We start from the raw sequence: 144,179 nt of genomic DNA on the forward strand, positions 1-144,179 counted from the left end.
TGGGGGGCCGAGGCAGGTGGACCACTTGAGGTCAGGAGTTTGAGACCAGCCTGGCCAACATGGTGAAACCCCGTCTGTACAAAAAAATACATATATATATATACAAAAATTAGCTGAGTATGGTGGTGGGCACCTGTAGTCCCAGCTACTCAGGAGGCTGAGACAGGAGAATCGCTTGTACCCAGGAGGCGGAGGTTGCAGCAAGCTGAGATTGCAGCAAGCTGAGATTGTGCAACTGCACTCCAGCCTGGGTGATGGAGCGAGATTCCATCTCAGAAAAAAAAAAAAAAAAAAAGAAAGAAAAGAAAAGAAAAGAAAAAGCGCTTAACATAATGCCTGGCACACGCTCTGAAAAATGTTTCATATATACAGTAATATTACCATTGGGGGAACTGATGTGAAAGGGACATAGGACATCCTGGCACATCATTTGAAACTTCATGTAAATCTATAATTGTTTCTAAATAAAAAGTTAGAAAATGTAATAGCTATCTAGTCTGGGAATTGTATTGTGTCATTGTGCTAATATTTTTCCCACCAAAGGAAGGAACCAAGGACCAGAGACACAAGCAATTTGTTACAAACAGTTACAGAGAAGTGAAATGAGAATGGAAGTAATTTCTTCTGAATCATATTACCATAGAGCAGCCTTAGTGTGAAGGGAGCTTAGAGTCAGGGCAGTTAACCACTGAACTTATCTGGGTTTGAATATGTGGTTTGCTATGGTTTATTTCCTGGTTCAACTTGACTCATCCATTCAGATTCAGAATAATAAACATTTAAACATTTAAAATAATAAGCATCTAAAATGATAAGCATTTCCTCCACACGTACTCTGTGCCAGGCATTGTGGAAGCCTCTCCCATATTGCTTTGAATGGGATTGCAACTAAAGCTTTCTAAATTCTAAGAGAAAGGCACAAAGGAAATTTACTACTGCCACTCTAATCCATTTAGTGCTCACTGTTTAAATATCTTTGTTTTCTCTTAATGAAATTAAAATGTGTGGAACAAATTGTGTAGGATGTAGTACCTCATCAGTGGGAATTCTTTTGCCTCTACTAACCTGGAGCACTGGGAAAAGCACGGGAGTAGGGAACATAGGGCATAAGAAAAAGAGGGTTTATTTTCCTTTATACTCAGTTTACAGTAGTGATTCCAGCAGGATGCACTATTTTGTTCAGAAAAAGCTGATGCTAAGAAACTTGGAGCTGTGGCTGACGACCTTGGGACAGAGCTGAAGTTCTGTTGCATTCTCGGGGCAGTGTTCAGCTCCTGTAAATGTAGAAAGAACAGCCTGAATCAGGGTAACTCTGTATAGAGCTCAGTTCTGTAGGTATTTTTCTTCTCTTTTTTCTTTTCTTTTCTTCTCTTTTCTTTTCTTTTCCTTTCTTTCCCTCCCTCCTTCCCTCCCTCCCTCCCCTTCTTTCTTTCTCTCTTCTTTCTTAAGCACAGTGTGAGAAAATGTCTCTTTAGCTGATGTGAGTAAAGAGATCAAATATCTTTGAAAAACTATGAAAGCTCTAGGAAAGGCTAAGGCTTCACATTCAGAATGTCACCTTGACAGGGAGCTTTAAAGGGAGATAGAAGAAGCATAGAGAGGAGGACAAGTAAAATTTCACAAATATACAACTTTTTTTTTTTTGAGACAGTCTCGCTCTGTCACCCAGGCTGGAGTGCAGTGGCGCGATCTCGGCTCACTGCAAGCTCTGCCTCCTGGGTTCACGCCATTCTCCTGGCTCAGCCTCCCGAGTAGCTGGGACTACAGGTGCCTGCCACCATGCCTGGCTAATTTTTTTGTATTTTTAGTGAGACTGGGTTTCACTGTTAGCCAGGATAGTCTCGATCCCCTGACCTTGTGATCTGCCCGCCTCAGCCTCCCAAAGTGGTGGGATTACAGGCGTGAGCCACTGCGTCTGTCCTTACCTTTATACAATGTATAGAAATGTATAGGAGGCTTTAGGTAAGAGACTGGCAATTAGTTTTTTTAAATTGTTCCTTTTTTTTTTTTTTTTTTGAGACAGAGTCTCACTCTGTGTCCCAGACTGGAGTGCAGTGGCATGATCTCGGCTCACTGCAACCTCTGCCTCCCAGGTTCAAGTGATTCTCCTGCCTCAGCCTCCCTAGTAGCTGGGATTACAGGCATGTGCCACCATGCCCAGCTAATTTTTTGTATTTTTAGTAGAGACAGGGTTTCGTCATGTTAGCCAGGCTGGTCTCGAACTCCCAACCCCAGGTGATCTGCCCACCTCAGCCACCCAAAGTGCTGGGATTACAGGCGTGAGCCACCACACATGGCCTAAAAATTGTTCTTCTTATTTGAAAATGAGTCTATGAGGGACATTTTGTCAATCTGGCTTCAAAAAAGATGAATGAAATGAATGGTAAAAATTTGTTTAACGTGCTCACTTCAGCAGCACATACACTAAAATTAGACTGATACAGAGAAGATTAGCATGGCCCCTGCGCAAAGATGACACGCAAATTTCATTTTAAAAAAGCAAATAAATATTTGTTTAAAAATCATTTTTAATCATGTAAGTATTTCTCCATTTTTCAGACTGTTTCTCTTTTCATCATTTAAAACAATAAATAATAGGGCTGTCTTTATATACTTTCAGTTTCAGGAATGATAATTCTGAAGAAAAAAGTGAATGGTTCAATCACCGATACAAAAATTAACAAACATGATAGTGGCAAGCAACATCAGGTGGGTTTTGTTTATTAGCAATGTTTTCGCCATGTTTTTTTTTATGTTTGTTTGTGGTTGAAAAGCCAGACACATTAATTTCCAAGGCTCATTGGCTGCTAAGAAAAATTGTCACTGTGGCCACGCACAGTGGCTCATGCCTATAACCCCAGCACTTTGGGAGGCCAAGGCGGGCAGATCACCTGAGCCCAGGAGTTTGAGATCAGCCTGGGCAACATGGCAAAACCCCGTCTCTACGAAAAAATACCAAAATTAGCTGGGTGTGGTGGCACCCACCTGTAGTCCCAACTACTTAGGGGGCTAAGGTGGGAGGACTGCCAGAGCCTAGGAGGTGGAGGTTGCAGTGAGCTGAGACTGCACCACTGCACTCCAGCCTGGGTGACAGAGCAAGAGCCTGTCTCAAAAACAAACAAACAAAAACCCTTTCATTATCATTTGGAAGAGGACTTATTCTTAAAAATGCAGGCCTTAGTACTTACATAGTTGGATGATGCTTTTAGAAAAATGACTTGGAACACTCCCCCTATATTTTACACATTTCAGTGGCAGAGCAGGATAACAATTCAGACTTCCTGTGTGTCTGACCACGGACAACACACAGCTCTGCCATCCATGAGCTGCATTGTAAGTGAAGCTGGGTTAAAGGTATGTAGAATAATGATTGCTATTATTTGTTTAAATATTATTTCTTAGAAGAAGGGGACAGAGTGCAGTTTGTAAACACTGGTTTAAAAACTCCTTTCTTTCAGAAAGGAGAGTGAGAGAAAGTGAAATGTAAAAAACACATACTTGTGCTGAACCATGAATGATACCGTCACTGAAATATCTAAAAACCATATTGCTTAAAGGCACTTCTTGCAATGTGTAATTCAGCTAAGATGATAATCAAATGCATAGCTCTTGAATACAGAAAAATGATACAGATCCTCCTCCTTTGCTGCCCTTCCCACAGAATACTGAGATAAAACTTACTGAGGCCTAGCTACCAAAGGCAGAATTAGTTGTTCCATATCCTAGGCTAGCATTTGGTACATAGTCCCTATTTTATCATGATTACTGAGAACTGTTAAGTCTAACTCAACTGTGTAGATCAAGACAGTTTTGTCTTAGTGCATCCAGCGGCTGAAGCACAGTTGGCACGCTGTAGATTTTGTGTTGTTGCGGTGAGACCACCAGTTAGAATAAAGAGCTGATTTGGGCCGGGTTTGGTGGCTCACACCTGTAATCCTGGCGCTTTGGGAGACCAAGGCCAGAGGATTGCTTGAGGGCAGGAGTTCAAGACCCACCTGGGCAACACAGTAGAACCACGTCCCTAAAAAATTTTAAAAATAAATTGGCCAGGTGGAGTGGCCTGTGCCTTTAGTTCCAGTTACTTGGGAGGCTGAGATGGGAGGATCTCTTGAGGCCAGGAGTTCGAGGTTACAGTGAGTCATGATTGTGCCACTGCACTCCAGCCTGGGCTACGTAAGGCAAGACTCTGGCTCTAAAAAAAATTTGCTTTTTAATGAAAAAAAAAAAAAAAGAGCTGATTTGGCTCTTTCTTCCCCCATTTACCCAGAATTGCTAAAGTGGTAGATACTGACAAGGTATCTTAGCAGGGCAGAAGTCTCATGGTTTGAGTCAGTTGGGACCAATTGCTGTTGATGTGAATTTCTAACTCCTTTGTCATTCTGAGTGTGTCAGCTGAATTCACATAAGGGCATTCACCAAGGGAGGAAGAGAAAGGCCTTTAGTTTTAATTATTTTATAGTTGAGAAAATTAGACACATACTCGGGGTTACGGGGTCTATTCTGATTTTTATTACTCCTAGAAATTTCATACAGATTATAATCTGTCTATCTTGTTAGTAATATCTGACTGATTTTTTTGGAATAGCTATGTGTAGAACCCATTTTATTACACAGATTTAGGAATCTCAGAGGATCTGATTCCTTAGTCTCTTAAATCTTCAGTGGCATTAAATGCCAACACATTGTCCTTGGTCAAGACTACAACGTAGAAAGGAACAAGCTAATTAACTACTTAGAATTCCCTCTCCTAAGAGACCACATCGCCAAAGTGGCACCATGACACAGCTTGGTGTTTTGTTGGTCACTTTAGGAGACCACCATTTTGGAGGCCTTGGGTGGAGCTGGAGATAGAGCCATGGAGGTAGAACCGTGTCGGAAAACCTGGGTTTAGCCCCATTTTGTACTTGGGCGTTTGAGCTAATCGCTTAAGTCACGTAAAACAACAAGACAAATAAAGTCTGGGATACAGACTTTAACACCTCAAGTGCTGCCAAAAGTATTTAGAAGACAAAGCGAATCATAGGCACCCTTCACCGAGCACCTCCTAGACATCAAGAACCATGCTAGGTTCCCTACATTCTTCATTTAATGCCAATAACCCCACGAAGCAGTTATCACCTTCATTCTACAAATGGGCCCCACTCCTACCAATTAACTGGCTGAATCAGGATCTGACCCCGGGCCTGCCAACGCTCCCGCTGGTGGATTGCCCGCCTTGTCAGCTCGAGTTGGCAGGACGTGGGAGTAAAAACCCGGCGCCCCAGCCTTCACCGTGCTGCACGAGGAAGCTGGCTAGGCAGGCATGACTTTGTCAGTCAACCATCCCGCAGCCGGGCCCTGGGCTTTGTTAGCAGCCACTTGGCGAGGGCCCCGGGCGGGTGGGAAGGCGGCGCTTCCTCCAAGAGGAGGTGGGACCCCGGCCCCGACGACCTCGGAGCCGCCCCCGGCCCCGGATCGCCGACGACGTACGTGCAGGCCTGGGGATGGGGCGCTGGCTGCGAGCGGCGCGCCCGCTGAGATGGCTGCGGCTGGCAGGGCGGTGGGCGAGGCCGGTGACCCAATAAAGCGGCCGGGCCGCGGGAGGCCCCGCCCGGCCGGGTTCCGGCACTCGCCGCAGGGTCCCGGCCGGCGGCAGGTTGCGCGCCCCCGTCCGCAGCGCTCGGCGTGAGGGCGGCTCGGGAGGAGGGTGTGAGCGCGCGTCGCCGGGCCGGGGCCCGGCAAGGAGCGGGAAAGGCGGGAGGCGGGAGCGCCGGTCGCCCGGGAGCCGCGCGGAGGGGCAGGCGGGGCGGGGCGCGGCCGGGGGCCCGGGCGGCCGGGAGCCGCGCCGCCCGCGGCAGGCCCGGGCCCTCGGCCCGCCCCGCGCGCGCGCCCCCGCCAGCCCGGCCCTCCTCCTCCCCGCCGCCCCTCCCGCGCGCGTCCACCGGCTCCCCGGCTCGCGCCGCTCCATGTAGCCCCGGATCCCCGGGCGGCCGCGGAGGAGGGGGCGACCACAAGATGGCGGGTACGTGGCCCCCTGTTCTCCGGGCGGCGGCGGCTCCTCGAGCCCACCCGCCCTCCGCCGCAGCCCTGAGTGGCTGCCGGGCCGGGGCCGGCGTGGGGTCCCGGCGCGGGAAGGCGCCCCCGGGGCGGGGGGGGCGGGCGGGGGGGGCGTCGCGCCGGGCCCCGGGGCGCTGACCGGGCCTTTCTTCTCTCCCCTCGGCGCAGACCTCTCGCTGCTTCAGGAGGACCTGCAGGAGGACGCAGACGGATGTGAGTGGCCCGGCCTCGCGGTGGCCTGGCACTCCGCGGGGAGCGGCCGGGGAGGGCGGGCGGCGGCGAGGCCTGGGCCGGGCCCTGGCTGGCTGAGGGGACGGTGGGCGAGGGCGGCCCCAGGCGGGCTGGGGTGGCGATCTGGAGGGAAAATCTCGCGTCCGTGAGGAAACGGCGCGCCCAGGTTCCGCTGGGGGAGGGAGACGCCCGGAGTAACGCCCAAGTTCGCTTTCCGCCCTTCGCTCTCTTCTCCCGGCGCCCCCGAATCGCCTGCGGGCTCAGCAGTGGCGCGGCTGTTTTGGAAGAAGCGGTGGGGCAGGATTTGAAGTGGGGTTTGCGTGTGTTTCTGCCCCTGGTGTCCCCTTCCCCCGTCACTCTAGGAAGGAAGAGGCTCGCGCGGGAGGTGTGTTTCCTTAGAGTCGCCCTTCCAGGAGCGCCCGGGGGGCAGCCTGGGCCCCGGCTAGCCGTCTGGGCTCCCCGACCCGGTTTTGGATTGTTTGAGGATGACATACCTGTCATTTTACTTTGGCTGGTAGCAGTTTTTAGATTGCTCCCGATTTGATTAGTGGATTACGAGAAGGTTAGAAGGTGTGGCCTCCTCAGGAATTACTAGGTTTGGAGAGCATATTTCTTTAATGCGGATGTTCAGAAATCACCCAGCCCTCCTTCAGTGTTAACAGTGCAGCTTTCCTTTGAGGTACTGAAGTTTTTAAAGAGTTGACGCTTTTATTTTTAAAAAGACAAAGTTTCTGACATTTGCTGATGGCGACGGAATTGATATTTAGAAAGGAATTTTTCGTCTTATGTGTACTTTTCTAAGCCTCAGAAAATAATTTGGGTCACGATAGAAAAGACAAAAGAGTTAAGCAGGTTTGTATTGAAAGAAGTGACCAATTGCAGTTAACTTAAAATAGTTTCTATTCACGCTAATCTTCCAAAATAGTGACCCATCAAAAAATCAATAGGTTTTGAGATGCATTTTAAAAATGAAGAGTGTGCCAAATATATAAGCGAAGATCATGGGATACATAAGGGACCAAGAAATTGTTCTGAGTTGAGATGATAACCATAGTAGGATTGTGGTCTGTTTAGTGGAAAGCCTACTGGATGCTGAGATTGACTGTCTAATACCTGTATAAGTAATTTCAGAGATGGCTGCAGTTTGAAATTACTCTTTTAAATACTCTGTAGTTAATCCTTAGCATTGTCTAATGTGGTTCCCTTACTCAGAGTAAACTTAATTTTTAGATTCCTGGTTGTTTTGAGTAAAGTAAGGGGGATTTACTATTTAGATGGATTATCTGAAACGAATAATTTATCTTTAAAGTAAATGAACCACATCCAAACTTTTGCTAAGTCTGTGTTTTTAGTGAGGTGGCTCAAAACAGCTCTCTTAAAGGGAGCAGTACTCATGTAGTGAAGGGCAGCTTTAACATTTTATTTAATGTTTACCTTAAGCCACTTATCTGCCTAATAGTAAGTTTGAGATATTATTTAAGGCAGCTGTTGATTTCAGATCTCTTGCCAGGTTAGGATTGGAGAAATGGCCCTGATTATGTTACCTCGAGGAGGGCTTTTTATATTTATGTTCGGCTTCGTAAATAGAAGATTCATTTATTCAGCAAGTATTTATGACTGGAGCAAAAACTTCTCACTCCTGAAGGATGAAATGCAGTGTCAGTTTCTTCCTTAGCCCCCAAGAAGCACAGTGTAGAGGGGAAGGCATACCTGTGAAAAATTCAACCATGAGTTTCAACACTCTGCCAGGTACTGGGGATGGAGCTTTGAGAAAGATGGGCACAACCCATGCCCTCTAGTGGTTTACAAGCAGTTTTGAATCTAGGTGTACAGTACAGTATTACAGTTACCACTGGAGCCAGGCTGCTCTGTTCGTCTTAGCAGTGTCTTTTTGGGCAGACTTGGGCAACTCACTTAACCTCCCTATGCCTCAGTTTTGTCATTTGTAAGTAGGCATAAGAAATATTACCTACTTCATAGAGTTGTTCAAGGCTGTACATAAGTTAGTGCCTTTGAAGCACTTGGAACAATTCCTGGTAAACAGCGATGATTATGATTATGTTTGCTGTTATGAGAAAAGAGCAAGGGAAGCTTAAAAGAAGAGCAGAGAAGGAAACACTGATGTTGAACCTTACAGAATGAAGGTATTTAAAGATGCTGCCAATGCTCGCAACTAAATTTTTTTTTTTTTTTTGAGATGGAGTTTCACTCTTGTTGCCCAGGCTGGAGTGCAATGGCGCGATCTCGGCTCACCGCAACCTCTGCCTCCCGGGTTCAAGTGATTCTCCTGCCTCAGCCTCCCGAGTAACTAACTGGGATTACAGGCATGTGCCACCACGCCTGGCTAATTTTGTACTTTTAGTAGAGATGGGGTTTCTCCATGTTGATCAGGCTGGTCTCGAACTCCCGACCTCAGGTGATCCACCTGCCTTGGCCTCCCAAAGTGCTGGGATTACAGGCGTGAGCCACTGCGCCCGGCTGCAACTAACTTTTTAAAGATTCTGTTTCCTGTGCATTTTAATTTAGGATAAAACAGACATTGAAGGCACAATAGTTATTTGCATATTCATAATTTGGTTGAAGGCTTTGTTAGAGTAATTGCTTATTTTTCTCAGTTACTAAAGTTTTTACAGGTGATACCTTTACCCAGAATATTCAGGAACAAAGGACTTTTGGACATATGGCCAGTTGAAGGACCACTTCCCATCTTTTGTGAAGGGAGAAAGAATGAGGGGGAACACTGGGCCATGGTGCCTCCTTAGAGAGCAAGATGGTTGGTAAAGGACTGAGAAAGCTGTCACCTCCTGGAGAAGCTGGAGAAGGTAGAGGACCCAAAGGTAGAGGAACGGAGCTTGGGCTGCCCTTATAACACGGTTGTTATCTCGTGAGCCTGAGTTTCTTTGTCTATGGCAAAACTCCAGAGTATGGAGCCCAACCTCCAGAGTAGTTGTAAACAAGTCCTACTACTTCAGCCAAGCTAGGTGTAAGTTGGCCCTTGGGATGGGAAGAACTTATTTTCTGGTCAAGCTCTAGAATCTTGGTTGACCTTCCTAAATGCAGAACCTGGACTATGAGGGAAGAGACAGTAAGTTCTGTTGTGCAGATGATCTAGGAAAGGACCTAGCTGGAGTCTAGGACTTGAAAGAGGGGCATTGCCAGACATTGCTAAGAGTCTCAGGTCTTTCGATTTGATTTGTTTTAATCCCGTCTCTGTACAGAGGCACAGAGTCGGGGAAAAGGTTGGTCAAAGACTGACTTGACTGATAACCTTTGGAGGAAAAAAAATCCTAATGAGGGAAAAATGGATGGTATTTGTGTGTGTGTGTGTGTGTGTGTGTGTGTGTGTGTGTATACACATAATTTCATTGAAGGAGTTTCATTAGAACTTACACTTTTATCAAGTAACTTATAAAGGTAAGTAAATGAAATCATTATCAGGTACTCTTAAATTTAGGAGAATAGGCTGGGTGCAGTGGCTCATGCCTGTAATCCCAGCACTTTGGGAGGCCGAGGTGGGCGGATCACGAGGTCAGGAGATCGAGACCATCCTGGCCAACATGGTGAAATGTCTACTAAAATACAAAAAAAAATTAACTGGGCCTGGTGGCGTGCATCTGTAGTCGCAGCTGCTCAGGAGGCTGAGGCAGGGGAGTTGCTTGAACCCAGGAGGTAGAGGTTGCAGTGAGCCAAGATTGTGCTACTGCACTCCAGCCTGGCGACAGAGCAAGACTCCGTCTCAAAAAAAAAATGTTTAGGAGAATAATGCAATAAAAACCATATGTATTTAAGTTTAAAAGTGAAACTTTCAGTACTGTATCATGAAATACTTTGAATTTCAAATTGAAAGCAAACCAGTGACTCCATTTGAACATAGGTTATCTCAGCAGATTTCAGAGTTGGGTAAACCCTTTTTAACTTTTTATATTTAATTATGTTCCTTAAATAATGGGAGACAATACAAAATTGTAGATGTTTAGAAAAAATTATTTCAGATTTCTGTTTTAGTTTCCAAAGATGCAATTTTGATTCACATTTAAGTTGGTAGATTCCTAAAATGAAATGAGACTAAGATACGGTTAAGATTTGATGAGCCAATGCTTGTAAAAATAATTTCATTGAAGGAGTTTCATTAGAACTTAAGCTTTTATCAAAGTAATATGTTGAAGAATGTTATTTTTAAAGAATGGCTATGTAACGCTTAGTTTACAGTGCCTTTCATACACAGGTTATTCTTCACAGCAGTCCTGTGATGTGTAGGCTATGGTATTCTAATACTAATAAGTAAGTTGACTAATGCCCAAAGGGACTAAAGAAACAAAACTCCTAAGTTTAGACGGAATTTTAAGCTAGGCCTTCTGATTCTAAATATCATATTTTGAATATTTTCTTAAATGGCCCAGTTTAAAATATTGATCAACCCAAACTTGTACAGGCAATTTCTTTGAATTCGTTCTTAAAGTACCCTTGAAAATTAATCTGGGATGCTGCATGTGGTTTAGTTTACACCTGGAGAATGATAGAGAGGATGGAGCTTGGGTATAAGACAGCTTATTTAGTCGTTAACTTTTATCTCAGCTGTAACTAAGTATGACGTTGAAAAGTTTTTGAAGCTATGTTATTGAGTATGCCATACAACAAACTTTTTTCATATTGAAGTTTTGGAATCCTTTTACATTATGCTGTTTTTCGGGTTTAAGGGCTGTGTTGAAGTAGAGTGAAGGATGGGTCCAGAACTAACTGAGGGTAACCGCCTAGACCGCACTCTGTGCAGAATCTCCAGGCCTTCCTACCATGTTTCAAAACCAGTTCTGATAAGCTTAGAGTCCTTGCTGCTGGGGGAGGTGAGGAGCAAAATATTGGGGCTGTATCTGGTAGTGGCCAGGGAATCATTCAGAAACCTTTGGAAGGTGCCCTTGAACATGAATCATATTTAGGAGTATTGTTAAATAGGGATTTGGGAGGGTGAGTCGTGAGACCTGGTAGCCTGTTTTGACTGCTGCCAACAAGCCTGGATGGAGAAATCTTTATTTAGAGATAATATCATTGATATCTTAGAAAAGAGTGCTTTTAAAATGGTTTCAGTGGTACCCACATGTGTGTAGGATCAATTAATGATACCTCTGCTAACAACTTCCCACATAAAATTGAAAGAGAGAGAGAGACAGAGAGAAAAACCCCTTTGTAAATATGCTTGGGCCTGTAGCTACACGATCCACTGCCCTCCCCCCTCCAAAAAAATTAAAAACCAAGACACCTAAATGCATACTTTTTGTTTGTTCCTGCCTGTGAAAGATAAATAGACCTCAGGAGGTAAAGTTCAGAAGTCTGCTGCCACATTTGTTTGATCTCTGGTTTATTATTTCTGGTCCTTTTCCCTCAGTCTCCTCAAAACAATGAATGTATGTTTATTAAACTATTGTTACCTTGCTCCTATGTTTGTATTACATCTTTTTTTTATATTTTGGAGTAAAAGAATTTGAAAGTTCCTAAATTTGAATTAGAGTTTTGTTGTTGTTTTTAAATTGGAGCTGAGAATAAACCTAACTTAGTGTTTTGGGCAGAAGTCTGGATGGCACACCTATGGAATTTTGGCTGAGGAGGTATTCCCTCTAATTTCTATAAGAGGGTCTGGAACTTGCTCTGCTTTTAGCACAGATCTTTGAGCTGGTGACATCACCAATGCTTCTTCCTCCACATTCATTTCTTAACTCTCCTAACTTTTAAGTCATCTTAGCTTCTTACCTCCCTAGACTAAGGAGCAAACTTAACTTACTTTCTGGCCTTATTGATATGAATGTGGTTGGTATTTGAGCATCTATCATGCAGTCATTCTGGAAGATACCTCAGTATAGTTTTGTGTAGGGGAAAGAACACTGGGCTTGGTAAGCCTTTAGACCTGAGTTAATATTCTGGCCCTGCCATTTATTCTCTTTATAATCTGAGCAAGTTAACTTTTTCTCAGCTTTCTACCTTTAAAATGTTGATGGATTTTTGGATCATCTGCAGTTTTTTGCTGTTACAAATAAAGCTGCTATGAACATTCACACACAAGTCTGTGTGAATATATACGTTCTTTCTCTTGGGTATACATCTAGAAGTAGAATGGCTGTTTAACTTTTTAAGAAACTGCCAGCCCGGCACGGTGGCTTATGCCTGTAATCCCAGCACTTTGGGAGAACGAGGCGGGTGGATCACCCGAGATCAGGAGTTCAAGACCAGCCTGGCCAACATGGTGAAACCCCGTCTCTATTAAAAATACAAAGAATTAGCGGGGTGTGGTGGTGCACGCCTGTAATCCCAGCTACTCGGGAGGCTGAGGCAGGAGAATCACTTGAACCTGGGAGGCAGAGGTTGCAGTGAGCCGAGATTGCATCATTGCACTCCAGCCTGGGCAATGAGCGAAACTCCATCCAAAAAAAAAAAAAAAAAAAGAAAGAAAAACTGCCAAACTGTTTTCCAAAGTGGTTATATCATTTTCCATTCCCACCAAAAGTGTATGAGAGTTCCAGGTCCTCGTCATCATTGTCAACACTTAGTGTGAGCAGTCTTAATTTTAGCCACTCTATTCAATGTATAATAGTATTAATTTGTGGCTTGAATTTGCATTAATGGCTAATTATGTTACTCTTTTTATGCGCTCATTTGCCATCTAACTTATCTCCTTTGGTGAAGTGCCTTTTCACATCTTTTGCTCATCTTTTCATTGGGACATTTTCTTATTAAATTTTGAGTGTTTGTTATATATTACAGATACTTAGGACATATACAAAGGCAGATGGACCATCATGTCTCTACTACTCGGTTTTGACTTTCATTTATCCATGTTTCTGTTTTTGTTTTTTTTTTTTTGAGACAGGGTCTGGGTCTGTTGCCCAGGCTGGAGTGTAATGGCACTATCTTGGCTCACTGCAACGTCGCTTCCCGGACTCAAGTAATCCTCCCACCTCAGCTTACCAAGTAGCTGGGACCACAGGCCTGCACCACCACGCCTGGCTAATTTTTTTGTATTTTTGGTAGAGATGGGGTTTTGCCATGTTGTCTAGGCTGGCCTTGAGCTCCTGAGCTCAAGCAATCCACCTGTCTTGGCCTCCCAAAGTGCTGGAATTACAGGTGTGAGCCACTGCACCCAGCCTGATGTAGATCACTTTTATATTTAAATCTATGAAATTCATTTTTGATAGAAATAACTCATTTATTAAATACTTCATTTGTTTAAGATTGGTGGCAATTTGGACCTGAGTTAGTTCAAATTTTGTATTTGGATTACCTGTGGGAAAAAAGGTTACTACCAAAGTAATTGCGTTAAGAGTGCAAAGAAAATTTTTACTCACTGAAGGGAATAAATATCTATAATATTTGGGAGATCCACAAGTGTATGTCAGAGCAAGTGCTTTGTTACACTACCTTTCTGTTAAATACTGTTTGTATACATAATCTTGGTAACTAACTTGAAACTAGATAAACATGCCACTACTGTATTATATAAATAGAAATACATTATACATATGGTGTATATATATAAATATAAATACATATATGAATATACATATAGTATACTTCAGCAAATTATTCTTGCCTTAAATTCAGTTGTGCTATAGGACAATTTTGCATTTCTAAGGATTTAGTAAGCTTTTAGTATTGATATTTGAAGGAAGGGTTTCTGATAAACATTATTTATATTATTGCAAAGTACAAAATTAAAGCTTGACATACCTGTTGCTGGAGACTATAAAGATTATGTTGTATGGTCCCTGTAAAAGGCCAAATATTAAATAGTTTAGGTTTTGTGGACCATATGATCTTTGTTGCAGCTACTCAGATCTGCTGTTGTAAGGTAAAAGCAGCCATGACAATACAGAAATGAATGAAAGTAAGTGTCATCCAATAAAATTTTATTTACGAAAACAGAAGGTGGGCCAGTTTGGCTCGCTGGCTGTAGTTGGCCAACCCCTTCACTGTGCTATAAAATCCAAGATCTGTAACATTTTTATTCTTGACTCATCACAGAGTGTTCAGCAATACATCTCATTAATGCTTAATGTAGAATAAGTATTGAATGAATCTTGATGTTTCACACCAAGCTAAATAAGACCGTAAACCTAATTTGGGGTCAAATAATGAAATATTTTTAATTAAACTTGTTATTTTGAAAACTTTCAGACCTATACAAAAGCTGCACAGATATTGTAATGAATTCCCAACTCTTCACCTGAATTAAGCTGTTAACATTTTGCCAGTTTGCTCGTTACTTCTCTATACAGTTATGTACACACACACAATGTAATGTAATTTTTTGGTGTACCTTTGAAAATAGGTTGTGGTCATTGGGACCTTTAGCCTGTGTCTCCTAAGAACAAGGGCACTTTTACAATCATAGTAATGAAATTTGGGAAATTTAACATTGCTACAATTCTGTTATATAGTATGTAGTACATATTGAAATATCCCCAGTAATGTCCTTATGGCAACTGTCTTTTGCTGTAAGGACATTACTTACAAACTTACTAGTTTGGAACAATTTCTCAGCCTTTACCATTCATGAAATTGACATTTTTGAAGAGTCCATTTGGTTTTATCTGTTTCCTCATGATTTGATTCAGGTTATTCTTTCCTTTTTTTTTTTTTTTTTTTTGACAGGACTGCTACATAAGTGATAGTGTAGTTTTCTCAGTGCTTCAGATTAAGGAGCACCTGATAGCAGTGTCCATTACTGGTAGTGTGGAGGTGATGTCTATCAAATTGCTCCACTGTAAAGATTCTGTTTTTCCTATTGTAATTAGTAAGGAAATAATTTGACAATAGGGAAATACCCTGTTTCCAAACATTTACCCATTTAGTGTTAGAATGTGTTGATGATTCTTGCCTGAATTAATTGCATTTACTAGCTGACATTCTGCTTTATAGAAGAGCCTGATCTTCCTCCCTATTCATTTGTTGGTATATTTATTTGTTAAAATATAATTTTAAAGCCCCAAATCTTTATAAGGTAACTCATTCTGTGGTGTATCTCATTGTCTTTCGTTTTCTAAAATGTAAAGATGGGAAACAAAATTTGGCCGATTTATTGTGGCCTGAGCAGTATCTAGGGAAAAACTGAAGGGAAGGATAGACTATGAGCTTTTTTATGTTTTACGTAGGATTATTAGAGATTATGTAGAGAATAGAAGGGTGTTTTGATCAAATTTGATAAAAGTTTGTACGAATTAAAAAGTTCTCTTTGGTGTGATACTTCTCAAGGTATTAATATGCTAATGTGCTTGTGAATATCTTAGAGAAGGATAAAGTATAGTAAACTCTTGACTTATCAATTATCCCTATGGACTACATTTTCATTAACAAATATTAATGTGCCTCCATGAGAAGCATTGGACTCTGTTTTTTAGATAATGAAAAGTTTAGCAAGACAATCTTTAGGGAATTTATATATGTTGGGGAGGGAGAGGAGAAGGGAAGGTAGGAGAATATGAAAAAAAGGAAAAAAACTTTGCAATTATTGGTGGAGTAAAAGCAAGGGCATCCAAGACGGCAGGGAATTAAAAGGAAGAACTCTTAATTAGAAAATAGAAAATGCCTCCTGGATGGTGTTAGTAATAGGTAAATTTAAGCTGAGATGAGGTTAGAGAGGACAGAAATGGAACAGATGAAACCACATAAGACAGAAAAGTAGTGGGGCATGTTGCAGCAAATTGACTCCACATGGGCTGTGTACAGAGGAGGAAACTAGGTTGGGGCCAGATCCTGGACACCCTTGAATTACAGCATGAGAAAGAAAGTTGTACCTTAATTCAGACTGCCTGGGAGGCTTATCAGGGGGTGGAATGGTAGGGATTGGGAGGGAGGGCGTGCAAGGGCATCTATTGAACAGAGTGGGAAGATTGAAGTGGTGCTGATATATAAACTGGATTCGAATGAGGGGAGGCTGGGAGTAGATGGATCCAGGCAATTATGTTAATAACAGTCTAGGACCGTGGTCTTTAAACTTTATTACTGCATACCTACTAAAATAATTTTGAAAACTGTATCATGTATTTTAAAGTTGACATTCAAAATTTTCCCCATAAAATTTCCATATTTGCAAAGGATATATTTCTAATGTATTATAAATATCAGTGTTTTAAACACAGAGTTGTATCACTTTTTAAAATGGACTAAATACTATAGCACTTGGATACCCACTATTCATTTTTTAAAACTCACAAATATTCAGGCAAGACCGTGAGAGACAAATAAAACAAAAAAATTGTGAATAAATTCTTTAAATTGAGACTCTTGCATTTTTTTCTTTATCTCTTTTCATTTTCCACACAGAAATTTACCTTGATGTATTTTCATATTTTCATGCTTGAGAGTTGATTGCCCAGTCACATTTCTTTGCACCAAAAATAGGTAAAGAGAAATTTAAATTTTATGTCAGGCAAGGTGGCTCACACCTGTAATCCCAGCACTTTGGGAGGTTGAGGCAGGAGGATCACTTGAGCCTAGGAGTTTGAGACCAGCCCTGGCAACATAGACCACCAGCTCTACAAAAAATAAAGAAAATTACCTGGGCATGGTGGGTGGCACATGCACTTGTAGTCCCAACTAGGGAGGCTGAGTTGGGAGGACTGTGTGATCCTGGGAGGTCAAGGCTGCAGTGATCCATAATCACATGAGACTCTCTCTCAAAAATTAAAAAATAAAAAGAAATTAAAAATTTGAATTTCCCGTTAATATAAAACTTAAAGTTTTATTGAGTTTCCATTATTAATACTTGGTTGATCAACCAGAATATATTACAGATTGAAAAAACCTAGTAAATAACATTTTATCAAAAAGGCATCTCTTAATGAAATGGATGGGAATTTTACAAAATAATTATGTATTCATGGATAAATAGAATTTATTGCTTAGAATGAGATAATACTTAACATCATTTCTACTTTTCATTTTAAGAGCTATAAGCGCTGAGAAATTTTGTTGCATAAATAAGTCAACGGGAATGGAAATGGTTTTGTTGGCAGTGCCACTCATTTTCTTGAACTGCTTCCAACTCGTGGAAAAAAATTACAAAAATTATTTTTAATGCGCTTTCAGTCTTTCAATATTTTTGAAATTTTGTTGAAATTTGTTGAAATATTTCGACAAAGGGTTGAAAACCATCTGACTTGTAAAAGTATTCATTACAGAATTTAGAGAATTGATCACTTAACATTTTCATCAATATTTCAAAAGGTTCCATTGTTTAGTGTGGAAGGTTTTTTTCTATCTTGGAGCAGTGCATCCTAGTAGCTTTGAGATAGTTAGCTTAGAGATAATGCCTTTCTCAGATTCAAGAACGTGAAGGGAAAAGGCTTGGATCCAAAACCCTCAGGCACATTTTTGGGATAGAAACCCCTGGAAGCTGGGGTCTGGAAAATCCCTTAGAGTTATCCAATCTGATAAAGTTGTAATTATTAAGTTATAAATGTTCATGTACCTTCATGGGGTTTGAATACCCCAGTTTGCTCTAGGCAAAATATATCAGAGCCTCTGAGTTAGAGTGTTGGGAACTTAAAAGGAGGGAATAGATACAGAATACTTTATAAAAGTAGAATTTATGGCTCTTAGGAACTGATTAGATATGGGGGCAAGAAAGATAGTGTTTTAAACAATAAATGAAGACCTCATGTTTGGTATCTGAAGTTGAGTGGGGAAAATGATGGTGATTGGAAAGTCATGAGGATGAGCTGATTTTATAAGAGTAGTTCGGACAGTTTAGTTTTCAGAATAAATATGACATGGAGGTGGAGATTTTACAGTGTGCTTGCAAATATGGCTCTGGGGATCAGGACAAGATGACTTCATGGGTCATCTGCACAATATGTGATAGCTGCAAATGACTGGGTTTACCAAGGAGGGGAAGAGGGTATATGTGTAACGTATATGTATGAGGACAAAAGTATAGGGAAAACTGCTACGTAAAAGAGAAGTAAGCAAGAATAGGCCAGAAGAGTAGAAAAATACTCAGGATTGTGCACTTCCAGAGACGTAAGAGAATTTTAAGAAGACGGCGTTGGGATGGCAGGTGTCAGCATTATGAAAAGCTGTAGAGAAGTAAAACCAATTGGTCTGAGAAGGATTGCTGATCTTTGAGAAGAGTCACAGAGTGAAAGAGAAGACATTTTGTTTGTCTTGGTGAAGGCTGCCAAGGGGGGACTGTACCTTTAAGAAGTTTGATGAGAAAAAGCCATTTTAGGGAATAGCAAGCTTAGGTTCTAGATTCACCGTGAAAGGAAAAACCCCACATAGTGAGACTAATCCTTAAATACCTTTCTATGGATCATAAAGTACAGTTTCCATGGCGACATTCACTTTCACCATTGTAACATTATTGTTTCTATGGCTGAGTCCTGGGTGAGGTGGTTGGAGTTTAAGAGCCATGTTGTTGGAAAAATATGTGTCTTCAGACCATAGCAGCATGACTTTTTGAGAATCCTGTAGGGAGTGAGACAAGCTGAGGGAATAGCACTTCTCCATCTCTCTCTCACACTCTGAAGTGTGTGTATGCTCACTGAATTGGATGTATGGTGGTCAAGTGCACTATTCAGACTATTTCTTGCTTTTGTTCTCTTGGTTGCTGGCACTTCTCCCCCCTCCCCCCCCGCCCCCGCCCCAACTTGGCAGAATAGAGTAAATGCATGTGTGATGATAATAAGGTAGGAATGGAAGTTGGGTTTTTTGAAGATGGTTTCAGGGACTTTTAATAAATAGAGATTTGGGGCATCTTCCAGGGATTGTAAGATTTGATAAGAATTGTTGATTCAAAATTCTTATTGAATGACCGTGAAATTAGCTTGAATTTGTAGTATATTTGAGCATGTTTAACAAGGAATAGAAAAGAGGCGTACTTACAGTATTGATGCAGGTGGAGAATACCGTTGGTCTTCCACACTCAAGATTCCACATCTGGGGATTCAACCAACTATGAATTGAAATATTTTTAAAAATAGAAAACAGAACAATTTAAAAAATACAAATAAAATACTGTATAACCAACTATTTACATAGCATTTACATTGTTAAGTAATCTAGAGATGGTTTAAGGTACAGAGGAACCTGTGTATAGATTATAAGCAAATACTACACCATCTTATATCAGGGCTTGAGCATCCCTGGATTTTGGTATTCACTGGGGGTTGGTCCTGGAACCAATTCCCTGCAAATACCGAGAGATGACTGTATTGTACCCTTGAGAAAGTTAGGGCTTCTGTGTATTCCTTCCTTCCCCCTCTTGCTCTTTGACAACTAAGAGTGGTAGGATCATTGGAAGAGGAGTGCTAGGAAATGAAGTCTGAAGTTCCGTTAGAATGCTGTGTGAAAACAGAGGTCATCTTGCTTGGAAGTGATAACATGATCTTTGCTTCTTAATTAAAAAAAAATCTTAATAATTGATAATTTTAGTCAGATTTTATTGTAGCATAGTTGAGTAAGTATACACGTTGCCTGGAGTTGTCTGTTGTTCCGAGATAACTGTTGAAATGAGTCAAGTTGTTGCTTGGAAAAATCTCAAATGTCATTCTGAATTACGGAGTAGTAATATGATTTCTCTAGCCAGGTAAGATGATTTTGCAAAATGTATTAATGTTACTCTTTAAAAATTAGAAGGCACAGTCGATTTTGGTTGGTCGTATTTCCCTACTCCTTTTGCCTTGCTTCTGTATCAACCTTATGCCCCAGCTATACCAAATTACTTGTAATTTTGGAGACATGAAATAGTTTTCTTTGACTCCCTACCTTTGGAATTTTCTGCTTAGAATGCCTTCCTCCTCTGTCCTGCTTGGCAAATTCCAGTGTGTTTTCCAAGAATTGGCTTGACTTCGAAGCCTTCTCTTACGTATCAGGGTAGACTTAGAAGTATAATAGTTAACAGCATATTTTGTTTGTATACACTCGTATACCATGTATCTTTTCTTAGTAGAGTATGTATGTCTATGCACACACATACATACAATGTATACCCATATACGTACATACATGCACATTTTTTTTCTAGTTTTTATAGTATATTCCTTGTTCGGTGCCTGACATTAGATAGTGTATGTGCTGTCCTATTTATATTAAGACTACTAATTGGTTGAATGAAAACTATTAAAAACACATGGTTTCCCTACTTACTGGTTGAATGAAATGAATGAAAACAAAAACAGTTGGAAACCACACACAGATATTCTGTATCTAGAAACAAACTGAAATGCAAAGTGGGAGGGAACATTTGCTTATTTGCCTAACACTGTTGCAGACATTTGCAGACATTATCACTGTGTCTTAAAAGTCTTAACCATTATTTTATAGATGAATATAATAAGTGACAAAATGGGATTTGAATCCAGATCTCTCTTACCTTAAAAATCTTCTGTTCTTTTCACGCGGTTTTGCTATGACTATGTACAATTTTATGGTGGGCCCAACTTTTTGTTTTTTTTTGTTTTTTTTGTTTTTTGAGACAGTGTCTCAGTACGTCGCCCAGGTTGGAGTGCAGTGGCGCGATTTCAGCTCGCTGCAACTTCCTTCTCCTGGTTTGAAGCGATTCTCCTGTTTTAGCCCAGCTAATTTTTGTATTTTTAGTAGAGATGGGATTTCACCATGTTGGCCAGGATGGTGTCAAACTTCTGACCTCAGATGATCAGCCCACCTTGGCCTCCCAAAGTGCTGGGATTAAAGGTGTGAGTCACCGCGCATGGCTAAAGGAAAGGTGCAACTTTTTTTTTTTTTTTGAGACAGAGTCTTGCTCTGTCGCCCAGGCTGGAGTGCAGTGGCGCAATCTCGGCTCACTGCAAGCTCCGCCTCCTGGGTTCATGCCATTCTCCTGCCTCAGCCTCCCAAGTAGCTGGGACTACAGGCACCCGCCACCACACCCGGCTAATTTTTTTTTTTTTTTTTTTTTTTTTAGTAGAGATGGGGTTTCACCATGTTAACCAGGATGGTCTCAATCTCCTGACCTCATGATTCGCCCGCCTTGGCCTCCCAAAGTGTTGGGATTACAGGCGTGAGCCACCGCGCCTGGCCACAACTTTTAAACTATTACATTTTAGGCACTTTTTCTTAAATTTAAAAAAGCGAAAAATTGGAATTTCTCTTCTGCTACTTTGGATTTCTATGTTAGATTCAGGGAACTGCAAGTAGTATAGAGAGAGGATACTTCTGGAGCTATGACAGTTGTTTTGTGCTGTTACATAATCTCATGTCTATACAAAAAGTCATTCAGTTCTATAGGTAACAAGGATTAATGTCATTGTTTTGTTGTTTCTTTCCCTTGTCATCTTCCTTCCTGATGTTCTCTTTATTTGTATTGTAACATATTTGATTCCTTTCATAATTTGGAACTAGAAGGTTATATTGAGCCTAGTTTATGTTTAGCAGCAGTTTTCAAAGGGTCTTAGAGATAAGATGAACTAAAGCTTTAAGTATAGGGCCTTAGTTTATATCCTAGGTTTTCTCTTCCTATTAAGAATTCTATTCTTTTGGCCAGGCACGGTGGCTCACGCCGGTAATCCCAGCACTTTGGGAGGCCAAGGCAGGCGGATCACTTGAGGTCAGGAGTTCAAGACCAACCTGGGCAACATGGTGAAACCCCGTCTCTTCTAAAAATACAAAAATTAGCCAGGTGTTGTGGCGCCTGCCTGTAATTCCAGCTGCTCAAGAGGCTGAGGCATGAGAATTGCTTGAACCTGGGAGGTGGAGGTTGCAGTGAGCTGAGATCACTTTTTAAAAAAATTATTTATTTATTTTGGAGACAGAGTCTCACTCTGTCACCCAGGCTGGAGTGCAGCAGTGCCATCTTGGCTCACTGCAACCTCTACTTCCCAGGTTCAAGTGATTCTTGTGATTCAGCCTCCCAAGTAGCTGGAATTTCAGGCACGTACCACCATGCCTGACTAATTTCTTTGTATTTTTAGTAGAGAAGGGGTTTTACCATGTTGGCCAGGCTGGTCTCGAACTCCTAACCTTTAAGTGATCTACCTGCCTCAGCCTCCCACAGTGCTGGGATTACAGGCATGAGCCACCGTGCCCGGCCAGTATACGCTTCCCCCCCCCCCAAAAAAAAACAACAGTAACAGTAACAACCTGGTTTGAACACTGTATTGCATGCTTTTTGGTCATTTAACAAATTCAGATAACATTAAAAGATGATGTATGGTTTTTTTACTTCATCAGTGAAAGAGGCTGGATTTTAAAAGCCATGAAACAGTATAGGGCTATTGCTGCTATTACAGTGTTCAAGAATCTGTAAACTTTAGTTATGCAGAGCTACATAAGAATTCAAGAGTCTTGAAGTACTAATGTCTCCATTTCTAGTAATACTCCTCGTCTTTGATCTATTTTGTCTCATAATAATATAGCCACTCCAGCTTTTTTTCTTTTTTCTTTTTTTGAGACATTCTCACTCTGTCACCCAGGCTGGAGTGCAGTGGAGCTATATCAGCTTACTGAAACGTCTGCCTCCCTTACTCAAGTGATCCCCCCACCTCAGGCTCCCAAGTAGCAGGGATCACAGGTGTGCACCACCACCCCCAGCTAATATTTTTGTATCTTTTATAGAGATGGGGTTTCACCATGTTGCCCAGGCTGGTCTCGTCTCAAACTTCTGAGCTCCAGCAATCCACCTACCTCAGCCTCCCAAAGTGCTGGGATTATTGGCGTGAGCCACCACACCCGGCCTCCAGCTTTCTTATGCTTACTATTTTGTGTTATATCTTTTTAAAAAACTATTTTCAACCTAATGGTTGAAATTTTGTCTTTAAAAATGTATCTCTGGTAGTCAGACTATATTTCTGATAGTCTGATAATCTTTGCCTTTTAAATGAAATATTTTAGTCCATTTATATTTAATGTAATTATTGATCTAGTTGCATTTAAGTCTGTGATTCTGCTATTTATTTTCTGTTTGACTTACAGTTTTTTCCTCTGTTACTCCTTTCCAGACTTTATTTTGGGTTAGCTGAATATTTTTAGTACTCAATTTTAGTTTCTCCATTATCTTTCTAGCTATACCTTCTAGTGTGTTTCAGAGATTACTCCTAGGATTGTAATTTTTTTTTTTTTTTTTTTTTTTGGGAAATAGAAGTGAACGTTTGTCACCAGTGTGGAACACTGTGTACCAGAGTGGAACACTCCCTTTGTATGGAAGTGATTATCAATCATGATAGAGTGATAGCAAAACATGTGAAGCAGAATATGATTTTGTTACCTTCTAGGAGTAGGCTTCTTAAGTATGGTTGTTTAACAGTCTGCATTTAAATTAGTGGGGTTATTCATTTAAAAATAAATGCTCCTGAGCCTTACTCCAGACTAACATAATCAGTATCTGAGTGTGGGATCTAGGTATCTGCATTTTAGGTAAGTGCCGCAAGCTTGTCTTGAACATAATTATGTTTGACAGTCACAGCTGTAGGAGTTTTTTCCCACTGCCCTTTGCTTTTTATGGGCCAGAATCAATTTTATTGTTTATCTTTAAGATTAACAAGTATGAGACTGATGAAACAGTTTGGTCATAGTCATAGAATTCTAGAGCCTTTATAAAGGTGCTTCAAGGTTATGCTAGCTTAACAGTCTTATAAAGGAGAAAACTGAGGCCAGATGAGAGTGGCTGAGTGGCTTTTACAGCTCTGATTTATAATTAATAAGGTATTTTGCTATGAATTGTAGACAGAATAAGCTGCAGTGTATAATTATGTTCATGGTTAGGTGTTGTTTGTAATCCAATTTGACAGTCTCTGCCTTTAGTTGGGCTATTTAGACCATTTGCAGTTAATGTAGTTACTGATATGGTTGTGTTTAAATCTCTTTGTTTCTCATTTGTTGTCCCATCTCTTCCTTGTTCCCTTTATTCTCTTTTTCTGCCTTCTTTTAGATTACTTAGGTGGTGTACTGGCTTAGTAGTTATATGTCTTTGGTGTATGTGTGTTTCTTTTTAAATAATGATTGCTTTAGAGTTTATAATTAATATGCATTTTTACCTTTCCACAGTCTAACTTCAAGTAATATGTATCTCTTCACACACAGCGTAAGAGCTTTATAACAGTATACTTTACCCTTTTCCTGCCTTTGTGCTATTATAGTCATACATTATACTTCTACATATGTTGTGAACCCCACAATATATATTTATCCATTTATTTCTTAGTACATATTTTTATTTAAGCAGTTATCTTAAAGATTTGAAAAATAAGAAATTTTTTATTTATCCCATATTAACCTTTTTTTTTTTCTTTCTTTTTTTTTCTGGAGACAGGGTCTGGCTTTGTCCTCCAGACTGGGGTGCAGTGGTGCCATCTCAGGTCACTGCAGCTTTGGCCTCCCAGGTTCAAGCAGTCTTCCTGCCTCAGCCCCTTAAGTAGCTGGGACTGCAGGTGCACGCCACCATGCCCAGCTAATTTTTGTATTTGTTTTAGAGGCAAGGTTTTACCATATTGCCCAGGCTGATCTTGAACTCCTGAGCTCAAGTGATCCATCCGCCTCGGCCTCTCAAAGTGATAAGATTACAGGCGTGAGCCACTGTGCCCGGCCCCATATTAATTGTTTCTGATGTCCTTTATTCTTTTGTATAGATCCAGATTCTCATCTGGTGTAATTTTCCTTTTGCTTGAATGGTTTGCTTTATTATTTCCTATAGTGCATGTCTGCTGTTGATGATGTCAGTTTTTGTGTGGCTGAAAAAATCTTTATTTCAGCTTCATATTTGAAAGATTTCTTGTTTCTTAGGTATGGAGTTGTAGGTATTTTTCTTTATGTACTTGAAAGATGTTAATGTCTTCTGGCTTGTATTTTAGATGGAAAAGTCTCCTATCATTCTTTTGTTTTTCTGTATGTTACATGAGTTTTTCTCCGGCTGCCTGAAAGTTTTTATCACTAGCTTTAAGCAATTTGATTATATTGTGCCTTGGTATACTTTTCTTCATGTTTCTTGCTCATGGGTTTCATTGAACCCCTTGAATCTGTCTGTAGATTGATAGTTTTTACCAAATTTGGGGAAATTTTGTCCATTATTTCTTCAAATATATTTTATACCTCCCATTCTTCTTTGGGGACTCCATTTGCACATATATTTGGATGCTTGGAGTTTTCCTACAATTGATTGATGCTTAATTCTCTTCCCCCCCATATTTTTTCTGTTTCATTTAGGATATTTTTCTTACCCTTTTTCTTCAAGGTAACACATTTTTTCCTCTATAATGTTTAATCTGCTCTTGATCCCATCCCATGTATTTTTCATATCTTTTTTTCATCTCTAAAAGATCAATTTAGGTCTTTCGTATCATCTTCTATCTCTCTTCTTAACATGCTCTTTTTTTCTGCCTTCTTAAATGTATGGAATATAGTTAAAATAACTTTCAATGTTCTTATCTGCTAATTCTATATTTTTTGTCCTGGGTCTGTTTCTGTTGTAGAATTTTTTGCCTCATGGTTTGTATTTTCCTGCCTTTTGTGTGCCTAGTAATTTTTTATTGGATGCTAGACATTGTAGAGTTTACCTTGTTGAGTGCTAGCTATTTTTATATTCATTTACATACTCGAGTTTTGTTCTGTGACACAGTTTCTTGGAGATAGTTTGTTTCTTTTGAAGCCTGTTAAGCTTTGTTAGGCAAAACCAGGAGAATTATTTGCCACTTCTTAGGCGTTTTGCCTCATTTATTTTAGAATTTTTAAAATTTTTGTTGTTGGAGACATAAACTAGTCCTTGTCCTTTGTGATAATCGAGGATTCGTTCACTTGATCGTTTCAGGTAGTTATTTTTCCCAGAATACTGACTAGTTTCCTCACACACATAAACTGTTTCAATACTCACCTAAAGACTCAAAGGGACTTTCTGTAGCTTTCTAAAGTTCTTTCTCTGTGAAGGTCCCTCCTCTCTGATACTCTCCCTCTGCCAATTCTAGCTGCCTTGGCCTCCCTGAATTCTCAACTCTGTCTCCTAAACTCGAGGAGTCTGCTGGGATTATATTTGGACCCTCCTAGTGCTCTGGAAATTATTTCCAGGAAGTTAGCTGGAGGAATATAGGGCTCATTTCATTTGTCCTCTCTTTCTCAGAGATCACTGTCCAGTACTGTCTTTTGTCCAGTGTCTGAAACCATGGCTTCATATGTTTTATCTTTTTTTTAAGAGATGGGGGTCTCACTGTGTTTCTCAGGGGCTAGAGTGCAGTGGCTATTCACAAATGCAGTTATAGAAGAGTACAGCCTCGACCTCCCGTGCTCAAGCAGTCCTCCTGCTTCAGCCTCCTAAGTAGCTGGGACTACAGACGCTATCAGCATGCCTGGCTCTGTCATTTTATTTATTTATTTACCATTTAAGGTGTGAGGGTTAAGTTGGTTCCTGTTAATCCATCCTTTGTCAAAAGTGGAAGATCATGTTTAAGTATTCTTTAAGTACAGAAGTTATTTTTATTTTAACAAAAGGAACTGTTGTGTTCTCTTTTTGATAATGTTCTGTTGGGAGTAAAAATGTTATTTGTTTAAAGTAGTCAGTTCTGTAAGATGGGCCCATGGTATATACACATTTACTTTAAAAACAAGCGTTTTAAAATGCCCTAATAGCAATAACAGTTCATCAGGAAATGATGAATCTTTTCTGTGTCTCATATAGCAACATTTGGGAGGAGTTTCTTAGGTGGTTTTCTTTTTCTCTCCTAAGAAAAGAGCTAAAGGAACAACGACAAAATCTCATTGTGAGTGATGAACAGATTTATTTGTTTCAAAAATACTTAAATGCTTACTTTGTGCCTGGAAATATCCTGGAGATGAAGCAGTGTATGGGATAAAAATTTCTGTCCTCATGGAGCCAATAACTTACTCTAGAGAGACAGACTATAAGTAAAACAACTAATACGTACCAGATGTTGACAGGCACTATTGAGAAAGTAAATCAAGTAATGCAGGGGATAGAGTAGGAAGTGCCAGGAAATAATAATAAAAATTTCTTGGAAAGCTCTTAGGGCTTTGGGAAAGGCCCTGATTTAGCTCTGGATCGCATCCTTTCCAACCCCATGGTGTTTCCATCAGTAATATTTTCTTATTGCTAAAACTTCAATTTATATTTATTTGTTGACTGTTTACTTTCATTATATAACCATGTGCAAATCTGTCTTCTTTTAAACATTAGGAACAGAACAAAATAAATAATCTTTATTTTGCTTGAATGCCCTGGCTAGTAATCTAATCCAGTTTACTATATCACAGCCACAGTTCTGGAAAGTATATTTTGTATTCATTGTCTTCACTTTATTATATTTTCCTTTACCTCTTCAGTCAGGTTTGGCTTCTCGGCTTTCATGCAATGGAAAATCGCCCTTGTCACACAGCATGGCACAAAAGTACCAAATTCAGTGGGCACCTTTCAGTTCTTCCTTGACTCCTTTGGTAGTAGATGCTGTTTAATCATACCTTCACTCATTGCTTGGTTCCTTTGAAATAATTACCTTTTGGTTAGTTTTTAGCCATTCTTTCTTGGTCTTCTCTTCCTTCTCCTGCAGCTTGAATGGGTGTCTGGCCTTTTAGTTTGTATTAATACATACTTTTATTACAATGATCATTTTAAAGTAGATTGTTTTCTGTAGAATATTAGCTCTTTGAAGTCAGAAACAGTATTTTCATTGTTGTTTCTCCAGCATCTACTCTAGTACTTGGCACAAGTGTATTTAATAAATATTTGTTTAATGAATATAAATATATTAATGTTTTTAGCTTTCTTCTATTAAGTGAAGTTAGATACCAGTTTCATTAGCTTTATCTTCCACATTGCAGGACTAACTATATTGGTGCTTGACTTTTTGTGTGCCTATTCACAAGTTGTTAGTGTCTTGATTGAACATGTTCTCAAGACTGATCACTGTTTCCTGCATACTGAGTTTCTGTAGCCTCTGACCTTTGTGCTTTTAGAGCCAAGTAGAACTTTGTGCTTATAGAGCCAAGTAGAACATATCTGTAGAAGAAGGAGAGGAGGTATCTTTTAGTTATTTGTGGCTTCTGGATTGATTCTGAGAGTCTCTTGTGATTTTTTTTGGTACCATTCCAGAAACAGATTTTTACTGCTTCAGACAGGCAAGGGGTACATTTTAGTTTCAAAGTGTTATAAGGAGTATTTCTGATGTCTCTGATAGTTGGTGTGGATGACTACAGCTCAGAGTCTGATGTGATTATTATACCTTCAGCCCTGGACTTTGTCTCACAAGATGAAATGTTGACGCCCCTGGGGAGATTGGACAAGTATGCTGCAAGTGAGAACATATTTAACAGGTATGTGCATATTCTTTTTGTTAAAGTGGAAGTGGAAGGGTGGTTTTATTAACTTCAGTAGGGAAAATGAAAGTATCCACTTTAAAGGAGGTATTATTAACAGGCACAATCTGAGTCACCAAGTTTTATTCATAATCATAGCATGAGCAGTTTTGTACTTGTTTATTCTTTGATCCTAGTAAGCATACAACATGCTTTCTTTGCAAAAAAAAATTACCATTAATTACCATTGCTTTTCTGCCACTGGACATAATTTTGGTATTCATATAAATTGCTTATTGGGAAGTACATTATTCCTTCAACACATGATGTTGTATACCTGCTGTATGACGGGTGATGCTCAAGATCATTGGGTCACACAGCAGTGACCAAGAGCCAGCACTCTTCCTACTGCATTGTGTTTGTCCAGCCATGATCCCAGACCACCTATATCACACTTTTCTGGGAAATCAAAAAGTCTTGGTTCAGATTTTTTGGGTATAGCTATGCAAAACTCATACTACTAAAAATATGTAAGGGTAACATTTTGTATAATGAATGAGTGTGTTTTTTCATTGTAATAATTGAAGGACAACTGAAATGAATTTTTGGTGACTTTTTACCAAATCAGTTAGATAAAGATTAAAAAAAAATGTTGTAAATATTCAGTCTCATCTTGTTAAAATAAAATCAATATTGCCATTTGCCACTTAGGAAATTATAGACCTAATATATGTTTTAATAATGTAATAAGAAAAAATTTTCTTAAAAAATATACAGATTTTGTCTTTTAAAATTCTAGATATCGGCCAGGTGCAGTGACTCATGCCTGTAATCCCAGCACTTTGGGAGGCCAAGGCAGGTGGATTGCTTGAGCCCGGGAGTTTGAGACCAGCCTGGGCAACATGGTGAAACAGCATCTCTACTAAAGATATTTAAAAATTAGCCAGGTGTGGTGGTGCATGCCTGTAGTCTCAGCTACTCAGGAGGCTGAGGTGGGAGGATTACCTGAGCCAGGGAAGTCAATGCTGCAGTTAGCCGTGATCACACCATTACACTCCGGCCTGGGCAACAGGAATGAGGCCCTGTCTCAAAAAATTAAAATTCTGGATATTAGCTATTGATGCCATTGAACATACATAATTTTGTTTTTCTGTGTAGACAAATGGTGGCCCGGAGTTTGCTCGATACCTTGAGGGAAGTCTGCGATGATGAAAGAGATTGTATTGCTGTTTTGGAAAGAATTAGCAGATTGGCCGATGATTCAGGTATATGTGGAGAAAGTGAATTTACTCTGTTCTAGAAAGGTTTCTTTGACCAAATTTGTGTTTCTAAAAACTAATGAAGAAGTTAATGTGATATGAGATAGCTTTAAAATATTTCCTAAGTAATTATCAAACCCATCAGTGACAACAAAAGTAAAATTTGTTACTGAGACCTGGACATTTTACAGTGGGCTCATTTAGTTTAATTTTAGAAATTTCTCATCAAAACAAATCTAAAAACATTGTTTTGCATCATGTATATTAATATTTTAGGATTAATAAAAATATATAGAATAATTTTGAATACATTAAAAGAGATGGAGGAGGCTGTAAATTATTTTAGGCAACTATAGAAAGCTTGCTTTCTGTGTGGTTTCTCACTTGCAAAAAAATGTTGATTAACCATTTGTAAAACTAAAGCTGGTTTATCTCCAAAGTGAAGATAAGAAAGTCTGCTTAAGAAAGAGGTAAACTTGATTTAAGGCTTAGAAAATGGTGATGTTAAAGTTTTTATAAATATATCTTTTGTTGTAGTAAAATATACTGAATACTTAACACATAAAACTATTTTAAGGTAATATTAAACACATTTTTATACTTGATTTTAGAAACCATCCAAAAATCTTAAAACTTTTTTCCTTAAATCTATTACCTTTATTAAAGTATATTTTCTACCTCTGACAGACTTTTTGGCATCTCAGCAAGCCCTATTTTTTAATTTTTAGACAAGCTCATCTTTTGATGAACAGTTCATTTTAATGGGAATGTGTTAAATGTTTACATAAGCCTTAAATGTTTCTAATATTCTTACAGGGTGGGCAGAACATTTGTAGGCTTAACTGAGCAATAATCTACCTTTGTGTACATAATTGCTTATGTATATGCTTGTTCTAGAATGGTTTTAGGAGGGGTCTCATCAAGCATAATTTTTACTTATTTTTTTAATTTGATTTAAGTTAAATAACAATTTAACATAAATTCATGGCACTGTTATAGCCTATTATGGTTATGTTCTTTAGTAGAGACAGATACTCTTTAAGGATAGATTTGTGTTTTCCTTTACCTGTTTACCAACTCCAGAGTTTTTTTTTTTTGTAAGTGTGTGTGTGCGTATTTTAAAATATGTTCTCACATTGGTAAATTCATAGTAAATGTCTCTATTGACATAATTCCATTCATTCAGTATATATCAAACAGTACATACTCTATACCAGGTTCTAGATTAAATGCTAGAGCAGTTATTAAGGTGAACAAGGATTTGTGTCATCAAGTTAACAGTTTAGTGAATGCAGCCAACATATAAACAATAAATTATAATGGGAAGGATCGGGGCAGGCTTCAGAAAGTTAGTGACATTTAAGTTGGATTTGATAGATGAGGTATAGAGAGGGAAAAGGGCATACCCAGGAGGGGAAAAGATAGAGAGAGGAGTTCAAGATGGTGGCCCCTTTGGTCAACAATGAGGCCAACCTGACAATGAGACTAACCTGCTGAGTTTCCAGGTTAGAAAAATTAGGCTGTTAAGTAAGTTAGGTGAGGGCTAGATTGTAAAGGTTTATAATAAACCATGCTGATGACTTTACCTTTTTGTGATTTAGAACAGTGTAGTGTAGCAGTATGAACTGATATGGTGAAAAAGATGGGTAACAAGAAGACTTGATTGGAAGACTATACCAATTAATTGGGTGTTTTTGTTTTTGAGACAGAGTCTCGCTCTGTTGCCCAAGCTAGAGCAGAGTGGCGTGATATCCACTCATTGCAACCACCCCTGCCTCCCAGGTTCAAGCAATTCTCCTGCCTCAGCCTCTCGAATAACTGGGATTACAGGCATGCGCCACTACACCCAGTTAATTTTTGTATTTTTAGTAGAGAAGGGGTTTCACCATGTTGGCCAGGCTGGTCTGGAACTTCTGACCTCAAGTGATCCACCTGCCTCAACCTCCCAAAGTGCTGAGATTACAGGCATGAGCCACCGTGACCAGCCAGTTAATTGTTATAAGGATGAATTGTTGGATAGAAATTGAAGTACTAGGAGGGATTCCAAGGCTAACCTCTGGATAGAGTGAGGAAGAGAGAGGATTTGACCCTGAGGTTTCTAATTTTTAGGACTGGGCTTATTGTGATAGCTGGGTAAGATAAAGACTATTGAATAATAACATAGCTCTGAAGTGAATGAAATATGTATCCTTAGTTTAGACAAATAAGCAGCTGAGAACCTTTCAGTCTTCTGCCTTACCTTTCATTAGCTTTTATCTTGATTTTTTTATTCCCCAAAATTTACCATCTGCTTTTATTTTCCCCCGGAATGGGATGGATGTATAGTGGTATCTCATTGTGGTTGTAATTTGCATTTCCTCAGTAACCAGTGAAGTTCATACCTGGTTATACACTTACTGGCTATTTGGGTATCTTTTTTTTTTTTTGAGATGGAGTCTCACTCTGTCACCCAGGCTGGAGTGTGGTGGCATGACCTTGGCTCACTACAACCTTCTTCTCCTGGGTTCAAGTGATTCTTCTGCCTCAGCCTCTCGAGTGGCTGGGATTACAGGCATGCGCCACCATGCCTGCCTAATTTTTGTATTTTTAGTAGAGATGGGATTTCTCCGTGTTGGCCAGGCTGGTCTTGAACTTCTGACCTCAAGTGATCCACCTGACTCAGCCTCCCAAAGTGCTGGTATTACAGACATGAGCCACCATGCCGGGCTTCTTCTTTTTTGAAATGTCTAAGTCTCTTCCCCCTTTAAAAAATTGGTAGTCATTTTCTTACAGATTTACAGGAATTCATTCTGCATATGAGCCGTATGTCATTTATGTGTATTAAAGATATCTTTTTCACTCTGTGGCTTCTCTTTGCACTCCGTGATGCTTCTTAAAGAAGAGAAGTGTTTTTCCTTTATGGGTCATGCCGTTTGTGTCTTCTTTGAGATTTTTTCCAATCTCAAAGTCATAAATATCTTTTCCTGTATTCTCTAACACAGAGAAGCCTTATTGTTTTTTGCCTTGACATTCAGATCTGTATTCCACCTGGAATTTATTCATGTGCGTGATACAAAGTGGAGGACAAGTTTCATTTTTTTTTTTTAATGTGAGTAGCCAGTTGACACAACTGGGAAGACCATCTTTCCCAGTTCACCTTTTAATAAATCGGTTGTCTGTACATGCATGCGTCTGTTTCTGGGCTTTATTCCCCCGCCCCGCCCCATTAGTCTATTTGCCTAAGCGGGGCTTTGAAGAAAGAAAAGTTGCTGATTTCATTTTTAACTGAAACCATAACTTGTGTCCTCCTTTTGCTTCAAAAATATAAGCAATTGTCAGTGTTAACTTAGAAAATTCAGGATCCGTGAGAAAAGCAGAGGCCTGTATGTTTACTTTTTTAAAAATTAGGTTTTTCTTCAAAACAGAAACACTCTATTTTGTTCATATCTGGCCAACTTCACATGGTACAACAGTATAATAGAAATTCCAGATATTGGTTTGTTGATAAGATTCTGAGCTTTGTAAAATACAGTATTATCTACTTAAAGGTATGTTAATTTCTCTGTTGATATCTGAAATCCTAGTAGACACATTCATACATATTTACTTTAATGTAGCTTTATTAATGCATAATAATAATGGGTACCAGAGTTCTAGTTAGGTCCGATACAATGACTTGTTACTGATAATCCATCATGTCTGTCTGTATTTCAGTCACTTGCATGTCTTCTATGAATTGCCTACTTGTATCCTTATTTTCTTTCTTATTATTTATTGAACAGTGTGTTCACTTCCTAATACTGTGTTATACATGAATTTGCTCCCAGGCTGTTTTCCCTTTTAACTGAGTATTGGTATCTGTTATCTATAATAAAGTTTTTTTGTTTGTTTGTTTTTGAGACAGAGTCTTGCTCTGTTGCCCAGGGTGGAGTGCAGTGGCGCGATCTTGGCTCACTGCATCCTCCACCTCCCGTGTTCAAGTGATTCTACTGTCTCAGCCTCTGGAGTAGCTGGGATTACAGGCATGCACCACCACACCTGGCTCATTTTTGTATTTTTAGTAGAGACAGGGTTCACCATGTTGGCCAGGCTGGTCTGGAACTCCTGACCTCAAGTGATCTGCCCGCCTTGGCCTCTCAAAGTGCTGGGATTACAGGCACACCCAGCCTATAATAAAGTTTTTATAAAGTGTAATTAGTTGGTCTTACGGTTGATTTTTGGATTTTGTCTTCCCACCTCAAGATTGAACATTTAATATTATCTTTTAGTACTTTTGATCTTTATGATGTGCAGTAGGAACTTTTGTTCCGTGCTAACTAGCTGATTTTCCTACTGTTGCTTCTTAGACATTTCATCTTTTTGAAGCCCAGAAATTTGAAATGCCATATTTCTCACATTTAAATTTGCCATATGCACTTGGGTCTTTTCAGGTGTTTAAAAAATAATTGTCATCTTTAATTTTCATTTACCCATTTTTAGTCTTAGTTAAGTCTAATTATCTTTCATTTATTGACTAAGTTGAGATTAGGAACTAGTTTTTATGACTTGTCCTAGTAGGTTCTTAAATAGTGGAATTTATGGATAATACTATGTATGTGTCAGAGTATTGATGTAAATATCACATAGGATATTTAACCCCTAGCACAGTGTGGCACAGTGTAGGTGATGAATAAATTTATTTATTGTTAAGAAATGGTTAGATACTCAGTGCATACTGTGAACAACAGAAGCTTGGATTGAAGATAAGGTCTTCCTTTCACTCATGGGATTGATCTGTGTATGATTCTGAAAAGGAATGCAGAATTAAAGGATGTTGTCTCAACTCCTTTATATTTTGAAGATGAAAGTCCATAGCCTTCCTAAGTACCCTCAAGAACAGATAAAGGTTTTGTTGCTGCAGGAGAACATGTTTGCTCACATTGCCGTTATTTCAATAGAACCAACTGTGAGAGCGGAGCTGATGGAACAGGTGCCTCACATCGCACTGTTTTGTCAAGAAAACCGGCCTTCAATACCATATGCTTTTTCAAAATTCTTACTACCTATTGTGGTTAGATACCTTGCAGATCAGAATAATCAGGTAAGAGTACCATTTATATGTTCTTAAAAGAAATTTACGTAGTGTAATATATGGAGAATAGCCTAGCCTAAGTGTTCTCTTTGGAATGTTTTACTGTTTTTCAAAAATGAATATTTATCTTAGACAAGATGTGTTTAGAGTCTGACAAATCTAGTAGATCCCTTTAATGCCATTATGGACAATGCCTAGTAACTGCACTCTCACTTGGTAACCTCCTAGCGGTCCCTTAAAAGGTTTGTTACTTTGTGAGGCATCTTTTACCAGGATGGCTCTGTCCACTTCCTCTGTTACAACACAATCTACGAAGTTCTGTAGTCTTTGTAATAGTTGAAGAAAATAAACACAAATATTTGTTTGCGGAGTTTTGCCAGTTATGGGTCCCTTTGAGATGAGAAATCTTTGTTTATAAAAATCAAGTGATAGAATTTTGTCATGTTGCATATGTACTTTCTTTGTGTTGTTATTTTTCTCCTAGGTGAGGAAAACAAGTCAGGCAGCTTTGCTGGCTCTGTTGGAGCAGGAGCTCATTGAACGATTTGATGTGGAGACCAAAGTGTGCCCTGTCCTCATAGAGCTGACAGCCCCAGATAGCAATGATGATGTGAAAACAGAAGCTGTGGCTGTAAGTCAAATGCCATTTTTCCACTTATGCAAAATGTGGCTGATAAGAGGTGCTTATTAAAAGTCAGGCCGGGGTTAGGCACGGTGGCTCATGCCTGTAATTCCAGCACTTTGGGAGGCCGAGGTGGGTGGATCACTTGAGGTCAGGAGTTGGAGACCAGCCTGGGCAATATGGTGACACCTGGCTCTGCCAAAAAAATACAAAAATTAGCCAGGCATGGTGGTGTGCGCCTGTAGTCCCTGTTACTTGGGAGGCTGAGGCAGGAGAATCACTTGAACCTGGGAGGAGGTGGAGGTTGTAGTGAGCCAAGATCAGGCCACTGCACTCCAGCCTGGGCGACAGAGCAAGACTCCGCCTCAAGGAAAAAAAAAAAAATTAGGCTGGGCTGGGTGCAGTGGCTCATGCCTGTAATCCCAGCACTTTGGGAGGCCAAGGTGGGAGGATCACTTGAGACCAGGGGTTTGAGATCAGCCTGGCCAACATGGCAAAACCCCATCTCTACTAAAAATACAAAAAAAACTAGCCAGGTGTGGTGGCACATGCCTGTAATCCCAGCTACTCTGGAGGCTGAGGCACGAGAATCATTTGAACCTGGGAGACAGAGGTTACAGTGAGCCGAGGTCATTCCACTGCATTCCAGCCTGGTTGACAGAACAAGACTCTGTCTTAAAAAAAACAAAAAAAGAAAGAAAGAAAGAAAGAAAAGGCTGCTTTCTGTTAAAGTTGTCACAAATCATTAAATTTGAAATACAATCAGGGCTAGAAAGGGACATAAAGGCTTACAAAGGAAAGTGTACCTTCTGCACACAATACGAAAAAATACATAATTGTAAATTATTATGTCAAAATGGAAAACTGAAATGGTTATTTTAACAGTGCAGTTAAAATTTTAAAAACCCTGTACTGAACGAAGAAACACTTGAACCCCTTCAGTAGGTATTGAACACTTTTCTAGGCACTGTGTAAGCACAGTGGAAATAAAATAATACTTTGCTCCTGCTCTGACAGGTATGGTCTTTGTGGGAAGGATGGTCAGGCAAGTACATTTCCCAGGATATATGACATCAGTGATGGTTATCAGAAGAATATACAGATTGTTAAGTCATTACGCACATCATAAAGTCAAATGTAATAGGAAGTTTCTGGGTTTTTTTTTTGACATGGTTTGCAAATATTCTGATTACTTGAAGGCCCATGATAGGGCATGAATTAGAATAGAGTAGTATCTGTTGTGATTCACATCTGGTTCCTGAGTTCGGATAGTAGTAATTCTCATGGTAAATTAGAAAAGTGATAAATTCGTCTGGAAATTTATTCATATCTATTTGGATAGTAAGAGTTCACTCCTTAAGCCTAAAATAATATGGTTCCGTCTTTGTTGATATTTTTTAATAATCACACTATATATAGTGCTTCTGGATCATCAGTAATGGGATGAATTAGATGATCTCTCTAGTCTCTTTCCCTTGAAAAATTTCTTGAATCTATTATTTTTAGATACTCAGTTACCAGTTAATAATAAATTTACTTTTTCAGTAATGTTTTTACTGAAGTGAACCTTACATGACATAAAATCATTTTAGTGTTAGTGGCATTTAATATGTTCACAAAGTTGTATAACCACCACTTCTTCCTAGTTCCAAAACATCATTATTTCTTTTTTCACTTTAGGATTTTTGCAATGAAGGAAATCAGTTTTGGTCTTGGCCTAATTTTTGGTTTATATTGAGCCGTTTAACTTGCTGTATTATAATTCTCGATGCAATGTAAAATTAGTAAAACATTACAATAAAAAATTTAAAAACTATATCCAGTGCTAGTAGGAGTCTTATGATTCTCTTACAGTTGTGTTTGTTTTTTGGTCATGTTTTATATTCCATGGCTCCCATATTTTCTCTATCTTAATAGATAGAGAAATAATAATTATTTCTTAATAAAAATAATTCATTTTTAAATAAATTTAGTTATGCTACATCAGTGATATACAGCATAACTTTGGATTGTTAACTAGAGCATGGAGATGCTTATTCAAAAAACAAAACTGGTTTTGGGATTTAGGAGATGTAGGCGTTATCTCTAGTTCTGATGATGGTGGGATTTTCATGGGGATAGTGTTGAATCTGTAGATCAATTTGGAGACAATTGCCAGTTTCACAGTCTATGAACATGGTAGATCTATTTATTTAGGTCTTTGATTTATATCTTTAATCTTTTGTAGTTTTCAGCAGAAAGTTCTTGTGTGTATTTTGTTCGATTTCATATTTTTTAAAAGTACTTCTGTGAGTGATACTGTTTTTAAATGTTTCCAGTTCATTGTTCATTGCTAATTTGTAGAAATACAATAGATTTTTATATTCTAATTTATAGCCTACAACCTTCCTATACATACTTATTCTGGTGGCTTCTTTGTAGATTCCTTCTGATTTTCTGTGTAGACAACCATGTCATATTTGAATAGAGAGAATTTTCTTTCTTTGCAATCTGTATCTCTTTTACTTCTTTATTTTGTCCTGTTTGTACAGTCTAGCAATTGATACAATTGATAAATGACGACAGGCTATCCCATTTCTTTCTGTATTAACTGTGGGAACAATGTATCTAAATAGAGGGCCAGTTTTCAAATAAAGTTAATCCTCACTTTGCCTGCTATTGTGTTAACTGAAACATGCCTGTATCAGAACTGTGTTCATGCTTTCCCTGGAACTGAAGCTTTGCAAAACCAGGACATGGTTCTGATATGTATGAGCTTTAGTTCACAGGGTGCTTTGCAAGGCGAGGACTGAATTTTTTCTTAGCAATACAGATATGCTAAATCTAGATCTTTCCTGGGGATAATTTTCCCTTTGAACAGTCACCAATTTTTTAAATTGGGAAAATGTAGGTTTTTGTTTGTTTGTTTTGCTTTTAAAATTACCAGGCAAAATGATGAAGTAGTAGTAAGATGGAAACTGTGGACAAAAATGAAATTGTTAGGATTTTCTGTGGGTTTACTGGGCATGCAGTATTTATTGGTTGTTTTTATTGATTGTGGTTAATATCTGTCTTTGTTTCCTACTTAGATAAATAAGATGAAATTAATAATTGGCTATGAATGTTTTCTGTCATGTATATAGTATAATGATGCCATATCGTATTTTATGTTTCCTCAAATTATATACTTTTATTAAGTTATTTAATTTAACTGAAAGAGGCTTACTTGATATTTTCAGTGTGTGTTTGTTCTTACTTATTTTAGATAATGTGCAAAATGGCTCCCATGGTTGGGAAGGATATTACAGAGCGTCTTATCCTCCCTAGGTTTTGTGAGATGTGCTGCGATTGCAGAATGTTTCACGTTCGAAAGGTATTTTTTTGTCGTTTTTTTTCTTCTGTTTAAGAACATAGTTCTAGTGGTTAATGTACTGATACATGATATTTAAAAGATTATCTTAGAAGAACCTTATGTGTAATATTTTGAAATGTCAATGATGCTTTTGTTGTCAGGTCTGTGCTGCCAATTTTGGAGATATTTGCAGTGTAGTTGGCCAGCAAGCTACTGAAGAAATGTTGGTAAGTATTGCAGATATAAAGGAGTAAACAGTGTGTGTTACAAAGTAGTACATAAAGTTTGAAATGCACACGTTTACTCCAAAGTTTTATTAACACAATTCCATGAATATAAACCAGAAAGATAATTTTGAATTTAGGAGTTTAAATATCTGTAATCTGGGCGTTTGAATTATCTTTTTGATATTTATTAAAAATATAGATATGTTTCAGAACCATTGATCTGTTTTTACCTCTTCCATTTCTGTTAAGCAAATCAATTCTTACTTATTCAATTGAACCTTTAATTTTATTGCAACCCTCAAGAATGTTGATGACATATTAAATCTATAGCAAGTTAGTTTTAAATAGTACACAAGATGCCTATACTTGATGTATAAGTCACCATACCTAAAGAGTTTCTGAAGCCATCTCTTATGCAAAATAATTAAGTTCAGGGGCAAGCTCTTGTATAACATTTAAGCTATGATTGTTGGGAGTGCTTTTGCATAGCCAGAAATATTGCATAAGACAATCCAGTATGCTTTTGCATAGCCAGAAATCCGACGGACCAAATTATCAGCACTTTTTATTAATTTATCAGTGATCTTTCATGTTGGGTAGGGTTTTGATTATCACTTTTGTAAAATAATACATTTGTGTCCGTTTTAAAGCAAACATAATTTTGACTCATAAGAAATAACTTAAAATTTAAGATATATTATTATATGTTATATATTTATAATTTAAGATACATTATTTTTTATACTTTTAGGAATAGACAGTAAATTAGATGTGATTTATTGAAAATTGTTGAGTATAAATACTAATAGATCCTACTTTTTAAGACAATCCAACATTTAAAACACTGAGGCTGGGCGTGGTAGCTCACACCTGTAATCCTAGCACTTTGGGAAGCCAAGGCAGGTGGATCACCTGAGGTCAGGAGTTCGAGACCAGCCTGGCCAACATGGTGAACCCTCATTTCTACTAAAAATACAAAAATTAGCTGGGCGTGGTGGCACACGTCTGTAATCCCAGCTACTTGGGAGGCTGAGGCAGGAGAATTGCTGGAACCCAGGAGGTGGAGTTTGCAGTGAGCCAAGATTGCACCACCTCACTCCAGCCTGGGCAAAAGAGTGAGACTCTGTCTCAAAACAAACAAACAAACAAAAGAAGCGTGAAAGCAGAAAATGAAAGCGAAGTAACTGATGAAATCTGCTATCTTTATCCAACTAACAAGACTCTTTCCTTTTCACATAGCTGCCCAGATTTTTCCAGCTTTGTTCTGATAATGTATGGGGAGTCCGAAAGGCTTGTGCTGAATGCTTCATGGCGGTTTCATGTGCAACATGTCAAGAAATCCGACGGACCAAATTATCAGCACTTTTTATTAATTTGATCAGTGATCCTTCACGTTGGGTAGGGTTTTGATTATCACTTTTGTAAAATAATACATTTGTGTCCGTTTTAAAGCAAACATAATTTTGACCTCATAAGAAATAACTTATAATTTAAGATATATTATTTTTTATACTTTTAGGAATAGACAGTAGAAAGACTACTATATTAACAGTTTGTGTGTTTTTTTGTAACAGGACAAAAATTTCTTTACACATTTAAGTCCTGTTGATTTTTATTTAATTGGCATGATGTATTATGTTAATTTTTAGATGTTAAACCACTTGCATCTTTGGAATAAGTCCCACTTGGTCATAGTTGTATAATTCTTTTTATATGTCGCTGGATTCAGTTTGTCAGTATTTTGTTGAGGGTTTTTGTGTCCATATCATGAGAGATAATAGTCTGTAGTTTTCTTATGGTGCCTTTGTCTGGTTTGTTGTCAGAGTAATAATGGCCTCATAAAATGAGTTAGGAAATGTTCCCTCCTCTACTATTTTTGGGGAGAGTTTTTGAAGAATTGTTATTGATTATCTCTTAAATGTTTGGTTGAGTTCAGTGGTGAAGCCGTCTGGGCCTGGGCTTTTCTTTGTAGATAGTTGTAAAATTCCTAATTCAGTCTATTCACTTGTTATAGGTCTGTTGTGTGTTTTTTTCTTGAGTCAGTTTTCATAGTTTGTATCTTTCTAGGAATTTGTACATTTCATCTAAGTTACTTAATTTGTTGGTATATGATTATACATAGGATTCCTTTATAATCTTTTAATTTCTGTAATGTCAGTAGTAATGCCTCTTCTTTCATTTCCTATTTGAGTAATTTGAGTCTTGTCTCTGTTTCTTGGCCAGTCTGCTAAAGGCTTGTCAGCTTCGTTGATCTTTTTACAGAACCAACTTTTGGTTTCATTGGTTTTCTCTATTTTTCTATTATTCATTAATTTCCATTTTAATCTTTATTCTCCCTTCTGCTTGCTTTTAGTTTATTTTGCTTCTTTTTCCAGTGTCTTTAGGCAGAAGGTTAGGTTGTGGATTAGAGGTCTTCCTTCCTTCTTTGAATTATCATCTGGGGTAAATGGCTTTCAACCCGAAAAACTTTATTTAGTATTTCTTGTTAATGTGGTTCTGCGAACAACAAATTCTGTTTTCATTTATCTGTGAATGTCTTTATTTCACCTTCAATTTTGAAAGACAGCTTTACTTAATGTGAGATTGAGTGTGTTATGCCACTGCCTCGGACCTCTTCTGTTTCTGCTGCGAAGTCAGCTGTTAATCATATTGGGGTTCCCTTGTAAGTGATGTGTCATTTTTCTCTTGTTGCTTTCTAGATTTTTCTCCTTGCCTTTGACTTTCAGAATTTTTACTGTGATGTATCCGTATGTGCACCTCTTTTAGTTTATACTACTTGGAGTTGAGTTGATTGAACTTCCTAGTTATGTAAGTTACGTTTTTCAATACGTTTGAAAAGTTTTGAGCCAATGTTTCTTCAAATATTTTTCCTTCTCTCTTCTCTCCCTCTAATATTCCCATTATGTATATGTTAAATGTGCTTAATGATGGCCCACATTTCTTTGAGGCCCTTTTCATTTTTCCTCATTTTTTCCCCCTCTCTATTCTTTGGCTTGCATAATCTCTATTGATCTATCTTCAATAGAACAATTATTTGTTCTGCCAGTTCAGATCTACTGTTGAGCTCATGTACTGACTTTATTTTAGTCATTGCACTTTTCAGCTGTAGAATTTCCATCTGGTTCTTTTTTATAATTTCTCTTTATTGATGTTACACTCTAGTTGATGCAGCACCGTCCCCATAACTCCCATTACTTCTGTAATCATCATTTCCTTTGGTTCTGTGAACATGTTTATAATAGCTACTTTGAAGTCTTTTTTTAAGTCTGAAATCTGATTGCTCTCACAATCAGTTTCTGTTGCCTGTCTCTTTTATCCCCCTAATGTATGGATTTTTTTTTTTTTTTTTTTGCCTGCCTTGTAGTGTTTTGTTGAGAGTTGAACATTTTAGATAATATGTGTAGTTTGATACTGGTTGTCCTCGCTCCCCCATGGGGGCTTGTTACTGTTATTTGCTTGTTTAGTGACTGGCTGGAATGCTTGAGTGAAGACTATTTCCCCACTCCAGGAGGTACAGCTTTGGGTCTGCCCACAGCCACCCTGGTATGACAGGGGCTTAGTGGGTATGGAAGGGCAGCAGCCTGAGGTTCCCTTGGCTTCTTTCTCCTGGTGAGGAATCACCACCCTGTGAGGTAGACCAGTGGCTTTTGGGGCCCCAGCCTTTTCAGTGTGCCACACCCAAAGGAGGGTGGAAGAAAGGAGCCTCACCCCTCAGCTGCTCTCACTCAGGACTGGACCTCAGCATCAGGTAGCTGGAGCGATGCAGCCTGTGCCCGGGAGCTGCGGGAGAGCAGACCCCAGTGTGCTTGGCTACAGCACACTGCTGTCTCCACCTCACCTCACTGGAGGCGTTACAAGGAGGGAATGGTCAGCTGGGCGCGGTGGCTCACACCTGTAATCCTAGCACTTTGGGAGGCCGAGACGGGTGGATCACGAGGTCAGGAGATCAAGACCATCCTGGCTAACATGGTGAAACCCCGTCTCTACTAACAAATACAAAAAATTAGCCGGGTGTGGTGGCGGGCACCTGTAGTCCCAGCTACTCAGGAGGCTGAGGCAGGAGAATGGCGTGAACCTGGGAGGCGGAGCTTGCAGTGAGCCGAGATCGTGCCATTGCACTCCAGCCTGGGCAACAGAGCGAGACTCTGTCTCAAAAAAAAAAAAAAAAAAAAAAATTAGACTCTCAGCTTTTTTATGATGTATACTACATTTTGTCAGTTTTCTTGAATTGTTATCCCTTCAATTGCTGCTTGCTCCTAGGGCCATTTCCAGGGGCTTTGAATTATTGTTTTATAATTTTCACTTACTTCACTGAGAAGTGGGTCAGCTGAGCTCCTCACACCGTCATGGCAGAGATCAATCTCAGGACTTTTGCATATTCATTCCCAAAACAAAATTGACATAGAGGGCAAGACTCTTAAGCCTTGATATTATATTAATGTTTTTGTTATATCCTGTATCAGCTTGTTAGAAAAGATTAACATAGCTTACTCAATTTTCTTTGTGAAGCTATGTATTTGGTCGTTGTTTTGGATTGGTAACATGCATTAGTTCCTGTTAATTTGAGAATATGGATATGTCAGTCATTTTAGAGATATACAGCTGTTCCTTGGTATCCATGGAGGATTGGTTCCAGGACCCCTTGTGGATACCAAAATCTGAGGATACTCAGAAGTCTCTGATACAAAATGGCATAGTATTTGCATATAACCTATGCACATCCTCCTGTACACTGTAAATCGTCTCTAGATTACTTACATCTAATACAGCATAAATGCTATGTAAGTAATTGTTACTCTATTATTTAGGGAATAATGACAAGGAAAAAAGTCTGTACTTGTTCAATACAGACACAACCATCGTGGGTCTAACAATGTTTTCAATGTGTAGTTGGTTGAATCCACAGAACCTGTGGATACAGAGGGCAGGCTATATATGCTGCACCTGTCTGAGAAAAATGTGTATCTTATGCCTATTTTACATACACACACACACACACATAAATCCTATGCCTATTTAGGTGCAAAAAAAAGACAAGATAGTCTTTTGTCTGAACAATGTTAAGCCATTTGGGGAAGGTTATAATCTACTCTATTGTCCCTTCTCAAAAGTTAAAATTGAATTAAAAGTTAATTTTATTTCTGAAATTCTTTAATATTTATTCTTTGAGTGACTTGTGGGTTTTTTAGTGGTTTCCAGAACCTTCGTTTAAAATCATTAGTTGTTTATTTCTTAAAGTCATTGAAACTAGTAAAAATAATAGCTTAAAATCACTTTATTTTGAGGAATAGCTCAAAGTAGAAATATTTTTATAGTGTTGGAAAATTACTCAATTACAGGCAGTGGGATGTGTTGGAGAGTTAAAATTGGACTTCAGTCCTGATTTCATTGTAACTATAGGGTAACACTGAAGAAGTCATTTTATTTGGATTTCAGTTTCTGTTTTTGTGAAATCAAGGAGGTAGATTAATAGTAGGATTTAATTAACTTATTAGACACTGTGATCTCTCTCCTCCACATTAAACTTTTTTCATTCTAATCTAACAAGAAGCTAAACTAATGATTTAGATAAATTAAGTTTTCTATGTCCTTTATTGGGAACAAGCTCAGAGATTTAACAGTATTCAGAGAAGATTAAATTCGTGCATACAGCGTTAAAAGTGACCTTTTATCCTTTTATGGAAGTAATGTTTCCATAATGTTTCGTAAGTAAGTGACTTACGAAGGGGAGAAAAACCCTTAGTTTACACACATACAAGCTATTCTTTTCCCTCTCATGCATATAATTCTAGCCTTTTTAAAAAATCAATTGAGTCATTTTTTATATATGCTTCTCCAAGAGTAGGTAAATACTAATAATAGATATCTCTACATTTATTTGCTTTTGTAAAAATCATGCTTACTATATAATTATTATCTTAAACTTGAAAAAGGTATTATTATGCTTTTTTTTTTTTTTTTTTTTTAAAGAAAAGAAATGCTAGCCAGGAGCAGTGACTCACACCTATAATCCTAACACTTTGGGAGGAGGAGGTGGGAGGATTGCTTGAGGCTAGGAGTTCAAGACCAGTCTGGGCAACATAGCAAGGACTTGTCTCTGCAAAAAAAATAGAAAAATTAACTGGATGTGGTGGCACATGCCTATAGACCCCAACTATTCATGAGGCTGAGGTTGGAAGATCACTTAAGCCAAGGATTTCAGCCTCCACAGCAGAGCAAGAGCTGTCTCAAAAGGAAAAGGAATGCTAAACTTCAGGGAAATTGGTGTGTGGCAAAGTCAAGGTTTTAGTAACATACCAGTTTTCCCATTGTTGTTGCCTTTGTCCAATTGTGTCCATCCTTCCATAAAACCTCTCATTTTCAAATGTTTTAAAAATTCCTGATTTTAAAAATAATACAGAAATACGACATGAAGTGGAATTCTATAACTTCTTTATCACCCCTCCTACATGAGACAGTCATCAAGAACAATAGTATATGCTTCAAGATCTTTGTGACATATTTTAAGTTAACATTATGTTTCTGGTACGTCTGTCTTGCTTCCTTCTAGTGAACAAATTAAAGTCTTTCCTACCTGAAAACATTAAATGTATTTATCACATTTTGTTGGCTTTATTGATTTTTATGTTCTTTGTGGCACTCTTGGTTTTCCTTATTCTTTTTGTTCTTGAGAACACAGCAGGACTTTCTTTAGTTTTGTTCTATGCAAATGTTTCATAGTATCTCATACTTAGATTATCATGGTTCAGACATTCAAGAGAGGATAAAAACAATTGAAAGTAAAAAAGAACAAATAGGGGTTTGTTTGGGGTTTTTTTTTTAGACAGTCTTGCTCCGTCACCCAGGCTGGAGTACAGTGGTGTGATCACGGCTCACTACAGACTTAGCCTCACGGGTTCACGCGCTTCTTCCACCTCAGGCCCTGCCGAGTAGCTGGGACCACAGGCATGCGCCACCACGCCCTGCTAACTTTGGTATTTTTTGTAGAGACTGGATTTCGCCATGTTGCCCAGGCTGGTCTCAAACTGCTGGACTCAAGCGATCTGCGCAGCTCAGCCTCCCAGAGTGCTGGGATTACAGGCATGAGCCACTGCGCCCAGCCAGAGAAAATAGCTTGTAAGAATTTTTCAATCCTAGCTAAAGTTCTGAATCTGGGCTTCCTTTAGAAAAGCTTCATTATTATCCTAAACATACTTCGGCATTTGAAAGTAGATTATTAAATATACATAATGTGTGCGTATATAATTCTTTTTCAAAATGATTCCTTTACTATTGTCCTTTTTATCTTCCATAGGTTCGCCAAGCAGCTTTTCAGTCTCTGGGACCTTTCATATCTACTTTTGCTAATCCATCTAGCTCAGGCCAGTATTTTAAAGAAGAAAGCAAAAGTTCAGAAGAGATGTCAGTAGAAAACAAAAATAGGTATAATTTTGAAACCATTTTCTAATTTTAAAACCTTGTTTTCTAATTTTACTGCTTTTAAACATTATTTCCAGTATTCTGCAACAAATGTTATTTTTTGATAGTTTGCTATTTCTCTTGAATATAAAAATTGCTGAATATTTTTATAGAGCTTTACTTTAAGTGCATTTGTTTGTTAAGTATCTCTTTGGTTGGTTACATATTGAATGAGTAGATGCATGTAACACAATTAGCTAGATGCCTCGCACATAGGAAACTCTAAATGGTAGATTATGACTTTTAAAAAATGTTTATTTAGTACATTATTTATCTAGTCAATCATTCATTGATATCTACAATATACAGGGTAATTGTTACACACTGTGTAGTATTTGGGTTTTTTTTAATTTGTTCTTAAGGAGTAAAACTTAATTTAGGAATATGTTTTATTGTCCTTTTCTGTCAAATAATTTAGTTGCGCATCTTGGATTCTTTGTCAATGGTGATTGTAATCTGTCAGTTAAAGGAGAAAGCCAGTATATTAGCCAGTATATCAGTTTTAAGTATATCAGTCTGATAAGGAAACCAAAGTTTTAAATAAAGAGTCGGCTGTGATTTTTATTTTTAAATGTTTTTGCATTGAAAATTTTCTATTAAATTTAAATTTTAAAAATTTATTATAATATATATTTAGGGGAAAAACTAATTCAAGCCTAACTTACTAGTATGCGGGAAATGTACACAAACTTTTACAGTTATGCACTTCAAGTAATTTTAGTACAAATTTTTGAAACAGTCCCTGCTATAATGCTTGAGTTACCTTAGTGTCTTTTCCCTCCCTTGTCATGATGCTAATGGACATTTTCTTCTATAGGTCTTGATACTGTGCTATTTGCTTTCTTGGTGTTTTGATTTGGCAGTTCTTCTTTCTTCTCTGCTGCCTTGTTTTACCTTTTTGCCCGTTCTCCTACTGTCCTGCTGAATAGCCAAACAAACCTGAGGTACTGTTTTTTGTAAAGGAAGAAAATCACTCAAACCTGTCTTCCTAGCAAGCAAAGTCTGTCAGTTTTTTTGAAAACAGGTGCTGCAAGGACTTTGACAAAAGTGATGATGGCGGGTGGGGAATGTTATCTATTTTTCATTTTTGAAATCAGCATACTTAAAAAATTACCTGTTTATGCTGAAGACTTACATAACTTCTGTTTTAAAATCTGAAATGGGTCTAGTAAGAAACTATAAATTTACAGAGAACTGTATAGGACGAGCTGGTAAACTTTCTTCTGTTTCACAACTACTCACTCGGCCTTTGCAGTGTATAAGCAGCCATAGACATTACATAAATGGACAAGCTTGGCTGTGTTCCAGTAAAACTTCACTGACCTCAACAGTGTGCCTATCAAGGCCATGTTTGCCGCCTACCGGTGTGTAGCATTGCTGCAGTAGCTATTTAAAGGTAGTTCAATTCCTTGATTCTTCTTCCATTGTAATGAGGTATGTCTTAATGTCCAGGCAATACTACTTGTATTGCTGATCTTCAGTAATATTAGAGCTTATTAAATTATGTTAATGATATGGTAGGGGAAAGAGAGCATTCCTGGCTAAGGAAGGAGTTATGTTAAATATTGTAAAAGCTTTTGCATAGTTTGACAAACTATAAAGAAGTAGTCCTATATATTATTAAATCTCAGAACCATTAGTTTGTTTGCCCTCCCTTAAATAGCACAGTGGCATTTGTTTTAAGCTGTCTTAAACTGTTGTGGTATTAAGATTGATTGATTGATTATGCAAAAGTTAACTGAGCACCTCCTGTGAACCAGAAACTGTAAATGGAAAGATAGAACTTAGTTCCTGTTCTCAAAGTTCTCTCAGTTTCTTAGATTCAGGTTTTTCAAACAAATGTCTTACAAAGTAAGCAAGTTTTTGGCAACATATTTCCACCACTGTTTATTGTATAGTGTTTCATCTGACCCTAGAAACATTTACTATCACTTTATTACTCTTTGAAGCATTTATTGATTCCAAACATCTGACTTACACATCAGATCTTTCACTCACCCTGGATCAGGCTGTTAATGCTTCTTTGAAAGTGCTGATAAAGCCTAGTTCTCAGAAGCAGAGTTGAAATACTCAAATCTGCATTTTAAAAGTATGTAAAATAAGCATTCGTTATCACATTGTTCTCTGAATGCACCATGTTCTCTTAATTCTCCCTGTTTTTGTACTTGCTGCTCTCTGGGAAGCTTCTTGTTCCATCCATACCCTCGTTTAACAAAGTGCTGTCTTAGATGCACTGAGTTGTCCAGGAAGTACAGAGCTTTTGTCTTCATCATCAGTAGCGCTGTAATGAGAGCACTATTTTAATCCTATCCTTTTGGCTACATATTGGCATCTATCATCCAGTAGCCTCCCGGCCATGCAGTGTGGCGTCCAGCTCCTCCCTTTGTCTCCGCTGGGCCTGGCCCGTTGGTGCACATATTAATCCTGAATGAATTATTCTAGGGAAATATGGATTTGACCTCAAAAATCTGAAGTAACTAAACCACTTTTGCTGGATTTTTCCAGTTTAGCTTAATGCTAACTATATGAAAAAAATTATTAGCACAAATTTGGAAATATTTCATGAATGCTAAAACTTCGTTGAGTTCATTCACAGTACTTGGAAGGTATCCTGGAGCGTGTTTGCTTTTATCTCAGGATACAATGCCTCTTTAGCCAGATGTTCTACAAGTCATTTTCTCCTTGAAATACCTGTAATTAATTTTCTAGGCCCATAGTCTCTACTAAGGAACTCTGAAGATATTAATTATAAACTTATGTAGGCACAAAAAGACACTTAAGATTCCTCCTTAAGTAGGTAGTTTCTGGACTGTCCTCTGGTGCTCTTGATACCTACGTCTCTTAGGAGACAGGATAATTCCCATTATACAGAGTCACAAAGGGCCTCAATTTTCAAAAAAAAAATTTGTCTTGTACAATAGCATTTCAAAGTCTGACAATTAGGAATATCAGAATTTTAGCATTGAACAGCTTGATTTTGTATTGACTATTATACTTTACCAGGAAAAATTAGAATTTAGAGAATTTATACTTTCGACATTTTTGAAGCCGTGCATGCTGTAGTTCTATCCACAATTTAATACTGTACTAGGGAAACTTTGTCTTCTAGTTTCCTTTTAAAAAAATCATTCTAAGAGTTTTAAGTTTGGACAAACTAACAAGTTTACATTTATCAGACAAACAGTTATTTGACCAGTCATTCTCCGTTCATTTTTGCAGCTGAGAATATTAAAATTTAATTTTAACACCAAGGTGAGATAGTGATCAAGGAACTTCAAGGCCCTGTAATTCCATCACTTTAGGAGGCTGAGGCAGGAGGATCGCTTCAGCCCAGGAGTTTGAGGCTGCAGTGAGCTATGATCATACCACTTTACACCAGCCTGGGCTACAGAGCGAGACCCTGTCTCTTAAAAAAACAATAAACAAAACAGAAGTTCATTATATTTATTAGATAGTACATACGAGGTCTTACAAGTTTTACCCATTTGCTCTTCTCTTCCCCCTTTCTGAACAATATCTTATTATACTTTTAAAATTTTAGTTTGAATGATTTCAGAAATTTTGCAAGGATATCACAAAGAATTTCATATATCCATGTAGATTTTCCAAATACTGTTTTACCATATTTGCTTTATTCTTTTTTTCTGAACTCTTTGAGAATAAGTTTTAGACATGGTATTCTTTTTACCTTTTTAAAATACTATATATTTCTTTAAAACACAGATGTTAATATATAACTGTAGTCCAGTTACCAAAATTAGGAAATTAACATTGATACAATACTGTTAGCTAATCTAGCCTTTATTGAATTTTACCAGTTGGCCCACTAATGTTCTTTATAACAAGGGAAAAATATATATTTTTTAATATGGACAAAATGGGAAATACATAATTCATAAACATGTAGAAGACACATTTATTTTGCATAACAGCACTAGCTTCGGGAGCTCCTTTGGAGTGGGAAAACATCTTACAGGTTATCTAGGTCAACTCCTCATTTTTATGAATAAGGCATAAGTGAGGAATCCTAGAAGTCCTTAAAAGGTTCAGAATTTTATATTAACGTAGTGCCAGTGCGCGAGTAAGAACGTTAAAGTCTGATTTCTTCACACTTGTAAACAATTGTATTATATATGCATACTGTATATTTTGTAGTTATAAGAAGAAAAATACCAGAATTTAAAATGCAGTCACAATGCGTTATGTTTTCAGATGACTTACATATGTTTTTGTTCATCAGTATTTTAAAAAATAATCACCTGTTTGTGAAAATAATGGTTTTGAAAACAGCATTATGATGAGAGGGAACTTCGTAATTTCATGAGAATGTAGATGGTGACTGTTTAAGTGGGAGCTCACATAGGCATTAACATCACCCTCCTTTTGCACAGTCCTTTTAAGTCTCCTGTTAAACATCTTTTATTGTGTGTATTTAAAGGCACACAGATGCTTTTTCCTGTATTCATCTTACAAATTTACCTACATATTCAGCCATCCTTATTTCCCTTTCATGTTTCTTGGGAAGCAAGTCTCTTCACTGTTTAATCTGTTTTGCTGTGTTTTTGAAGCCCATATTCTTTCCTCTTCTCAGAAAGACATTGCTTTATCAGTTATTTCATCAATCTCTGTGTCTCCAGTTCTTTCATCTCTTCTAACCTATTTTCCTCAGCCTAAAAATATGCTCATTATTCTTTTATACGGGAAAAATGCCTTCACTCTTTGTTATTCTATGCAATTGTGTTATTCTTTATTAATATTTGTTGCCTCCGCATATGTCAGCCCCACACATCTTTCTGAGTTGATGACCTCCACCTCTGTCTCAGTCTTTACCTCTTTCTCATAGATAATCACCACGTAGAACCCAACGTGGATAGCTAACTCAACCTCTCTCAACCTGAACCTGTTAGCTTTCTTGTGAAACTATTTTTGTTACCTGCAGCATGCAATAAGTGGAAAAGTCCTGTTGATTTTTGCTGCTGTTTGAATGTGTTCTTCTGTAGTCCTGGAGACACTGCCTCCATCAGAACATCATCACTTCTTACCTGCATGTCTGTAATTCCTGCCTCCTATCTTACCTCTCAACTCATTTTCTACACTTCCTCCAGAATGGTCTTTCTAAAACAACAGATCTATTAACAATTTCCTTACTACATGATTTCCTGTAGTCCAGGATGAACTCCGGAGGTCTGCTGGTCTGGAATACAGTGGTTCCTGTGATGTCTTTCATCCTTGTCATCCATCATTTCCTCATTGCTGATTCCTGAATGCGTCACACCTTTTCTGCCACTCCGGCCTTTGCATGTCCTGTTTCTCCTTTAGATGCTTTTTTCTTCCCCTTAGCCCCATAAACATGTATTGGTTCTTCTAAGCACAACTCATGTCATTTCCTTGAAGGCCTTTTAATCTTCACTCCCATCTCCTCCTGTGTTCAGTGTGCTTGCATCTGTGCTTACCACCCTGTCTAGCAGCAATTTGCTGATATATCTTCACTCTTTCTGTTTGCCTGTAATTGTAATCTCAAGATCAAGAGCTGCATCTCATTCACATTTGAATCCTCAATACTGATTTCATTTCCTGGCTCTTAGTAGGTGCTCAATAAATGCCTGTTAAATTTAATTGAATCAAATAATAACACTTACAGTCGTACTTCAGATAATAGATGGCAGTAATCAGTGGACTTTAATGAATTTGTACCATCTGTCCTTATCAATTAAATTATGTCCTCATTTTAGGAAAACCTTGGGGAGTAGAGATGAATATTTTAGAAGAAACAGAAGTAATATTTACACTCAAGCAGATTTTAATATATTTTGTGAGATAGCAAATAAGTATCTTTCCTACTACTATCTTAAAATTGTTTTTATTTTATTTTCCTTGTGTAATGTAAGCAAATAGGCTTTAGGTCTCAGCTTTGCAATATGTCGTATTGCAGTAGAGAGGTAATACAAATAACCCTAAAAATAAAATAATTTAAATGTTGTTATGTATCTTAAAATGATTGTAGGAATTTCTGTTTCCACTACTTTTCTTTAGTTATTTATTATTGAAATTAGCATGGTGTTATAGAATCCCAGGATTCTTAAATGTTACCTTCTCTAACTAATATATATTGCTTGACTATCTAGACTTATACTTAACAGGTATTTACATCTTTGAAGACAGAACAGCTGATGGAGAAAGAAGCATTATAAATAATATACATAAACCCAGTTTGTACAGATAATCCGTAATTTTTAATGTTTAACTTGTCTAAATGCTATATGTAATATCTTTCATCAGTTTTTTTAAAGTAATTATCCTTTCATATTGTTTTTTTCCCACCAAATAAAACAATAAAAGGACCAGAGATCAAGAAGCCCCAGAGGATGTACAAGTCAGGCCAGAGGATACTCCTTCAGATCTCAGTGTTAGTAATTCCAGTGTCATACTGGAAAACACGATGGAAGACCATGCTGCTGAGGCATCCGGGAAGCCTCTAGGTGAAATTAGTGTTCCACTGGACAGCTCTTTACTTTGTACTTTGTCCTCAGAATCTCACCAGGAAGCAGCTAGTAATGAGAATGATAAAAAACCTGGTAACTACAAATCTATGTTACGACCAGAGGTTGGCACCACTTCACAAGATTCAGCTCTCTTAGATCAGGAATTGTATAACTCCTTCCATTTCTGGAGGACTCCTCTTCCTGAAATAGATCTAGACATAGAGCTTGAACAGAACTCTGGGGGAAAACCCAGCCCAGAGGGACCAGAGGAAGAATCTGAGGGCCCTGTGCCCAGTTCTCCAAACATCACCATGGCCACCAGAAAGGAACTGGAAGAAATGATAGAAAATCTAGAGCCCCACATTGATGATCCAGATGTTAAAGGTATGGAAGTCAATCAAGTTATTTATTCTGAAATTGATTAAAAATATTAGTGTCTATCTTAAAAAAATTTCATTTCAGAAAAAATTGTCATTTAATAACGTATTATGGACTGGGCACAGTGACTCATACCTATAATACCAGCACTTTGAGAGGTTGAGACAGGAGGATCACTTGAGACCAGGAGGTTGAGACCAGTCTGGGCAACATAGTAAGACCCCATCTCTACAAAAAATAAAAAATTAGCCAGGCATGGTGGCACATGCCTGTAGTCCTAGCAACTTGGGAAACTGAGGTGGGAGATCGTTTGAGCTTAGGAGGTTGAGGCTGCACTGAGCTGTAATTGTGCCTAAGTTCAAATGGTGTCAAAGGATCATGCAGCAGCTTGCTCTGATAGTTCTCCAGCCTGGGCAACAGAGTAAGACCCTGTCTATTAAAAAAAGAAAAAGGTAGTATAACCATCATTATCATGTATTTCTAAATTCTCTTGATAAATACAATTAATCTGATTTTCAGGAAATTTTTTATTTAAAATAGGCTCATCGTTGCATTCCTTACTGTAATTTATACAGATTTGTTGATTGACAAATCACTCTCTTTGAAAGTTTCAGTCATTCAAACAATGCTTTACAGTTTTAAAGTTTGGGCTCTGCCTTAACTATTTTGCACAGAGACTCATTACCTTTTTATAAGATAGCAGTACACGCAGTCATTCTTTTATGGAAAGACTATAGAATGTTCGTCGCACTACTGCACTGCAGCCTGGGCGACAGCAAGACTCTGTCTCGGGGGTGGGGGAGGAAAAGACTATAGAATGTTCACAGCAAGCATAGTCAACTTTTGATAAATGTTTAATGTCTTTACAGCTTCCAGCTTTCTGTTTAAATTTTATTATTTACCAACTTAAGTTTATTAAGTTTATCCAACTTCAATGACTCCGATTTTCTTTTTTTTTTTTTTTTTTTTTTTGAGACGGAGTCTCGCTTTGTTGCCCAGGCTGGAGTTCAGTGGTGCTCAATCTTGGCTCACAACAACCTCTGGTTCAAGCAATTCTCCTGCCTCAGCTTCCTGAGTAGCTGGGATTACAGGCATGTGCCACTGCACCCAGCTACTTTTTTTTTTTTTTTTTTTTTTGAGACCGTCTCACTCTGTCACCAGGCTGGAGTGTAGTAGTGCCATCTCAGCTCACTGCAACCACTGCCTCCTGGGTTCAAGCGATTCTTTGGCCTCAACCTCTCAAGTAGCTGGGACTACAGGCGTGCGCCACCATGCCCAGCTAATTTTTGTATTTTTAGTAGAGACAGTTTTCACCATATTGGCCAGGCTGATCTTGAACTCCTGACCTCAGGTGATCTGCCTGCCTTGGCCTCCCACCATGCTGGGATTACAGGTGTGAACCACTGCGCTCAGCTTATTTTATTTTTCTTAAACTATATTTTTATGAAAAAAAGATTACCAGTTGTCCTTAAGCCGGTTCTGGGAGCTCTCATTGTATTATAGTACCTGCTAGTTCTCTGGCATAGACTAGTCACTTAAATATTAATTGAAATATTGAAAGAACTGCTCTAAGTTTTTCTTTCAGCAAATAAATGCAAAGAAATATGCATAGATTGCTTTCTAAAAAGACTTACATGTACATACATACAAGTTTCTTGATGTGACTTTGTGTTTCAGAAGATATCTAATACTCTTTGTACTGTAAATTTACTAGCTGCAATTGAGAGACTTCAATACAAATAACAGGCATACCTTGGAGATACTGCTGGTTCAGTTCCAAACCACTGCAAAAGAGCAAATATTGCAATAGAGTCACACAAATTTGTGGTTTTCCAGTGCATAAAACCACAGGTGCAGTGGCTTGCACCTGTAATCCCAGCTACCTGGGAGGCTGAGGCAGAAGGATAGCTTAAGGCCAAGAGTTTGAGACCAGTTTGGGCAACATAGCAAGACCCCCATCTCTAAAAAGATTTTGAATAGTAGCTGGGCATGATTGCACACTCCTGTAGTCCCAGCCACTCTAAAGGCTGAGGTAGGAGAATTGAGCCTAGGAGTTTAAGGTTTCAGTAGCTATGATTGCACTACTACACTCCAGCCTGGGTGAGAGAGTAAGACCCAGTCTCAGAATTTTATAAAAGTTGTGTTTATACTATACTGTAGTAAGCATGTGATCGCATTTTGTCTAAAAAAATAATGCACATACCTTCATTGAAAAAATACTAAAAAATGCTGATGATCATCTGAGCTTTACACAAGTTGTAGTCTCATTGCTGGTGGAGGGTCTTGCTTCAATGTTGGTGGCTGCTGACTGGTCAGGGCAGTGGTTGCTGAAGGCTGGGGTGGCTGTGGCAATTTCTGAAAATAAAACAGCGTGGAAGCTTGCTGTGTCAGTTGACTCTTCCTTTCATGAAAGATGTATCCATAGCTAGCAATGGTGTTTGTTGGCATATTACCTGCAGGAGACATCTTTAAAAATTACAGTCAGTCTTCTCAAACACCACCACTGCTTTATCAATAGGTTTATGTAATATTCTAGATCTTTTGTTGTCATTTCAACAATGTTCACAGCATCATCACTAGGAGGAGATTCCATCTTGAGAAACCACTTTCTTTGCTCATCCTAAGAGGCATTTGTTCAAGTTTGGTCAGGAGAGCCGGATATAGTGACCATGTGCCTGTAATCCCAGCTGAGGACAGGAGGATTGCTTGAGACCAGGAGTTCAAGGCTGTAGTGGTTATGATTGTGCCTACAAATAACCACTATACTCCAGCCTGGACAACATAACAAGACCCCATCTCTAAAATTAAAACAACAGAAAACGTTTGATTATGAGATTGTAGCATTTCACTCACGTTTTCAAGCTCCACTCCTAATTTTAGTTCTCCTGCTATTTTTACCCTACCTACAGTTACTTCCTCCACTGAAGTCTTGAATCCTTCAGTCATTTATGAGGGTTGAAATTACTTTCTTCCATACTCCCTTTAATGTGGATATTTTGACCTCCTCCCATGAATCGTGAATGCTCCTAATGGCATCTAGAGTGGTGAATCCTTTCCAGAAGGTTTTCAGTTTACTTTGTCCAGATCCATCAGAGAAATCACTATTTATGGCAGCTATAACTTTACAGAATGTATTCCTGAAATAATAAGACTTGAAAGTTGAAATTACCCCTTGATCCTTGGGCTGCAGAATGGGTATTGTGTTAGCAGGCATGAAAACAACATTGTCTCCTCATAACGCCTCTATCAGAGCTCTTGGGTGACCAGGTGTATTGTCAGTGAGCAGTAATAATTTGAAAGGAATATTTTTCTAAGCCATAGGTCTCAACAGTGGGCTTAAAGTACTCGGCAAACCTTGCTATAAATAGATCTGCTGTCATCCAGGCTTTACTTTTCCAGTGACAGAGCACAGGCAGAGTAGATTTAGCCTAATTCTTAAGGGCCCCAGGATTTTTGAGTAAATGAGCATTGGTTTTAACTTTTGTGTGTGTGTGTGTGTGTGTGTGACAGCGCCTCACTCCGTCACCCAGGCTGGAGTGCAGTGGTGCAATCTCAACTCACTGCAACCTCTGTCTCCCAAGTTCAAGCGATTCTCCTGCCTCAGCCTCCCGAGTAGCCGGGACTACAGGCATGCACCACCATGCCTGGCTAATTTTTTTTTTTTGTTTAATGGGATTTCACCATGCTGGCCAGGCTGGTCTCGCACTCTTCACCTCAGGTAATCCACCCACCTCAGCCTCCCAAAGTGCTGGGATTACAGGCGTGAGCCACCACTCCTGGCCTGGTTTTAACTTAAAGTCACCAGCCACATTAGTCCCTAACAAGAGTCACCTTGGCCTTCGGAGCTTTGAAGCCAGGCATTGACTTCTCTTTAGCTAGGAAAGTTCTAGATGGCATCTTCTTCCAATAGAAGACTGTTTTATCTATGTTGAAAATCTGGGCCGGGCGAGGTGGCTCACGCCTGTAATCCCAGAACTTTGGGAGGCCGAGGTGGGTGGATCATCTGAGGTCAGGAGTTTGAGACCAGCCTGGCCAACATGGTGAAACCCTGTCTCTACTAATAATACAAAAATTAGCTGGGCATGGTGGTCCATGCCTGTAATTCTAGCTGCTAGGGAGGCTGAGGCAGGAGAATTGCTAGAACCCGGGAGGCAGGGGTTGCAGTGAGCCAAGATTGCACCACTGTATTCCAGCCTGGGTGACAGAGCAAGACTCCATCTCAAAAAAAAAAAATCTGTTGTTTGGTGTAGCTACCTTAGTGGCTTAAGTAATCTTAGCTAGATCTTCTGAATAACTTGCTGCAGCTTTACCTAAGCACTGGCTGCTGCACCTTGCACTTCTATGTTATGGAGATGGCTCCATTCCTTAAACCTCATGAACCAACCTCTGCTAGCTTTCAGCTTTTCTTCTCAGATTCCTAACCTCTCTCAGCCTTTACAGAATTGAAGCCAGTTAGGGCCTTGCTCTGAGTTAGACTTCGGCTTAAGAGAACGTTGTGGCTGGTTTGATTTCTGTCCAGACCACTCAAACTTTCTGCATATCAGCAATAATGTTGTTGTTCCTTCTTCTTCTTTGTGTGTTCACTGGAGTAGCACTTTGAATGTCCTTCAAGAACTTTTCCATCTGCATTTATAACTTGGCTAACTGGCACAAGTGTCCTAGCTTTTGGGCTTTCTTGGCTTTTGACATGCCTTCCCCACTAAGCTTAATCATTTCTAGCTTTGGATTTAAAGTGAGAGACATGTTATTCTTCCTTTCACTTGAACTCTTAGGGGCTACTGTTGGGTTATTGATTGGCCCAATTTTAGTATTGTTGAGTCTCAGGGAATAGGGAGGCAGGAGAGAGATGGGTAAAGAAAGTCGGTAGAGCTGTAAGAACACACACATTTATCATTTAAGTTTGCCGTCTTGTATGGCTAGTTAGCAGCTCCCAAAACAATTACAATAGTAATATCAAAGATCACTGATCACAGATCACCATAGCGGATATAGCAATAATGAAAAAGATTGAACTAGTACAAGAATTACCAACATGCAATACAGAGGCACAGCGTAAACACATGCTGTTGGAAAAATAGCGCCAATAGACTTGCTAAATGTAAGCTTGCCACAGACCTTTAGTTTAGAAAAAGTACAGTTATCACGCCCAGCATGGTGGTGTGTGCCTGTAGTCCCAGCCACTCAGGAGGCTGAGGCAGAAGGATTGCTTGAGCCCAGGGGTTCAGTGCTTCAGTGAGCTATGATCATGCCTTGTGAATAGCTTTCTGCAAGTAACTCCAACTTGGGCAAAATAGTGGGACCTCACCTCTTTAAAGAAAAAAAAAAAAGCCAAAGTGTAGTATCTACAAAGTGCAATAAAACAAAGTATGCCTGCACTTTCCAGGGAACAGAATGGATGGGGGATGATACACACACACACACACACACACACACACACACACACACACACACCATGCACTTTATATGGGACAAAACATTTTAACCTTTCTTTCTTGTACAGTCTATTTTGAGTACTGTTTTGGTTTGGCTTGGGAGTGATCCCAAAAGGGAGTGGCTGAAGTGATTAAAAGGGTTGGTGAAAATTGCAGCCGAAATTCTGAAGATAATGAAAATATTCCACTACAACTTTTTGTGAGTGAATATGTTCAATTTTCTTAAGTTAACAAGTAATGACCTAATAGACTAGAACCTCATCCTGTATGTTGCTTGTGTGTCTGTTGTCAGGCACTTAATATACTTAGATGAGAAATTTTATAAATGCTGCAGCATAATAGATTATCTTAAAATAGTTACTGATTGTTTTGTTTAAAATGTTTGAATTTAAAATGTTCACATTTTGAACATCCAAGTGGATTGTTACTTGGAATAAATGCTAAGCAATATTTTTTGCTAAATTTCTGATTTATTTGGGGAGCAGGAAGAATGCCTTATCTTAATTTTGAATCACCTTTGTAAGTAAGGTGCAACCCAAAACATAGGCAATGCTAGTTGCCAGATTTTTGAACCACTGCCTGGTAAGTTGTCCTTTTGGTTTGCTGCAAGCAAGACAGTGCTCATTTGGGATTGTTGTGTTTGGGAGAAGATGCAATTCTCATTTTCAAAAAGAATTAGAGAAAAATAAGCAGTAATAAGATATGAGATGTTTAAATGTAACTGTGACAAGAATCTTTGTAATTGCCATTGTTTTATGTTGGCAGGGTTTGTGTGACTGCTCTTCTGCTAAAATAGCTTAGTAAGTAAGACTTGCCAGTTTGATTCATGCACTACCAAAACATAGTTAACGTTTACTGAAATTGACTCCTTTTAATAAGCCGGAGGCAGCTCCAGCAACTAGATAGCATTTCTCTTTTCATACTAACGCAGAATAATGTACAGTAGCAGATAAACATTTTTAATCTCATGAAAGCATATTAGTTTTCTACTTTTTCTCTTGAAGGACTAATGATTCACCACAGTAGAAATTTTTTTCCAGCTTTTTGATTGCAGTGTCAAAAAAGTATATATTTCATTGATAACGTACAGTGCAAATGGAGAACAGCCTTGTAAGAATATTGCAATTGTGTTTCTCACTTTGTCCATTTCCTTATTTTGCCTGTAGCACAAGTGGAAGTGCTGTCCGCTGCACTACGTGCTTCCAGCCTGGATGCACATGAAGAGACCATCAGTATAGAAAAGAGAAGTGATTTGCAAGATGAACTGGATATAAATGAGCTACCAAATTGTAAAATAAATAAAGAAGATTCTGTGCCTTTAATCAGCGATGCTGTTGAGGTAACAAACTCAGTAAAGTGTTTACCAAATGAGAGTAGTTTGAATCAGAAGTCTTTCATTGGGGAATAGTTGTAGCTAATCACTTTTAGTTTGTATGTTCTGTTTGTTGCTGATTTTTTAGCTCTTCGTTTTGCATAAAGTAATTGTTTTCATCACATCCTGTCCTCGTGACATTAGTGTCATATGAAATGCCTGGAAAAGTAAATCCCACTTCTGTCTATATGACCATTTAGTAGACTCAATGTTAATGTAGCTCACTGCAGTGAAATAGTCTTACTGGAAACAAAGCCCTTTATCAAGAATAATTAACTCTTCCCTTTTCTTTTTGGAGAGGTGCTTTGTTTCTGATCGGACCATTTCACTGCAGCAAGCAACACAGTATTCTGAGCAGAAGATCGGGACTTGAGGCCATGTTGCGGAGGGCCAGTGACATTATCTGGACTCTGGAGTGTGAGGGTGGGTACTGATCCTAGCATCATCTTCACTGTGTACTTGTAGCTGTTCTCTATGATCCTTCCCTAATTTCCTGCTGCATCTCCATCAAGCCAGCATTATTTGGTATCAGTGCTGCTTAGCCATTGTTTATACAAATGGGGAGAAGGAATGCACCACCGATTGCCAGAATCGCATGGTCACAGATCATAGTGGCTTGAATGAGAAGCTCAGGAAAGAGTACCTGCACACACTGGGGATGGCAAGAGGGTTCTTAGAGCTTTAATGCATTTCTATTTTGATTTCTGTTAGATGGCGTGTGGTATAGTTAGAAATCTGTATAATACCACTGCTTTGGATTGAAGCCCTGACTATTTATTGGAGATTTGAATAGTATTAATATATCTGCATTTTAGAAGGTGTTTATGTTGTTGTTGTTGTTACTGTTTTTGGCTGTTAACATATATATAATTTGTGAAATTAGATATTAACAGCCAAGAATAGAAATAGAAGAAAAACTGCATATGACACTCCATGGTCTCTAAAACAATGGACCAAAAGAATCCTCTCAGTACTATTTCATAAATAAGCTAATTTGAGCTGTTTGGACCATTTCAAAATTACTTTCAAATATTGTTTTTAATTACTCTAATTTTTCTGGAATTGGTTTTCGTACACTTGACAACCTATTCAGCAAGTTAGATTTAAAGTAGGGAAGGTTCTTAGTTATGTTTATAAGCTTTTAAAAACATGAGGAATTTATATGTTTATTACTTTTGGCAGTCTTGAAAGGTAAGTAACTTAGTAAGATAGCTTAAATGAAGATGTACAGACAGGACAGCTCTTTAAGTAGTTATTTTTTCCTAACAGAATATGGACTCCAGTCTTCACTATATTCACAACGATTCAGACTTGAGCAACAATAGCAGTTTTAGCCCTGATGAGGAAAGGAGAACTAAAGTACAAGTAAGTGACCAAAAAATGTGTTCTTTTGTGGGTGTGTTCCTAATTCCTCTTTTAGAGCCCATTTCTGACCTAATTTGCCCCTTCTTTATAATGAGTGTTCTAAAAATTGACTAGTGTGTCATATTTTCCATAAGGAAATCGAAGTAGTAGAGAGAGGAACATGGAAGCACAAATCTTCCCTTTTCTACCTCTGTGATCCCATTCTTCATTCAGAGTGACCACGATCACACACCTTGTTATCTTCCTTCATGTATTTTCATGGGCACATAAACATACACATGTGCCTCTTTTTATCATTGAAGACAGCTGTGGTCATCCCATCCTACCTAGGTATTTCCTCTTGTTCACATTGCCAATAATTATAAAATACAGCTCGATTTCAGAGATGAAAATATGAAAAAATACGAAAATTTGAAAGTGCCATCAGTAACAAGCTGCAGGGAAACTGTGCTCACGGAATCATTGAAATGTGGTAGCTGTGCCTTGCCTTGCTCTTTTCTTTTCTCTTCTAACAATCTGACCTGGTGACCTCTCCTGTGAGCACACCAGGACTCCTTCACCTTCACAGCAGCACAGCACAGTGTCCATGCCACACCCGTGGTCTCCATCGTAAGAAGGCACTGTGGGAGATGCTACTCGTTGTAGTTTCACTTTGATGCTATAAGCAGTGCTGCATTCACCATGACTGTCTGTACGTGTTGTTTGCTTCTATGACTTTATTATTATTATTATTATTATTATTATTATTATTATTATTAGAGATGGAGTCTCACTCTGTCACCCAGGCTAGAGTGCAGTGGCACCATCTCAGCTTACTGCAGCCTCCGCCTCCTGGGTTCAAGCAGTTCTCCTGCCTCAGCCCCCCAAGTAGCTGGGACTACAGATGCGCACCGCCACATCTAGCCAATTTTTATTTTATTTATTAAAAATGAAATCAGTATTCAAAACAATAGTGTTTTGAAACATGCTTTTCCCCACTTACAGACATTTTCAGTATTTCAAATCTCATTTTAATGAGTTTATTTCCATTTTCATTTTGTGTATATGGATAATTCGTTTATGTAGCTCAAAATTCAAGATACTCGAAAGGCATTCAGTGACGTTCCCTTCTCAGTTTTTCTTCTCCACTCATCCATTTTGCTTCCTGAGATACAACCAGTTTTACCTTTCTTTTATATCCTTCCACAGCTATATTATACACACCTAAGCAAGATTGCAAATATGTTCTTCTTTTCCTCACATATATACTAATAGACATGTGCACTTCAATTTTGTAGAAATAATTGCTTAAATTTTCATCTAAAGAAGACAAGTTTTTATTTTTGTTTTGAGACAGAGTCTCACTCTATCGCCCAGGCTGGAGTACAGTGGTGCTATCCCGGCTCACTGCAGCTGCCACCTCCCTGGGCTCAAGTGATCATCCCACCTCAGCCTCCCGAGTATCTGGAACTACAGGTGTGAGCCACCATACCTGGCTGATTTTTTAATTTTTTGTAGAGACGGGGTTTCACCATGTTGCCCAGGCTGGGCTCAAGTGATCCACCCTCCTTGGCTTCTCAAAGTGCTGGGACTACAGGTGTGAGCCACTGTGCCTGGCTGGTTTTTGTTTTTTTAATGAACATGTTGCAAATCACGCAGAGCACCTGTTATTCTGCATTTGCTGGGTTATAACAAACATTGTCATCTCTGCCTACATTTAAAAGGTGCTGGTGTTATTTTAATATATCTTTTCAATTTAGTAATTAATTCTAATTTTCCTTTCAGCTGAGATGTTATTCATTGTTCTCCTAGAGTTGCTTTTATTTGTTCATATATGTTTCCCTTAGCATGTTTTTCGTATCTCTTAGTTATTAGATACCTGAAAATTTGACATTGGTTTTTCTCAACTATTTGAGATGCTATGTTAAAATCTATATATTTAAAAATAATTTTGCCCAATTTATGTCTAAACTGCTCAAAATGCATCTCAGCTGCTCAGTCACTGTGGTTTCTCTTTCTCCATTAGGATGTTGTACCTCAGGCATTGTTAGATCAGTATTTATCTATGACTGACCCTTCTCGTGCACAGACGGTTGACACTGAAATTGCTAAGCACTGTGCATATAGCCTCCCTGGTGTGGCCTTGACACTCGGAAGACAGAATTGGCACTGCCTGAGAGAGACGTATGAGACTCTGGCCTCAGACATGCAGGTGAGTAAAGCAGTTAAAGAATTAGCAGAACGTGCATGTGGAAGGCACAGTGCTTTGCTTTTTGTAACCTAAAGAATTTCTGTTCATGTTCTAGCATGTTCTTAGTGTTATAGGAAATTATGTATGGAAGAGCTTAAGAGTAATAACAGAGCATGTTCTTTTTTGCAGTGTCAGAGTCCCACAATTTGGCTTCTTCATTTTTATCTAAAGCATTAGAAATTGTTATCACATTCAACATGCCTACATTCCTAACTTAAAATGTATTATTATCTAGAGTTTATATGTAAATTAATTGTTCCGAATATAGGATTTAATTTTTCACCTAGAAATAGTATTATAAATGCTTATTTGATTTGCACAGTAGATCTGAAAATATTTGTTTAAACCGTAGTAGAACTCCAGTATTACTAGCACATGTGAAGTTCTGGGCCCTGCATGCCTTGAGCATTGCAGTACAGACAGGAGAAGTTCCGTGGTTCTTGCTCTCTCCTCATCCCCACACACCACCCCCAACCCCTTTCAACAGAACACACAAGGTAAACCCTTGCTTCACGTCATTTTGTCTGGACATCTGTGACTTTTGTGTGACCTCTTCCCAGGCTTGATGACCTGACCTCCCCTGCCAGGGCTGATTTCTGTATAAACAAAGTTTGCCCCTCTTTGAACACACCTGTTCTTTCAGTGAAGTTGATCTCTCAGTTATTTTAAAAAAAAAAAAAGCAGTCTGATTAGGCTAATTTGTACTGAAATGTGATGACTTTTCCTTAAACTTCTTAGTAATTGTATTTTTCAAGGAATCAGTGCTGTTGACTCAGCAAGTTATAAGTTGGAAGTAATCTTGATAGGTCAAGTTCCTCCTTTGACCTATGAGGTTAGGAAAGCCGGGCCCAGGAGAAGTGAATTTATCCTTAACCAGGACCCAGAAGAAATGAATTTATCTGTGTTCATATACTTCTTAAGTGCTGCATCTGGTCATGGAACCACAAAGTCCCAATTTCCATAGAGTGCTTTGTCCTGTGTATTCGTGTTTTCAGTCTTTATTCTACAGAACTGTAGGGTTCCCGTGGGATGTATCTTTCGGGGCACCTGGGTGACTCTGATGGCTCAGAATCTGGATGGACAGTTTCTTCTCTCTGCTGCCCCCCTCTTCCATCAGAACATCTCTGCCTTCATCTGTTTTATATGTTGAACTTGGGCGTAAAATTTTATTTCAAGAGTGGATTCTGGGGGGAAGGGAAAGGAAATACAATGTTTGCTCTAAACTGTTTCTCTTTAGGTAAAATTTTAAGTTACTATGTAAAAATTTTATGATTAAGGCAACATGGAGAAAAGGATGTTTTTAACTTAAAATTATTATAAATGCAACACATTTCTGTTGAGGGTTTCTTTTCCAAGGCTGTATGCAGATTTCCCTAGTCTTATATTTCTTAAATTGCCAATTCCTTAAAAACAAATTTTATTGTTCTGTTTTGTTTTTCTTAATCCAAGGTTTGGCTGTACAGGAATCTGAAGGGGAACAGTAAACCAGGGAGGGTGCTAGAGAGCCTTTGGTCCATGTGCAGCCTCAGTACATCAGCATGTTCTAGCATGTACTTAGTGTTATAGGAAATTATGTATGGAAGAGCTTAAGAGTAATAACAGAGCATGTTCTTTTTCACTGTCAGAGTCAGGGTCCAATGTTCAGAGAGCTACGAAAACTTAATGATTTCTAAGCATTTTTTCTTCATAAATGAAAGGAAGATAATACATACTAGGCAGGGATTTAAAATTTTTCTGTCATACTTTTCGATGCATAATTTAGGCATTTAAAGTTAGTATCTGTTATTCTGATTTAATTTTTTGAGGTTGGTAACATTCATATATAAATTAGCCTTTGTATATTGCCTAATGGTTAAAGTACTGCGTACTTTGTGGTTAGCTTACTAATGTGTTTTCATTTCTGCAGTGGAAAGTTCGACGAACTCTAGCATTCTCCATCCACGAGCTTGCAGTTATTCTTGGAGATCAGTTGACAGCTGCAGATCTGGTTCCAATTTTTAATGGATTTTTAAAAGACCTCGATGAAGTCAGGATAGGTGTTCTTAAACACTTGCATGATTTTCTGAAGGTAACTTTTAAATTCTTTTGCATAAAAACACAACAAAATTCTGCTGTAATCTAAATCTTTATCTTCTGCTATCACCAAGAGAGGTTTCTTTGTGTTTCTATGTAAGAAAACACAGCCATAAGTTGATGTTAAGATGCAACTTAAAAAAGAAATGGTCCCATAATTATACTCTCACTTTTAAAACAGTATTAGATGATAGTTTACAAACATTTGTATCTTTTTCTTTTTCAAAATTATTGAATGAAATGTATGTTAAAAAAAATCATTAGCTGCAGTCATCCCTCAGTACATGCAGGAGGATTGGTTCCAGGTCCCCCATGCACACCCAAATCCATGGAGTACTCCAGTCCTGTGGAACCTGCGTATAGGAAAAGTCTGCCCTCCGTGTACTCCGGTTTCACATCCAGGAATACTGTATTTTCAATCCTCATTTGGTTGGGACAAACAATTCAAGTATAAGTGGACCCATGCAGTTCAAACCCCTGTTGTTGAAAGTCAACTGTGTATTAAGTTTGGAGGCTTTGTGTGGTATTTCAGGTGTCTTGAGAATTTACGTTTAGCCCTCACTACTTTGATAGAGGAGCTGTGGTCTCCAAAGTGAATAGCCCTGATTTTTTACAAATTGTTTACTCCTGGAGTACTGTTGTTGTTTTTAGACTTTAGCCTTGAAATTGACTCTGATAATTCTAAGGCTTGAGTGATAGAAGTAATTGTAGTCCTCCCTTTTAAAAAACATTGAAGCTGGGCACAGTGGCTCACGCCTGTAATCCCAGCACTTTGGGAGGCTGAGGCGGGCAGATCATTTGAGGTCAGGAGGTCGAGACCAGCCTGGCCAACATGGTGAAACCTTGTCTTTACTAAAATACAAAAAATTAGCTGGGCGTGGTGGTAGGCACCTGTAGTCTCAGCCACTCAGGAGGCTGAGGCAGGAGAATCACTTGAGCCCAGGAGGTGGAGGTTGCAGTGAGCCAAGATCATGCCACTGCACTCCAGCTGGGGGACAGAGCAAGACTCCATCTCAAAAAAGTAAAAAACAAAAACATTGAGACCATTTTATATTTTATGTAGATCATATTCGGAGTCTCGCTCTGTCACAAGGCTGGAGTGCAGTGGCAGGATCTTGGCTCACTGCAACCTCCGCCTCCCAGGTTCAAGCAATTCTCCTGCCTCAGCCTCCTGAGTAGCTGGGACTACAGGTGCGTGCCACTACGCCCGGCTGATTTTTTGTGTTTTTTTGTTTGTTTGTTTGTTTTAGTAGAGATGGGGTTTCACCGTGTTAGCCAGGATGGTCTTGATCTCCTGATCTTGTGATCCGCCCACCTCGGCCTCCCAAAGTGCTGGGATTACAGGCGTGAGCCACCACGCCTGGCCTAAAATTTTTCTGATTGTCCCAGTATTGTCCTTTATAGTTTTTCTCCGCTCAATTTTGAATCCCTTAAAGTGCATATTAAATTTAAATGTTATCTTTCTTTAGTCCTCTTAAATCTAGGTGTCACTGGCATTTTTGAGGAGTCTTAAACCAGTTGTTTTACAGAATTACCCTCAATTTGAATTTACACAATTTGATTCTGGGTAAGCGGGGTTTTTTTGCAGACATGTTAACCTGTGTAGGTTGTCATGTATTTTTCTGAATGTGCCGCATCAGGGCTAATGTGTTGTTGGCTCTTCCCATCATTGGTGACGAGAAGGCTGACAACTCCATTGTAAAATGACCTTTTACCTTTTGTAGTTAATAGAGAATTGGTGAGGTGATACTTTAGAATTCTGAATATCTTTTTCTCTAGAGTCCTTCACCAGTGCTTTCATATCCAGGCATCTATACATGGTTCTTACCTGAATCAGTTAACTGTGTTGGTTGTGAAAGAGTGATTTTCTATTTTCATAATTCTTTCTGTTTTTTTTTAATTAATTAACTTACTTATTTTGAGACAGGGTCTCACTCTGTTGTCCAGGCTGGAGTGTAATGATGCAATCATGGCTCACTGCAGCCTCCACCTCTCCCAGCTCAGATGATCCTCCCACCTCTGCCTCCTGAGTAGCTGGGGCCACAGGCGCACCACCACGCCCAACTGAGTTTTGTATTCTTTGTAGGGATAGGGTTTCACTATGTTGCCCACGCTGGTCTTGAACTCCTGGGCTCAAGTGATCTGCCCCGCCTTAGCCTCCCAAAGTTCTGGGATTACAGATGTGAGCCACTACGCTGGGCCATTCCTTCTGTTTTTATTAAGTAACATTCCCATGTAAAAATAACCTGTGCCTTCTCTCCTTCCCCGGTTTCGAAAGTTATTTTAGTATTAGTGTGGACTCTAGGATTTTAAAAATTCAACATAATGGAATCCATTTCTGTCATTTGTTTTGAGCATCAAATTTGACTAGTGGAGACCCCTTAAAGCTGCCTCTTGTGTCCTTTGATTTGTCCTTTGATTTTTAAGTGCATCAATACTTTCAGTTTCAACTTTCCCTTTCCCTGTCCCAGCCTGGAGTCAGCTATTTCTCCAAGGAACTGTGGTCCTTTTTAGTGGAGAATGGTCCTTAGAAACTGAGATCCAGGCACTGGAAGTGCTCATTGCTCCTGGCCTGTCATTTCTTTTAGGTCTTTTCAGGAGATAGTAGCTAGGAGGTGTAGATAGTAGCTAGGAGGTGTGATGCTTTTTTTTTTTAATTAAATTACTAACTTCATATTGTTATGAACTGCTTCCAATTCAATACCGTTTTCTCTCTTCACTTTATATATTTTTTTCTTTTTACTCCTGGTAAAAAGTCTGTTCTTAGTAACATTAATGTGTAATATTTAGTTGTGGCTGCGCACAGTGGCTCACACATGTAATCCCAGCACTTTGGGAGGCCAAGGCGAGCAGATCACCTGAGGTCAGGAGATCGAGACCATCCTGGCTAACACGGTGAATCCCCGTCTCTACTAAAGATACAAAAAATTAGCCGGGCATGGTGGCATGCGCCTGTAGTCCCAGCTACTCGGGAGGCTGAGGCAGGAGAATCGCTTGAACCTGGGAGGCGGAGGTTGCAGTGAGCCGAGATCCCGCCACTGCACTCCAGCCTGGACCACAGAGTGAGACACTGTCTCAAAAAAAAAAAAAAAAAAATTAGTTTGCTGAGTTCCACAACATAAATGAAATAGTTTCAGAATTACTCCACCAATAATAATTCCCACATCAAATCAACTACATAATATTCAGGACTTCCTAGCACATTCTGTCCTTAGAACGTCCCTTGAAGATGTATGGTCAAAGTAGTCAGTTCACACTTTGACTTTTTTCCCTGTGTGAGTGTTTTCCATCTGATGCACAGTTAGGTTGGTTTGCTTCCGTTTATAAACTTACCTTTAAATATTTATAGAGCAGCTATTGGGATACATTTATTTTTTTTTCTCTCAACAAATACCGAATGCCTACTCTGTGCTGTCACAGCGCCACATGCAGGGCTTACACACGTGGTTAAGAGCATAATTACTGCCTTAAGCGGGGCCATGGCAACAAGGATGTCATATGAATAAAGGGGGCAAGCCCTGTAATCAGGCTGTGCCCGGGGTACTGTGGGGTTTAGTGTGGCTCATTGATAGGCACAAGGAACAAAGATTTCCAGACAAGATGGTGATTCCTGAAGGCAAATGGAATTATTCAGGGAAAAATAAACTTAATACCAAATTTTAAAACACTTAAATACAGCTACTACATTTCCTCTTCAGAAGAATTAACCATATTGCTTACAGTCTGTTTTTAAGCACTCTAGTAAAAGAAATACTGTCTGTACCTTGTCCTGGTAAATATTTTTATTTTGTTACTTTAGCTTCTTCATATTGACAAAAGAAGAGAATATCTTTATCAACTTCAGGAGTTTTTGGTGACAGATAATAGTAGAAATTGGCGGTTTCGAGCTGAACTGGCTGAGTAAGTTCTAACAGTTTATTAGATTATGTTTTGGAGGGGTATATATTTACTTCATTTTTACATTTTCTCAGTTTCTTCATTACTTTGTGTAGATCCAAGTTTCTATGTGGTATTCTAGCCCTTTAACGCTTCCTGTAATATGTGTCTTACTGTCAGTGAATTTCCTCAGCTTTTTTATTTTTTCTTGAAAATGTCTTTAGTTCATCTTTATATTATTTTTATCATGGTTAAATACACATAGCCAAATTTGCTGTTGATGACATTTAGTACATTCACAGTGTTGTGGAACCATTCCCTCTATCTAGTTCTGAAATGTTAACCTCCCGAAAAGAAAAACCCATGCCCAATAAGCATCTACTATCTATGGATTTGCCTGTTGTGGACATTTCATGCAAGTGGAGTCATATAACACATGGCCTTTTGTGCTTGGTTTCTTCATTTAACAATGTTTTCAGTTGTCCTCCATATTGTATCCTCTAGCTGAACCTGCCTTCCTTTTTGTGGTTGAGTAATATTCCGTTGTATGGATATACCACATTCGTTTAGTGCATTCATCTGTTGAGGAACATTTGGGTTGGGGGTGTGGTCTTTTGTGAATAGTGCTGCTAGGAACGTTTATGTACAAGATTTAATATTTGAAATCTGTTTTCAGTTCTTTTGAGGTGAATTTGCAAGGCCGTATGGTAATTCTGTGTTTAATTTCTTGAGGAACTGCCAGAACTTTTCCACAACAGCTATACCATTTTACATTCCCATCAGCAATGTATGGGAGTTCCAGTTTCTCTGTGTCCTCACTAACACCTATTTTTCTACTAAATTTTAAAAATATTTCTAAATTGGCCAAATAATAATTGTGCATATTTACGAGGTATGTAATGATGTTGCAATACATATCGGATAGTGGTCAGATAAGGGCAGTTAGCATATCCATCACTCGCTTATCATTTACAGCTGTTCTGGTGGGCTTGGAACAGCACTTCATTGTGGTATGATTTGCATTTCCCTAATGACTAATGATGTTGAACACTTTTCCATAAGCCTGTCAACCATTTATATATATTTTGTGGAGAAATGTCTATCCAAGTCTGTTGCACATTTTTAAATTGGGTTGTTTATCTTAAGTTGTGTTGTTGAGTTGTAAGAGTTCTTTATATATTCTGGATTATAGACCTCACCTGCATTTTCAAATGATGTCTTTGCTGAGTATGGAATGTGGGGCTGACAGTTTGTCTTTCAGTATATTAAAGATGCCACTCCAATGAATTCTGGCTTGCCCACTTCTGACTCAAAACACACACCTCCTCTTCTGCCATGTAGTGCCGGGGTGTGAGTCCATCTAGTCAGGGTCAAGCTGGGTTTGCGTTTTGTCATTGCTGTGGTTACCTTCAGTGTACTTGGGGCTTCAGTTTTTCTCGCTGTGGGCTGCCACTACCATTGCCGTTTGCTGAGGGTGGGAGCTGGGGTACCAGTGGTCTTCTAGTGTGAGTATTCCACCCGGCGTTTAGCGGTACCTGCACCCCTGTGTAATGGGTGGGACCTCCTATCTGTGCTTGGTCTCGGGCAGGACTTCCTACATCTCCTCCTGGAATAAGGAGCATTAGTTCTCCTCTCCCACAGTTGCAGTATTTTTGCTGGGCCCACAGGGTGGACAGGCTTTGGGGCCCCTCCACCAGCAGGTTAAGCCTTTTGCTTTGCACGAGAAAAGGGCCCAGCAGAGTGCTTGATGATTCATGGCTGTCCGTCAGTTGCTTCTGCCTGCTATGAGACATCTCTCCTGTTTTTCCTGACCATCTTTCTTGAAGCACCCATGGGAGGCAGGTACCTTGTGGAAGTCAGAAGGTTGTCTGGGAATGTGAGCTCCCTGTGTCGGGCACATCTGGCTTTGTTTGAGCCACCCCATGCTCGTGCCAGCCACCATCTGGCCCTGGGCAGCTGACTGCAATTCGAGCTGATTTCTCCCTGCCCTGTTATGTGCTAGCAGGTGTCCTGTCCATCCGGGCTCTCCTGAGGGGCAGTTCTCTTTCCCATCTTGGGAAGTTAGGTTATTTGTGTGCTTTGCAACCCCAGCTCTCTGATGGGCTCAAGAAAAGATCTTGAAGTTTATGTAGCTTTTTCTACTGTAGGGTCAGTGACGTTCTTTGCAGTTTTCTGTATTCTAAGCAGAAACTGGTCCTATTTGGAATTTTTATTTTGAATTTTGTCAGAAAATAAGTGTGTCTCTTTGAGGATGCATATTTGTATACACAGGTGCATTTATCATTGCTGCATAATCTATATTCATGTTACAGTTGACTTCCTGCTTATTAGAAATGTAAATCCTCTTGAACATAAAATCTGAAAGGCAAAAGTCTCACATCCAAGGTATTTCTTCAAGGCCATCATTGAAGCTTTCAGGTTAGCTTGGTAGATGTCATGAAAGTCTCAGGGCCCCTCAGATGTGATGGGAAGGTTACTGGAGGACACCCTCCCTCTGTTATCCCTAGCAAATCCCTTCCAGGAAGGCTCCTCAGAGCCTCGACAGGTACACAGTGGACTCCCTCCGTCTGCGGGGACTTCTTACTGAGAAACTTGATTGTAGATGGAAGCTTCTCAGCACATTCCAAACTGTGACCATGGATCAGTGTGGGCCATGTTCCAGTTGAACATACTAGGAAGTGCTTTGCTCTGTCTCAGTCCCGATGGATGCAGAACTCTACAGCTTTTGTTTTCATTACACTCTAAGGAACTTGAATAGCATGTAAGTGCATTTCCAGATACACAGAGACTGGAGGTAACTGTACAGGAGAGGTCTGCTTAATCGCTCCTCTTTGCATATGTTTGAGACGGGTGCTCAGTAATCCAGTATTATGGATGATTTAAATGGGTAACCTGTTTTCATTTGTCTCGCTGATTTTTAAACATTGTCTTTTTGTAATTCCTTTTTGTAGACAGCTGATTTTACTTCTAGAGTTATATAGTCCCAGAGATGTTTATGACTATTTACGTCCCATTGCTCTGAATCTGTGTGCAGACAAAGTTTCTTCTGTTCGTTGGATTTCCTACAAGTTGGTATGTATTGAACTTTTAAAATTTTAGATCAGCAAACTCTAAGATCCTAGAATGGAAGCTGTTCCTCACTTCTCCATGCTCACCCTCCCAGGTCAGCGAGATGGTGAAGAAGCTGCACGCGGCAACACCACCAACGTTCGGAGTGGACCTCATCAATGAGCTTGTGGAGAACTTTGGCAGATGTCCCAAGTGGTCTGGTCGGCAAGCCTTTGTCTTTGTCTGCCAGGTAAGCGAGGCCCTGGGCTTACCTGTTTGTGAGTTTTTCTCCTAGAAGAATGTCTTCTTTAACTTCCTACCTCTCTCTCACCCACTTCCTTATTCTTAAGGAACAGAACCTTATAGTAGCCTGGCTGTTTATAGGATCATCTGCCCCCGTTGTTGGGCATCTGGTGGCCCCTCTCTCCCAGCTAGCCAAGCCCCTCCTTACACTGGCATGCACCACACACACCCCACGTGCCTGCTGTATGTGCTTGTTCCACACCACATGCCTGGTATGTGCGTGTTCTGCTCTGCACACATTCAGACGTGTGTATATGTACATTTCACAGTGCACATACATGCATGTTCCTCACTGTTCCTCACTGCGTATTATACAGGCATACATACATGTACCACACCACACACATACTGTGCACACATATACCATACCATGGTTCCCACTAGAGGGTGCTCATGTCTGGGACCCAGAGCGCAGGTATGAAAATGAAACACCTGTGAATGAACACTCTGGGTCTCCGTAGAGCAGTTTAAAAACTGTGTCTGTCCATGTGGGCAGTTAATTATGTAATTTTTGATTTGAGTTCCCAAGTACGTGGAATTTTGGTTAAAAAGCAATAACTAAAATTTGTACCTGTGGTCACTCAGAGATTTTGTTAGCCAGTAGTCGAGTTTTTGGCTACATTGACAGAGAAGCCTAGAGCAGCTGTTTCTCTTCCCCAGACTGTCATCGAGGACGACTGCCTTCCCATGGACCAGTTTGCTGTGCATCTCATGCCGCATCTGCTAACCTTAGCAAACGACAGGGTTCCTAACGTGCGAGTGCTGCTTGCAAAGACATTAAGACAAACTCTACTAGAAAAAGGTAGGTAGTGACTCTACTAGAAGAAGCGTGTGAGTAGAGAAGGAGGTCTGTGGACTGCGCTGGATCAACAGATATCAAAGCAGAAGTATTGTCTGCTCAGAGAAAATAATCTGGTGGAAGGAAATACTTAGTTGTTCGGTGATTCTCCCAAGAGGGCATGGAAGATGAAAGGGATTTTTTAATTAGCCCTCTACTGTTCTAGTTGGAGTTTATTTATCGTAAGCATGTATCATTTTTATCATTTAAAACTTAGGTTTTTTGTTTGCTTGATATTTTGAGACGGAGTCTCGCCCTGTCACCCAGGCTGGAGTGCAATGGTGCGATCTCAGCTCACTGTAACCTCTGCCTCCCGGGTTCAAGCAACTCTTCTGCCTCAGCCTCCCCAGTAGCTGGGATTATAGGTGCCTGCCACCATGCCCGGCTAATTTTTTGTATTTTTAGTAGAGACAGGGTTTCACCATGTTGGCCAGGCCGGTCTCGAACTCCTGACCTCATGTGATCTGCCTGCCTCAGCCTCCCAAAGTGCTGGGATTACAGGCATGACCCACCGTGCCTGACCTAAAACTTAGTTTTTAAACTTGGGTGTTGTTTTTATGTGCAAACCATTGCCTGGCAGCGTGCCACTTGCAATCTGCAGTATGGGGGCTGGTACCTATGTTTGCTCTCCCTCCTGCTTTCTCTTCATTAGGCAAGAGACAGATGCCCCATAGTATTTGTTTTGTTGGAAATTATAATCTCTTCAAGATTAAAGTTGGTTTATTTATTTTAATCGACCCCCCCGCCGCCTGCCGCCCAAAACGCCTCATAAATATAGCTGCACGGATGAATGAAGCACAGAAAGAAGTTTGTAGTAGATGTCAAAGAATAAGGATAAATGAATTTTTTTTTCTCCTTTTTTTTTTTTTTTTGTAGTTGGTGTTTGGAAGCGTTTTTCTTTCACTGCTACTTAATAGCTAAGAAGTGTGATGTTTTCATCTATTTATTAATTTAATATTCCTTAGCTGTCATTGAATATCATGAGATTTAGTCTTATAAAAACAAGATAAATCTCATAACTCTTTTTATTCTGGCACTTTTTCTTCCTATAACAAATCAGTTTGGATTACTGTTTATGTTTCAGTGTGGCTTGTTTGTACTTGTAGAAATACCCAGTTTAACTGTTTACACTCGTACTTGACGGAACTCTGAAATGTTCCGTTGGACTGGTTTCATCTGTCCTATGCACGTGTCATTTCCAGACTATTTCTTGGCCTCTGCCAGCTGCCACCAGGAGGCTGTGGAGCAGACCATCATGGCTCTTCAGATGGACCGTGACAGCGATGTCAAGTATTTTGCAAGCATCCACCCTGCCAGTACCAAAATCTCTGAAGATGCCATGAGCACAGCGTCCTCAACCTACTAGAAGGCTTGAATCTCGGTGTCTTTCCTGCTTCCATGAGAGCTGAGGTTCAGTGGGCATTCCCCACGCATGTGACCTGGGATAGCTTCCTCTCCTGCGGACATCATTGCAGGTGCAAGTTGCCTACACCCAATACCAGGGATTTTAAGAGTCAAGAGAAAGTACAGTAAACACTATTATCTTATCTTGACTTTAAGGGGAAATAATTTCTCAGAGGATTATAATTGTCACCGAAGCCTTAAATCCTTCTGTCTTCCTGACTGAATGAAACTTGAATTGGCAGAGCATTTTCCTTATGGAAGGGATGAGATTCCCAGAGACCTGCATTGCTTTCTCCTGGTTTTATTTAACAATCGACAAATGAAATTCTTACAGCCTGAAGGCAGACGTGTGCCCAGATGTGAAAGAGACCTTCATTCAGTATCAGCCCTAACTCTTCTCTCCCAGGAAGGACTTGCTGGGCTCTGTGGCCAGCTATCCAGCCCAGCCCTGTGTGTGAATCGTTTGTGACGTGTGCAAATGGGAAAGGAGGGGTTTTTTACATCTCCTAAAGGGCCTGATGCTAACACAAGTAGGATTGACTTTAACTCTTAAGCGCAGCATATTGCTGTACACATTTACAGAATGGTTGCTGAGTGTCTTTGTCTGATTTTTTCATGCTGGTCATGACCTGAAGGAAATTTATTAGACGTATAATGTATGTCTGGTGTTTTTAACTTGATCATGATCAGCTCTGAGGTGCAACTTCTTCACATACTGTACATACCTGTGACCACTCTTGGGAGTGCTGCAGTCTTTAATCATGCTGTTTAAACTGTTGTGGCACAAGTTCTCTTGTCCAAATAAAATTTATTAATAAGATCTATAGAGAGATAAATATACACCTTTGATTGTTTTCTAGATGTCTACCAATAAATGCAATTTGTGACCTGTATTAATGATTTAGTTTAAAGTGGGGAAACTAGATTAAAATATTTGTCTTTTAACTAGTTAATTAGTTTCTCTGGAATCTGCCTGTGTCCCCGGGTTTGGGTTTTGCTCTTGGCAGCAGCAGGTGCCTCTTGGGTGCTCCTCCTGCTCCTGCCTGCAGCCCTAAGAGCAGGTGGGTGCCGAGTGTCTGGCACAGCTTGGATGCCCCCCACTGAAGACAGCAGAGGGGGGTTGTCTTGAAGCTCCTGAGACACAGTCAAGCATCTCTGAGCCTCGATTTCTTCGTCAGTAAAATGGGAATTAGTAAAACCTGCGCTGTTTCTCACAGGGTTGTTTTGCAGGCAAATGAGTTCCTGTATGAAGGTGCTTTTGTAAAGTGCTGCGTGTATAAATGTTTGATGTTCCTGTAAGCCTGGTTTGAAAACCTTGGCCTATCGGAGTCCCTTGGTGCTTCTGTGAGTTTTGGTTTTATTTAGTTAGCCAGCAGGGACTCCTCAGTAAGTCAAAATAAGTTCCTTTGAACTTCAGTGTGGGATTTGAGAATATGTGGGCTGCTTCCTGTCTACACTATTACAAATAATCCTTTGGCTGCTGCTTCTCGCATTATAACCCAGATATTTACACACTGTAAATATAAGTGTAAACGGATTCCACTGGGAAGGATGTTCAAATGAATAGATAAATGCATAGGTAATATGTGAAGTGGGTAATGGGAGTAGGGCTGGGGAGTAGCCGTGGAGGGTGTGGGGTGGTCTCCGAAGGCCTCTGAAAGCAGCATCAGAGCAGAGATCGGAGGAGGACCTGGCCGCTTGATTTAGCCTCGTGTGTGAGCTGCAGATTGTCTGCTATTATCATATATTTTTGGCCCCCAGTATTTCAGTTCTGAAAATTGCATTAGAATCATACACTAGTAGCATTTTTTTAAAGCAGTGGCTATGCTAACATGGTATATTTGGGGGTAAAGAACTTGAATTTGGCTGGGCGCAGTGGCTCACGCCTGTAATCCCAGCACTTTGGGAGGCCGAGGCGGGTGGATCACGAGGTCAGGAGATTGAGATCATCCTGGCTAACACGGTGAAACCCCGTCTCTACTAAAAAATACAAAAACAATTAGCCAGGCGTGGTGGCAGGCACCTGTAGTCCCAGCTACGCAGGAGGCTGTGGCAGGAGAATGGCATGAACCCGGGAGGCGGAGCTTGCAGTGAGCTGAGATCGCGCCACTGCACTCCAGCCTGGGGGACAGAGTGAGACTCCGTCTCAAAAAAATGATTCTTTAATTCTTTTCCTAGAAAACTTGACAAATGATCAATAATCCACTTTCAGTCCATGTGATGTTTTGCAGCATGGCTATGAGTTTAATTTCTACCATGTCTTTCTTTTAGGGCAAATTTTGCTGATTTAGAGTTGACAAGATTACTTGCAGTTTTTAGTAATTTTACCATGATTATTTCACCCCATCTGCTTTTTAGTGTTAATATTACCAATAATTGTTGCTAGTTGGATACAAGACAGCTACTGAGTAGTATATTCAGTAGTTCCATGGGAAGAGCCACCACCTCGCCAGAGGCTCCTGAGCCGCGTTTGGGTGCGGGCCCACATTGTCCTGCTGTTCCCAATCCCCAGGAGATGCCCGGCCGTGGACAGGAGAGCGCAAGCTGGTCCTCCAGCACCGAGGAATTCAGCGTGGACAAGAGGAAGTTCCGCAGGGAACATCCCACAGGCAGATGCTGAGGGGAGGGAGAGGGAGCCAGGAGGGCATCCACAAGGAAAGGGGAGCCCTAGCAAGCTCATGCTAGAATAGGGGCTTGTCCCACTGGCTGGGCAAAAGGCCAAGGGATAACAGGGGTGGACACTGTAAGACTGCTGGCCGACTTTCCTGGATGGTCATTTACTGAGATTTTCCTGGTTTTTCTGTTGTAGCTTTTAAGTATCTAGTGAAATGTTGGACATTTAGAAAGTTTCCTTTTTTTTTTTTTTTTTTGAGATGGAGTCTCACTCTGTTGCCCAGGTGGGAGTGCAGAGGCACAATCTCGGCTCACTGCAACCTCTGCCTCCCAGGTTCAAGCAATTCTCCTGCCTCAGCCTCCTGAGTAGCTAGGATTAGAGGTGCACGGTGCCACGCCTGGCTAATTTTTGTACTTTCAGTAGAGACAGGGTTTCACCGTGTTGGCCAGGTTGGTCTCGATCTCTGGACCTCGTGATCCACCCGCCTCAGCCTCCCATAAGTGCTGGGATTACAGGCATGAGCCACCGCACCCGGCCTGGTGCCTGTTTTCCAAAAGTTAACATGCGGCTAAGTCACCTGGGGACTTTGTTCAAATGCAGATTCAGATTCCATAGGTCTGGGGTGGGGCCAAGAGACCTGGCCTTCCTGAGACTGAAGCCATAATGCAATCTGTTGGTGTAGGATTTTATCTTTGCCACGTTAAACTCTTTGCATAATTTGGTATCTTAACCCACAATGATCAGAGATTTTAAACATTTAATATTTATATTTTACTTCCTTGGCTGCAAATCAGCACTTTCAAACTCTACATGTCAAAGCCCACATGACCACTAGTGGTCGTCATGGCTTGTGGTCACGGCTTGTGGTGGTCACGGCTTGTGGGGGTCACAGCTTGTGGCTGTAGTGGCTGCTGCGGCATCACTGCCACCCTGGGGGCAGCCAGGGTCAGTCATGGACAGGGCACAGCTGCCCCAGACCCATCCGCTTGGCTCAGTCTTTTGCTAGCAAGCTGTGTCCCTTTGCGAGTGGTAGGCGGCCTGCAGGGGTCAGTATCAGGCTGTACACTTGCTTGGTGAATCTCCCCACAATTTTAATTTGAGGCAAAGAGCCAAACCTTGTCAATGCTGAGTCCTTCCTTCCCCTCCCCAGCTGGACCTACTCGATCCCTTCAGTTTCTTGGATTCTGCCCGACATTCACCTGCTTTGGGTGTTCTGTTTCCCTCAAATAACAAGGACTCCTTATCTGTGCAGCACTCAAGATCACAGTCACCTTTCACAGCGTGGACAGAGTTCGCGAGTCAAAATACAGGACACTCAATTCAACTGCAGTTGCGTGGGACATACTTACAGTTACACTAAGAAAACATCCATCGTTGATCTGAAATTCTGATGGAGAGTCCTGTACCTTCCGTGGCCTCCCTACAGCAAGGTCAGCCTAAGTGGGCAGGTGTGAGCCTGCCGAGCTCTCCACCATGGCTCCCTCTTCAGGGAGTTCCTTCCTGGCCTCGCCAGCCTGTGGTGCAGTATGTGTGAGGCAGAACTCAACCCTCCTCGAGAGAACTTCCCATTCCTTCTCTCCGACTGCTCTCTGTCATTGGAACAGTCTTAACAGTAGTAATGAGATATGAGGGGTTTTATCCCCACATGAGAAACTCAAGAACTGCTGGTGTGACCCTTTTCAGAAGGCTAGAGCTGCCCTTCCAAAGGGGAGCTTCTTGCTCCTCTAATTGTAGCTGCAGCGTTCAGCATCGCCTTCTGGTACCCAGGCTCTGGCCCCACAGGCAGGGGCCCCGCTGGTACCTCCATATCACACACAGATCACACCTGCTTTCCCTCCCAGATGCAGCAATTTTGATCCTGCAGGAACCTCTGAGCCCAGGGTACCCCCACAAACGCTTCATTCCCTCAGGCTCAGGGATGTGCGCGACAGTGGGGGCAATAGTGACCCATGCAGGCCATGTCACTGCTCTGAGCCTCAGTCTCCCGTCTGTAAAATGGTAGGCAGGCAGTCGAGCCACAGCTTATTCTGTAGCTGAGCCTTGAGGCTGAGAAATGAAACCTGCAGCTTAAAGAACGCTATGTTCTTTCTTCCCCGACTCATCTCTGCACTATAAAGTTTAATGTTAATAACATGATGACTAAGTCACAGATCATGTCCTGTAGGGAAAATGAATTGGAGTATGACGCCAAAAGCCCTATGCCAGGTACTTACTAGCCATTATTTATCTAAGCAGCCTTTGGAAATCAAGATTATCTCCACCATTTTGCCAATGAAAAAACTGAAGTTCAACAAGACTGCTTTTGAAGGTTATGAAGAAAATCCAGACTTAAGACTTTCCTGCCTACACTGGGTGCGGTGGCTCACGCCTATAATCCCAGCACTTTGGGAGGCCGAGGTGGGTGGATTGCCTGAGCTCAGGAGTTCAAGACCAGCCTGAGCAATATGGTAAAACCCCGTCTCTACTAAAATACAAAAAATTAGCCAGGCATGGTTGGTAGTGGTGTGCACCTGTAGTCCCAGCTACTTGGGAGGCTGAGGCAGGAGAACTGCTTGAACTGGGAGGCAGAGGTTGCAGTGAGCCGAGATCAAACCACTGCACTCCAACCTGGGCAACAGAGTGAGACTCTGTCTCCAAAAACAAACAAATAAAAAAAGCCTTTCCTGCCTAAAGTCCACGTTGCTTCCAGTACCCGCACTGTTTGTCTAGAAGCCAGTTTCTAGCATGAGACCTGGGAACAGCTCAGCACGATGTCCGGTCACAGCACTCCAGACACTTGAGCTAGGCGGTGGGAGCAGAGGTCGGATGTCCGAGATCTGCTGGGGCTGAACTGAACACCTGTTGAATCATGCTTGTCTAGTAACAGCAAAGTCACCAGAATGCAGAGAATGAGCATCCATCACTTTGCAGGTTCGGAGGACCCGGCATGTGACAGGCAGCAGTACTCTTCCTGCTCTGCAAAAGAGCCCCTACATGTGGCATTTAAGGGCTTTCTGCCCCCTCCTCTGCCCAGGCTTGCTATCACGTCTTCTGGGTCTCCTGGGATCTAGTCTAGAACATTCCAGGGGCACTGCCCACCTTCCCTAAAAGCTGTGGGATCTTACGCTGAAGCCTCTGCCTGCTAATTGACTCCAGCTTTTCCTTCTATCCCTCGTGAGAACCATGGGCCAGGGCTGAGGCTGAAAACATGGAATTGGGCACGCGTCCCCGTGGAGAGCTCCAGAAAGCCCAGGCTGCATCTTGCTCAGCCTGGCTGGACGCAGAAGGTGTGTTTGTTCTTAAGATATCCTAATACATAACAAGCAATGTGCTCTTCACAGAAACAGCTGCAGTGAAAAAAAAAAAGATCACACAGCACTAGAGCCCATCTTGGGAGGTGACCTCAGGTCTCACACCTCAATATCTCCAGATCCCCAATGCTAAATGTACCCCATCAGGGCGTTTGAGACTTTCCATCAAGGAGAATTTAGCTATATAAATTTAACATTATAGATTTAACTACACAAAACAGAGAAGTCAGCTGTTTGTCTAAGCTTTCAATGACAGATATTTTAATTGTGGAATTTTTAAAGCAAAAAAAGCAATGGAAACTTCATTTTTATTCTAGACCAGTCTATCCCAGACATGCTAATTATGGTTGGCTGTGCTGAGTCCTCATTTACCGTATGAAATGCAAATGTCTGTAAATTGCAATGCTTGGGGCCAAGCCAGGCCAGTGGACTTGTGTGCAGTTCCCACCGGAGCCAGGAGCTGCTCAGACAGCAGACCCCAGCCCAGTCCACTGGGTTTTGCAAACACAGGCTCCCTCTGCAGCAGCATGGGCTTGTGGAAGGGAGGCATGCCACTGCCAGCATGCATGCCAGGGGTCCGGGGTTCTCCCCGTGTCTGCAGAGGTGAGGGATACAAAGTGAGCTGGAAACAAAACACTGTGTTCCCCCTTGGCCTTGAAGAAGTGCCTCAACCAACTCCTCGCCAGCTGCAGAGTACTCAATCTCCTCACAGAAAGAATGTGTACAAAAAAACTAGAAGCTTTTCTTTTTCCCAAATGGCTGTTGAATTTATTTGCTTGATCAATAATGGTCCTGGCAAAAATTAGTTAACCAATGCTGAGACATTTGTAATGAAATACTAATTTTAAAAATCCATGACACCTTGATAGAAATTAGAGTTTACACAAACAAAAAAGGAACCTTCGATATTGCCAGCAGCTATAAAGTGAATGTACTGAGACCGACAGGACAGCAAGAAGGCATTTGCACATTTATATCTGACACCCGACCATACTTTCAGTCACCAGAATATCTTCTCTCCAGATTTAAAAAAATAGTATGCTGATTTCTATAACAAAGCTTTTTTTCGTACAAAAATCAAATAATGGCCAACGAGTCACAACAGTGCAATAGGTAGAGGATTAAAAACTGCATCAAACAGGTGCTGAAAATAAATACTACCTAGGAGAAGGAGGTGAGAGCCCTCGTGTGGGGTTTGTTTTCGACCCCTTGAGTGTGTGTGGGGTTTGTCTTCCGAGCCACGAGCCTGGCCTGTCTTGCGGTGCTGTTCACTCTGACAGAGTGCGCCTGCAGCACGTTGCCTCCAGGGCCCAGCCTCCCAGAAGCCTCAGAGCATCAGAGCATCCGTCTCATTGGATGGACCAGAAACAAGAAAATGGGGTGGGGTGAATCACAGCTATCATTCAAAGGAAAGGAATTTTTTTCTATTGCTCAATCTTGTCAATTGGGAGTCCACCAGTAGGTTCACTGAGATGATATGGATAATTTCAAACTTTTGTTTAAGAGCATATATATGGCTTATTCAGGCAAGGAGACGTGTACATTCTAGCCCAAGCAAGCAACCGGAGTCATTCTGTTTTTAAGGAAGGTCAGTCGTTTAAAAGATTTCTGGTTTGAACAACATCCTCTGTGGATGCACCAGGCCAAGGTGACTACCTTTGACCAACCCAGTGAGAAGGCCTTTGCTGGTCCCCGCAGTGAGGAACTGGCAGGAACGGGCAGCCTCCTCCCCGCTGGCCTGCACTGCCGGGGGCCGGTGGGCAGGCTCCACAGGCAGCCCGTCTGTGGCCAGATAGGCCGTCCTGGTGACTCGGGCTTATGGACTGTGGTTTAGAACTGCAGAAGGAGAGAGGAGAGTGGGCCAGGGAACACCCACCAGGCGCTGCTCTGACCAGTCAGAGAACGTGAGGCAGCTCCCCCATAGGGATCTGCACCGAGAAGTTGTGGAAGGCACAAGCAAGAGTGACGGTACCAGAGATCCCAGAGGGCGTGGCTCGCGGCGGCCACAGCAGGCGCAGCGCTGACCTGGTGTGGTTCCCCCCTTGAATGAGAAAGAGATCCTGATTCTGCTGTGATAAAAAAGCAAAGAAAGACGATTTTTGGTTTAAAAAGAAGCCACTCAAGGGTTAAAATAGTTATTTTAAGTTAACAAAGAAAATTAATCTTCAAATAAGCTGACACTATCTGGAAAACTCATCTGTCCCTAAAGCCCACAATGCATCCACTGCTTCGTTCTCTTATGGAACCTGAGCCTGACGCGAAGGAGTCAGACGTGTGACAGAGGAAGAGTCTGAGAAGAGAAGACACCTTTACAGAATGTACAGCGAGAGAGCCGGCCTGGCCCCCGGGTTACAGTAAGATGCACGGGTCCTTTCAGTCTCACGGACTCCAGACGGCCACGCAGGCTGCTCAGATGGACGTCTCCTTCCTATCCCTGCTGGGCGATGGCTTTGCCGGCTCCTTGCCTGCCTTTGGCTGCTCTTTAGCTGCTTTTGGCTCAAGGACGCCGTCTCTGGGCGGCTGGACGGCACCCCCGCGCCACTCAGGCTCCTCGTCCTCCTGCGCCTGCTGCTCAGCCTTGGCTCGCTGCATCTGGAGCAGCCGCAGCTGCACGCGCAGCTCGATGATGGCCTCGCGCTCCTCATGAATTGCTTGATTCAAATGATTGTTCTTTATCTTGGGGAATGACAGAAAGGGCAGTTATCACTTAAGGAAGTCAGAGGACGATTTCTCAGGAGCAGAGCGCGGTTAGCAAGGGCATCCTACAGAGGAATCTGGTTTTGTTTAAGTCAATGGGTTGTGAAACAGAAGACAAACCCAGCAGGAATGCACAGTGCACAGTGAGCCACGTGACTCCTGAGAATGTGAGGCTGGAACCCCTGCTCCTGGTTACTAGAGAGAAACACATCCATGTGCCAACAGAAAACCGTTATTTTAATAATTCAGTATCCTAGTGTTTAAAATAGACAACTTATAACTTTGAACTGGCTTCTCAACAGCCCTTAAACAAGGAGAAAATAAAAGTAATTTTAGCAGCAATTAGAAAGGGGAGTTAGAGATCAGATAAAAAACTAGATTTGTTTCAAAGGTGAATATCCTTTGTCTTTTGTGAATAGTATTACGGTAATTCTGAAATGTCCTACTCAATCAAACTTCAGAAAATTACTATCAATTCTAAATCATCTGGACGTACTCGGCAAAGTTTAGGTCCTGAGGAATAGCAGCGGCCCTGCTGCCGTGGCCTCCGCTCTGTGGCAGGTGCCAGCCTCCCCTGCATGGGTGTGGCATGGACTAGGCTCTGCGAAGGGGGCATAGGTGTAAGCGCAAGCGCCGAGTGCCACGCATGCACCCTGCCCTTGGCGACTGGGCATGCCTTGATCCCTTCCCTGCTGACTTAGTCCTGCTAAGAGTGGCAAGACAGAGCAGCCACATTGGACCCTACATGGAAAAAAGTGGTGTGGAGGATGATGGGCTGGACCGCCTGCCACACAAGAGACACCATCTTGTTTAAACCACTATGTTATTCTCTTTATTACAGCAATTCAGCCTACACCCCAAGTACAATACTTCTGGATTCTGTTTTCCTACTCCGAGTTTTAATACGATCTTAAAATGTTAAGAAAAGAACATCAGGTGCCAATGTGAGGCCTTTCTGAACAGGAGCTCCAGCAACCCTGGTCCCAGCACCTGCAGGGCTTCCTCCCACAGCACATTCCTGCTGCAGCAAGGGTCTCTGCCTTGAACCTTTGTGGTTGCCTCTGAGCTCTGCCCGCAGGCTCGGCAGAGAGGACTCCTGTGCAGGGTGGCTGTGTGTGGCATTCTGCTTTTCTATGCAGGGTGTAGTTCTGGTTCGCACCAGCCACTGAGCGAACCCAAATGAGGGATGCAGAGCTGTCCCTCTATCCTTAGATTCCTTTCTGTGAAGAGGGTATGTTCTCTCACTCAATCCTTAGGCAAAATATCTGGACACAGTATTTTATTTGGGGTAAGAAGGGAAACTGTGATCTAGACCTTTATCTCTGCCGCCTTCTCTTCACTGTGCAGCCTCTCCTAGTTTCTTAGCGCCGATTCCCTCTCACCTGCTGCTTCTCAGGCTGAGGCCAAGAGAAACTCTGTCTCTTGCTTCACCCACAGGGAGACTCGGGAGACTGTTCTTCCATCACTAGCGCTGATTTTTCTGTTCACCTTCTCTGGGAACAGAGACTAGGTCATTCAAAGCTGCTCAAGCTGACACAGTCAGGTGAGGCTTGCCTTTACATCGGGTGGAGAAAGGTCTACGTGTCACACTAAAGTCACAGAACGCCAGTTCACAGCCTGAGGAAGACACACAGGTGCCATCTGCTTGGCCCGCACTTAGCTCAAGTCCCACAGACTCTCGGTGAGATGTCCCCCTAAATTCCTCTCTACTCAGCCTCCCAGCTGGTGACCAAGAAAAAGAAGGACAATTCTGAGGGGAAATATGTGGTCTCTACAACTTTCTAAAAGTTAGTATGCGTTTTGGCTATTTCCCCCCAAAACTCACTTCCAGCTCTTCGTTCTGTCTCTGTAAGTCTTCCAGAATGATCTGCAGCTCCTCCTCATCCTCACTCTCGCTCTCGCTCTCAGAGGAGTACTCCTCAGTCTCACTTCGGCCGTGCTGCTGGCGACTGCAAGATGAGAGACAAAGGAAGATGCTACTGGATGTGCTTGTCTGTGACCTCCTTTTATATTTACCATGTTTTCAGGACTCTACTCAATATAACACCATTCTTAGGACCTGATAAATAAGAAACTTAAAGATGATGAATTTCACATGCCTAATTCTTTTGTAGGAAAGTCTGAGAGCTAAAACAATTATGGTTATATTTAAAGAAACATTCTCAGAAGCTTCAAAACCCTCGGCTTTCCTTTACCTCTGAATTTCAGCAATCTCAGCTCTGAGGCGTTCAATCTCTTCTTTTTCTGAGGCAATCTGCCGGCGCAGAAACTGCTCCATGGCCAGGAGCTCCTCCTGTTCAGTCAGGATCTCATTCTCCTGAAATAATGATCACTGGTGAACAGCTCTGAGAGTTTTAGTCCAGGAAATGTCACTTGTTTGGGGTCTCCCATGTTGCCCTGAATTCTTGAGCCCCATTGAGTGCTGAACACGAGTTATGTACTGCACAACCAAAAACATCCTATTTCATTAGGGTCAAGAAAAGGCTTCTTTGAGAAAAGGTAAAGTTATTTTGGGGGAATGACTAGATTTTTCTCAATAACAAAATGCCACACAGGAACCCCATATCCTCCTACTGCAAAGGCCCCTGTGAGGCCCCCACAGGGAAAAGCCAGGACTTGAGGGATGAAACTGGCTTCGGCTTCCCACTCTTAATGCCTCCCCATCTCTCAGGAAAGTAGGCATATACAGGGCCATGGTGACCTTTGATGGGGTCACTAGGAAAAGAAGGATCCAAGAGATGTCTGGCTGGTGTCAGCGTCACCTTTAAGGCAGATCAGTGGGAAGGAAAGATATTACAGAAATTTTTTCACCTTTCCATAAGCCACCGTCCTCTTTAAAGTCCTCAGGGTTGTTTTTTTTTTTTTTGAGACAGAGTCTCACTCTGTCACCCAGGCTGGAGTGCAGTGGCACAATCTCGCTCACTCCAACTTCCGCCTCCCGGGTGCAAGTGATTCTCCTGCCTCAGCCGCTGAGTAGCTGGGAGTACAGGCGCCTGCCATCACGCCTGGCTAATTTTTGTATTTTTAGTAGAGACAGGGTTTCACTATGTTGGCCAGGCTGGTCTCAAACTCCTGACCTCAGGTGATCCGCCCGCCTCAGCCTCCCAAAGTGCTGGGATTACAGACGTGAGCCACCATGCCTGGCCCAAAGGTATTTAAATAGTCAATATTCTGCTTTACCACAATATGCATTTCTAAGATTGATAAGATCATCAGTCTTATTAAAAGAATGGGGAAAAAATCCCTATCTGCCCAAGATCTAGAGAGCCCCTCTGACTTAGAGAAAAGAAGCAAGGCAGACAAAGCTTAAGAGAGTAACAGAAGGTGGCTGTGGGGATGAGGAGCTGGGTGCAGACGTTCTTTCCAAATGAGCAGGTACTGAGTAGGTAATTATTTACCATGGTCACATGCCAAAATGAACTACCCACAAACACCAACAGCGCTGAGAACGTCTCTCCAGGAGATGAAGGACACAGTACTGCCCAAATGTTTTTGAACACAGATGTCTTTCCTGTACCTCTGCATACCTACTAAAGCTGACATTCCAACAAACACCAGACTGAAAAACCCTGAAACAAAGATATAATCTGGGACTCATCCTCTCAAGGAAAACTATGTGCTCCTGAGAGGCAAAACAACGCATGTTTCAGAGGCGACACAGAAGGACTGAAACCTATTGGGCTTCAGGGAAACCACACGAGTTTCTGGAACCCTAGACACACTGTGGTCAGAGCCTAGAACTTCATTCCTTTCTGGTTAAACTCTGGCAATTTCCAGAACAAAGTGAGGCTGACTTGAGAACTTCAGAAAGAAATGAGCTCATCTTCAGCTCTATGCCTGGAATACAGTAGGCACGAAAGGGATATCTGTTAAATCAATGAAGGACTAATAAGACAATTTGCCTCCAACAATTGACTTTCACCTGTAAAGAATAAAATCAAAATATCTAAAAGGTGTTATTAGCAACAACTATTAGATAAAATCTGTATCTTACATTTCAAGGATTCCAGACTTTGTAATGCCAGGTACAACGGTTTTTAAAATATTTTTAAAAGTCTGATCTCATTAATATGGAACAAGTACCACTAATCTGTAAATTAGGGAAAAGACCTATAATTCGGACCTGTGTGCACACTAAATGAGATTAAACGTCTAGAACAATGCCCAGTAAAGAGTCATTACTGAATATAAGGTAGTTTCTTTCACCATAACTGAACATTTTAACAAACACAACATAAAGGAAGGGACAAATAAAACAGACACAGGCCCTCAAAATCACTTTATAATTTTGGTTAAAATATTCACATCTGTAGTAGAGCTTCTCAAGTTACTATTTTTAAATGACCATTAAGAGCCTTGCAGGCCGGGTGCAGTGGCTCACACCTGTTAATCCCAGCACTTTGGGAGGCTGAGGCAGGCGGATCACCTGAGGTCAGGAGTTCTAGACCAGCCTGGCCAACATGGTGAAACCCCGTCTCTATTAAAAACACAAAAATTAGCTGGGCGTGGTGGCAGGTGCCTGTAATCCCAGCTACTCGGGGGGCCGAGGCAGGAGAATTGCTTGAGCCTGGGAGGCGGAGGTTGCAGGTTGCAGTGAGCTGAGATCGCTTCGACGCACTCCAGCCTGGGGGACAAGAGCGAGACTTTGTCTCAAAAACAAAAAAAAGAGTCTTGCAAAAGAGAGAAAAAGATTTTAGGTTACCTGAGCAAGGAGAATATTTATAACTTCTTCATTTTCATTCATCTCTTCTTTGGAAACATCCTCTTTTGAAAGACTGGCTATCTCTTGTGCAATCTTGGTTTCACACTCCTGTCAAATAAGACAAATAAAAAAGAACTAGTCAGCCTATATGTAACACATATTCAACATATCACACCACCACCAATCTACACGTTTCCTTCTCATTTCCTAGAATTGAAACAATAACAGTCAGATGAACCATCTAGCTGGATGGGCATTTGGTAACTGGGCTTGGAATATAACATGGAGATCTGAGTCTGTGCCTGCACTGTGAAAAATACTCAATTCTGGTGAATGTACTTGCCATTTCTGGTACCCTTCCACAGAAATTACCTATTGTAATACTTAGGGAGGGTGTGGTCAGGAGTGTAAATCTTGAGCACAGAATTTAGTGTTCACAAACATAAAGTCAAGTAACCGGCACCACCATCATGCTCTAGAATGTTTCCATTGCCACACAAAGTGCCCTTGGGGTCCTCCACCATCTGCCGGCATCTAGCAACCCCTGTCCTGGTCTCCATCGCTGCAGTTTTTCCTTTCCTTGAGTTTCATAACTAAATCAATCAGTAAGTAGTGTGATTATCTGGCTTCTTCCACTTAGCACAATGCTTTTAAGATTCATCTACTTGGTTGTCTGTATCAGTAGTTGCTGAGCAACATGCCATGGAATAAATGTACCCCAATTTGTTTATCCATTCACCAACTGATGGACATTGGGGTTCCTTCTAGTTGTAAGCTATTATAACTAGAGCTGTTAGGAACATTTCGCACATGCTTTGTGAGGGCAAATGCTTTCTTCTCTTAGATAAATACCTAGGAGTGGGAAGGCTGGGTGCTATGGTAAGTAACCGCATGTTTAGCTTTATAAGAAACTGCCAAGCTGTTTTTCAAAATGGCTACACCATTTTGCGTTACCAAGAGCAACCTATTCTAGTTGATGTATACTGTTATCTCAGAGTACTTTTAATCTGTATTTCCTTAATGACTAATGATGGTGAGAGTCTTTGCATGTGCTTGTCATCTATATATGATCTTTGGTAAAGTATTTGTTCAAATTTTTGCCTTTTAAAAATTGGTTGTTTTCTTATTAAACTGTAAACTTTAAAAAAAAAAATCAAGTCCTTTATCAGATACAAGCTTTTGCAAATATTTTGTCGCAGCTTCTGGTTTGGATATTTATTTTCTTAATATCTGTTGAAGAGCATATTTTTAAATTTTTGATGAAATTCAATTTATCAAATTTTTCTTTTATAGTTTATAATAGGTTTTGTATCCTATTTAGGAAATTACTGCCTAAGCCAAGGTCAGTAAGATATTTTCCTGTTTTTTTTTTTCTTCTGGAAGCTTTTTTAGTCTTAGTTTATGATTCATTTCAAGCTATTTTTTGCATATGTTTTACAGATAGAGTCAAGTTTTTTTTCTTTGCATCTGTTCCAGCGCTATTTGTTGAAAAGAATATCCCTTCCCCACTGAATTATTTTAGTATCTTCATTAAAAAGTAATTGCCCCCTGGGCGCAGTGGCTCACGCCTGTAATCCCAGCACTTTGGGAGGCCGAGGCGGGTGGATCATGAGGTCAGGAGATCGAGACCATCCTGGCTAACACGGTGAAACCCCGTCTCTACTAAATATACAAAAAATTACCCAGGCGTAGTGGCAGACACCTGTATTCCCAGCTACTCGGGAGGCTGAGGCAGGAGAATGGTGTGAACCCAGCGGGCGGAGCTTGCAGTGAGCTGAGATTGCGCCACTGCACTCCAGCCTAGGCAACAGGGTGAGACTCCATCTCAAAAAAAAAAAAAAAAGTAATTGCCCAGATATGTGTAGGTCAACTTCTGAACTTTCTATTCTGTATGTTATCCCTATCCAATACATACTGTCTTGATGAACTGCAGCTTTGTAGTAAGTCTTGAAATCGGGTAGTAAGAGTCCTCCAATCTTCCGGCTATGTTCTTTTTCAAAACTGTTTACCTATTCTAGGTCATTTGTATTTCCACATAAATTTTAGAAGAGCTTATTCATTTTCACAAATACCATCTGTCTGGATTTTGATTGGGGTTGGACCCACAGATCAATCTGGGAAAATCTAACATCTTAACAATATTGAGTCTTCTGTTCCACATGCATGATTTCTCTCTCCATTTATTTAGGTCTCTATTTTTTTTTTTTTAGGTTCAATATCCAATTGTGCATTGCTAATATAAAGAAATACACTAGACATTTGTATATCTGGTCTTGTATCCTACAACCTTGCTAAACTCACTGATTAGCTCTTTTTTTGTAGATTCCTTAGGATTTTATATGTAGATAATTGTTGGGAATAGGCCCCCCAGAATCTGGCCATAAACAAAATCTCTGCAGCACTGTGACATGTTCGTGATGGCCATGATGCCCACGCTGGAAGGTTGTGGGTTTACCGAATGAGAGCAAGGAACATGTGGCCCACCCAGGGTGGAAAACTGCTTAAAGGCGTTCCTAAGCCACAAACAATAGCAAGAGCGATCTGTGCCTTAAGGACATGCTCCTGCTGCAGATAACTAGCCAGAACACACCCCTTTACTTCGGCCCATCCCTTTATTTCCCATAAGGAATACTTTTAGTTAATCTATAATCTATGGGAACAATGCTTATCACTGGCTTGCTATCAATAAGCGGCTCTCAGCTCTGAAGGCTGAGACTCCACACCTCTATATTTCTGTGTGTGGCTCTCAGCTCTGAAGGCTGTGAGAACCCTGATTTCCCACTCCACACCTCTATATTTCTGTATGTGTGTCTTTTAATTCCTCTAGTGCCACTGGGCTAGGGTCTCCCCGAGCAAGCTGGTCTCAGCAGATAATCATGTTATCCAAGAATAAAAACTTATTTCTCTCCAATATGCGTGTCTTTTTTCTTGCTTTATTGCACTGGCTAGAACGTCCAGTACAATGCTGAATAGAGGTGGTAACAGCAGAAATCCCTGCAGTGTACACCAATCTTAGGGTAAGCATTTAGTCTTTCACTATTAAGTATGATAATTGTAGATTCTTTGTAGATGTCCTTTATCAGGCTGAGAAAGTTATCTGCTGGGAGTTTTATCATGAATAAGTATTGAATTCTACTAAATCTTTTTCTGCATCTACTGATATGATGTTGTGGGTTTTTCTTATTTTTAGTCTGTTAATATGATAAGTTACATTACTTCTGTCTTTAAAAGTCATTTATTCCTCAAAGTTGAAATTTGTGAAAATCTAACATCTTAACAATATTGAATCTTCTGTACCACATGCATGATTTATCTCTCCATTTACTTAGGTCTCTTTTTTTTTTTTTAGGTTCAATATCCAATTGTGCATTGCTAATACATAAAAATACATTAGACTTTTGTAGAATCTTCTGTGCATTTTGTGAATTAATGAGCTGGCGTGAAAACATAGCATCGGGAAAATCGGTAAAGCAAAGTTAATCCATCCCTTCTTATATTGGTTCTGGCTGCTATACCATGATTCCTTTATTTAGGCAAGATGTAGAAGCAAGAGAAACAAAAGCCAAACCTCCATCAGCCCTGTCCTAGGTCAGTCAGGGGACTCTTCATTTAAAGGCTGACTGGCAATGCTATATGATTAACAATTACAATTTGCCCCTGAAGCCTGAGTGGTCCATCTATAATACCTGATTCTAGGCTGAGACATGAAGGGAAAATTTTAACAGCAACACCAACACCAACAACAAAAAACACATAAAGGAAGCAAGAGATAGATAACCTAGTGAGCTAGGAAAAAGAAGGAAGAAAAATACGCAGAGGGCTTCTGCTAGATTACGTATCCTGGAGCGCACATGTAAAAGTCCCATGAATGTGCCCCGTGTGACAAAGCTATCCTCCACATTAATACAAATCTCTAACCTCAAAGAAACAGAAGTATTCAGGTTGTCTTTGTCTCTTTAACACAACCACAACAGAGACCTACTATCATGTTCCCCAATTCAGGCAAGGGCTAACTAATGTTCCTTGGATGTGCTGTTTAGATGCTGCAGTTGATCTGCAATGTGGATTTTAAGGTGATCCAGAGATCTGGGATTTTACCGTTGCTGTGGCTGGTACACTCACAGTCCCAGAACCAAGCAACACACACTAAACAAGAGGGAACTCAAAAGTCTGACTGGCATACCCTAAACTCATCAGGTATTGCAGGCCACTCTTATTATTATTACATAAATAGAATCTCTCCTGATCTTCAGGGCCTTCCAGGTGACCCTCATCACTACATTTCCAAAGAGCTGACTAATTCTAAATGCCTTAAATTCCCCAGCAGTCCCCAAAGGTGTGTCACCATCCAGCCTGCTTTTCATCCGTAGAAAGCCCTGTTTACAGGTATAACCAAGCAGGAAATGACAAATTTTTTAGTAAAATCATTTTTAATTAAAACAAAACTTTCTAGGCCAGGCATGGTGGCTTATGCCTATAATCCTAGCACTTTGGGAGGTGGGAGGACTGCTTGAGCCCAGAAGTTTGAGACCAGTCTGGGCAGCATAACAAGACCCTATTTCTACAAACAATAAAAAATGAGCCGAGCATGGTGGCGCACACCTGTAGTCCCAGCTACTCAGGAGGCTGAGGTAGGAGGATCCCTTGAGCCCAGGAGGTCGAGGCTACAGTGAGCCATTATCGTGCCACTGCACTCCAGCCTGGGTGACAGAGCAAGATCCTGTCTCAAAAAAAAAAAAAAACAACTTTCTAGATTGCACTGAAACATGTGACTGACACCAGGCTGCAATATCAATAATATAGGACTAGAAACATTTTAGTGAATAAATGTCCCACCAGAGAAGTTCACTTCAAGTGACATTATAATATTCTTAACAGAAAGAACTTGGGCTGGGGGTGGTGGCTCATGTCTGTAATCCCAGCACTCTGGGGGAGGCCGAGGTGGGAGGATTACTTGAGGCCAAGAGTTTGAGACCACCCTGGTCAACATCAAAAGAAAAAAGAAAGAAAGAAAAAAAAAGAGTACATAAAGTACATAAAAGACTCAAACACATTCTATTATAAACATTAGGTATCAAAATAATAACTCACCTGTCTTTTAGCTTCTCTCAGTTTTCTTTTGAGGGCTGTCAAAATTCTTTGTACTTCCCATAATCTTTCTTCTTTAGACAAATCCTTTATCCCACCCTGCAGATCTCGATGTAAACAATTCAAAAGAAACTCCTAGAAAGCAAATGCCACACACCTAGTTGCATTTCATATCCTCTTATCTTAAACTAACAACACGTGCAATTTCTAAAGATGAAGAATCAACTATTTTTCAATTATCCTTTATTTCATTAGAGTAGAATAATGGCACTAATTATTTTTTTGAAGATATGATTGAAAAATCATTCTTATTGTTTTGCCTATTAATTATTCACTAATTTGTATTGGTTCAATAATACTTAATCCACATCCCCATCTCCAACGTCATCATCATTAACTAGTAAGCATTGGGAGCTCAGGGCAGATACAAGGGAAGAAAAGCAAGCAGGGGTTTGATAAATTGCATGCAAATAAATAATCAAATGTAATTAACTTTCTTATTTAGTCTTGAATTTATTACATACATACACACACACACACACACATACACACACACACACACACACACGGCATTGTTACTTCCATCAAAATAGCATAGTAAAAAATCCCAGGATTTGGGCTCAAATCTTGGGTCTGTAATTAGTAATCATGTCACACAGGGTAAGTTACTTAACTTCCCTGAATTTTAATATTCTTATCTATAAAATATGGCTGATGACAGCAACCTTGTCCAGAAAAAGCAAACATCTTTAGACTATTTACAACGTGCCTGGCATGTTTCATGTATTATCTCATTTGGGGTAATCTTCACATCAATCCTATAAGAGGGTCCATTTTAAAGCAAGAACACCAGTGCTTAAGGTGGTTAAGAATTCGCCTAAAATCAGTTAACTAGATCAGAGCAAGAATTTAAAGCCAGGTGTTTTGATTCCAAAAACTATGCTCTTTCCACCATGGTATTCCGACTTATTTGGCATGAAACAGTACCAGATGGGAATTTCTGACTTCAGTGTGCCTAACATAGCTCCAGACACACAGAAAGTGTTCAGGAAACAAGAGCCCATCACCACTGGACTCCACAACGGCCAATGCGGAGGCAGGCTGTGGCTGGCAGGGTGCACACACCTGTCTCCTGATCTCCTCCTTGATGCCTGCCTGGGTCTCTGGCAGCGTGGGCATCGTGGCCATGTTAGACCATCGCAGAGGTTTCATCACTTGCTTTAGTACCACATTTCCAAAGAGTTCTTGCACATGTGTGAAAAACACATACAGGACTCGATTGCTGATCTAAGAAAAAAAGATTTACAAGAAAACCATTAAAACTATCATTCTATTTCACTTATTTGTGTCTATTACATAATACATCCTTTAATCCTGGACACATAAAGAAAATTCTACCCAGCAATGACAACACAGTCTTTGCTAGTTAATAGCCAATTTAAGAAGAAAATGGTAAAATATGAGTTAAATCATGTATTCAAGCACCAGAAAGATCTGAAGGGAAAAAAAGTCAAGAAAAGGATAGAGAAGTTGATGCCATCCATTTGTTTATTTTTTCTATCACTACAATATTAACTGATTAAAACATCTTATTTTTTGTGTGTTTTTTGTTGTTGGTGGTGGTGGTTGTGGTTTTCTGAGATGGAGCCTCGCTCTGTAGCCCAGGCTAGAGTGCAGTGGCACAATCTCAGCTCACTGCAACCTCCACCTCACGGGTTCAAGCAATTTTCCTGCCTCAGCCTCCCTGGTAAGCTGGGATTACAGGCGTGTGCCACCACGCCTGGCTGATTTTTTTGTATTTTCAGTAGAGACAGAGTTTCACCATGTTGGCCAGGCTGGTCTCGAACTGCTGACCTCAAATGATCTACCCACCTCAGCCTCCCAAAGTACTGCGATTACAGGCGTGAGCCACCATGCCTGGCTAAAACATCTCATATTCTTTATTTTCAACTTACTTTGACATATTTTAGCAGATGCAATGGACTGAATGAGGACCATGAGGGAAGTGGGAGCGCCACAGTAGTAAAGCTGGGTTGAGGTTGAAAGCCCTCACTCCAGAAACAAATACCTGGACACAGCCAGCATTTAAGTATGGATGTTCATATGCTAGGAGGCCAGGGCATTAGGTTGGCTGAAAAGCTACTACAAGAAATTATTTCCTACCTAAAACTTACTCTTACAACACACTTGACTCTTCTATGATACAACCATCTCTATTATATTATAGTAATATTAAGTATCAATGTAATATTTACCAGATCCTGAAATCCTAATGATCAAACTAAAATCTGAGAAACATTTTGCTTTCAAAGTGTAATCAATGAGTAACAGAAGAATCTTTATTTTTTAGAGATAAAATCTTGCTCTGTCACCCAGAGAGGAGTACAGTGGCATGATCATAGCTCACTGCTGGGCTCAAGCAATCCTCCTACCTCAGCCTCCCAAGTAACTGGGACTACGCATACATGCTACCACACCCAGCTAATTTTTAATTTTTTTGTAGAGACAGGGTCTTGCTATGTTGCCTAGGCTGAACTCCTGGCCTCTAGCTATCCTCCTGCCACAGCCTCCTAAAGTGCTCGCATTAAAGGTGTGAGCCACTGCGCCTGACTGAAACGCTCTTTAGTAAATGAAAACGCTCTCTAATAACAGTGACAGTGATTTATGGTGACTCAGAATACTGGCCAAAAAGAGGGCTTAAGATAATAAATATAACCTATCATCTCCCTTTTTATTGGCCTGAGTAAAATATCATTAACTGTAATTAAAAGAAAACATATACTCTATGACAGCACCAACTGAGCAGCAATAAAGGAAAGCCAAGTATGTATGTCGTAAAAAGATACCAATTAACACACTACCCAATTCCCTGAAGTTCCTTCTCAGATTCAGAGCCTATAACATGTCTCTCTAGGATCCATCCTTATGAATGAAATCCTCAGGCTAAATCTTTGACCAAACAATTAATGACAGGTCCCTTTGTGCCTGAGTTTGATGTGTGTCTGTGATCTAATGAAGCAATAATGCTATTGATTAAATAACTGGCATCTCTAAAATTCTACACACGAACTCTGTAACTGTAGATGCCATGGGCTCCTCCTCCCCTAATGAAGGATGCTTGTCATCAGGTCTTGTTTATAAACCCACATCAAAGACTGTACCGCATTCAAATTACATCACTACAAGCTAAAGGGCAAGTATGTTCATTATCTTATACATCGACACTGTCCAAATTATGAAAGGAAAAGACCCGTATTCAAGCTAATCCATTACCTATCTTCTCAAGTTCACTGCTTTACATGTGACTCAGCAATAGAAAATTACATCAGTTCCCCAATGTCAGTACCAGAGAGTATATGTGTAGAGAAGACCATGTACCTGCACAGTTGGGCTGAGCACTATAGAAATGTTCTGTATATTCATTTTTGTTTCCAGTTCCTTTGCAATGACATGGTCCATGTGCACAATGAGCCAAGAAATCAGAAGATAGTTACATTCTGGCAGTTCTTTGAGTAAACGCTGGAATTCCTGCACTTTCTCAATCTCCGTGGTCCTCCCACAAGCCTCTTCAAATCTGGGCATAAGCTCTTTGGTAAGCAAATTCTCTGGAAGGTCTCGCAAATACTGCTTCAGCAAACTGGCTACAGTGTTAGGCTCATAGTCTTCCAAGTTTGTAGACTCCTCCCGGTCATAGGCTGCTTTTAGCTCATCCACCTTTGATTTAATTCCTTAAAACATTCAAATTCAGAAGAGAGAAGATACTGAGAAAAGAAAATCAAACACACAAGTTTTCTTTACCATTATCCCCACCCTTGCTAAGGAGATGAGAACAACAACCTGACCAACAACAAACCTCTTGTTATGAAATATTTATCTGCACAAAGGTCGTACAGTTCCTCTGTAAACACTAACATGTAAGACTACACTTGGCTGGGCGCAGTGGCTCACACCCGTAATCCCAGCACTTTGGAAGGCTGAGGCAGGCAGATAGCTTGAGCCCAGGAATTCGAGACTAGCTGGACAACATGGTCAAAACCTATCTCTACAAAAAATACAAAATTTAGCTGGGCATGGTGGCGTGCGCCTGTCATCCAAGTTCTTTGGGAGGCTGAGTTGGGAGGATCACTTGATCCTGGGAGGTTGAGTCTGCAGTGAGCCATAATTGCACTACTGTACTCCAGCCTGGGCAACAGAGTAAGACACTGTCTCAAAAAATAAAAAAATAATAATTAAAAACAGGCCAGGCACCATGGATCACACCTGTAATCCCAGCACTTTGGGAGGCCAAGGCAGGAGGATTATTTGAAGTCAGGAGTCCAACACCAGCCTGGCTAACATGGCGAAAACCTGTCTCTACTAAAAATACAAAAATTAGCCAGGCGTGGTGGTGTGTGCCTATAATCCCAGCTACTTGGGAGGCTGAGGCAAGAGAATCACTTGAACCTGGGAGGCAGAGGTTGCAGTGAGCCGAGATCACACCACTGCACTCCAGCTGGGGTGACAGAGCAAGACTCCATCTAAAAACAAAAAACAAAAAAAACCCCAAAAAACTAACTTCAAAAGTGAATTTAACCAAAAGTTAAATGATACTTGAAAAGCTCAACAGTCAGAACAGAAGTCAAAGCAACCATGGATATATTAAGCAAATATGCCCATTAATTCAGGAATTTGTTTTTAATGTAAAAACATTACACGGTGGCGCACACCTGTAATCCCAGTACTTTGGGAGGCCGAGGTAGGTGGATCTCCTGAGGTAGGGAGTTCAAGACCAGCCTGGCCAACATGGTGAAACCCTGTCTCTACTAAAAATACAAAAATTAGCCGGGCATTGTGGCGGGTGCCTGTACTCCCAGCTACTCAGGAGGCTGAGGCAGGAGAATCGCTTGAACCCAGGAGGTGGAGGTTGCAGTGAGCCGAGGTCACACTACTGTATTCCAGCCTGGGTGAAAAGTGAGACTCTGTCTCAAAAAAATTTAAAAAAAGGTAAAAAGACAAAAATTAAACTACAATCCAAGTGTAAGTCTGGCTCTACACAGGCAGCCAGCTGCTTTTTCTAACAAGTCACAAGACTGACCACAAAAAAATGTGGCTTGGTGTACCTAAGTATGTTCCAAAAAGTTGTGGGTAAATTACTTTTTTATGTGTAAATATTGTACTGTAATTGCAAACGGTGAATTAGCTACCCAAACACTTTGAAAATTATTCTCCATTAAATCATCCCCATCTAATTTCTATTTTAAAGTTTGGATTCTTTTAAGTATAACCTTAATCTGAACAGAGCTGGAACAAAAAAAATAAAGTCTGGGTTTCTAAAATCAAATTGTTTTGCTTATTGAACAAAAGGAAACTAAAGCAAATGATTTTCAAACATTACATAAGATTTTAAGTCTTTAGTACAATCTGCATTAAGTGACGTAATTTAGTGATGATTGCTCAGAAGAACACAAAGTAGTTTTTTGCTGTTTTTAATACTTAACACTTTCAGCCAATTATGTGAAACAAGCTACAAATTAACGCTGATAGTTTCTGCGGGTAAATGCAGTCTAAGCTGAACAGCACTTGACAGTGGTTCCTTACATCTGGACTTTGGCATTCCTTATCCTTTGTGAAAATCTTTTAATGGCATTATGATAAATCTGTAACTTATCCAGTATTGACAAAATAAAATCAATAACAAAACACAAAAATAACACTATTATTTTTATATAATCTTTATTTTGTGACAGAAAATTAGAAAATAATTCCCATTTTCTTACTTCTATGACAATATGGGTAAACCATAAGTGATAATAACTGAAATTCTTGGCAAAGATTTTTCTCTTCCTCATGTATATTTAATTCTTCCCCCTACAGTACCTACCCAACAAATTGTACAAGTAGACAATTAGAATGTGTGTTTGGTTTGTCATTACTCTGAAACTGTTATCAAAATGTTTTCTTTTTAAAAATTGGACACTACAAATGAAGTGTTCCACAGAAAGAGAGAAAGAGCATACAGGTACACTTTAATCCAAAAAATACAAGAAAATGTAGATGAGTAAATTAAAATGTACAAAATCACTTAAATTGTCTTTCATATTCGTTTAAAATTAGATAAGCAAGAACTAACACTTCCAGCAAAAGGTCTTAAAATGAATAAGTGAGAACTAACATCTCCAGCAAAAGGCAGTATTATTATTAGCACTGTCCATGACAGTAGCATAAGTCGGGCTGACTACAGCACACTGCCACAGGTTAGAGAATAAACCCAAAACTCAGCAGAGCAGGAGCTCAGCCCCTAGCTGTTGCAAGGATGGGCAGCAGCTCTGTCTGAATGCTTTTACACACAGAGAAGAGTTCTATGACTCTGAATTTCCAAAAAAAATGCAGACATTAAAAGTAGGTCAGAGACAAAAAGAATCCTTTGAACAAAGCTGTGGAAATTTTTCAGAAAAACTTTTACCTAAAACAAAACTAATTCATGGCTATTAAGACCATGTGAGAGAAGCAACTTATGTTATTAATGTTTAAATGTTTAAAAATCAATTCAGTATATTATTATTACTATTATTTATTTATTTATTTATTTTTGAGACAGAATCTTGCTCTGTTGCCAGGCTGGAGTGCAGTGGTGCGATCTTTGCTCACTGCAACCCCCGCCTCCCGGGTTCAAGCTGTTCTCCTGCCTCAGCCTCCCAAGCAGCTGGAACTACAGGCGTGCGCCACCACTCCTGGCTAATTTTTTGTATTTTAGTACAGACAGGGTTTCGCCATGTTGGCCAGGATGGTCTCAGTCTCCTGACCTCGTGATCTGCCCACCTCAGCTTCCCAAAGTGCTGGGATTACAGGCGTGAGCTACCATGCCTAGCCAATTATTCATAAAAATCAAATATTTGTTTAAATATATTTATATAATACTAAGGAGTTATAAACTCAAATTCAATGCCTAATTTATTTAATTTTCTATAAAAAAGTAACATTTTAGCAAAAATACTCTTAAATAATGGCATGTAATCTAGTGGATTATGTAACGGTTTTCCCAATTATCAAAAATATCTGCCCTTTCTCAGCAAAACTTAAGTATCAAATCTACCTTCTAGAATTGCGTATGAACCAATTAAATGAAAAAACTAAGTCTATCTCTCTGTATATTCCACATGTGTATGACTTAACAACTCGTCATGAAAATACTTGTGACCAACAAGTATTATTATTATTATTTTTGAGACAAGGTCTCAATCTCGCCCTGGCTGGAGTGCAGTGGTACGATCATGGCTCACTGCAGCCTCAAACTCCTGGGTTCAAGTGATCCTCCTGCCTCAGCCAACAATTAACTTTATAAAACAAATCTCTAAACAGAAACTGATGAGGTACCAAGACACTGAATAATGGGAATGTAATAATTTGGAACACAGATGCTGCTACAGGTCAGGGCTTTCATCCTATCCTGGTATAAAAGTCATACCACTTTCTAAGAAATCTTTTTACTTTTAAATAATATACATATTGCTTGATTTAGATACCCAATCAGAACACATTCTTGCCAAGTATGAAATTTAATTTGTATACATATGGGATAAAGATAAATAGAAAATCCATTTTGCTAATATATGTAATAGTTGCATGTAGCTGACCAAAGCATTCACATGTGGGGCCTAAACATTTACTGCTTCTTGGTCTTTTGGCTAAAGTCGGGTATAGTATCTGTTCTAGGATTTCTGGAGCAGGGAGATGGAACAGAAGCTTGCTTGGACCACTCCATGTATTGAGCGGGTATTGCACTAACTCTAAGAACCGTGCACCAAGAAAACAAAAACCAAAAGCATGTCATGCCTCTTAGCTGAGCTAAGGAAATGCATTATATGACTGTGTCCATAAACATGTCTCTTGGCCAAGAAGCTTCCTTCACACAGTTAACCTTTCTTTTCTTGCTGATGGCCCTCATACCACTGAGCCTCTGCTTAGAGGGGAAAGGAAAAAAAAAAAAAAAAAAAAAGCAGGCGCCTGGGAGTGGTGGCTCACTCCTGTAATCCCAGCACTTTGGGAGGCCGAGGAGGGCAGATCATCTGAGGTCAGGGGTTCGAGACCAGCCTGACCAACATGGTGAAACCCTGCCTCTACTAAAAATACAAAAGTTAGCTGGGTGTGGCGGCAGGCGCCTGTAATCCCAGCTACTCAGGAGCCTGAGGCAGGAGAATCGCTTGAACCCAGGAGGCAGAGGTTGCAGTAAGCCGAGATCACGCCACTGCACTCCAGCCTGGGCAACAGAGCGAGACTCTGTCTCAAAAAAAAAAACAAACAAAAGAAAAAAAAAAGCAGGGTCTGAATGCAGCCCTGTTAAGCAATGCTGCCAGTATACTTCACTTTGTTTTAGTCCTGGCTGCTGCAAGCTATGAACAACTAACGTGAAATCCTCCTAATGGAAGGAAATATAAAAAAAAACAAATGCCAGAACACCAAAGAAAGGCTGGGGAGAGAGGTGGATTTTTGTGCAACTGGGAGGATCAAGGAAATGAATAAGGCTTAGGATCCAGGCCAAATTTTCCTCACAATATTTTTTCTTCCTTCGAAAAATGAAAGTGAAGTTATTATTAAAAACCATCAAGTGAAGTGCACATTCCCAGTACCTGATACTCTGTAGATGCCTTCACACTTCATGCCATACTTCTCTACGTAATCTATACATTCACGGAAAACGGCTGGCAGCCGAATGCCATCATACATCATGGTCCTCTCTACTGCATCAGCCAAAGGAATTCCAAAAATGGGTTTGAGATTTGGAACATCAATCTGAGGCACCTCTGGCTCCTGAATTGGCTTTTTCTTTTTCTTCTTTTCCTTCCACTGTTTAACAACATCAGCTGCTGTCAAGTCTTTCGACTTCTTCTCTTTATGTTTTTCTTCTTTGTGCTTTTCTTCTTTATGCTTTTCTTCTTTGGGTTTCTCTTTTATTTTAAAATCCTTTTCCTTCTTTTTAGAAAAGCTGGGCTTCTTGAAAACATGGATTCCCTTGGACCTCTTCATTTTAGAAGGACTTTCTGCCTCATCTCCAGAGCTATCTTCCTGAAAGGCTGCATAGCCTTCAGCTGCCAAAGAAACAGAGACAGTATAAGTTATATGTTTGTTTAATGTCAAACTGTCCATATGCTTTCTAAAAACAGAACCAAAAAACCGTGCCCCCTGGCACCAGCTAATCTAGCTTTTCACTTCTTGGCCAATTCCTCCTGGGCACTCCCAGCAAAGAAATGGGTTTCTTCTCAAAAAGAGATGTTGCAGTGACATCTCTTGACCACAAGAGGGAGACAAATAGATAGCAGTTACCATCCTTACAGTATTAGGAGGGGAAACAGGGTTTATATTACATATGTGTGTAAGTGGAATTCAGGCAAACCAAACATTATACACACACCTGAAAGGCTCTACATAGAGGGCTAATGGAATGAATCCTTTTCTAAAGTAGACCGAGCATCCTTTCATCATGTGAGTCATGTCCTCTAACATACTACGGGTTGAGTATCCCTTATCTGATATACTTGAGACCAGAAGTGTTTCAAATTTCAGATTTTTCTGGATATTTGCATTATACCAGTTCAACATCTCTAACCCAAAAAATCTGAAATCCAAAATGCTCCAATGAGCATTTCCTCCGAGTGTCATGCCAGTGCTCAAAAAGATTCAGATTTTGTAGCATTTTGGATTTTCGGAATAGGGATACTCAACCTGTGTTCACTTTACCTACCCTAGCTTTTCCAGCTAAGTGCTGCCTAGCCTATAACTTTAGGCAATCTCAGAGCATGACGAACTGCACTACTGTTTATGTGTTTCAGTTATTCTCCTATGACAGTTCACTCTCCTGTCACCAGCTGCTAAGTTCTTTATGGAGACTGCAGCAGGAACTGCAGACTCTTTTAAGTAGAGGATTGAACTGGGAAATTCCCTCATCTTTAGATGGTGGCCAAATCCACTGGGCCCACTTCCCTGCATCAGAAACCTCTGGTTTTTCACACACTGACAAATGTGCCCAATTGCTTTACCAACCATGTCAGAGTTGTCATCGTTTGATTTTGTTGTTGTTTTTTTTAATATCTGTAACTCTCCTAATTCTTTTCCTTAGCTAGCTACCTTGCAAGCTATTATATAAAAGATAACAGTTATTTCCTAAGTTACCCTCTAACTAAAATACCATGTACCCCACACCAACCAGAATGGCAAGAATCTTAAGGACAAAATACCATGATGCTTTAGCAAGTGGAATATTCATACATTGCTGGTGAGAAGGTAAACTGGTACAAGCATTCTGGAAGACTGTTTTGCAGGGATCTACTGAAGCCGAAATACACATGGCCTACAAATGAGCAATTCCACTCCCAGGCATAAACATAACAGAAATACAAAAACATGTACACCACAGAAGCACTATTCATAACAGTCAAAAACTGAAAACCACCCAAACAAGCAACAAAAGTAGAACAGATTAATAAACTCTAACATATAATGCAATGAAACAATATCTAGTGCAAAGATGAACAAATTACTGCCACATGGAATAACATGAATGAATCTAACAAACATGTTAAGTTAAAGCTGCCTCCTCATGTATTTTAAGTTTGGCCTAAAGGTTTCTCCGAACATAGGGAACTGTAACCTAACTGGATGTGTACACAGACTGTAATCTACTCTTGTACCAATTACAGAGTTTCGGCCAATCACAGGGGGGCAACTGTTCAAACTGCTCAAATAAGGCTAATGCCATGCTATAACCAATCCAGCTGTTTATGTACCTCACTTCTGTTTTCTGTGTGTCACTTTACATTTTCCGTCCATAAATATTATGTGACCATGTGACAGCCCCAGAGTCACTCTAAATCTATTCCGGTTTAGGGGCTTCTGGATTCCCTAATCGTTCTTTGCTCAATTAAACTCTGTTAAACTGGCAAGGCAGGGTGGCTCACGCCGCCTGTAATCCCAGCACTTTGGGAGGCTGAGGTGGGCGGATCACTTGAGGTCAAGAGTTTGAGACCAGCCTCACCAACATGGTGAAACCCTGTCTCTACTAAAAATACAAAAATTAGCCAGGCATGGTGGCGGGTGCCTGTAATCCCATCTACTTGGGAGGCTGAGGCAGGAGAATCACTTGAACCTGGGAGGCAGAGGTTGCAGTGACCCGTGATCGCACTATTGCACTACAGCCTGAGCAACAGAGCAAGCCTCTGTCTCAAAATAAAAACACAAAAGAAAAAAAATCCCATTAAATTTAGTTTGTCTAAAACTTTTACTTTTAACATATAATATTGGGTAAAAGAAACTAGACACAAATAGAAGTATGCATAAGTTTAAAATCAGGCAGCATCAATCAACAATAAAAGAAGTTTACTTATGGGAGGGGTAAGTGATTCCCTTTAAAGAGGCACCAAAAGAAAACTGATAATGCTCTATTTCCAGATCCTTGTAGTGGTTACACAGGCATATCCACTCATCAAGTTGTATACAATTTGTGTACTCTGCGTAATTCTTCAAAAACAAATCAATTTAAAATAACATGAAGTTCAAAATAAGGAATACTTAACATAACTCACTTTATTTGCTTTTAACATACTAAAAAGCCACGCTCAAATGATTCATCCTCCCTACTGAATAGGACCTCAAATGGAATGTATCATGGTATTTGCTTAAGATAAATAACTACTTTATTGAAGGTTCCAAAAAAGTGTACCCCAAATAGCGAACACGACCTACCCAAGAAAAGTAAGACGCTTTAAGGGGAAAATTCCAGTATCCACCTTTTTTTGGGTGGGGCGTCAGCGGAGGAGAGGACAGAGTCTCACTCTGTCACCCAGGCTGGACTACAGTGGAGCAAGCATAGCTCACTGCAGCCTCAATCTCCTAGCCTCCTAAGCAGCTGTGACTACAGGCACACATCACCATGCTCAGCTAATGGTTTAAATTTTTGTTTCTCAGGCTCTTGAACTTCTGACTTCAAGCAATCCTCCCATCTCAGCTTCCCAAAGTGCTGGGATTATAGGCGTAAGCCACTGTGGCCAGCTTAATATCTTTCTAGACATTATTTTGAATTATTACTTCAGGAAATATCCATTAGAAAACTTTTCCATTTCTGGAAACTCAGTATTTTTATTTGTGAGATTAAGATCCCAAAATACAACTCTAATATACAAAAACTGAGACCCTGAAAAATAAAGAACAGAAAAATCAAACAAGAGTCTCTGCCTTGACATGTTTCCAGAAGACAGCTGGTACATGTAATTAGAGTGGAAGTTTATTTAAAATATATCTAGGACAGGCATAGTGGCTCACGCCTGTAATCCCAGCACTGTGGGAGGCCGAGGTGGGTAGATCACTTAAGGTCAGGAGTTCAAGACCAGCCTGGCCAACATGGCAAAACCCTGTCTCTACTAAAAACACAAAAATTAGCTGGGCATGGTGGCGCACGCCTGTAGTCCCAGCTATTCGGGAGACTAAGACATGAGAATTGCTTGAACCTTGAGGCGGAGGTTGCAGTGAGCTGAGATTGTGCTACTGCACTCCAACCTGGGCAACAGAGCAAGACTCTGTCCCAAAAAACAATAATAAAATAAAGTAAAACAAAATAAAATAAAAATATCTAGGCATAGGAAAAAATGGCACTTACTCCTCTTTTCCTTTTTCTTAAATTTCCCTTTTTTCTTCCCATGATCTTTCTCATCATCAGACACTATATCAGGAGGCTCATGGAGGATGTCATGGGGAGGTGAGGGCTCGCCAGTGCGGTACAATCCAGGAAACTTTGTAGGGCTGATCTCTTCAGAGCTGGGGGTCCGGGTAAGCCCACTGCCATGCTCCACCCTGCGGTGTTCACTGGGGCTGCTGGTGGGGGGCAGGAAGCACTCAGTCATGCTGATGCCCTGACTAGGAAGGGACGAGGTCTTCTCTGTTACCTATCCATTACACCTGCACCAAGAGAAAAAACATTAGCAGAGTCACCTAACACCAAGGAACAAAAACACCACAGCATTTACAAATCAAAAATATTTTCTCCACAATCCCCTTGTAAAAAACTCTTTCATTTTATTGTCTCAACATACATTCCATGCATCTCACATTTCGATTCTCAAGGTTGAAAGCACTGGGATCTTCGAGTACTCAAAAAATAAATCAAATATAAATCAGAGGTAGAGTTCTCAAAGTAGAATATGGAATTCCTTAAAAAAAAAAAAAAACCACTCATCATTCTAAAGTGCTTCATTTTGACTGCTCCCCAACATAAAATCTTACTATTTTGCTTTATGACTAAACAACTATAAATAAGTTACAAAGACGACTTTATAACTACACATGAACAGTTCACATCGTAATTAAATTTTATAATTAAAATGATATATTTAATGATTCATATAATTACAGACCACTGATTCTACGATGCATGCAATTTTATATACAGCTCATGTATTGATAATAACTATATTTTTGTACTGCAGTTATGCTAAAAGAAATGAAGGAACCCTCATTTAATCAATCCTAAAATACACGCAAAATAGTTTTACTACAACAGATGCTACAAAGGACAAATGTAAGAGGAGTTCAAAATTTGTTTGCATTTTTTCCCATCTTTAGGATGGTAGGTACACAGTCAAAGTACTGCGTTTGAAAGTTACTTGGATTAATTCTTATTCCTCTTTAATGTCATTATGATATTCATTGGAAATACTATCAGAATCACTTTTTCTCTTTGCGCTCATTTATTTTTTTTATTTTTTTTGAGATGGAATTTCGCTCTTGTTGCCCAGGCTGGAATGCAATGGCGCAATCTCGGCTCACTGCAACCTCCACCTCCCAGGTTCAAGTGATTCTCCCGCCTCAGCCTCCTGAGTAGCTGGGATTACAGGTGCCTGCCACCACACCCGGCTAATTTTTTGTATTTTCAGTAGAGACAGGGTTTCACCATATTGGTTAGGCTGGTCTCGAACTCCTGGCCTCGGGTGAGTCACCTGCCTCGGCCTCCCAAAGTGCTGGGATTACAGGTGTGAGCCATCGTGCCCGGCCTCTCTTTGCACTCACTTTAAATGTTAACTTTACAATTTAAAAAATCCACAAGCCATAAGTGACAATTCTGAGACCATAAACAAAGTCAAAAGACAAGCAAATGTGGGGGAAAAAAAAGTTGCAAATTGGGAGAGGTAATTTCTTTAAAAAGCGAAGAGTTATTAACAAATTAATGAAAACAGCAACAAATTAAGAGAACCAGACAAAGGATGTGAACAGGCAGTTCACAGAAAAGTGAACTAAAAAATGAGTGGAAACAATGTTCAACTTCAATTATAATTTTTTAAACAATGAGCTATCACTTTTCTAATATAAGAGTGGCAAAGTACAAAATGGCACATATAAGATCCATTATGATGGTAAGGATAGAGGAAACAAGACTCACGAGAACACCTACTAATGGTAGAAGTATAACATGATCCTTTGTGAAAAGCAATCTTATCGTAGCTATTAAAATTTTAAATCTATTCTCTTTGATCCAGGAATTCTGCTTTTAGGAAATTATTCTTCAGATATACTTTCACAAAAATGCAAAGATATATGCAAGAAAATATTCACTGCAGTACTGTAAAAACAAAAAACAAGATAATCTAAAATGCTATCAATAGAATACTGATTAAATTATGGTTTATCCAAATAATAGGCTATAAAGTCACACACACACACACAGTTTCTGAAAACATGTAAGAAACGGTTAATTACTGTTAACTCTTGGAAGCGTCAGAAGGGTAGACTTTATTCTAACACTTAAAAAAATGAAAAGGGGCCTGGCACGGTGGCTCATGCCTTTAATCCCAGCGCTCTGGAAGGCCAAGGTGGGTGGATCACTCAAGCCTAGGAGTTTGAGACCAGCCTGGGCAACACGGCGAAACTTTGTCTCTAAAAAAACAATACAAAAAATTAGCTGGGCGCATGCATGTTCTCACTCATAGGTGGGAACTGAACAATGAGAACACTTGGACACAGGATGGGGAACACCACACACTGGGACCTGTGGTGGGGTGGGGTAGGAGGTAGGGATAGCATTAGGAGATATACCTAATGTAAATGATGAGTTAATGGATGCAGCACACCAACATGGCACATGTATACATATGTAACAAACCTGCACGTTATGCACATGTACCCTAGAACTTAAAGTATAATAAAAAAAAATTAGCTGGGTGTAGTGATACTTGCCTATAGTCCTAGCCACTTGGGAGGCTGAGGTGGGAGGATCACTTGAGTTCAGGAGACGGAGGTTACAGTGAGCTGAGATCGCACCACTGCACTCCAGCCTGGGTGGCAGAGTGAGAGCCTGTCTCAAATTAAAAAAAAAAAAAAAGAACAAGCTATTTTTTGATCCTGTAAAAATTATGCAACATTAAAAATCATGTTGACAATATTTAATGATGTGAGGAAAAAGCAATTTTATTTACAGCATATCAATTTAAATATATAAATATATGCATAAAATAACAGGATATTAATAACAATTATCTCTGAATTTAAGATTATGACTGATCTAAACTTTCTTTTTGTTTTTCTGCATTTTATAAATTTTCTACCCAATATGCACTATTGCTTACATAACCAGAAAAAAAATATTAAAAACAAAAAAGTTTTCACTGAAGGATCAATAAGCATCAGTATAATTCTGTTTTGCTTAATGGGCCCTGACTTTCGGCTATCATTTGGTTTTTTGTTTTTGTTTTTTTGAGATGGAGTCTCGTTCTTGTTGCCCAGGCAGGAGTGCAGTGGCGTGCTCTTGGTTACTAAACCTCTGCCTCCTGGGTTCATGTGATTCTCCTGCCTCAGCCTCCCGAGTAGCTGGGATTACAGGTGCACACCACCACACCTGGCTAATTTTTGTATTTTTAGTAGAGATGGTGTTTCACCATGTTGGCCAGACTGGTCTCAAACTCCTGACCTCGGGTGATCCACCAGTCTTGGTCTCCCAAAGTGCTGGGCTTACAGGTGTGAGCCACCATGCCCGGCCTTGGCTATCGTTGGTTTTTTTTTTTTTTTTTTTTTTTTTTTGAGACTCACTCTGTCGCCCAGGCTAGAGTGCAGTGGCGCGATCTCGGCTCACTGCAAGCTCCGTCTCCTGGGTTCAAGCCATTCTCCTGCCTCACCTCCCGACTAGCTGGGACTATAGGCATCCGCCACTACACCAGGCTAATTTTTCTTTTTTTTTTTTTTTTGTATTTTTAGTAGAGACAGGATTTCACCATGTTAGCCAGGATGGTCTGGATCTCCTGACCTTGTGATCTGCCCACCCGGCCTCCCAAAGTGCTAGGATTACAGGCGTGAGCCACCAGGCCCGGCCTTGGCTATAGTTTTTTAAAGTGCATTCTCTTTTCCTATTAATTGAAGTTTTGACAATCTAAGAGTTGAGAGTTTAAAAGGACCTAGAGTTCAACAAGGTAACAGGAATTATACATTAGAGATGAGGAAACTGAGCTCAAGTCCATGGAAGCTAAAACACAACTTGTGGGGCAGGCGCACAGGTTTACACTCCAGAAAAAAAAAATTGCTTATAGACATATCACCCACACGGATACCATGTTATTGTATGCTTCTCTGTCTTTGTTCATTCTCTCCCAGGAATCCAGCCTTCCTCTCAACATTTTTGCGTGGCTAATTCGTACTCATCCTTTAACAGTAGGCCTACAATTGGGCATGATTTTGTAGATGATGGAAACATTCTAAATTTGGATTATGGTGATGGTTGCAGAAACCCATAAACTGGCTAAAAATCATTAAATTATACACTTCGAGTGAGTGGATCTTATATGAGTTCTACCTCAATAAACCTGTTTTAAAAAATCAAGCACTAGCAACACTTCTCCAAGAATCCTCCCTGGTGACCCACCCCATCCAGTATAAGCCACAAATACTCCTTTTCTGTGTCCTAGAACATCCTGAACATACCTCTTCACAGCACTTACCATACTGTATTTCAATTACATATGCATGTGTTCACCTTGCTAATGGTGAGCTCCAAAATTTAACACTACCTATGGCACACAGTAAGTAGTCAAATGTTTATTTAATAAACTAATTGGTATCTTTTCTGTTCTCAACATATTTACTGTTGATGAGACAAATATTAGAAGAAATGAATCTTGCCCTAAGCCTTAAGTTCTAATTCAGGAAATAAAGGGAATCAACAATTTATTTGAGTTCCTGTGGCTTCTGGAACTTTCACATACATTAATTTAGCTAACCCTGTGAGAAAAGCAGTATTTTTCCATGTTTATAAACAGAGAAAGTAAGGCTCAGAGAGCTTAAATAACTTTCCCTAAATCACATAGCAAGTAAGAGATAAAACTGGGATCTGTTTGACTCAAAACACTTTTTTTTCACTGAACCACCCTTCAAGTATACACACAAAGAAAGGGAATAAATACATTTATGCCAGGAGGAACAGTGTGGTTAAAATCACACAGGAACATTTGGGACTTATTATGAGAATGGGGTGAAGACCAGCCTGACCTGGGCAGTTCTTGCTAAGAAGTAATGGAAAAGACATTAAAAGATAAGGTGGGCTCAGACAACTAAATGCCACGTTGAGTTCAGACCTGGTGTGGGAGTCATTATCAATTCCAAAGCCAGAAAGTGACAAAACTGGGGCTAAGAGAGGAGTAAGGGCAGGAATACCAGCAGCAAAATGCCAGGTGGCTTTTGATCATTCACCCCTACAACATTTGTAAGTTATACTATACTACGTTTCCATGTTCTCCTGGTACACAATTATTTTTGTTTCCATACTAGACTGATAAAGACAATTAGATAGTTTTGTCCATAAAGTATTTAATAGATTATCTCACAAAAGCTACTCTAAAGAAATATTCATTGACTTGTGCTACGGACTGAATGTGTCCCCTCAAAATTCATATATTGAAACTTAATCCCCAAGGTGATGGTATTAGGAGGGGGGGCCTTTGGGAGGTGACTAGGTCGTGAGGGTGGAGTTCTCATTAATGGGATTAGTGTCCTTTTATGAGGACACTCCCTCCTCCTCTTATGAATTCACCACCTCCACCCACCACGTGAGAACACAGCAAGAAGGCCAGGTCTATGAACCAGAAAGTGGGCCCTCAGCAGACACCAAATCTGTCAGCATCTTGATCTTGGACATTCCAGTCTGCAATGAAAAGCAATAAATTTCTGTTGTTTATAAGCTACCCATGTTATGGTATTTTGTTATAGAAGTCTAAACAGACTAAGACAAGTTAATTCATCTAGAGCTGAAGACAAGTGGAGCCACTAAAGGCAGACATGAAGGAGTGGGAGTCTGAGTGCATGACGGTTTAGTAAGAAAGGAAGAACATGTTTGCATTAGGACACATTGTTTGACCACTGGGGAGCTACAGCAAGCCTAAACTTCACTGAAGAAAAGGGCAGAAGAGAGAGGCTTCAAATGGTCCATAATAAAATTTAAGTATAAATATTCAAAGGCAAGAAAACAAACAACAAAAATCAGAAATTCTTATTTCTGAGGCAAGAGGATACCTGGTGTAAATTATTGAAAATTTGAATAAAGATTATTTATCCCTATTCTTCCTGGTACGTACAACTAAAATTCCCAGATCAGATTAAAAAAAGAAGAAGAAGAAGAAACAAAAAAAGACTCTGAATGGTAGACAGAAGGAGGCAGACCAGTTCAGTACCTCAGGATAGGAGGAATATGGTGGTGAGTTCTCAGAGTTTTCTTCTATCTCACACCATAGACTTGGAATGATAGAAGCTGGGAAACCCAGAAACGCCAACAAGCATAGACAAAAACAGAAGAAAAACAGCTACAGTAATCAGGACAGTAAGGTGTTGCAGTAAGAACAGATAATAGATTGGAGGAACAAACAGAAATTCCAAAAAGAAATGCACATGTGTATAGTTAATTGATTTTCAACAAAGGTTCCAGAGGAATACAATGAGGGGACAATCTTTTTCAACAAATAGTGCTAGATAAGCATATGAAAAAAAAAATGAAGCTCAACTCTCCATGTCATATCATGTACAAAATATAATTCATGATAAATTACAGACCTAAAACTTAATAGCTAAAAACTATACAACTTCTAAAAACATATTTTTGAGGGCTTTGAGAGGGTAAAAACTTCCCAGACATTACCAGAAAGCACTAACTATAAAATTAAAAACTGACAAATTGGACTTCTGCTCATCAAAAGACACTATTAAGAAAATAAACAGGCCAACCACAGTCACTCATGCCAGCACTTTGGGAGGCCAAGGCAAAAGGATCACTTGAGCCTGGGAGGTAAGCTGCAGTGAGCCATGACCACAGGGCACTTCAGCCTGGGTGACAGCGGGAGGCCTTGTCTTGTAGGGAAAGAGAAAGAAAAAAAGAGAAAATGAACAGTCAAGCCAAAGACTTGAAGACTACATTTGTGTGTGTGTGTGTGTGTGTTGTGTGTGTGTGTATCTGACAAAGGATTTTATTTAGAATAATAAAAAGATAAAAAACCCATAAAAAATGGGCAGAGTTGAACAAACAGTTTACAAAGGAAAATATAATATGAAAATTGATCATATGAATTGGGTCACTTGTCATACCCAAATAAAACGGAGTCAAGAAGCCAAGAGGAAAAAGCACTCTGGGCACACACCATTGCTCCAAGAATGTAATTTTCTGCCAGCCTGGCCGCTGAAACTGCCTGCTGTAACCCGAAACTAGTTTTATCTAATCACTGCCGAAACAACCTGCTGCCACTCTAAGACTGGCTTTACCCATCCGGTCACTCACCACTCACAGACTGTCAGTCCCCCAAACCTTACTAGTGCGATGAACTTTCTCACAGAGCAATATATAACATCTCTCTTTTTAAAAATAAAACCCCTAACCTTCTCTTTGTTCTTGGGACACAGCAAAGACCATCAGGTCTGTGTGAATATGCCCTGAATTGCAATCCTTGCTTCCCAAATAAAATGTTTTAAACTTAGATATTTATCTCTATATTTTATTTCATTTTCACATACTGATGGTTAGTAAGCCCAAGGAAAAAAATCAAATAAATGCAAATTAAAATTAAAATGAGCTATCAATAGACATCATCTAGAATGGCTAAAATTTAAAAAGAACAACAATCCCTAACACTGGCAAGGATATGGAGCACCCAGAAGTCTCACACATTGAAACTTGGAAAACTGGCAGTATCTTCACTTAAGCATATCCTTCTATATGACCTAGCAATTCCACTCCTTATTTACCCAAGAGAAATGAAAACAAATATTCACAAAAAAAAAACCCCCACTTACCATCAGAGTAACTTTATTTGTAATAGCTAAAACTAGAAACTAGAAGCACCCACATTGCCAACAAACAGAAGATTGGATTCATATAAGGGAGTACTATTCAGCATTTTAATAAGAAACAAATAACCCATATATACAACAAAACATAATTTCATAAAACAGCATAAGAACACAAGAGAGTACATAATATATGACTGTATTTATAGTAAGTTCTAGAACAGGTAGTCACCTAGGTGTCAAAAGAATTTAGAACTGTGGTTACTAGGGTGTGGAGAAGAGGCAGGGGTTGAATATGAAGTAGTAAGAGAGAACATTCTGTGTTGATGGCCATGTTCCTATCTACATCATAACAGGCATGCGGGCTATAAGTATGTATACATTTGTTAAGACTTATCAAAGTGTACATTTCACTAAATATAAATTATATTTCAATAAAAACTCTGAGAAGGAAAATAAAGGGCCATGAATGCCTTACAGAGATGGGATCATAAGCCATTAAAAAATATGGATGTTGGCCAGACACAGTGGCTCATGCCTGTAATCCTAGTGCTTTGGAAAGCAAAGGCAGGCGGACTGCTTGAGGCCAGGAGTTCAAGACCAGCCTGGACAACATGGTGAAACTGCTTCTCTACTAAAAACACAAAAATTAGCCAGGCGTGGTGATGCATGCCTGTAATCCCAGCTTCTTGGAAGGCCGAGGCACAAGAATCACTTGAACCCGGGAGGCGGAGGTTGCAGCAAGCCAAGATGGTGCCATTGCACTCCAGGCTGGGTGACAGAGAGAGACCGTGTCTCAAAAAACAAACAAAAAAGAAAAAGGACTTTCCTTTTCAAATATGGACCTGACCTCATGAAATTTCAGAGCACAGGGGATAAAAAGATGACACCAAAAGTGTCCCATGGGTGAGGGAGCTGGGGAATCAGCTTACATTCACACCCAATATCACTATTTCCAATCATTCCAAAATGAAAGCATGTGGCTGGTTCCTGTGTAAAAGAACAATATCTCTCTAGAGAGAACTGAAGATTAAAAAAATTACTTCTGCAATAGCAAAAAGTATTAAAAGTATAAAGCAAAAACCACATATCCAGAATTTTACTTTAGAACCCAAAACAATCGTACATTTGAAAATGAATATTTCAAGTAAGAAGTACAGTTATGACAGTTACAACTGAGATGAAACAGACAAAAAGTTCACAAAACTAGACTCAAACTTAACTAAACAATAGTTTAAAAACATTCACTTCTCTGAAGGACTAGGTTATACATTGTTCTTAAAAGTAGTATTTTCTGCTCCTATGCCAATATTAATCAGCACACACAGTAAGAATCAGTCACGCATGCAAGAGGACAAAGCAATATAAATAGAGAAGAAAGAAATTAAGTAAATTAATGTCTCCTGAAATTAGCTTTCAAGAATAAACCTACTAGTTTATTAAACTTGATACTATCTAAACATAAAAAGGCCTATTCCAGAAAAACAGTAACTTGCTTAACTAGTTTACGAGTTAAACAGATTCAATATTTTGTAAATGTTCTTTATCAATATCAGGCTTAAGTTCACTAAAAGCAACCTTTCCTCACTTTTATAGTTTTAAAAAATAATCTGTAAATTAAAATTCTCTAATCTAGAATTGTATAAGGGAATCCAAATATTGACTTATCAATACCTTATACACTGAACACTAACCAGTATTAACAGATTATTTGGAAATGTTATATTTTGTAAGCATTGTTTGCAGGCACAATACATTCTTGTTCTTCCCACAATAAGGAAATAAATTTGTCCCAGAATTTAAGGACAAGAGTGTCCTTTGAGAGGACCACTGAGCACCCCTCATGATAAATGAAGAGAACTGCGACAATGCATCTCATGAAATTTCAGAGCACTAGGGGTAAAAAGTTGATACCAAAAAGTGTCCTGTGGGTGAGGGAGCTGGGGAAGCAGCTTATATTCACAGGATCAGGACCAATATGCCAACAGAAACACTGGAAGCTTAAAGACATTAAAGTATCTTCAAACACTGAAAGAAAATTAGTTCCAACAATCATTCAAGTGTATAGTTAACTTAAGTATCGGGGGAACCCGCCCCCAATATTTCAACGTAAGTTCTTTCTATTTTCCATAAGTGTTGGCTGGCCACAAAATAAAGAGAAAGAGTACAAAGAGAGGAATTTTACAGCTGGGCCGCCAGGGGTGACATCACACATCAGTAGGACCGTGATGCCCACCTGAGCCTCCAAAACAGCAAGTTTTTATTAAGGATTTCAAAAGGGGAGGGAGTGTACAAACAGGGAGTAGGTCACAAAGATCACATGCTTCAAAGGGCATAAGGCAGAACAAAGATCACATGCTTCTGAGGAAACAGGACAAGGGCAAAATCAGAACTCCTGATAAGGGTCTGTGTTCAGTGGTGCACATATTGTCTTGATAAACATCTTAACAGAAAACAGGGTTCGAGAGCAGAGAACTGGTCTGACCAAAAATTTACCAGGATGGAGTTTCCCAATCCTAGTAAGCCTGAGTGTACTGCAGGAGACCAGGGCGTATGTCAGTCCCTATCTCAACCACATAGGACAGACATTCCCAGAGCAGCTGTTTATAGACCTCCCCCCAGGAATGAATTCCTTTCCCAGAGTATTAATGTCAATATTCCTTGCTAGGAAATGAATTTAGTGATATCTTCCCTACTTCCACGTCCGTTTATAGGCTCTCTGCAAGAAGAAAAATATGGCTCTTTTTGCCCAACCCCACAGGCAGTCAGACCTTATGGTTGTCTTCCCTTGTTCCCTAAAAAGCACTGTTACTGTTTTTTTTGGTTTGTTTGGTTGTTTTCTGAGACAGAGTCTCGCTCTGTCACCCAGGCTGGAGTGCAGTGGCGCGATCTCAGCTCACTGCAAGCTCCGTCCCCCGGGGTTCATGCCATTCTCCTGCCTCAGCCTCCTGAGTAGTTGGGACTACAGGCGCCCGCCACCACGCCCTGCTAGTTTTTTGTATTTTTTTTAGTAGAGGCGGGGTTTCACCATGTTGGCCACGATGGTCTCGATCTCCTGACCTCGTGATCCGCCCGCCTCGAACTTCCAAAGTGCTGGGATTACAGGCGTGAGCCACCGTGTCTGGCCTATTCTGTTCTTTTTCAAGGTGCACTGATTTCATATTGTTCAAACACACATTTTACAATCAATTTGTACAGTTAACACAATTATCACAGTGGTCCTGAGGTGACATACATCCTCAGCTTACAAAGATAACAGGATTAAGAGAGTAAAGTAAGACAGGCATAAGAAATTATAAAAGTATTATTGGGGAACTAACAAATGTCCATGAAATCTTCACAATTTATGTTCCTCTGTCATGGCTCCAGGTGGTCCCTCTGTTCAGGGTCCCTGACTTCCCGCAACAAATAAGGCCATTTTCAGACTAATAGTCTCAAGAAATTTACTTTCCCAATAATTTACAATCCCAATAATATACTTTCTCAATAATTCCTACAAAAACAAGGCAGTAAACAAACAGGAAGACTTGATTGAGATTCAACCCTAGAGTGCAGCAAAGGGGAAGTCCCCATAAAAGCAAATCTGTGACCAACTAATCCACAGTGAAGCATGAGGAAGAAGAGCTCCAAGGAATGATGGAAATTAGATACATCTGACCACGTGGAAAACAACAATAAGACATGTTAAAGAGCCACTGGAGCTTTGGGGATAAATTTTTCATATAGGCTGGGACGGTGGCTCACACTGCTAATCCCAGCACTTTGGGAGGCTGAAGAGAACGGATTGCTTGAGCCCAGGAGTTTGAGACCAGCCTGAGCAACATAGCAAGACCCCTATCTCTACAAAAAATTTAATTAGCTGGGCATGGTGGCACCTGCCTGTGGTCCCAGCAACTTGGGAGGCTGAGGTGGGAGGACTGCTTGAATCCAGGAGATCGAGGCTGCAGTGAGCCATGACCTCACCACTATGCTCCATCCTGGGCAACAGAGCAAGACCCTATCTGAAAACAAACAAACAAACAAAACAGTAAACAAAGCAAATGAAAATAAGAAACAACTATCAACTCTAGGAGAAAGAAAAGTTAGATGGGAAAAAGAATCTGTAGTCCCCTGTTCAGTATTATACAATATTTATCTAGTTATCATAATGATAACACGAATACTGACTTAAACACTGTGAAATGGTCATATTGGAGGACTGAACACAGGGAACTAGGGCAAGGGTATAAGAAACTTAAACCCTCATCTATCGTAATACCTAGTTAATAGATAATGTCAAAAACTGGTATCTCAAGAAATAGCAGTTTATTATTAGAAAAAAGGAAACAAATAGCAAAAGAAACACCTAAAAGAAAAAAAAAAACCTAAGACTGAGAGAGGTGCAAGGATGAGGCAGGGAATAGTGTTTTCCTTTTTAAGTCATTTATTACTGTGTTGGGGGCTGTACCCCCCAGGACTGGTGATTTGCTAGAAGGATTCACATAACTCAGCATATAGTTTGTACTCACAGCTAAGATCTACCATAGAGAAAGAATACAAAACAAAAAAAGCAAAGGAAGAGGCACATAGGGTGAAGTCCAGAGGAAATCAGACACCAGCTTCCTAGGTCCTCTCCAGCTTCCTAGGGTCCTCTCCCAGTGTGTAACACTGGACAGGTTCAATCTCTCCATCAACAGTTAACATGTGTGAAGTGTGGTCTACCAGCAGCTCATTAGATATGAGGAGCACATTCTCTTTTTTTACATTTATAAGCTGAAATGGGACAGAAATAATCCTTCAGACTGAGCAGATAAAGTTTAAAAGATTTCATATCAACAGTGAAATTCTTCTCATGATAATATGTTTAAGGTTTATGACCAGGACCCATTAAATGCAAACTACTCACATATACAGGCTCAAAAATAATTTCTCATATACATTCCACAGAGCAATTATTATCCAATTTAGTAGCTGTATAATTAATCCTTTCATATCTGTTAACTTTGTTTAGGCTTGTACTCTAATCAAGATTTTACCCTTTATTTGGGTTATTTTCTGTACCCTTCTTCTATACCGTGAGACTTAATCTTTATTTTAGCTTCTGCCCTACTCACATGCTTCAGACAAGATATGCCGGTATAATCAGTTTAGAAAATGTGAAATTCTCAAATTCATTATAATGAATATGAATGTATGAATGCCCTTTTCATGCTGACGACAACTATTAAAGGATTAATCGACCGGGTGGAGTGGCTAGTGCCTATAATCCTAACACTTTGGGAGGCCAAGGTGGAAGAACTGCTTGAGCCCAGGAATTCAAGATCAGCCTTGGCAACATCATAAGACCCTGTCTCTACAGAAAATAAAAAATTAGCCAAACGTGGGCCAGGCATGGTGGTAATCCCATCACTTTGGAAGGCCGAGACGGGCAGATCACAAGGTCAAGAGATCGAGACCATCTTGGCCAACATGGTGAAACCCCATCTCTACTAAAAATACAAAAATTAGCCAGGCGTGGTGGTGGGCTCCCGCAGTCCCAGACACCCGGGAGGCTGAGGCAGGAGAATCACTTGAACCTGGGAGGCAGAGGTTGCGGTGAGATGAGATCACGCCACTGCAATCCAGCCTGGTGACAGAGCGAGACTCCATTTCAAAAAAAAAAAAATTAGCTGAGTGTGGTGGCATGTGTCTATAGTCCCAGCTACTCGGGAGGCTGAGGCAGAAGAATTACTTGAGCCCAGGAGGTCGAGGCCATAGTGAGTTATGATGGCACCAGCCTGGGCAACAGCACAAGACCCTGTCTAAAAAAAAAAAAAAAAAAAAAAAAATTTTAAAAAGGATTAATGACAAGAAAGTAGGAAAATTAATAAATTATTTTCACCTGGATGGTAGAGCCTACTATACACCTAGGCTATATGGTATGGCCTATTGCTCCTAGGCTACAAACCTGTACAGCATGTTACTGTACTGAATACTGTCAGCAACTGTAACACATTGGTATCTAAACATACCTCCACATAGAAAAAAGTACAGTTATGGTATTATAATCTTATGCAACCACCTCTGTATATGCAGTCTATCCCTGACTGAAACATTATGTGACACATAACTATACATATATTAAGTATCAGAAGGAAAAATCCACTTTGGACTCTTGCCTTTATTATTATTATTTTTTGAGACGGAGTCTCACTATGTCAGCCAGGCTGGAGAGCAGTGGCGTGGTATCAGCTCAGGGCAATCTCCGCCTCCCGGGTTCAAGCGATTCTCCTGCCTCAGCCTCCCGAGTAGCTGGGATTACAGGTGCCCACCACCATACCTGGCTAATGGTTGTATTTTTAGTAGAGATGGGGTTTCACCATGTTGGCCAGGCTGGTCTCAAACTCCTGACCTCAGGTGATCCGCCCACCTCAGCCTCCCAAATTGCTGGGATTATAGGCATGAGCCACCATGCCTGGCCTCAAGTAAATCTTAAATTAGAACTTAACTGAGGTGATGGGGGGACCAACACATTTATTTAATAAAAATAAAATTCACACATTGGTTATAATAAGACCTGGATAATAGTATTTAGTCAAGATTCCCAAAGAGTGCACTGAAACACCCAGGGGCACCGCAAGCAAACTCAGAGGGGAGTTTTGGGACATCTTAAATTTGAGGGAAACAGCAATACTGGACATCTTTCAGAAACAGCACAAAATACTAGCTAAAAGTAGTTCAGTTTCAACATTAGATAGCACTGCATTCCTCTTGACAATATATCTTGTGAAGCTGAGTTTTCTGGGGTCATGTGACAAAAAAAGAAAAGTGCCATGTAAAAATCAACATGGAACAAGAAATGAGGGTAGTGATGTCCAATCTGACTGCAAGCTATTACAAGCTGTACACTGTCCTACAGGCACACACAAACCATTAGTAATTTTAGTTATGTAGGAGTGAAATAAAAATATTATTTCCTCTTTCAACTTACGTGTATTATTTTTTCAAACAGCTATTAACTTCTTGTGATACTGTGATATAATAAGAAATACGGGCACGCTAGCTCACGCCTGTTATCCCGTATGGGCGGATTGCTTGAGGCCAGGAGTTTTGAGGCCAGCCTGGGCAACACAGCAAAACCGGGTCTCTATTTATTTAAAAAAATCTTAAAAATTAAAAAATTAAAAAATGCTTTGTAATAAACCAGTAATAGTAAGTAAAGTGTTTACATGGTTCTGTGAGCCATTCATGCAAGTTCTCAAACCTGAAGAGGGGGTCTTGGGAATGTCCAATTTGGAGCCAAATGGGATAGGGTTGTGGGTAACCTGGGGACCCCACTACTTGTGATTGATATCTAAAGTGGGGGACAGTCTTGTAAGACTGAGCCCTTAACCTGTGGGGTCTGCATTAACTTCAGGTTAGTGCACTGCCAGCATTAGGTTAAGTTGTAGAACACCTAGTGCCTGCCAAGAATTGGATCATTGTTTGATATGGGAAATCCCTACACACTTCTGGTGTCAAAAGTGCTGTGAGAGAGTACAGAAAAACTGTTTTTCCCTTTTTAGTTGTTGAGATGTAAATACATATTAAGCTGTGTGAACCTAACAACATAACAAAGGGAACTTTTAAGTGTTCCTGTTAAGTAGATTTCAGGTCTAAGAGCAGAATATGTACAAGATAAGGCAGAAACATCAGTCACAAAAGAAAGTAGTAAGTCATGAATGATGCTTGGAATTAAAAGGACTCAGAAGTCAAGTTGAATAAACTCCCACTGGCCAAAGATGGGACAATATGAGTATCGATAAAATTAAACAACTGCAATAAGCTAAAATGCATCAATTATATTTAAATCCATGAGTGCATAATTATACTAAAAAATAAAAATTCATTGGTCACCTTTGGAGGATCTAGAGGAATACCTCAGTTTTTGAATAGCTGATTAATAAAGTTGGGGAGAAATCGAGCACTTATCCTAAATTTCCTAAGTGATGTATTAATGCTGCCAAGTTTATCTTTATCAAAATCTTACGGCAAGTAAGTAAAGAAGAAATGAAAGAATATCGGAGGCCAAGCGCAGTGGCTCACGCCTATAATCCCAACACTTTGGGAGGTCAAAGCAGGCGGACTGCTTGAGCCCAGGAGTTCGGGACCAGTCTGGGCAACATGGCAAAGCCCTGTCTCGATCAAAAATGCAAAAAATTAACCGTACATGGTGGTGTGAACCTGTGATCCCAGCTACTCGGGAGGCTGAGGTGGGCAGATCACTTGAGCCCAGAAGGTCAAGACTGCAGTGAACTGAGATCATACCACTGTATTCCAGCCTGCGCAACAGACCCTGTCTCAAAAAAAAAAAAAAAAGAATATTATGAATATCAACAAGGAATTAAACTCTATAAAATACTTTAAGAGATTTATTCTGAGCCAGATGTGAGGACCACTGCTACTCGAAAGGGGTCCCAAACCAGATCCCAAGAGAAGGTTCTTGGATCTCGCACAAAAATGAATTCAGGGTGAGTCCATAGTGCAAAATGAAAGCAAGTTTATTAAGAAAGAAAAGGAATAGGCCGGGTGCAGCGGCTCACGCCTGTAATCCCAGCACTTTGGGAGGCTGAGGCGGGCAGATCACCTGAGGTCGGGAGTTCGAGACCAGCCTGACCAACATGGAGAAACCCCGTCTCTACTAAAAATACAAAATTAGCCAGGCGTGGTGGCGCATGCCTGTGGTCTCAGCTACTTGGGAGGCTGAGGCAGGAGAATCGCTTGAACCCGGGAGACTGAGGTTGCAGTGAGCCGAGATCGCGCCATTGCACTCCAGCCTGGGCAACAAGAGCAAAACTCAGTCTCAAAAAAAAAGAAAGTAAAGCAATAAAGAATGGCTACTCCACAGGCAGAGCAGCAGCCTGGACTGCTATACTAAGGATACTTATTTCTTGATTATATGCTAAATAAGGGTGGATTATTTATGTGTTTTCCAGGAAAGAGGTGGGCATTTCCCAGAACTGAGGATTCCTCCCCCTTTTAGACCATATGGGGTAACTTCCTGACATTGGCATGGCATTTGTAAACTGTCATAGCACTGGTGGGAGTGTTTTTTAGCATGCTAATGTATCATAATTAGCATATAATGAGTAGCCAGGACGACCAGGGGTTACTTCCATTGCCATCTTGGTTTTGGTGTGATATGGCCGACTTCTTTACCACGACCAGTTTTTATAACCTGTATCTTGTGCCGACCTCCTATCTCATCCCGTGACTTAGAATGCCTAACCTCCTGGGAATGTAACCCATTAGGTCTCAGCCTCATTTTACCTAGCCCCTATTCAAGACAGAGATGTTCTGGTTCAAACACCTCTGACACTGACTCATGACATAGCCCCAGGAGGTCCTGAGAAATGTGTCCAAGGTGGTTGTTTTACAGCTTGATTTTATGTATTTCAGGGGGACAGAAGTTAAAGGCAGACATCAATCAATACATGTAAAGTGTATCCTGGTTCGGCTGGAAATAAAGCACAACTTGAAGCCAGGGCTTCCAGGTCACAGGTGGATTCAGAGATTATCTGATTGGCAACTGGTTGAAAGAGTTGTTATTATCTAAAGATCTGGACTCAATAGAAAGGAGCATCTGGGTTCAGATAAGGGGTTGTGGAGACCAAGATTTTTATCATGCAGATGAAACCTCCAGGTAGCCGATTTCAGAGCTCTTATCAGACATAAAAAGATGCCAGACTCTAGTTAATTTGCTCCTGGATCAGGAAAAAGATCTGGAAAGGGAAGGGGATTCTCTAGAGAATGCAGATTTTCCCCACAAGAGACAGGTTTGCAGGGCTATTTCAAAATATGTCCAATAAATATATTTTGAGGTGAAATACCTTGATTTATTTCAGGGCCTGCCATCTGTCATGTGATTTTATACTAGAGTCAGATTGGAATTTGCTATCTTATTGCTACAAAGTCTGTTTTGTCAGTCTTAAGATCTCTGTTTTAATGTTAATGCTGGTCAGTTATGTCTGAATTCCAAGGGGAGGAAGGTATAATGATGCATGCCCAACCTCCCATTCCCTTCATGGCCTGAGCTAGTTTTTCAGGTTTAGTTTGGAACTCCCTTAACCTAGAGGGGGGTCCATCAGTCAGTTGGGGGACTTAGAATTTTATTTTTTGTTTACACCACTTTATAGATAAATAAAAATGGATACTGGCAATGATCATCAACGGCTGCTATAACACCAAAAAAAGAGAGCAAGAGATAGAAAGAGAAGAGCTCCTTGATGGATGCACACACTATCCCTGAAAAATAAACAAATAAAACAATCTGATTATGTAGAAAATCAGTTTTTTCTCTGCTCTTATACCACGATATATAGGGGTTTACTCCACCAGGCAAGCAATCAGCTTTGCAGTGGACACCAGCTGGGTGTTCTCCAATTTAATTCTGACACCATCCGTAGCATCAGATTCCACAGGTTGACGGCTCAGTACCCAAGGCTGCCCGCCTCCAACTTCTGACGCCAATTGCAAGCCTTAGGCTGTTTTACCTGTGCTTCCGTCAGAGGTATTTGAACCAGAGCAACTCCATCTTGAATAGGGGCTGGGTAAAATAAGGCTGAGATTGACTGGGCTGCATTCTCAGGAGGTTAGGCATCCTTAATCACAGGATGAGATTGGAGGTCAACACAAGATATGGGTCACAAAGACCTTGCTGATAAAACAGGATGTGATTAAGAAGCCGGCCAGATCCCACCGAAACTAAGATGGTTATGAAAGTGACCTCTGCTCATCCTCACTGCTCACTATAGGCTAACTGTAATGCATTAGCATGCTAAAAGACACTCCCACCAGCACCATGACAGTTTACAAATGCCATGGCAACATCAGGAAGTTACCCTATATGGTCGAAAAAGGAGATGAACCCTCAGTTCCAGGAATTACCCATCCCTTTTCTGGAAAATTCATGAATAATCTAACCCTTCTTTAGCACATAATCAGGAAATAACTATAAGTATATTCAGTCGAGCAGCCCATGCTGCTGCTCTGCCTATGGAGTAGCGATTCATTTCTTTCTTTACTTTCTCAATAAACTAATGCTTTCACTTTAAGGACTCTCCTCAAATTCCTTCTTGTGTGAGGTCTAAGAACCCTATCCTGGGTTCTGATCAGGACATCTTTCCAGTAACACTTCTGATGGGACCAGCTATAAATCACGGTTCCCATGACCCCTGCCTTGGGTTTGATTAATTTCCTAGAGCAGCTCACAGAACCTAGGGAAACACTTAGGTTTACACTTATGTTCAGTTTATTATAAAGGACACACAAAGGGTATAGATGAAGAGATGCACAGGGCAAGGCATGTAGGAAGGAGTGTAGAGCTTCCGTGCCCTCTCTGGCTACACTAACCTCCAGGAACTTCTACCTGTTCTGCAATCAAAAAGCTCTCGGAACCCCATCTTCTTAAATTTTTGATGGAGACTTCACTGGATAGGCATGTTGAAGTATGGACAAACATGCGGAAATGCGACTGAACAAAAAGGGTATAATCTAATACTAATAGATTGAGTGGGGAAACCCAGTAAGGCCTGTCTTGTTCAGATTCTTCTTGGCCTCTCTGTGCAGCATTGCTTCCTCCATGGTATGGGACAAGATCCATTCTGAAATGGGGGTCTTATGACCTAAAATCAGACAATGTAAGTCAGAGAATTTCTTTATGGCCAGCTTGTGGACAGAAAGCCGGGGGAAGATTAGAGCATGTTTTTAGTTTCTATGGCCTGCCTTGGGGAGAAAAATGAGCAAGTGAGCAAAGACCAGGAGAAGGCCAGAGAGACAGAGATCTGTCTTCTGAGGCCTACTTCTGAGATCTAAAGTACTACAACATTATAACAAAAGACTGTCTTTCACCTTTATTGCTCAGAAGCTGTTTCAAAGCTTCTTCAGGAACCAAAGACAAAAGGCAAAATACTTTAACAAAAGATATGCTTATTGTTTAAGTCACTTAAGAAATAACGTGGGCTATGGGAGTTATGAGCCAGGAATTCTGGATGAAAACATATATGGACAGATAGATAAATAGATAGACCTATATATCTCATATCACACAGATCAAGCTGCAAAATCTATAGGATATACAATTTAGTTTCTTTAGTTAATGCTCTGGAAAAAAAAAGACAGGGAGGGTGAACATAAAAATTAAGAGTCTTAAGACTGAAAGAATGAAAAGACAAGCCACATTGAAATAAAATACTTAAAGAAAATATATCCAATAAAGTACTATTACCCAAAAATATACACAGAACTCTTTAGGCCAGGTGCGGTGGCTCATGCCTGTAATCCCAGCACTTTGGGAGGCCAAGGCAGGCGGATCACCTGAAATCAGGAGTTCGAGACCAGCCTGGCCAACATGAAAATCCCGTCTCTACTAAAAATACAAAAATTAGCCGAGAATGGTGGCAGGCGCCTGTAATCCCAGCTAATCGGGAGGCTGAGGCAGGAGAATCGCTTGAACCTGGGAGGCAGAGGTTGCAGTGAGCCAAGATAGTGCCATTGCACTCCAGCCTGGGGGACTTTTGTCTCAAAAAAAAAAAAAAAAAAAAAAAAACTCTTTAAACTAAACAGTAAGAAAACAATTAATTTTTTTTAAATGGGCAAAAGACCTGAACAGACACCTCACCAAAGATATGTAAATGGAAAATAAGCACATGAGAAGATGCTCAGCATGCTATATCATTGGAGAACTACAAATTAAAACAATGTGATACTACCACATACCATTATTATGGCAAAATCCAAAATGCTACCACTACCAAATGCTGGCAAGGATATAGAGCAACAGGAACTCTTATCCATGGCTGATAGGAATGCAATATGGCACAGCCACTTTGTAAGAAAGCTTGGCAGTTTCTTATAAAACTAAACATACTCTTCCTATATGATCCATCAATCGCACTCCTTGGTATTTACCCAAATGAATTGAGAACTTATGTACATGCAAAAACCTGCACATAGATGTTTATAGCAGGTATATTTATAAATCCCCCCAAAAAAGGCAGCAATGGATAAACTGTGGTACATCCAGATAATGGAATATTATTTAGTGCTAAAAAGAGATGAGCTATCAAGTCATGAAAAGATACAGAGGAAATGTAAACGCATATTACTAAGTAAAAGAAGTTGAGCACAGTGGCTGACAACTGCGATCCCAGCACTTTTGGAGACCAAGGTGGGTGGACTGCTTAAGCACAGCAGTCAGAGAACAGCCTGGGCAACATGGCAAAACCTCATCTCTACCCAAAAAAAAAAAGAAAAAATTAGCTGGGTGTGGTGGTGCACACCTGTAGTCCCAGCTACTTGGGAGGCTGAGATGGGAGGATCACCTGAGCCTAGCAGGTAGAGGCTCAGCAGTGAGCTGAGATCCCAGCGCTTCACCCCAACCTGCACGACAAAGCAAGACCTTGTCTCAAAAAAAAAGATGTTAATTAAAAAGGCCATATGACATTCTGCAAAAAGCAAAACTACAGAGACAGTAGAAGGATTAGTAGTAGCCAGGGTTTAGGGAGGAGGAAGAAATGAATAGGTGGAACACAGAGGATTGTTGGGGCAGTGAAGCTATTCTGTATTGGTACTTTAGTGGTGGACACATGTTCATTATTCATTTATCTAAACACACGGAATGTACAGCATACCAGGAGTGAACTCTAACACAAATGCAGCTCTAAAAAAATAAAGTCTATTTTTGTAAAAGGTTAAGAAACACAAAAATACTACAAAAAAATGACACATTACCTAGAAAAAAAAGAAAGACTTAAAAGACATCAACCAATTGCCATGTATAGAGCTTATTTGGATTTTGATTTGAAACAATTGTTAGGGGCCGGTCATGGTGGCTCACACCTGTAATCCCACCACTTTGGAAGGCCAAAGCAGGCAGATTACCTGAGGTCAGGAGTTTGAGACCAGCCTGGCCAACATAGCAAAACCTCATCTCTACTAAAAATACAAAAACTAGCTGGGCATGATGGCGTGCACCTGTAATCCCAGCTACTCAGGAGGCTGAGGCAGGAGAATCGCCTGAGCCCAGGAGGCAGAGGCTGCAGTGAGCCAAGATCGTACCACTGCACTCCAGCCTGGGTGACAGAGACAAACTCTGTCTCAAAAAAGAAAAGAAGTGAAAAAATTGTTAGGAAAAAAGTTATGAAAATCAGAGAAATCTGAATATTAATTCAATATTTTATATTAAGAAACAATTGTTAATTTTTTTTAGTGTGATCACTGTGTTGTGGTTAGAGATACACACTAAAATATACCTGGATGAAATGATATGACATCTGGGTTAATGTATGGGATGTGGTATCAGAGGACTTGGGGGGACAAAGGGCTCCATTTGGGTCCTACTTAAATTTTTGAAAACAAATATATATATTAATTTTTATAATTTTCTTCAAAAAAATTTCCTAAAAATGAGATTGAGGGAAAAATTACCTTCAATTATTAACTACTGATATAGAATAACAAGTAGGTCTAATATCACCCACGATAGTTAGAGAAAATCCTCAGCTGACAATTCTAAGTAGAAGTTTCCTTAATAGGTGATCTCTAAACATTTAAATGTAGAGAGCTGCTCAAAAGTTATAAAGTGGTCAATTATCTTGGTTGGGTAAGTAAGAACCACCACCCCATGAAGATTTCAGTTAAGGTGTATTGGTTCATTTTTATGCTGCTGATAAAGACATACCAGAAGTTGGGAACAAAAAAAGGTTTAATTGAACTTATGGCTCCACATGGCTGGGGAAGCCTCAGAGTTATGGCGGGAGGCTAAAGGCTCTTTTTACATGGTAGTGGCAAGAGAAAATGAGGAAGAAGCCAAAGTGGAAATCCCTGATAAACCCATCAGATCTCATGAGACTTATTCACTATCACGAGAATAGCATGGGAAAGACCGGCTCCCATGATTCAGTTACCTCCCTCTGGGTCACTCCCAAAACATGGAATTCTGGGAGACACAATTCAAGTTGAGATTTGGGTGGGGACACAGCCAAGCCATATCACAAGGTAACATTTTAGAGGAAAGAAATGGAAAATTGGAATAAAATTACTGTCTAGGATATAAAGGTACTGCGTAAGAATTAACAGCAGCTCACATCTGTAATCCCAGCACTTTGGGAGGCCGGGGTGGGAGGATCACTTGAGGCCAGAAGTTGGAGACCAGCCTAGCCAACACGGTGAAACCCCATCTCTACTAAAAATAGAAAAAATTTGCTGGGCATGATGGTGCACACCTGTAATTGCAGCGACTCAAGAGGCTGGGGCATGAGAATCACTTGAACCCAGGAGGCTGAGGTTGCAGTAAGCCAAGATCATGCCGATGCATTCCAGCCTGGGTGACAGAGTGAGACTCTGCCTAAAAAAAAAAATAAATAAATAAATAACAACAGCTGCTGCATTACTTCCTGGAATTAAATAAAATCTGGAGACAGAAGTAAAAATACTAATCTTACACAGGCAAAATAGGCCAAAAGTCAAGATTTGGAATTAAAATGTTACATAGTAACTAAACTCTTTACCTACATAGTGAATTATTTTGATTAAAGAAAAGCAGAAAGTAAAAGCACTATTTACTAAACTATGATAATAAAAGTTCAAATTAAGTTGTTAAAAGTAACAATCATTATTTGTTTAAAAAAACTTGTTACACACATATACACACACACACACCACACACACACATTAGCAGATTGTTCCTGTCTTGTAACTTATATTCTATAACTCGTTATCATCATGTAAAACTATTCCATCATTTAGACCTAAAGGAAGGAAATGATGCTTTTATGGCTTCAGTTGACTACAAAAAAATTTTATACAATCATAACGCTTTTAAGACATTAATTTGAAAAGTAACCTGAGGAATATCTGAAGAAGCAAACTCTAATGTTGTAATACGGTTTTTTTTTCCTTAAAATGCTAAGCTTTGTTGAAAAACTTAGAATTTTACCCACTGCTTTTCAATTGTTTGTTACCTCAGTAGTGGTAAGAAAATGGACTTAAGTAAGCTTTTCTTCAGCTTTATATCTGCAATTTCTTTTCTCATAATTTTCTCAAGCAGAAAGTCTAAGTTCTTGATTCATATTCCTATTTTGAAGCCAGGCACAGTGGCTCACGCCTGTAATCCCAGCACTTTGGGAGGCCAAGGCAGGCAGATTGCCTGAGGTTGGGAGTTCAAGACCAGCCTGGCTAACATGGTGAAACCCTGTCTCTGCTAAAAATACAAAAATTAGCCAGGTGTGGTGGTGCATGCCTGTAGTCCCAGCTACTCGGGAGGCTGAGGCAGGAGAATTGCTTCAATCCGGGAGGCAGAGGTTGCAGTGAGCCACGATCACACCACTGCATTCCAGCCTGCACGACAGAGCAAGACTCCAGCTCAAACAAAACAAAACAAAAAAACAAAAACAAAACAAATCATATTTCTACTTTGGAAGGAAACATTGAAAATTGCCAATGTCCTACTTCAATTTTTGCATTTTCCTTAAAAATCTTTCTTCTCTCATCTCCCCCTCAATCCTCCTTATTTCTCAATAATAGTTCCTTATTATGTATTTATCTGATGGCACCTATCAATGGCAGATTGTGAAAAGTCAATACATATAAAAAAGCTTACAAAGAAAGTTCTAGTCACACAATAACAGTTTTATAAATGACAAGTATACCTCATTTTTAAACATCAGCAATGGTATAAAGTTTTATTTTCAACCTATCACAATACCTGGTTCTCAATTTTTAGTGCTTCTGAACTAACTTAACCTTCACTTGTTGAGGGACTGCCATGCTTCAATACATGGTGCCAGCTCTAGAAGCAATTCCAAACGACTTCTGCCAGTATTTTTGTTTTCAATAACATTTTATATAAAAGCTTCATAAAATAATTGTATAAACGTTCAAGGCGATCAGTTTGAAATACTTCCCTCAAATATAAAGAAACAGGCTCAGTGCCTGTTACACAGTAGGTGTCAACAAATACTGATTCCCTTCCTGTACATATTACTTCCTCATGACTGTGTAGAATAGAGTATTTACATGTTCACACATACTACTTGCATGTATATAAAACATCTCTGGAAGAATATACAAGGAAATATTAAGTTTTTATCCCTTCAAAGAGATCTCGGCTGAGAAAAGGGTAAAGGGGGAAAGACAGTTTAACCTTTATGTGCCATGGGTATTATCTTTTTCAAAATAAACTAAATTTTACATGTTTTTAACTAAAAAGACAATCATATTATTTATATCTCATCCAGCCACCTATCCATCTGTAAAGAAACTAGGAAATATAGCGATGGAGTCAAAACGTCCAATGTCATCAAAAAGTTACACATATGCAAAGAAACAAGAAGGAATGATCCATTAAAAAAAAAAAAAGCAATCACAGAAACTGTTCCAGGCCAGGCACGGTGGCTCACGCCTGTAATCCCAGTACTTTGGGAGGCCAAGATGGGAAAGAAAATTGCTTGAACCCGGGAGGCGGAGGTTGCAGTGAGCCAAGACTGCGCCACTGGATTCAAGCCTGGGCTACAGAGCGAGACTCTGCCTCACAAAAAAAGAAAAAAGAAACTGTCCCTAAGGATGCCCAGACACTGACTGGACTGACTACATAAGAACTTTAAATCAGCTATTTTAAGTATGTTCTAAAGCTAAAGGAAACCATGTCTTAAAAACTGAAGGAAAGCAAGAGAACTCTGTTTCACCAAAAAGAGAGTATTGATAAAGAGAATTTTTTTTAAAATCTAATAGAAATTATAGAATTGAAAAGTATAATAACTTAGATGAAAAGTTCACTAGAAGGGCTCAACAGCTTATTTGGGCAGGCAGAACAAAGAAACAGTGAACATGAAGATAGGTTAATTGAAATAGGTCAGTCTGAGGATCAGGAAAAAAAAAAAAAAGAAAGAATACAGAATCCCTTAAAACAGAACGTAAGAGATATACGGTAGGCTGAGGCAGGCAGATCACTTGAGCCCAGAAGTTCGAGACCAGCCTCAGCAACATGGCAAAATCCCATCTCTACAAAAAAAGAAAAAAAAAAATTAGCTGGGTGTGGTGGTGCACACCTGTGGTCCCAGCTACTCAGAAGGATGAAGTGGGAAGATCACTTAAGCCCATGAAGTGGAGGTTGCAGTGAACTGAGATCACGCCACTGCACTCCAGCCTGGGCAACAGAGCGATGAGACTCTGTCTAAAAAAAAGAAAAAGAAAAAGAAAAATTAAGATATTCCTAGATTAAGAAAAACTAAGAGAACTCACTGCTAGTAGACCTATCCTATTAAAAAAAATATGCTAAAGGGAGTCAGTCCATCATGCTGATATGAAAAAACACTAACTAGACAATACTCAAATCCACATGAATAAAGAACACTGGTAAAGGTAATTACAGTCGGGCATGATGGCTCATGCCTATAATCCCAACAGTTTCGGGGGCCAAGGTGGATCACTTGAGCCCAGAAGGTCAAGGCTGCAGTGAGCCATGATCATTCCACTGCACTCCGGTGTGGGCAACAGAGCAAGACCTTGTCTCAGAGAAAAAAAAAAGTATGTAGGTAAATATTAAAAAGAGTATAAATGTATTTTTGTTTGTATTTCTTCTTTCTCCTATCTGAGTTAAATAACTGCATAAAGCAATCATTGTAAATCAGTGTTGATGAGCATACAATGTATAAAGATGTAATTGTGACAATAACAGCATAAAGGGGGTAGGACTACATAGGAGTAAAGTTTTCTACACTATTAAAATTAAGTTGATATTAATCTGAACTAGATTGTTACAAATTAAGATGTTAATTGTAATCCCAGGTCAACTACTACGACAATATATAACAAATGAAACATAAAGGAATTAAAATGGTACAATGAAAAGTATGTATTTAACACAAAAGGAGGCAGCAATGGAAGAACTGAGGAACAAAAAAGATGTATCAAAAACAAATAGCAATATGGCAGAAGTTCTTTCTTATCAGTAATATGTAAATAAATCAAACTCCTCAATTAAAAGATAGTTATTGGCGGACAGATTTAAAAAACAACAAGATGCAATTGTAGCCTGTCTATAGAGACTCACTTTAGATTCAAAGACAGAAATAAGCTGAAAGTAAAAAGATAGAAAAAGATATTCCAGGCTGGGCACAGTAGCTCACACCTGTAATCCCAGCACTTTGGGAGGCCGAGGTGGGTGGATTACAAGGTCAAGGGATGGAGACCATCCTGGCCAACATGGTGAAACCCTGTCTCTACTAAAAATACAAAAATTAGCCAGGTGTGGTGGCGTGAGCCTGTAGTCCCAGCTATTCAGGAGACTGAGGCAGGAAAATTGCTTGCACCCGGGAGGTGGAGATTGCAGTGAGCCAAGATCGTGCTACTACTGCACTCCAGCCTGGCGACAGAGCAAGACGAGGAAGGGAGGAAGGGAGAGAGAGAGAGAGAGAGAGGGAGGGAGGGAGGGAGGAAAAGAAAGAAAAAGAGATTTCATGCAAACAGTAACCAAAAGGGAACTAGAAAGTCTATGTTAGGCCGGGTGCGGTGGCTCATGTCTGTAATCCCAGCACTTTGGGAGACTGAGGCAGGTGGATCACCTGAGTTCAGGAGTTGGAGACCAGCCTGGCCAACACGGCAAAACTCTGTCTCTACTAAAAATACAAAAATCAGCCGGGCATGGTGGTGCATGCCTGTAGTCCCAGCTACTACGGGGGCTGAAGCTGGAGGATCGCTTGAACCTGGGAGACAGAGGTTGCAGTGAGCCGAGATCGTGCCACTGCACTCCAGCCTGGGCAACAGAGCAAGACTCTGTCTCAAAAAAAATAAAAATAAAAGAAACTCTATGCTAATACCAAACAATGTAGACTATCTCTTAAATATTATACAATGATAAATGGGTAAATCCATCAACAAGATATAACAATTGTAAACATACACTGCACATAACAACAGAGCCTCCAAAAGATACAAAACAAAAACTGACAGAAGTGAGAGGCGAAGAGGCAGTTCAATGATAAACGGAGACTCCCAATACTTCCCTTTCAATAATGGATAGACTAGAGAAAAGATCAACAATGAAAAAGAAGACTTGAACAACGCTATAAAGCAACTAGATCTATCAGACATCTATAGAACACCCCACCCAAAGACAATGTAATACGAATCCATCTCAAGTGCACATGGAACAGTCTCAGGACAGATCATATGTTAGGCAATAAAACATGCTTCAATAAACTTTAAAAGACTAAAATCATACAAAGTATGTTCTCTGATCACAATGAAATGAAACTGAAAATCAATAACAGACAAAATGTTGAAAACTTCAAAAATATGTAGATAATTAAGCAACACACTTGACAAACACTCAACAAAGTACTCAACAAACTGGGAACATATGGAACATCCTTAAACTGATACAGTGTATCAATGAAAAACCCATAGTTGCCAGGCATGGTGGCTCATGCCTATAATCCCAGCATTTTGAGAGGCTGAAGCAGAAGCTTGAGCCCAGGAGCTCCAGACCAGCCTGGGCAACATAGGGAGACCCTGTCTCTACAAAGTATACAAAAATTAGCCAGGCATAGTGGCTCATGCCTGTAGACCCAGCTACTCAGGAGGCTGAAGTGGGAGTATCACATGAGCCTGGGAGGTCAAGGCTGCAGTGAGCCATGATTGCACCACTGTACTCCAGCCTGGGTGACAGAACGAGACTGTGTCTCAAAAAAAAAAAAAAGAAAAGAAAGAAAAACCCACAGTTAACATTATACTAAATGGTAAAAGACTGGAAGCTTTCCTCCTAAGATAAGGAACAAGACAGGGAAGTCTGTTACTGCCACTTTCATTTAGCATTGTATGGGAAGTTCTAGCCTGGGCAATTAGGAATGAAAAATAAATAAATAAAAGATACCCATACAGGAAAAGAAGAGGTAAAACTATCTCTGTTTACAGACAGCATGATCTTATATACAAAACTCAAAAGAATACACTAGAAAACTATGGGAACTAATAAGGAGTTCAGCAAAGTCACACAATATAAGGCGACAGAAAATAAGTTGTATATCTAAACACTAGGCAATGAACATTGTGAAAAACAAATTTAAAAAACAATTTCATTTGCAACAGCACCTAAAAAAATAAATAGAAATAAATTTAACCAGGGAAGTGAAAGACTTGACACTGATAACTACAAATATTGTGCAAGAAATTAAAGACAAACTAAATAAGTGAAAAGACATCCTATTGTTAATGGATTGGAAGACTTAATATTTTTAAAACAGAAATACTACCCAAAATGTTTTACAAATTCAATGCAATCTCTATTAAAATTCCAATGGCCTTTTTTACAGAAATGGATCCTCAGTTTCATATGGAATTGCAAGGGACCCTGAAGAGACAACAAATACTGGAAACAGCAAAGCTGAAGAATTCACACATCTCAATTTCAAAATGTACTACAAAGCTACAGTAATCAAAATAGCACATGGTACCTGGCATAAGGATAGCTATATCAACCATGAGAATCAAACAAAGAGTCCAGGGGAAAAAACCCAGACATTTGCGGTCAACTGATTTTTCAACAAGGATATCAGGACCACTCAATCAGGAAATAATGGTCTCTTCAACACATGAGGATGGGACAACTAGATTACCACATGCAAAAAAGTGGACCCCCTCTGGCAGGGCGCAGTGGCTCATGCCTGTAATCCCAGCACTTTGGGAGGCCAAGGTGGGTGGATCACTTGAGGCCAGGAGTTCAAGACCAGCCTGGCCAATGTGGTGAAACCCCATCTCTAGTAAAAATGCAAAAATTGGCTGGGTGTGGTAGTGCTCGCCTGTAATCCCAGCTACTCGGGAGGCCAAAGCATGAGAATCGCTTGAACCTGGGAGGCAGAGATTGCAGTAACCTGAGATTGTGCCACTGCATTCCAGCCTGAGCGACAGAGTGAGACTCTGTCTCAAAAACAAAACAAAACAAAACAAAACAAAACAAAACAAAAAAACGTGGACCCCTATCTCACACCATATAAAAATGTGGACCAACAACTGAATATAAGAACTAAAACCACAGAACTCTTAGAAGAAAGTATGGAATAAATCTTCATTCCTTGGATTTGGCAATGTAGACATGACACCAAAAGCCTGTGTAACAAACAAACAAACAAAAAAACAGATAAATTATACTGTAAAATTTAAACTTTTAATGCATCAAAAGTATATTATCAAGAAAGTGAAAAGACAACCCAGAAAATAGAAGTATTTGTAGATCATATATCTGATAAACATTTAGTAACCAAACATACAAAGAACTCTTTCAATAACCAACAATACAATTCAAAAATGGACAAAGGATTTCAGTAGATATTTCCACAAAGAGAATATACAAATGGCCAATGAGCACATGAAAAGATGTTCAACATCTTAGCCACCAGGGAAATGAAAATCTAACCCTCAACATGATACCACTTCACACCAAGATAGCTAAAATTTAAAAAAGCAAATGGCAAGTATTGGCAAAAGATGTAGAGAAATTGAAGAATTGGATTATAAAATGGTGCAGTTGCTTTGGGAAACAATTTGGCAGTTCCTCAAACTGTTCAACAAGAGTTACCACATGAGCTGTTTTCTAACAACACTTCTGACACCACATGTGGAAGTGTTTTTCCATACCAATACAGTTCTCCAACTTTCCAGACACCAACTGAGTGCCCTATAATTCAATTCTGACACTAACTGTCCAGAGTTTATGTCAGACTCCACAGGCTTAGTTCCACAAGACTACCCTCACTTCAGTTACCAGCCACAAGCTGCACATTGCAACCTGTACTTCTGACCAAATAGCTATAAATAGGGGTTCCCACAACCCCCTCCTCATGTTCAATAATTTGCAAGAATGGCTCACCGAAACTCAGGGAAACACTTTACTTATGCCTATCAGTTTATTATAAAGGATATAAATAAACCACCAAATCAAAAGGCACAAGGGTGAGGCCGAGATGGGTTCCAAGTATAGGAGTTTCTGTCCCATGAAGTTGAAGCAACACCTTCCCAGCATAAGGATGCATTCACTAACCCAGAATCTCTCTGAAAACCACTGTTTAGAAGATTTTATGGAGGTCCCATTTCACAGGCATGATTGATTACATCACTGGCCACTGATAACTGATCTCAATACCCAGTCCTCACCACCACCACCTCACCCATCCAGGGGTGGGGCTGCAAGTTCCAACTCTCTAACCAACACAGTTGGTTCTTCTGGCAACCAGCCTCCATCCTGAAGTTGTCTAGGGGCCTACCAAGAATCACTTTATTAGCATAAATTCAGATGTGACTGAAAGAAACTTATTATGAATACCAAAATATGCTGTATTACCTCTATTACTCAGGGAGTTCCAAGGATCTTTGAAGTTCTAGGCTAGGAACCAGAGACAAAGACCAAATATATATTTCTTATTGTATAACATCACACCCAGCAATTCTACTCCTAGGTATATACACGAGAAATGAAAACATATGCCCGCACAAAAACTTGTGCATGAATATTCACACCAGCATTATTCACAATAGTCAAGAAGGAGAAACGACTTAGATGTTCAACTAATAAATGGATAAATGAAATGTGGTATAACCAGATAAGAGAGTACTGTCTTGCAATAAAAAATATGAAGTGCTAATATATCCTACAATATGGATGAACCTTGAAAACATTAAGTGAAGGAAAGCAGTTGCAAAAGATGATATATATGGTTTCATTTATATGAAATATCCAGAATATCTGAAATATCAAGAGATACAGAAGTAGATTAATGAGGGCAGGGGAAATAGTGAGTGACTACTGCTAATGGGGAGCAGGTTTTTTGGGGGGAGTAATGAAAATGTTCTAAAATTGACTGTGGTGATGGCTGTACAACTCTGTATATACAGACTGTCCCCAACATACAATGTTTCAACTTGGGATTTTTCAACTTTACATGGTATCCATAAAATCATTCTGTTTTTCACTTTCAGTATTCAATAAATTACATGAGATATTCCACACTTTATTATAAAATAAACTTTGTGTTAGAGGATTTTGTAGGCTAATTTAAGTGTTCTGAGCATGTTTACAGTAGGCGAGGCTAAGCTATGATGTTAGGTGCATTAAATGCATTTTCCACTTACAATATTTTCGAATTGCTGTAGCGTTTGTCAGGATGTAACTGTGTCGTAAGTAGAGAAAAGTAGAGACGCATCTGTACTAAAAACCAATGAGGCTGCACATGGTGGCTCATTGAGCCCAGCACTTTGGGAAGCCGAGAGAGGTGGATCACTTGAGCCCAGGAGTTTGAGACCAGCCTGGGCAATATGGCAAAACCCCGTCTCCACAAAAAAAATACAAAAAATTAGCCAGGCATAGTGGCACACACCCGTAGTCCCAGCTACTCAGGAGGCTGAAGTTGGAGGATCGTCTATCTGAGCCTGGGAAGTCAAGCTGCAATGAGCTGTGGCTGCACCACTGCACTCCAGCATGGGTGACAGAGTGTGACTCTGTCTCAAAAAAAAAAAAAAAAAATTAAGTCACACGGACCAATGAATAAATACATGCTACATACCAATGAATTGTACAATTTAAAGGGGTGAATTTTATGGATACATGAATTATATTTCAATAAAGCTGTTTTAAAAAAGAAAAGCAGGTTCAAGTCTTTGCCATGTTAAAAATCTCTGTTAACCCTTTATCACCCTCTGCTACCACCTCTTTCTATTCTCCCCTTCATGGCTAAAATTGATTTATTTATTACAATCTACATATGCTTTTCCACTCTCTAACCTCAACTCCTCAACTCAATGAAACCTACCTCCTCCCCCAACCATTCTATCAAAACTGTTCTCACACAGTTATCAAATTGAATAACCTCCTCAATACCAAATCAATAGACTCTTAATAACTTCTTTCGCTCAACTTTTCAAAGCATTTAAAGTATGGCTTTCCTTTTTTTTAGGCCAGGGTCCCACTCTGTCACCCATGCTGCAATGCAGTGGCACAATCACAGCTCACTGCAGCCACAACCTCCCAGGATCAAGCAATCATCCCACCTCAGCCTCCTGAGTAGCTGGGACCACAGGTGTGCACCACCACAGCCAGCTAATTGTTTTTTGTTGTTTTTTTTTTTTTTTGCAGAGACGCCAGTCTCCCTATGTTGCCCAGGCTGGTCTCAAACTCTTTGGCTCAAGCAATCCTCCCACCTCAGCTTCCCAAAGTGCTGGGAGGACAGGTGTGAGCCACTGTGCCTGAGGCTTTCCTTTTTTAAAAAAAAAATTAATTTATATTTTTTCTTGAGAGTTGACTGTGAAGTATAACTTCCTTTAAAAATGATCCCAGCCCAATGCAGTGGCTCACACCTGTAATCCTAGCACTTGAGAGGCCAAGGCAGGCAGATCGCTTGAGCCCAGGAGTTCAAGACCAGCCTGGGCAACATGGCAAAACCCCATCCCTACCAAAAATACAAAAATTAGCCAGGTGTGGTGGTATGTGTCTGCAGTCCCAGCTACTTGAGTGGCTGAGGTAGGAGGATGGCTTGAGCCCAGGAGGTGGAGGTTGTAGTGAGCTGTGATGGTGCCAGATCCCACTTTGGCTTCTATGACATTTTCTCATGATTTCTCTACATCTCCAAACACTTAGGAATTTCCTTTCCCAGCTCTTCTTCTATCTGGCTTTAAATGTTCTCCACGGCCTATTTCCAGAACTATTTTATGTTAACAAACTCTTCTTATTTGGTGTTATCTAAATCAAAGAATTCAGATACCACTCATAATATAGCCTGTTATATTGTACTCCAAATCCACATTCACAGTTCCATAGCAGATGATTCCACCTGGATGTTTCACAGATAACTTCCACTCAATATGTTCAGAAGCTAAAATACTGTTTCTCCTCAAATGTGCTTCTCTTCCTGAATTCCCCATCTCAGTATATTTTACCATTGTCTCTTCAATCACCCAAGTTAAAATCCAAGTCATCTTATTCTATTATTTTTCCCTCACTCCCCATATCCAATTGTTGCTGAATCCTATGAATTCTACTTTCTAAATATTTCTATTACCCTCCTCCTCCATAACCCCTCCTAACATTGCCTTAGTTTGGACCCTTATTTCTCACTTCGATTAGTGCAAAAACCTCCTAAACAGTCTTTCTACATCCATTCTTACCTTCTCTCCATCCCTTCTGAAATCCTTACTCTACAATTCCAGAATGATCTTTCTAAAATAAAAATCTTGGCCGGACATGGTGGCTTACACCTGTAATCCCAGCACTTTAGGAGGCCGGGGGGGGGGGGGGGTGGACTGCCTGAGCTCAAAGTTTAAGACCAGCCTGGGCAACATAGCAAAACTCCATCTCTACAAAAAAAAAAAAAATACAAAAAAATTAGCCAGGTGTGGTGGCGTTCACCTGTGGTCCCAGCTACTCGTGAGGCTGAGGTGGGAGGATTGCTGGAGCCTGGGAAGTCGAGGCTGCAGTGAGCCATGATGGAGTGCGGTGAGTGCCACTTCATTTCAGCCTGGGTGACACAGTGAGACCTTATCTCAAAAAAGTAAAAAAATAAAATAAAAAGAAAAATCATATCATGTCTCTCTGTTCATTAAAATACATAAACCCTATTGTTATCTACAGGAAAAAATGGTAAGGTCCTTGGAATGGCACGCAATACTTTTGAGGATACCTGCAACCTCATCTTCTGCTACTTATCACCACAACTAATGCTACAGCTACAGAAAACAACTTCCCATTCTCTTCCATATTCTGTGCTGACTGCACCCCTGGCCCGCGCGTGCCTTTCCGCCTGCCGCGCCCCAGGACACCCCAGCTCTGGGCGCCACCAGGGAGCTGCTCGCCCTGACCAAGGCCGGCGGCAAACCCTTCTGCGCCTGAGGCAGGCTGGGCTCTAGCTCAGTAGGAAACCCGCGCTCAGGCGGACAGCGCCGACTCTTTTTACTGAGTTTCCAGAGGAAGACTAGCCCAGCTACCGCGAAGCTGCCAACCCACCGAAGAGGGGGCTTCTGAACCCGGACTCCTGGGAACATCGACAAGCACGGCACTACCACACCGAGGCCTCCACCGCCTGGGCCTGAGCACGGCCGGGCCATTCCCAAACTCGGGACGCAGAAGGAGAGGCTCTCGGAGCAGAAGAGACCACCCTGAGACACACAGTTTACGTCAAAAGTTTACATGGAGAAGGCGGTTCCGTTCTGAAGCGTGGTCTGCTGTCCTTTTGGGCGTGAGGCATGTGGTGTTCGCTGTGAAGCCTCCTGGGCCTGTTGGTCTTCCGATTTCATTCTCAGGACATAATGCTTACCAACAGTACTTGCACTGAGTTGACACTCGTGCACTCTTGACTCCAGATGTTTTTTAAAATGTATGTTCACACCAATAATTGCCTACTTCAGAGGCTAATACGACAAAACCAGTAAAACTGAGTGATGGTGTCTGCATTGGAAAAAAAAAAAAAGTGTTCCACGTTCTTTCTCACCTACGTTTCTGCCCACCCTTCCCTCTAAAAGTTCCTTCCCCACCCCTGCCCCAGCCCCCCAATTTCTGCATTAGTCATGACTAAGCCTTCTTTAAGCTTAAGGACATAAAATATACAGTACCTAATATAGTGCCTGACCTATAGCAGAGGGTTAAAAATGGGCTGAGCTGGCTTAGGTCTCTTCTTTGTCCTCTCAATGACTCCTATTTGCTTATAAAATAAAATTGTAATTATTCTGATGGTCTGCAAGATCCATAATTTGGTCTCTGCCTATCTCCCCAGTTTCAGGTCTTGCCACCACCCTGTATTATACTTGCTATTTTTGCAGATGCTACTCTGTAATTTTAGACTCCCATGCTTTTTCTCACACTGCTCCTTCTACCTAAATGCCCATTATTTCTATGCCTGTACACTCCTGATTTTCATCACCTTCTACATAGTTTTTCCTTACAGTTTCCCTCTTCTTCAGCTCTTTTCTTCACTTTAAGAAATTGACCACTATCTCCTTTGTACATCCACTGTACCCGCATATGTTCTTCAATCAAAACAATCTTGTACTTGTTGACAGTTAAAGTAAGAGATAAGGTTCAACTACCCTGAAGGCAGGAACATTGCCTTCTGTATCTTTAAGTCCTCTTCACCTGGTCACAGTACTTTCTACATAGTAATTCCTGTATTCTAAATAATCTGCATTTTTCCTTGTACCCTCTTATACAAACTAACATAAGTTTCTATCAGGGATCTTTCAAAACAGAAACAATATTCTTTTGGGTTACATGCTGGGCCCGATCTCTTCTTGCCAAGCAAACAACTATGCAAATATAACTGTACAAATTAAAGTTATTATGCACTTTCTGATACCACTTTCCTATTCTAAATTAGGGGAGAAATAGTCCGGATAAGATCCATAATTAGAAACAATATTTTGAAGAGAAAGCAAACTAAGTTGTATTACATTGTTTCGAGATACCTTGTTTAAACAGTCACTTCTCAAAAGCTACTACTGTTGGCAGGGCGCGGTGGCGCACGCCTGTAATCCCAGCGCTTTGGGAGGCCTAGGCGGGCAGATCACCTGAGGTCGGGAGTTCAAGACCAGCCTGACCAACATGGAGAAAATGTCTCTACTAAAAATATAAAATTAGCCGGGCGTGATGGCGCATGCCTGTAATCCCCTCAGGAGGCTGAGGCAGCAGAATCGTTTGAACCCAGGAGGCAGAGGCTGTGGTGAGCTGAGATCATGCCATTGCACTCCAACCTGGGCAACAAGAGCGAAACTCTGTCTCAAAAAATAAAAAATTTAAAAAAAAAAAGCTACTGTTAACTAACCTACCCCACTTGGATCTACCAGATACTTTGAGAGGTGGGAACCACTCTATTGACCTCCTTCCTACCCCTACTACCGCCACTCCAGCTTACAGTAATTATTTTCACAAAGACAGAAAGGAGTTATCAAATGACCACAATAACTCTAAAAACAGAAAGTGAGGTGATCTTTCTTATTCACAGTCCCACTTAATCATTTAGAAATGCTGAGCACCAAAACAAAACCTTATCACAAGTTCAGTATTTCGTTAATAACTGCCAAGTATAATGGAATACTCCCCAAAGTACTGCAGCATTAGAACATGACCACTCCACTAAATAAAAAATTCAGCGAAAGCTTTTCTAACAAGGCTGGATGGAGCACTAACTCAACGGCCAAACGGCTGCACTTCCTGTACATGCACGTTCAAAACACCTCGAATTAACATGCTAGGGACCTTGAAGAACTGTACTAGGCCTTGCTCAAGAGGAAGGCTTTGTAATACTGAATCCCAAAACTTGAAACAGCAGAATTACTTCAGGGAAGACGGAGGTGTTAAATATTCTGTAAAACCTGTTTCACTCTCACAACCATCAGTTTTAAAAAAAAGAGGGAGAACACTGACCTCATTAAGAGCATTCTGACAACACACATAGTTGAACATGAGTTGTGAAAAGAATTTTCAACTTCAGATCTGTCCGTCCATTCCCACTGAAACCTGAAGGAAGGATCGCAGCACCCAAAGGCGCCCACTGCTCAGTGCCAGCGGTGGGCGACACCAGGAGCCTGTCCTGGTCCCCTGGGTAAGCCCCGGAGCCTTGCCACTATGCCGGGCACGATCCACCAACCGTGAGGGCTGGGTCCCCTAGCCTCTGTCCAGGCGCCCCCCAAGAGCTTCCCCGAGGCCTGGGGACTCCTAACTCTCCACCCTCGGCCCCCGAGAGCACCACAAACGAGGACGCCACGAAGGGAGGCCCGTCGGCCAGTGGGAGGGACGCACGGCCAAGGGGGGCGAAAACTGGGGCGAAGCTTTCCGGGGAGGAACCCACGCCGGGGGCAGCCACGCCCCCCACCCCCAACTTCAAACCCGAGCCCTGCGAGCACCGAGCCCCACACGCTGCCTGACAGACGCGGGCGCGAGGCCGGCGCGGGAGAGGGTTCCTCGGGCACTCCAGGGGTATCTCCGCGACCCTAGCACGCGACCGCTCCCTGAGACTGACCTGTGCCTGCCGCCGCGCGACCGTCCGCCCCGCCGCAGCCTCCGCCTCCTCGCGCTCACGCTGCCGCCGCAGCCACCGGAGCCGCCTCCTGCGCTGCGCCCCAGGCCGGCCTCGGGCGCCCCATTCCCACCCCGCCCAGCCTCCGCCTGTTTACAATGATTGGGACGGAACGGGACGAGGCGGTCCAGCGCGCACGCGCATTCCCTCCTCCCGCCGCAGCCGGCTTCCCGGATCCTCCTCTCCGCTCAGACGGCTGAAGCCGTCAAGGGCAGGCGACCT

General features: G+C 40.4%; 2 protein-coding genes, 1 long non-coding RNA gene and 2 pseudogenes across 19 annotated transcripts in view; 3 read left to right on the forward strand and 2 right to left on the reverse strand.

Moving 5' to 3' along the window:
• Positions 1-1,107: 1,107 nt before the first annotated feature.
• Positions 1,108-5,234, reverse strand: LOC104003075 (uncharacterized). The gene is made up of 3 exons (XR_002940493.3): positions 5,149-5,234; positions 3,189-3,326; positions 1,108-1,274 (listed from the first exon to the last, which is right to left on the reverse strand). It is a non-coding gene; the product is annotated as an uncharacterized LOC104003075 (long non-coding RNA).
• Positions 2,401-2,513, forward strand: LOC112206347 (U6 spliceosomal RNA; annotated as a pseudogene).
• Positions 5,235-5,264: 30 nt separating the features above from the next.
• On the forward strand, positions 5,265-76,141 carry PPP4R1 (protein phosphatase 4 regulatory subunit 1). Of its 8 annotated transcripts, XM_063795520.1 has the most exons (21): positions 5,972-6,001; positions 6,205-6,249; positions 28,434-28,518; positions 29,300-29,447; positions 29,659-29,765; positions 34,676-34,818; positions 35,294-35,440; positions 38,676-38,783; positions 38,924-38,989; positions 40,229-40,387; positions 46,284-46,411; positions 52,787-53,313; positions 59,906-60,078; positions 61,381-61,476; positions 63,482-63,667; positions 65,613-65,774; positions 69,579-69,679; positions 72,607-72,727; positions 72,819-72,953; positions 73,667-73,808; positions 75,047-76,141. In XM_063795520.1, exons 5-21 carry the CDS (start codon positions 29,663-29,665, stop codon positions 75,208-75,210), a joined length of 2,661 nt encoding a protein of 886 aa, XP_063651590.1. In that variant the 5' UTR covers positions 5,972-6,001; positions 6,205-6,249; positions 28,434-28,518; positions 29,300-29,447; positions 29,659-29,662; the 3' UTR covers positions 75,211-76,141. The 8 variants fall into 8 exon arrangements, with proteins under 8 accessions (XP_009431917.1, XP_001138092.1, XP_016788786.1 ...); XM_009433642.4 differs by lacking the exons at positions 5,972-6,001; positions 29,300-29,447 and adding an exon at positions 5,265-5,465 and having other exon boundaries at positions 28,383-28,518; XM_001138092.7 differs by lacking the exons at positions 5,972-6,001; positions 29,300-29,447 and adding an exon at positions 5,265-5,465.
• Positions 76,142-81,892: 5,751 nt separating this feature from the next.
• RALBP1 (ralA binding protein 1) overlaps positions 81,893-144,179 on the reverse strand; it is a 62,722-nt gene continuing 435 nt past the window's right edge. The window contains exons 1-13 of one of the 10 annotated variants that reach the window (XM_063795523.1): positions 143,306-143,776; positions 141,077-141,334; positions 140,300-140,427; positions 108,835-108,952; positions 106,265-106,563; positions 102,246-102,704; positions 97,018-97,367; positions 94,765-94,926; positions 93,643-93,774; positions 88,552-88,659; positions 86,045-86,166; positions 85,675-85,798; positions 81,893-83,828 (exon numbers count right to left, since the gene is read on the reverse strand). In XM_063795523.1, the coding sequence (XP_063651593.1) occupies positions 83,562-83,828; positions 85,675-85,798; positions 86,045-86,166; positions 88,552-88,659; positions 93,643-93,774; positions 94,765-94,926; positions 97,018-97,367; positions 102,246-102,704; positions 106,265-106,508 (1,968 nt within the window). In that variant the 5' untranslated portion in view covers positions 106,509-106,563; positions 108,835-108,952; positions 140,300-140,427; positions 141,077-141,334; positions 143,306-143,776 and the 3' untranslated portion in view covers positions 81,893-83,561. The other 9 variants (XM_063795524.1, XM_054672028.2, XM_054672026.2 and 6 more) reach the window with 9 other exon arrangements.
• LOC112206320 (U2 spliceosomal RNA) lies at positions 101,284-101,425 on the forward strand (annotated as a pseudogene).

The sequence above is a fragment of the Pan troglodytes genome, chromosome 17 (genome assembly GCF_028858775.2).
Source record: "Pan troglodytes isolate AG18354 chromosome 17, NHGRI_mPanTro3-v2.0_pri, whole genome shotgun sequence".
Lineage (NCBI taxonomy): Eukaryota > Metazoa > Chordata > Mammalia > Primates > Hominidae > Pan > Pan troglodytes.

Bases quoted from the DNA above. Each gene is read 5' to 3' on its own strand.
- PPP4R1 (XM_009433642.4), top strand. From the start codon at position 5,303: ATGACTTTGTCAGTCAACCATCCCGCAGCCGGGCCCTGGGCTTTGTTA. The intron at 60,079-61,380 runs GTAACAAACTCA...TTTTCCTAACAG, and splicing joins TAATCAGCGATGCTGTTGAG to AATATGGACTCCAGTCTTCA. The intron at 73,809-75,046 runs GTAGGTAGTGAC...TGTCATTTCCAG, and splicing joins ACAAACTCTACTAGAAAAAG to ACTATTTCTTGGCCTCTGCC.